The 144,179-nt window shown below is 41.0% G+C and overlaps 2 protein-coding genes across 2 annotated transcripts; both read left to right on the plus strand.

Moving 5' to 3' along the window:
• Positions 1 to 786: 786 nt before the first annotated feature.
• Positions 787 to 105,820, plus strand: HS3ST3A1 (heparan sulfate-glucosamine 3-sulfotransferase 3A1). The gene is made up of 2 exons (XM_012453042.2): positions 787 to 1,385; positions 103,635 to 105,820. The coding sequence occupies exons 1-2, from the start codon at positions 787 to 789 to the stop codon at positions 104,254 to 104,256; spliced, it is 1,221 nt and encodes a 406-aa protein (XP_012308465.2). The 3' UTR covers positions 104,257 to 105,820.
• Positions 105,821 to 112,295: 6,475 nt separating this feature from the next.
• On the plus strand, positions 112,296 to 113,527 carry LOC105717733 (immunoglobulin-binding protein 1-like). Its single transcript, XM_064378029.1, has one exon. The coding sequence runs from the start codon at positions 112,384 to 112,386 to the stop codon at positions 113,404 to 113,406; it is 1,023 nt and encodes a 340-aa protein (XP_064234099.1). The 5' UTR covers positions 112,296 to 112,383; the 3' UTR covers positions 113,407 to 113,527.
• Positions 113,528 to 144,179: the final 30,652 nt, after the last annotated feature.

Raw genomic sequence — 144,179 nt, forward strand, 5'->3', positions numbered from 1 at the left:
GTCCCGGGAGGCAGTCGGTGAGCTCCTGCGAGCACAGTGGCGGGGACCGCTGACAGGTCCCGCGCAGCCCAGCCCCGCCACGCGGCTCACAGGTGGGGTCCGAGAGCAGTTTGGAGCAGCCCGGCGCGCACGGAGAGGGGCAGACGGCTTGGTACGGGCCTCTGGCTCCGGCTCGGGCAGAGGGACTCGGGGGGAACTTCGCTCCGTGGCCGCGAGAACCGGAGCCAGGGCGGAGAGAACGCGCCCAGGCGGGCAAGGGGACCAGAGGAAGCCGGGGCTGGAGGGCACTGTCGCTCGCCGCTGTCTGGGGCGCACGGAGCACACAGGCCTCGCCGCCGCGCGTCCCCTACCCGGGACCCAGCAAGGGATGCAGCATCGCTGAGCGGAGATCCGCACCGAGAGGCCGATCGGGGCCAGAGTGAGACGCACGCCTTCGCCACCGCCGCCAAGCCCCGATTCCGGCGACTCTTGGGGGAACCCAGGCGCAGAGCGCTTCCCCAAGCTCAGGACTTGGGCGAGTCTAAGACGATGGTTTCTTAAGCACGGCACCGCGCTCCCCTTCCCATCCCCTCGGCTGGAGGCAGGGATCCTGCGCGGGGCCCCCGGGGCTCCGTTTCCCCGCGGAGCCCCGGCCGCCGCCTCCGGGGGGCAGTTCGCACGGCCGCAGGGGCGCACGGCGATGTGGTCTCCGTCCAGCGCGCGGGCCCGCCGGGGGGATGCTCTGGCACCTGGCGGGCTCCTGGCCTAGCATGGCCCGCGGGTTGCCCGACGTCGCCTCCGGCTAGGATGGCCCCTCCGGGCCCGGCCGGCGCCTTCCCCACCTCGGCAGAGCCTCTGACCCGCAGCATCTTCCGGAAGTTCTTGCTGATGCTCTGCTCCCTGCTCACGTCCCTGTACGTCTTCTACTGCCTGGCCGAGCGCTGCCAGACCCTGTCTGGCCCCGTCGTAGGGCCGTCCGGCGGCGGCGAGGAGGCGGGGGCCCCGGGTCGCGGCGTCCTGGCCGGAGGCCCGCGGGAGCTGGCGGTGTGGCCGCCGGCGGCACAGAGAAAGCGCCTCCTGCAACTGCAGCAGTGGCGGAGGCGCCGGCCGCCCGCGCCGCGCGGCGACGGCGAGGAAGCAGCCTGGGAAGAGGAGTCCCCTGGCCTGGCCGGGGGTCCCGGCGGCTCCGGGGCTGGAAGCAGCGTGGCCGAAGCCCCGCCGGGGACCCTGGCGCTGCTCCTGGACGAAGGCAGCAAGCAGCTGCCGCAGGCCATCATCATTGGCGTGAAGAAGGGCGGCACGCGGGCGCTGCTGGAGTTCCTGCGCGTGCACCCCGACGTGCGCGCCGTGGGCGCCGAGCCCCACTTCTTCGACCGCAGCTACGACAAGGGCCTCGCCTGGTACCGGTGAGCGGGGCGGGCCCAGGCGGGGGCTGAAGGATCGCGGGGGTACTGGGCTGGGAAAGTCGTGGGAGAGCCCTCGGTGACCCCCCAGTTCGCCCTCCTGCCCACTTCCTGCAGAAGGCGAAGGGTCATCAGTAGTTGTCCTTAAGTTGAGGGGTCTTTCGTCTCTCTCCGCTTTCTCCTTCCTGGGAAGTGGATGTTGAGGGAGGGAGTGGGAGGGAAATTCTGGCCTTCATGATTTTCATCCTTGGGAATCTCTTGCCAAGTCTGGTCTCTTTCTCTTGCTCTGCGAAAAGTATTCGTTTAGTTAGCTAAAGGTGAAAAAAGAAAGAAAAAAAAAAAGTCTCTCCTAAATTAGAAACCTATTCGACAGTTAATAGATTTCCTCTCTCTTTCCAAGGAAGCCCGTTTTCATTCTTTACCTTTTGGGCAGTTCTCTGTGGTTAAAGCAGCCTTTACCATCAGGTATTTATTTACCTTGACCTTTTGCCAGATAGTTGTCCTAGGTGGGAAGTAATATAGAGACTTAGTAAAAGTGTCAAGAACCAGAGAATCTGGGTAGTTTGGAAAATATATGTCTGTCTGAGCAAGGAAAAGCAACCAGGCACTGTATTTTAAAGGACACTTGGCAATAACTTTTGTTTGAGGGCAAGGAATGAGTTTTGTAAAGTGCTTTTGATATTGGTAGGGAAAAGTAACTTTTGTCTCTGGACTGACAGAAACTTTTCTAAAGATCTTCAGATGATCCTCTTTACAAGTAAGGAAGCCAATTAAAAGAAGAAGACAAAAGAGAGAAAAATACGTTGGCGCAACTTTGCCACTTTGCCAATACAGCGCAGGAAATAAGTCTTGCTTAGATCTTGATCTTAAATTCGCCAGTCTCTTCCAATTCTTACCACCTTTAATAATAAAATCGGCCAAATTCTAATAAATCTAGTGTCGCCTGGATTTTGTTTGCCATAATATATTGGCTTTTTTTTCTTTCTTCAAAGTATCAGTAAAAATTTTGTTGCTATAACTTTCCATTTTATAAAGTTTATCTTGTTCATAAAATATGTGTTTTCTTTGTTATTTTAACTGAAACAATGTTACAAAAATTACAACACAATTTAGGTAGATTTCAAAAAGCCCATTAAATTAACCATTCATCCACAACACGGAAATGGACATGATTTGACAAGTTTATTTACTTGAGGGGCCAATTGCACTTTCAGATTGATTTCAAGAGCCGAATTTACAGTAAATCCACTCATAGAGAAACGATTTGGCCCTAAAAATTGAATTTAAACATTAAACACTTTTAAAACAGTAACTTTCCATTTGTTGGAAAGAAAAAACAAACAACCTCCCCTTAATATAGATTATGTATCACTTAAAATCATCAGCCACTTAAAATATCCCCTTGTGTTTCTGTCATTTATGTCGTATCCTCTGGGAAGTTCTTATAAAAATGACCTGTTGAATCTGGAAACAACAGGTCCTTCTTTTTAGCACAAAGGCAGCTCTGTTTTTTCCATCAAGGACACAAGAAAGAAGTGATTAAAGACCCCTAAAACTCTTATCTGTAGCAGTTTGCATTCAATTCGGCCTCGTACCGTGCTATAAGCGAACACATTTCAAGCTGACTGTCTGAAACATCTAACACTACATTGGACTCTGAGGTGCCATTAAATATGGTGAAATATTTAGTACTAAAACCCTTTATTTTCCTTTTGCCATATAAACTTTATTTCCACAAAGTAGGATTGTTTCTTCTTATTCCAGAAATGAGTATTTGAGGGCCCAGTCTATCTGCAGACCTGGATCTTATTTTCTGTGGTCCTTTCTGAGCTCCTGTAAGAGGAGGAAGGTTTCAAGGTAACGAGAAACACAAGTATTTAAAAACTTTTTTTTAAAGAAAGAAAGAAAAAAGAAAAAAAGAGTCATAAACTTTTAGGCCAATCTCTCCTTTGTAAACTAGATGCATGCTGTAAAGTAAATCTCCGCTTGGATTGTTTACTCCAGCAGAAGAGTTCTATAAAGCAATTTATGGTGGTTACAGAAATAGCTGCACAGTAGACTTCATGGTTTGGTGAATTTAATTTTCTAAGTGTTGGAGCAATGTCTTTGTTTTACCATTTGCAGTGGTTTTTTATTGGATGCATAAATTTACGTTTAACTCAATTACATAGGAAACTTATTTTTTTAAAAATCCAACCTATGGAGCCTGGATTATGTGATTATTTAATGAAATTTCCCCACAGTTCTCTTTCATCTCGGCTCTGAACTTGGAGTTTGATGTTTGCGAGCAAGACTGAAGGCTCAACTATTAAAAAAAAAAATTCTCCCACCCAGAATGCCACTTAACTATTAAGTGCATTTTAGCTACTTATATTCAGCTAATAGTTTAGAACAGGGGATTCAGTTAGATCTTCATGAGTCAGCCCAAACTTTACAATACAGGATTTGTACCACACACTTGTGACCACATTAATACACAAACACACACACACACACACACACACACACAGAAATAAATTCCAGATAATTGCACCCAGAAGTGAATTATGGAAGATTAAAACCTATATAATTATTTTTAGGTGTACATTGACATGGGGGAATCCTAAAATGTCTAGCCTTTTTCTGCCCAGCGAAATCGTTAAGCTGGCCATGATAGTTTGTGGTGGCAGTGCCCCCTACTGTCCTCACAAAGGGACAAATCTGCTGCTATTAGCAGGTTCAAAGGAAAATGAGTTTGTGAGTTAGAAATGCCTGTTACTGAACTTGTTCAGTAAATTACTGTCACTGGGAAGAAAATAAAATACTTTATAAACTTTCTTCCAAGAGTGAAGTCATAAACCCTCCCTTTATTTGAACACATTTGTAGTAAAGGCAAAGAAAATTTTGAATTTATTATTCAAAATCTCTAAAAAGAAAATTATTCTTACTAATTAAAAATATCCTAATAGACCTCCTCTAAAATAAATAAAACAAAGACAAATTTTTATATGCTGAGAAACTCGACCCTGATGGAGTTTTTTAAAAAAACCATTCCTCATTACTTAATTTAGCAGACATGTTATCAGTACAACAAATGTCTGTGGCTTGCATGACACCGGAAAGCAGTCCTTTGCAATGAATGGTGTCCATTTCTCTTGTATGTATTGTGGCTTCATAAAGAAAAGGAAGAAGTTTCCTTAGCTTCAAAACACTGATCTTTACTGGAAGTCAAGACTGAATGCCTCTGCTGTAGTTCAAGAGCAGATGAGCTTAGAATTTAATAAGGCAAATCTCTTCTGCTTGTTTCTATCTGCACCAACTAAAAGATATGTCTTCTTTTTTCTTGTAAGCTAAACGATATCTATTAATAGAGTATTTAAATAATGTGTCTATATGTGTGTACACATACACATACATCTGTATGGATGTGAATGTTTCGATTCGATAACACTTCAGTCTATTATTTTGGTACAAGATAGGAAGTGTTTATTATCCAGTCTCTTACACTAGCATGTTTATTTCTTATATTTCAATTTCTTTTCTTCAGTGAGTCTGGACAATTTCAGCAGAGAAAGATATCACTAGAATCATTTTATTCTAGCGCCTACAGGAAGATCAAGTATTGTCCAGCTCGGAGTTTAGGAGTTAGCGCTCCCCTGACTTCATCAGAATTTGAAATTTTCTGGCCTCTGATGATCATGGCCCTGTTTTTCAAGTCCATTAGAGAGGCATACTGAACAGAGGCCCTTTCGGTTCCTATGAGGAGAAATTGGCATTTTGTAGCAGCTGGGAGCAGCTGCAAAGTACCTCCATGTGCAGTTTCCCACCCTCCTGTACTGTGCAAGCCCTTTCTGTGTGAAGAGTTTGAAATGAAATCTGAGCCAAGGAAGCTGCAGTCTGACCACCCATGCAAGGTCATATGGACTGAAGGCCAAGGGCCCTCTATCCGGAGGGCAGAGGAAAGAACACTGGGAAGAGATGAGGGCTAGGAGGAGAGCGAGATGTTGCTTCAGACTCTGAGTCTACAGTACATGTCTATAGAAGCTCTCAGTACCTGGGCATTCCCCACCCAGTCACAGGTTGAGGAGCCAAAATGCTGTCATCTAGTTTGCTGAATGTCTGAACTCTGGGCTCATCCCCAATAGACAGAACCAGAAATGCAAGTCAATCAGCCTAGTTCCTCTGTGTGTGTGTGTGTGTGTGTGTGTGTGTGTGTTGCCCTCACACATGAACGTCCATGCAGGAGCAGACACCCAGAAGACAGGGATGATGATAGAATTTATGAGGGGAAAGTTATTAAGTAGTTGGGAAACTTCTGAGCAATATTGGACATCCTGAGTAGGGAACAGTTTGGGGGCACTATTGACATCATAGTCCAGTCATTAAACAACAACAAAAACACTTGGTAGAGCCTAGACCAGAATGCCTTGTGTGAGTGAATATTCCTTTAGAGGGATGCGATTCATAATATGCTCCTATACTTTATGTGAAATGCACAGACTTCTATGAAAATCCACCATGACATTATGATCTCCCGCCCTCTCTTTAAAAAGAAAACACCCTGGCCAAAATACTTGTCTCTTGTAAATAAGTCTGTGGATTGGCCAGGAAAGAGTAAGTGCCAAATCTGTATTTTGGCAGGGTCATGGGAATGAAATAAACCTGTGCAACTAATGACAACAGGGGCTAACCTCACATAGACCAGGTGCTCACCTCATCAGAAGACTGTTGCAGAGCAAACAAAACTCCCCGAAACGAACAGCAACAACAAAAAGGGCCTCGTATCTCTCCGGGACACAGTTGAACAATTGCAAATTGCAATTACCATCAGTCAAATTGCTGGGCCCAGTCGGGAACTTGATATTCTTAGTTCTTTTCCTTAGGGGGAAATCTTCCTCTACCAAGCTGATAGTAACTTGGCTGAAAAAGAGCATCGTTTCTTGATATAGATTTCCTAATGATATTAAATCCCAAGCTTTTAGAAAATTTGTTTCTGCTTAAGTGACGAGTTGCAATTGTGAACATAAGGTGTCTTATTAAATACGTACCTCTAATATGTAATCAGAGGAAATTGCACTCCCTCGTCTTTGCATTTTATAAGGATGTCTTAAAAATGCTTGTCAGCACTTTAAAACCTTTGCTAATTTAATACAGTTTAAAAATCTCTGTGGGGGGTATTTATACAGTGAATAAATAAGCTGTCATGAAGCCAAAACTTAGAAATTGAATTTATGAGAAGAAAGTTATTAAGTCGTTGGGAAACTTCTGAGCAATATTGGACATCCTGAGTAGGGAACAATTTGGGGACACTGTTGAGATCATAGTCCAGGCAATGCTGAGTTCAGTGAGTGGAAGCATTTCCCCAATTTCTTGCCTTCAATGATTCAATGCTTGAATTTTGGCATGACTCTTCATGCCGCTAAAAACATAGATTTATCCTAAGATTGCCTGACTGTATTACAGAAATTCAGAACTGGCCTGTTTCAGAAGTCGCCTGATGACAATAAATGTGAAACGAGACTGGGGAAGTGTTTATTAACAATGAAGTTTAGTCTTGCCCTTAGGAATTCGAGAGACATTCTTGCAAAGGCTTCAACACAAAGTATTCACCGACTGTCAGCAGCCCTCTTTGAATGTGATGTGTAGCGCCACCTAGTGGGAGGAGGAGTCAGCAAGAAACCCCTAAAGGGAGAACTTTGAAAACCTCATCTTGATAAGAACATGTTTGCAGTCTCAATTTAAAAAAGAAACTTCAGCAACAACAAATACTTGTGTTTAGGTAGCCCTTATAGCAAGATGAGCTGCCTAGCACAGATGAGCTGCACTTAGCCTTTTTTCAGGCAAGAATAATTCACTTCTTTTAGGCAGGGAGTTTATTCTTTGGAGAGAAATAAGAGATTTGGCTTCACAATAAAACTGAAAACCAAGATATAAATGATTAGGGGATTTATATTAAAAATGCCTATGACTGAAAGGAATACCATATGTCCCAGATTACTCTTGTTAGTGTGTTTTGCCTCTGTTTCTGAAAGCCAGTTTCAAATGAAAATACTTCCAGATGATTTTATTTCAACATCAGTAATTCAGTCCTGTTCCTTCCCCTGTGTGGTACAGGCTCTGGAGGAGGGTCCTCTGATTCTAAACAGAAGCCTCTTTAACCCTTAAGGCCCCTGAGATGCCCTATTGAGAATCCGGCCCACCACACATGGGACAGCTTCACGGGAAAGCGCTTTGAGAGTATCTACAGGATAGGTGTTTCTGCGCCTGCAGTCCAGGGCCTGGAAGGTCAGGTTGGGGAGCAGGGTGGTGGACAGGTTAAAGGAAGGCAGGATAAAAGGGACGAATAGGAACATTCAAGTGGAGAAACTGACAGACACCACCTAAACCAAGTGACCAGGGTTAGCAATCCCTTGTGTTGAGATCATGTTCCCTGATATAATGCAATTAGGATGGAACTTCACCTGTGCGGTAATCTTCCCCCAAATCCATAACCCCCGTATAGCCATGATGAAAACATTAGATGAACCCCGATTGAGGAACATTTTATAAAATACTTGACCGGTACTCTTCAAAAGTGTCAGGATCATGCAAAATGACGGAAGACATCTAAGCTATCCCAGATGGCGGGAGATAAAGGTGAGTCATTACCAACCAGTAAACAGGAGGACGTCCTTGAACGGATCCTGGGTCCGAACTAAGGCATCTGTGGGAAAACTGGGGAATTGTGAGTGATACGTGCAGTTTAGTTAATAACATTATACCAATGTCAATTTCTTGGTTTTAGTCATTATACCGTACTAGGGTTATGATATACTCTAAGATGATCATCTCGGGGAGTCCGGGTGAAAGGGGTATGTGAATTATCTGTACTATTTTTCACAATTTTCGTATCTAAAATAATTCTAAAATCAGAGGTTAAGCCTCTCCTCCTCCAAAGAAGGCAGGAGAGGCTTAACAGGCATGGGAGGATGAGGGCTCAGACTGAAATAGTGTCTGTCCCGATTCCCTTTTATCCCGTATTTCTTCTTTCCTTTCTTTGGAAGGCCCCCAGGACGGGCCCGCCAGCTTCCCCTCCCTGCCCACACCTGTTACTTCCAGACATGCTGATTTTTCCCTCAGCTCATTTCATAATCATATTGGCTCACGGCTCCCCTCCTACTCTCTTGTTCCCAAACCAAGCACAGAGAGTTTCATTTTCCTTTCTTTCTGTCCTCTATGGCTGGTAAATGTAAAGTTAAGAAGAGGTGAAAGGTTCCCCAAAGCTTCTTATCATAGAGAACAAAATCTCTGCTGTAAATGACAGGTCTCTGAGGGCACAAAGAACTAAAATAAGGGTCAGAGGAAAATCAGACTTGGGCGTATGGCTTTTTTTTTTTTTTTTTTTTTTTTTTTTTTTTTTTTTTGCTACAAACATAGAAGGAACAGGTGTCAGTAGTTGAAAGCTGGTTATAGGATAAAGAGATAGGGCCAGAGCTGTGGACGCACCTAATGGCAAAGATGAAAACCCAGTCCAGAATTTCCAGGCTAGCTTAAGAATTTTATCTGCTTATTTCACTTGTTTTCACCTTTGCTATAGATACCATGGGTTATGAAAGTTTCTATAGGAGCAAAACAGACCTAGAGCAATTAATGCATTCAAGGAAGAGGCAGGAAGAGAGAAAGTCCAACCTCTGCAACTCTGGAGGACCAGTATCCTTTCACCTTCTAAATATGGGGGTTTATTCCACTGGAACTGCTCAGCCAGACTGCCAGCATTATCAGACTCAAAGCTCCTATCTAGGTGGTGCGCTGTCGTTTCTGCTTCTGTTTTTAAACACACAGTTGTTTATCTGGGCTTCTGCTTGAATAGAGTAATGAAAATCTCTCTCAAAACATTTCCTCTGATATTTTTAACAACTGTAAAAATAGTTTTATCCACTTTACATCTTTACTTAAGCAAAACAAAATAACATCCCCTCCATCTAGAGATTCCAAGAAACTAACAGTATTTTCTTTCAGTCGGTCATTCACTTATCTTTATTGGATCCGTTTTATCAACCGCTTTCGTGCAAAGGATAGACTGCAAATGCTTATGGAGTTAAAAATAATTTCTGTGATTTAATACCATTGTCTACTTGTTTGGCATTTTTCCATTTTAGTGGGTATGCACTTTTCATGCCTTTTAACCTTTTTTAAAATAGGAAAATGACTGGACCCTGCAATGTGTCTTTGATGAAATCTATCATTTGAGAGGTGAGGTGATATTAACTACATTTGTTGAGGCCACACTGTGTGCTGGATGATGCGGAATGTTCTGCCGCTCGTAATCGGATGTTATTTAAGCAGATCCTATCATTTTCTATATTTTATAGATCAGAAAACAGGCTCAGAAAGATGAAGTAACTTGTCCAAGGTCACAGGATTATGTACACCTCAGAACTGCGGCCAAACCCAGGTTCACCCACCTCCAGCATGCCAGTCCTTCACCACCGGGGTGAATGGTCTCTGTGATGTTCTCTGGCAGAATTGCCCGCAGGTAGTTCCTGCCTGCATAGCAAGCCACCAGTGTCCCAAAGATGCAGGGGATTGAAAGGCTGCCCCATGTGGTAGAGTGGCTTGGACATTCTGATCTTAGACCTTTAGTTGGAAAATTGGACAACACATTAGGGCTAGGTGTGGTGGCTCATGCCTGGAATCCCAGCACTTTGGGAGACCGAGGCAGGTAGATCACTTGAGGACAGGAGTTCGAGACCAGCCTGGCCAACATGGAGAAATCCCATCTCTACTAAAAATACAAAAATTAGCTGGATGTGGGGGTGGGCGCCCTGTAATCCAGCTACTCAGGAAGCAGAGGCACGAGAATTGCTTAAGCCCAGGAGGCAGAGGCTGCAGTAAGCCAAGATTGCTCCACTGCACTCCAGCCTGGGCAACAGAGTGAGACTCTGTCTCAAAAAAAAAAACTAAAGAAAAAAATTAGGCAACACATTAAAATGTGGTTATTAATGTGAATTTTTAAAACTATTTAAATATCTCTTGGTCAATTGGCCTATTATGGAATAACTAAAAACCACCTTGATTTTTGTCAACTTTTCTCCCTTTTTCTCTAAAGAAACCTCATCATAGAACTTACCTTGTTGAGCATATCAGAAATCTGTTATTCAATGGATTTTTTTCCCTTTTATTACAAAGTAACAATAACCACTGAAAACACTCTCAAAACTGCTATGTGAGGAAGCCAATATGTTGTCAGAAACGTAATTGGAGCTGGGTGTGGTGGCTCACACCTGTAATCCCAACACTCTCGGAGGCTGAGGTGGATATATCACTTGAGGTCAAGAGTTCGAGACCAGCCTGGGCAACATGGTGAAACCCTGTCTCTACCCAAAATACAAAAGATCAGCCGGGTGTGGTGGCCATGGCTGAAATCCCAGGTACTCAGGAGGCTGAGGTGAGAGGATGGCTGGTGCTTGGGATGTGGAGGTAGCAGTGAGCTGAGATAGCACCACTGCACTTCAGCCTGGGTGACAAAGTGAAACTCTGTCTCAAAAAAAAAAAAAAAGAAAGAAAGAAAGAAAAGAAGTGTAATCAGAAGGATGCTTGCTGCTCCTGGAGTTGGGGCAAGGAGAGCTGAGGCCTGTGTGACCTGGCTACTGTCATCCAGCTACCCTGGGGTCCCTTTTGCACTGTAGGAATCCCCCAGTCCTGTGCCCTCCTGGAAAATGGCTGAGCCACTGCCAGTCTGTCTTTTTCACTATTTCATATTTTCACCTTCGGATTGATGCTTTTTAAAAATTCTTCAGATATGTAATACTCCCAATGAGAGCACAGTCTGTTTGGTACCCCAAGTACTATTCTGTCTTCATTATTATTGCTATTAATAATGTTTGTCTAATTGATTTACTGTCAGCTGGTCATTATTAGCATCCAGCCTTTACTGGAGTGGTCAGGCCATTAGTCAGATAAGACGTGACTGTTGATTTGAACTTCCTTTAGTTCCAATAAGCTAGAATCATAAACAGATAGGATGTTGGCGGTAGAAGGTATCTGAAAGATAAAAGATTGTCTTCTGAATAGGAGGAAACAGAAGTGCCTTGCTCAAGGTTAAGCTGAAAGACAAGAGCTCAATACTTCCATTTCCAAGGGCGTAATTCCTCGATGCAATCGGGAAACAATTGCGTACCTCCAAATATATACGTTTAGTTTTGGCAGATTTGCAGCAATGATAAAAATACTTTTTGGCTGGAACCAGTTGTCACATTATTTTTTTTTTCTTCCCAGAGCGATTAAATTAAAGCATTGAATTGAATTGAATCAGTGGTTAATTCATCTTTAAATTTCTGTTTTTCATCTCAGATGTTTTCCATAATATTTTGATTCTTACAGGTATGGGAACCCAGCGAGCACGATTGGTCTTTGGATCCTTGAAAGTAATTTGTGTTTTATGGCCATTGTCTGCTTGTGAAAGATTAGCAGGAGAAATCTGAGTATGGACAGGAAAAAGTTTGCTTTTTCTCTCTTGAGTGTTCAAAGTAGGAAGTAATCAATCAAATTATGGGAATAAAATTTCTTTCCCCTTTTTCAGAGTTCTTACTTGAATTAGATCTCTCCTTTCACTAGGAAATATCAAAGTAGCCAGGCTGGTTTGAATGACAAAGTCAAAAACGATGTGTTTGTTACGGTCATAAATTTCTGCGGATTCTCATTAAGTTCAGGTATTTAACAAAAGGAAACTGTATTAAGCTGCAGCTAAAGTTACATTCTTGGAGCTGACTGCTTATCTTATCACCTTTCTAAACGGAAGTCACGTTTGCCCTAACTCCATGTTTTGCAAAAACGCTGCAGTGATGAAGTGATTTCATTTCACAAACAAAGCTTTTCACAAAGTAAACAAAAACTTGCATCTGTATATGTTGTATGTGTGTGTGTTTAATTTTCTGGTGAACGCTAATCGTTCTTGTGGCTTCTTTTGTCGAATGCTGTGTGTTTGCTTTTTTGTTTGTTTTAAGAAAGAAAGGCCACTTTTTTCTTTGTAATGAGTCCTTACTCTTACTGCTTGGGTAGGAAGCTTTTGGATTATAACATTATTTGTTCTAAAAGGCTTTTCCCAAAGCTGGAGGGTCTGCAAGAATGCCCTGCTAGGATTTAATGATGGAAAGAGAACAGATTGGATCTGTTTTATATTTATATGGGGAGAAGTCATAGGGAGCTAAAGCTTGTGATGAAAATTCTTGGGATTTTTAGGTGCATTTGCTCTATTAGAGAAGGTTGGCAAATTGGAGGGCAAGCCTTGGAGAAACTACTCAGCTCTCACTGATTGTTACGAAGTAGAAAGGAGGACTCTTAGTGCCGTGTCCTCTGACTTTTCAAAGAAAGTTGGAATATTGACTTTTTAAAAATATGTTGGAAAGGAATTTACATATTGAAAACCAAAAGCCAGGTGGGGTGTGGTGGCTGACGCCTATAATTCCAGCACTTTGGGAGGCCGAGGCAGGTGGCTCACTAGGTCAAGAGATCGAGACCATCCTGGTCAACATGGTGAAACCCCGTCTCTATGAAAAATACAAAAAAAATAGCTGGGCATGGTGGCGCATGCCTGTAGTCCCAGCTACTCGGGAGGCTGAGGCAGGAGAATTGCTTGAACCCAGGTGGTGTTGCGGTGAGCCAAGATTGCGCCATTGGACACTCCAGCCTGGGTAACAAAAGCGAAACTCCATCTCAAAACAAAAAAAAGAAAAAAGAAAAAGAAAACCAAAAGCCACACTAAAACCAAACAAACATCTGTGTGGATGAAGCAAATCAATCTCCATTGAAGTGAACGGCTACTAGTTTACAGCCTGTGACGTGTGGTGAAGGTCAGAGTTAGACAATCCACAGCTGGAGTAGACCAATGAGTTTTTCAAATTGAATCACAAGACATGAATGTCTGATAAAATCAATCATGCTTTCAAAATGGAACTACATATAAAATGGACTATACTAAGATAACATAAGAGAGTGAATCCCATGTAGTAAGAAAGACAAGTATTGTCTTGACAAACTTGGTTCTGTTTGTTGTATATACTCACATAGATACGTGAGTGCTGAAAGGGTTGAGTGTAAAATGTATTTATTGTGTTGGATCCCAATAGAAAAGAAAAGCTTGAAAACACTGACTAGCGTGCACGAAAGTCATGTTTGAAAAGACTAAAATCAATGTGCTTCAAGGCCCCTTGAGAAACCAAGTGTGAACACTCTGTGCTCATTCTAAACTTCAGTCTTTTTAACTTTTTATGCCCAAGGCTTGGAACTGTACCACAAATAGAATCACTATGAGTTTAATGAAAAAAAAAATTGATGACCCCTTAGGCCAGGTGTCAGCAATATTTATTTATTTATTTATTTATTCTGGAAAGAGCCAGATATTAAATACGGTAGGTTTGGTGGGTGGTATGGTCTTTATCACAACCACTCAACTCTGCTTTTGTGGCATGGAAGCAGCCATAGACAATATGTAAATGAATATGTGTGGCTGTGTTCCAATAAAACTTTATTGACCCAAACTATAAAACCACTGGCTATAGTTTGCAGACTTCTGGGCTAAGCTAGAGGCTTCAAATGTCTCATATGCGCTTCCTTTATTTATGTGTTACTCTCAGCTGAGCACCTACAGTTCACGTGGCAACGTTAGGAAGGCAGAATGTAGGTGATGAACTTCCAGTTCAAAATCCAATGCAGAAGTCACAGAGCTCCCTGTGGCTGTGGGGGAATGGGATTGGGTCACGCACCCTGGAACTGCATGCTAGTGACGTGTATTTTTGAAATAAGCAAAGTTGTTTGGTCGGATGACATTTTCTAGAATATGATTATATGTTCAACTATGAATATTCTATTTTGAAATAAACACCAATCAAAGTAGTGGTAGGTCTATTTTTCAAGCTTAATAATCTGTTTTGATGCTTCCTTGACTTTGTACTTGAGTGTGTTTAGTTTATAAATCATCCCCGATCTCTCTTTTCCCTTTTCCCTTTAGATGCCTGGGCACCATATGAATCACTTAAGATTAGTAGGGGTACAGTGAAGTCACTTACATTGTCACCTGACTTCCGCACTAAAACTCTGTTTCATTCACCATTCTGTCTGTGCAGGTGAGGAGTGAGACATCAAGTTGGGAACAAAGGTTGGGAAAGATTTTCAAAGATTATTATTTGTTTATTATTATTATTTTTGAGAGGTAGTCTTGCTTTGTCACCAGATCGGAGTGCAGTGGCGTGATCTTGGCTCACTGCAACCTCCGCCTCCTGGGTTCAAGCAATTCTCCTGCCTCAGCCTCCCAAGTAGCTGGGACTACAGGCTTGTGCCACTATGCCCAGATAATTTTTGTATTTTTCGTAGAGACAGGGTTCACCATATTGGCCAGGATGGTCTTGATCTTCTGACCTTGTGATCTGCCTGCCTCGGCCTCCCAAAGTGCTGGGATTACAGGCGTGAGCCACCACGCCTGGCCTCAAAGATTATTAAGTGGCATGTTTAAGGAGTTTGGACTTTATTTAAAGCCAGCACAGTTCAATGGAAATGTAATGAGAACCTTATATGTAGTTTCAACTTTCTAGTAGCCACCTTAAAAAGGTAAAAATAAAGAGGTGAAATTAATTTTAATACTGTTTTAACTTAAGCCAATATGTCTAAAGTATTATCATTTCCAACACGAAATCAAAATAAAACATTATTAATAAGAAATCTTGCAGTTTTTTATACTAAGTCTTCAAAATCCAGTATGCATTTTACACTTGCAGCACGTCTCAATTTGGGTTAACTACATTTCAAGAGCTTAGTAGCCCCATGAGGCCATTGGGTATCCTACTGGCTACTCAAAGTACTGGAGGCAGAGTCAAGGGAGTGGGCATTGAAGGCTTGCAGTTGAGGACTGATTTCACAGACCTCTGGTTCTGCTTTGGAATCTAGTTCTCCGTGGCATATGGATGTACACTAGGGTAGGGGGCTGTTGGGGAATCTAGAGGACAGACGACGGAGACTTGAACGAGAGCAGTGCATTGCACATGGGAAGTGAGGGAAAGATTTGGTAGATGTTTCAGAAGTAGGAATTGTAACACTGTGGAATACTAGCGATGGGAAAAGGAGGAGGCAAGGGAGAATATTTGAATATTTATTAGTAACTGTAACTGTGAGAAGGAACACAGAGGAAGGAAGAGCAAGCATCAACGGGAGCGAGCAACTTTGTTTTATACATATAAAGTGGAAAGTGCTCTGGGTTAAGCCGGAGTCCAGGAATAAGGTCAGATTTGGGAGCCATGATCACTAAGGTTGTATCAGTGGCCAGCACAGCTAATGTGAACGTTTATGGAGGAGGAGGACTTGGTCTTCCTAGTCCTGCTTGTATTTATTCATATTCTAGACCCAAAGAGAGAATTCCTGTAGCCTATGTCATGCATGCAGAAGTGTTTAGTGTAAACTGATGTCCACAGTTTACTTTGAAACGCATTAAAAAAAATGAATTCGGCCAGGTACAGTGGCTCATGCCTGTAATCCCAGCACTTTGGGAGGCTGAGGAGGGCATATTACCTGAGGTCAGGAGTTTGAGACCAGCCTGATCAACATGGTGAAAATCTGTCTCCACTAAAAATACAAAAATTAGCTGGGTGTGTTCGTACATGCCTGTAGTTCCACCTACTTGGTATGCTGAGGGAGGAGAATTGCTTGAACCCGGGGGCAAAGGTTGCAGTGAGCCATGATTGCGCCACTGCACTCCAGCCTGGGTGACAGAGCAAGACTCCATCTCAAAAAGAAGAAAATGCACAGAAAAAGGAATATTTAGATTGTAATTGGTGGCTAAATGGGTGTTTGTGGTATAATTCTTCCAAATTTTTGCTATATTTTTACGTTTCCACAATAAATGGTGGGAATGTGGAAGGGAGGGTGGTGTCAGGGTGAGTGGTATCAAATACTACAGAAAGGTTGAATACAGGTTTGAGTGTTTGCCTTTTGAGTTAAGAAGTCATTGGTGGACTTGAGTCACCCAGTGGGGTCCTCATACCTGCTTTGTGATAATTATGACGAGTTATCCAAGTGAATAAAACTTCTTGAGATGAAAAGAGGATTTAGAATGTGCTTACTGTATTTTCCTGGTGACTGCACTTACATATCCTGGTTTCTGTGCTTATGTGGTTACTTATGTATAGTGACTTGATTAGTAGTTTTTTTAATCAGAGAGTTTTAGCCAAATCCATCCATCCTTCCCTCCTTCCTTCTTTCCTTCCTTCCTCCCTTCTTCCCTCCTTCCTTCCTTCCTCCCTCCCTCTCTTTTCCCTCTTTTCCTTCCTCCCTCCCTCCTTCCCTCCTTCCCTCCTTCCTTCCTCCCTTCCTCCCTCCTTCCCTCCTTCCTTCCTTCCTCCCTCCCTCTCTTTTCCCTCCTTTCCTTCCTCCCTCCCTCCTTCCCTCCTTCCCTCCTTCCTTCCTTCCTTCCTTCCTTCCTTCCTTCCTTCCTTCCTTTCTCTCTTTCTTCCTTTTTTATTGTTTTTGGAAATTGCAGGTTGTACTCTTTGAATGAATGCTTATGGTTTCCAGCATTAATTATTAAGCACATGTAGCCACGTGAAATGCCTGTTTAATTTTTGTGAACTTCTTGGTAAAAGCATAGTGGTTCTTCTTCAAGGCAGCACTTGTGCCAGTCTATTCTAAACTCCATTGCAACTATGAAAACAAAGACAAACTTGTTTTAAGAATCTCCATTTTTGAATACTCACTTGAAAGTTTCATCAGAGAATGAAGAAATTTAAATACCTTATGGTTTTTCCTCACCAACATCGTGGAAGGCTTTTTAAAAAGTTTTAACCATTGGCTATTCTTTCATCAGTGACATATTTTTATGTCTTCACACTGAATACCAGATAGCAGATAAAATCCAGAAACTCTTTGCCTTGCATTCAATACTTCCCTTTTTCTCCTCTGGAAATCATGGTAATGGTGAGAACCCATCAAAGAGGAGGCAAAACAACTCCCCCACCACAGTGAGAAAAGCCAATTTATTGCTTTATTGTCTGACTCACAAATGTATTGCTCATGGCAAAACCAAAGAAACCAAACAAAACACCATTGTAGTGTTCAATTTCCCATTTAGTTGACAGTGAATATTTCTATCCAACTGATAGAGGTTCGTAGAAAAAAGAATTAGAGACATTTTCAAGCTAGATTATTTAAAATAAGGCAAGACACGGTGGCTCAAGCCTGTAATCCCAGCACTTTGGGAGGCTGAGGCGGGCAGATCACGGGGTCAAGAGATCAAGACCACACTGGCCAACATGGTGAAACCCTGTCTCTACTAAAAATACACACAAAAAATTAGCTGGGCGTGGTGGCGTGTGCCTGTGGTCCCAGCTACCCGGGAGGCTGAGGCAGGAGAATTGCGTGTACCCGGAGGCAGAGGTTGAAGTGAGCCGAGATCACGCCACTGCACTCCAGCCTGGTGCCTGGTGACAGAGCGAGACTCTGGCTCAATAAATAAATAAATAAATAAGTGGAGTTACTATATGTAAAGTTCAGCAACTATGTTCATGCCATCTCTTTAAATTTAATATTGGGATATTACAAATAATTAATGTATTTCACCATGAATTTCTTTTCCAGTTCTATCAAAATCTAAAGGTAGGCCTTTAGCAGCATGGTGACGTGTTAAGTGGGATTTTTCTGGAGGGAATGAAGGAGAAGGGAAATTGAGAGAGTATGTGGAGGCCAGAACACTGAAGAATTTAAAAGCTGGTGGCTTAAATTTAAAGAAGTAAGTGCCTGAGATCTTCACTTTTCCAATATCCTGATTAAAACAAAGCCAGACTCCTTGTGACTTTCTGCATATATGTAACAAAACTTTAGAATGTTTCATTTCATTGCATGACCAGAAACTCCACACAACTGCAGCAGAGGAGAAAGTAAAAAACCAAAAGGGGAAGAGAAAAGAGAAAGTGGCCCTGATCAAATGCTTCAGAGGCCCACCAATAAAAGGGCAAAGAGGCCAACATGAAGGAGAACGTGATTTTTCAGATTTTCTTAGTGGGCAAGCCAGATATTTTCAAGTAATAACTCTGAAGACTTGCGTGAGTCCTAAAATTCACAGATGCGGGAATGTTTGTACCTTCCCCACATGTCCCTTGTCTCATGCCTTTCTATGGCTATGGGTTTCCAGTGAATTTCCTCATACCTAAGATTTATCGCCTTTTCAGTTACCACTATAATTTTGTTCACAAAGATGCATTTTTCCCCTCCTATCTGGAGAATGAACGGCCGTAACATCTTCACAGACATTTAGACGATGTGCCTCTACAAAATTAACAAATGACTGAGTCACAGGAGCTGTGTAGGCTACTTACACGTGATCAAAGAGCAAATGTGAGTCTTTGCCTGCCAGAGGTTACTCTGTATTACAGCATTATCTAAAAATAAGGCACTCAAACAGACACGACAGTATTTCAAATATGATTTCTGATAGACTAATTGATATCTCAAGGAAAGAGAGCATGAAAATCATTAAATAATATAATGAATGAGAAAGTAGTGGTATGCAAATGAAAAGGTGATTATTTTGAAATCTTAGAAACACATTGGGCATTAAATGTTTCATTTCATATGCAACTCCTTGATTGTTTAGCAAATCACATCAGTGGACAGATTATATTTCGGCTGTATTCATGCAAGCATGTTTTTCCTTCATTTATAAAAAAGCAAATAAGTCATAGTTCATTTAAATAGCTACATAAGTATATTGATTTGGACATCTGACTCATGTATTCCTGTTATCATAGTATGCTAGCACAATTGTAAACATTTGGGCAAAATTATTGCCCTTCTAAACAGGAAGTTCTTAAAAACCAAATAATAACTGGATATTTAAGCAACTTCAGTACATTGATTTGGACCTGTGACTTTTATGTATGCCTATTATCAGGATTGTGTAGAATATGCTAGCTCAGTTTCAAATGCTCAGGCAAAATCATTTTCCTTGAAAACAGAAAGTTCTTTTTCTTCCTCCCCAAGGCCGCTAAAAATTTGAACTATTGAACTCAGATTTGAGTGATGATGTACTGAACTTTGCCAAACGAGTCATTTCCCCTTTTATAACATCCATCAGAAAAAAAAAAAAGTAAGGAGGAACACTTCCTTTCATTTGTTCATTGGTCAAACTGTTTGCCAGGAAAGCCTTTTTTTTGTGTGTATGTCTGTTTGTTTAAGTCAAGGTAATTTTAAAATAGGAAGAAAATTTTACTCTGTTCTTAGGTGGCTTTTAGGAAGTTAGAAAGTATGAGTCTCTGTGTTACGTTCTATTGGCACAGAAATTCCCAGACAGTAGTTAAAGGATGACCCTCTGGGAACTGAGCTTATTTATTCTTATCTAAATATAAAGTACCTTATTATTAAGGAAAAAATACACTATCACAAAATCTCCTTATTAGCATTGGAAATGACCTTGGGGTCATTTAGCCCAAAACTTATCTCATAGACCAAAGTTTATTAAAACAGTTCTGTAGCTATTCTAGTCATCAAATAATTTTTTAAGATAAGGTCTCAAAACATTGATATAATGTAACTTATTTGGATGGTAAAATATTTATTCAGTCCATTGCTTGCTTTGCCTGCTCGTTGACAAGCAAATTCATATCTATGTATTCTGTATTTGTGTGACTAGTTATTCTCAGACAGTGTTGGGTGTGTAGACAACTTTAGAAATATTATTTTATTAGCTCATGTTAAAGTTTATTTATTAGGAAGTCTCTACTTTCTACTTTTTTTTTTTTTTTTTTTTGAGACAAAGTTTCACTTCATCACCCAGGCTGAAGTGCAGTTGCTCCACCTCAGCTCACCGCAACCTCTGTCTCCCTGGTTCAAGTGATTCTCATGCCTCAGCCTCCTGAGTAGCTGGGACAACAGGTGCATGCCACCACGCCCAGCTAATTTTTGTTTTTTTAGTAGAGACAGGGTTTCACCATGTTGACCATGCTGGTCTTGAACTCCTGACCTCAGGTGATCTACCCACCGCAGGGAGCTTCTACTATTATGTGTATATAACACATATATAAATGTATATGATATACATAGAAGTTAAGTCAGTTTTGCTATAATGCTCGTATTGAAATGTGAATTTGTTCCAATGGAATTGATATATTAATGTTAATATCTCTGAGCATGCTGTTTGAACATAATGTGAGTTTTGCATTTGCTTATGTGCATTTTCATTCACAAGAAATGCCAGGTGAATACAGAAAAGTTAAAGCTGCACCCAGCCTCACAGGAATACATAAGCACACACACAGGTGCATGCCTCAACCATCTACCAGAGACCTCAATTCACTGTGTGTATTCTGAGTCTCATGCATCCATGTCTGGTATCTGGCTTTAGGCTAGATTTTACTTTACTATTTTAAAATTATTATTTTTATTAACTTGTTTTTAATTGACAAATATTGATTGTGTATATAAAAGTATAAACAGGGTACAGTGTTTACAGGTACAGCAAAACAGATCAGATGTTTTGCTGATCTGATTTTAGATAACCTTCCATTCACCACTTCACAATAAATTACAAGCTGCAACTCCTCCAATTGACCACTTCCGTTTCCCTCTTGTTGCCCAAGCTGGAGTGCAATGGTGCAATCTCAGCTCACTGCAACCTTCGCCTCCCGGGTTCAAGTGATTCTCCTGCCTCAGCCTCCCTAGTAGCTGGGATTACAGGCATATGCCACCACGCCCAGCTAATGTTTTTCATTTTTAGTAGACACGGGGTTTCACCATATTAGTCAGGCTGATCTCGAACTCCTGACCTCAGGTGATCTGTCTGCCTCGGCCTCCCAAAGTGCTGGGATATGAGCCGCTGTGCCTGGCCACTGTGTTTTTTTAAATCTGTGAATTTTTATCTGGCACTGTGATTTGGAGAATGCGTGTGTTGACATTATAGCACAACAGACTGTATATGCTCCCCCTTACGTAAAACATGGCAAATGTAATGGCAAATGCAAGACATGGCAAATGCACAACTGGTAGCCCTGCTAGTTGCTGTATTTCCTTCCTGTCATTTTACTGTGTATCACATATATGTTTTGTTTTTAACCTAATTAACATTGTACCATATGTATATGTATTTTTCTTTTCTTTCTTTCTTTCTTTTTTTTTTTTTTTTTGAGAGAGTCATTCTGTCGCCCAGGCTGGAGTGCAGTGGCATGATCTTGGCTCACTGCAACTTCAGCCTCCCTGGCTCCCGAATAACTGGGATTACAGGCACGTACCACCACGGCCCCATTAATTTTTGTATTTTTAGTAGAGACGGGATTTCCCCATGTTGACCTCAGGTGATCTGAGGAGTTCAATCAGCCTCCTGAAGTCTAATTTCTTGTGATTCTTTTTTTTTTTTTTTTTGAAAAACGAAACAAAAAATAGTCTGGCTCTGTTGCCCAGGCTGGAGTGCAACAGTGTGATCTTGTCTCACTGCAACCCCTGCCTCCTGAGTTCGAGCAAATTTTCCTGCCTCAGCCTCCCAGGTAGCCAGGATTACAGGTATGCACCACCATACCCAGCTGATTTTTGTATTTTTTAGTGGAGGTAGGGTTCTACCATGTTGGCCAGGCTGGTCTCCAACTCCTGAGCGCAAGTGATCTGCCCACCTCAGCCTCCCAAAGTGCTGGGATTACAGGAGTGAGCCACTAGGCCTGGCCTAAATCATCTTTTAAGATTATCTCATAGTAATATTACCTCTTTAGGTACTTTTAAATTTGAGACTATTAATAAGGGATACTTTTGATGGAAATCTTTGTTTGTAATGTTATTTCTAATATTGAATAAGAGTTGTTAGAATACATTTCCAGAAGCAGAATCATAAGGTCAAAAGCTATGAACATTTGATACATGCTGCCAAATCAATGTCCAAAATGGTTGTATGAATTTACACTCGCAGCAGTGTTATACCAATAGAACAGTGGTAGAGTTTCCATACCTTTATGATGCTGAGACAACAAGGATGAAAAATTTCATTAAAGTGAAAAAATGTGTCCAGTTATATGCATGGATTTCTTTTTTTAAAAAATACGACCGGGTGCAGTGGCTCATGCCTGTAATCCCAGCACTTGGGGAGGCCGAGGCGGGCGAATCACAAGGTCAAGAGATTGAGACCATCCTGGCCAACATGGTGGAAACCCCTCTCTATTAAAAAATACAAAAATTAGCTGGGCGTGGTGGTGCATGCCTGTAGTCCCAGCTACTTGGGAGGCTGAAGCAGGACAATTGCTTAAACCCAAGAGGCAGAGGTTGCAGTGAGCCAGGATCACGCCACTGCACTCCAGCCTGGTGCCTGGTGACAGAGCAAGACTCTGTCTCCAAAAAAAAAAAAAAAACACAGTGGGAATTTAAAAATATATAATTACGTGATATGGTCAAGAAAATGTTCAGCCTATGTAGTAATAAATGTTTTCTTAGGTAGCTACATATTGCTTGCCTATTTTGTATATTTAATAAAAATGACAAATTTAGATATCTTTAATAATGAAAAATCAACATCTATTTTGAATACATGAAGTAATTAAATATTAAATAATTGACACACTTGCAAATAATTGCTTATATTGACATGACTTCTGTAATTCCTCTTACTCAGGTAAGACTCTGTTATTAGGGTATGTCTGGTGTTATGCTAAAAATCTAATCAACATTCATTCATTTGGTTCATCCATTCAGTATTACTAAGTCTCTTTCTTGTGGCAAGCACTGTACTGAATACTGGATATGCCTAGGAGAGACTGGGCCCAGGCTTCAGATTAGATTGGATAAATTTTCAAACACCACCGTGGAAATTCTGACTTTTAAAAAGATTTAAAAAAAATTTTTTTTTTTGGCTTTTGAGACAGAGTCTTGCTCTGTAGCCCAGGCTGGAGTGCAGTGGCACGATCTCGGCTCACTGCAACCTCTGCCTCCCAGGTCCAAGTGATTCTCCTGCCTCAGCCTCCTGAGTAGCTGAGATTACAGGCACACACCACCACACCCAGCTAACTTTTGTATTTTTAGTAAAGATGGTGTTTCACCATGTTAGCCAGGATGGTCTTGAACTCCTGACCTCATGACCTGCCTGCCTCGGCCTCCCAAAGTGCTGGGATTACAGGCGTGAGCCACCACGCCTGGTTGATTTTAAAGATTTTTTAAAAGATTGCATGGATTCTGTTGTCTGGATGTGCTATAAGTTACTTAGGCAATCCTTATTGTTCAATGTTTAACTTGATTCCAATATTTCACTATGAAAAATAAAACTGCTATGGACACCTTGTAACTAAATCTTTAATGCTCACCTATGATTATTTTCTTAAGATAACTTCTCAGAAGAAAAATGGCTGAGTAAAGTGACATACATTTTTTAAATCTTTTTGCTGCTATTACAAAATCTCTCTTTGGAAAAGTTGTATCAAATACTGTCTCTGGTAGTGTGAAGAGGCCCGTTTTGATTGGGTTCTAGATTAACAGCTATTCTAAGAACTCTTCTCACACACACACACACACACACACACACACACACACACACACACCAGAAGCTGCTACCAACAGTTCTTGGCTTCCTTATCATAGTCATTAGACATAAGAGTTGGGGCCTGAACTTGATGCAAATGGTAGTCATATTGACTATGGTAATAAAGCACTTTCTAGTGGGTGTCTAGCCCTGGCTTTGCCATTAATTAGTTGGTGAACTTGAGCAAGGTACTTGCGTTTTATCAGGACTGAGTTTTTTCATCTTCTAAATAAAAATGTCAGATTTGGTGATTTCTGTTAGTTTCCTCCAAGCCTACAGTTGTATTATTCTATATGTATTCTGTCCTGGACTGTGTACATTTTGACCAAGGAAAGCTTTTGGGCATGACTGTTGTCATGAGTGTTCTCAAGCTCTCATTATTCCTCTGTCCCAGGGAAGAGCAGTTAGCTTTACTGGTTTCCTTGCCAGACCTGAAGGCTCTTCAGAGTGGAAGGCAGTGGTGAAGGAAGGTCTTCTTTAGTGAGGCAGCCAAACATCAACCCATGGATACTATAAACTAACAGCCTGGAGTACTGGAAGACTAGCAAGATTTCCTCCAGTCCTGGCCAGGCAGACTCAGCGTGGAGACACCTGAGTTCCATGACTTAATAGCATAATAGCATGCTGAGTAGGTGTTACAGTTCGGCTGTGTCCCCACCCAAATCTCATCTTGAATTATAGCTCCCATAATTTCCATGTGTCATGGGAGGGACCTGGTGGAAGGTAATTGAGTCAGGGGGGTGGGTCTTTCCTGTGCTGTTCTCACAATAAAGCCTCATGAGACCTGAAGGTTTTATAAAGGGGAGTTCCCCTGCACACACCCTCTTGCCTGCCACCATATAAGGCATGCCTTTACTCTTCCTTCGCCTTCTGCCTTCATTGCAAGGCCTCCCCAGCCATGTGTGAGTCCATTACATCTCTTTTCTTTGTAAATTACCCAGTCTCGGATATGTCTTTATTAGCAGCATGAGAATATACTAATGCAGTAGGCCATCCTACCAAGCAAATGTCTGTTCTATCATCCAGTGCTAGACATGAAAATTGTGATTAACTGCACCATCCAGTTTATTGGTTAAAAAAATCATTAGAATTATTGATTGCTCTGGGAATAGTGAACTAATTTTTAGGATGTCCCTTGATCTCTCCTGCTGGGGAGGCATTAATTAAAATGAGATGCCTCAGATGTTAGGTGTTATTAAAGGTTTTTGGACACCCTAACACTCCTGTGGTGATCTTAAAGATATATCCACAAAGTCATATACTCTTGATACTCTTTTCTTTAAGAATTGAAGCTTACTCCTCCTCTTGGACATGGGGTGGACCTAGTCATTCACTCGCAATGAAAAGAATGTGAGAGAAGGCCGAGGCGGGTGGATCACGAGGTCAAGAGATCAAGACCATCCTGGTCAACGTGGTGAAACCCCATCTCTACTAAAAATCCAAAATTTAGCTGGGCACGGTGGCATATGACTGTAATCCCAGCTACTCAGGAGGCTGAGGCAGGAGAATTGCCTGAACCCAGGAGGCCGAGGTTGCGGTGAGTCGAGATCGTGCCATTGCACTCCAGCCTGGGTAACAAGAGCAAAACTCCATCTCAAAAAAAAAAAAGAATGTGAGAGAAGTGATGAGACATATCTTCCAGGCTTGGCTTGTTAAAAGATTGTGCTTTCTGACTTGAGTGCACTCTCTGGAGTGACTTGAAATTAGCTGCCGTGTTTTGTGAGCAGCCCCCATGGAGAGGCCCCCATGGCAAGGATCTGAAGTCTTCCAACAGCCACATGAGTGAGCTTGGAATGACTCTTCCACCTTGGTCAAGCATCCATATGTCTGCAGCTCCAGCTGATGACTGTGATCCCAAGAGATACACTGAGCTGGAACCACCCATTTAAGCAGCTCCAGCATTCCTGACCCTTGGCAACTGTGTGAGATAATCAATGTTTATTATTTCAAGCTATTAAGGTCTAGAGTCCCTTGCTGTACAGCAATTGTTGATGCAACCACCACCACCATTGGCTAAGGCAGTGCTTTTTAAATCTAAGTATGTATCAGAATCACCTCAAGAGCTCATTAATACTCAAGTTCTGTCCTGGCGCGGTGGCTCAAGCCTGTAATCCCAGAACTTTGGGAGGCCGAGGCCGGCAGATCACGAGGTCAAGAGATCGAGACCATCCTGGCCAACATGGTGAAACCTCGTCTTTACTAAAAATACAAAAAAAAAATTAGCTGGGCGTGGTGGCATGCGCCTGTGGTACCAGCTACCCAGGAGGCTCAGGCAGGAGAATTGCTTGAACCCGGGAGGCAGAGGTTGCAGTGAACCGAGATCGCGCCACTGCACTCCAGCCTGGCGCCTGGTGCCTGGCGACAGAGTCAGACTCTGTCTCAAAAAAAAAAAAAAAAAAAAAAACCTCAAGTTCCTGGGCCTCAGTCCCAGAAATACCGATGCTTAACGTGAGGCCTGAGCATTTGCATTTCTAACAAGCTTCCAAGTAATGCTGATGCTACTAGGGTGGAGATCATCCTTTGAGCAACAAGGCCTTTATCTGCTTTCCAGAAAGACTTGCCGTGAATATGCTGTCCACAGCAGGGTAGAGCTTTTCCATGGCACTTTCCTGGGAAATGTTTCTAGCTTTCCCAATCTAACTAGAGCCTCTGCTTCCCAGCATTGATGGGAATGATGGTTAATACTTACAATGGTTATTTCTGAGACTTCTAAACCTGCTGGGCTTTTGGTAGACGTTCCAGCCACTAGTCCGTCATCAGCTCCCTTCTTAGCGTCTACTGGCAGACTCCTTGCTAACCTCTGGTTTGATCTTGTGCTATCTGGGAATCTCAGATAAAGGAAGGAGCTAACATCTTTGAGTTACCCTTAGAATAAGCTGTGAGTTGAAAGGAGTTTTCTATTCTTTTCCTAACGCAAGTCACCACAATTAGAAGTGAAAGCAAAAACTCCCTGATTGGAACTAGGAATCAACAAGGTATAGATTCATGCTCTGTGGTTTCTTCTTCAAAGCACGCCCTTACCTTTATCTTACCAGTGTGTTTCATTTGCAATGTCTTATGAATTTGGCAAATTATAAAATCAAAATTGAGGCTGGGAATTTCATGTCTTTCTGACCTCATTCATTATCCATTTTTTTCGAACCTAAAAGATGCTTTTTCCCCACTTAGTGCAGGAGTTTTCAGTTTGATGGAGGATTCAGAAAAGAGTCTCAGTGTGGGTAGTATGTGCAATGCCAGGCAAAGGGTATAGGTAATAATTATCACAGAATTTCACAACTGACAGAGGAAGCAAGAGTGGTCTTGGTATGCTGGAGCATTTGGGGGAAAGCCTCCTGAAGGAAATGGGATTATTAAAAAATGGATAGGAATTAGATCAACAGAGAGACACTGAGAAAAAAATTCCAGGTAGGGGCAACTGTGAAGTGGAAGAGAGAAGTGTATGTGGATGCATTACAGGATGGTGGCAAAAGGATTAATTTGACTAAAGGGGGTATTTTGTCTTCAAGTGGTATTTCAAGGTGAGATGGGAAAGAGAAAGCAGACCCTCCTTGTGAGGGACCCTGGACATCAGTTTTGGTGTTTTAGAATTACCATCTATTGATATAGGGAACGTTTTTGAGCAGGGTGATGATGAGACATGCCCTTCACTGTTTTAAGAGTGATATGCCAGTGGGTAGACACCGAATTAATTGAGCACAAAGAGAGTACTGGAGATGAGAATTGCATTCAGGGAATGGTCTTAGTTTATCTACTATAACAGAATACTACTGACTTAAACAAGGAGCACTGATTTCTCACGTCTATGGAGATTGGGAAGTCCAAGACCAAAGTACTGGAATATCCAGTGTCCAATAAGGGTTCTTTCTGGTTTGCAGACTGCTTATCTTCTTGTGTATTCTATGAATTGCAGAGAGCAGAGGGAAGGAGGCAAGCTCCCCTGTGTCCTTAACCCCACCATGGAGGCTCCATCCTCATGCCTTCATCTAAATCCAATCACCTTGCAAAGGCCCCACATCCTATTACCATCACATTGGAGATTAGAGTTTCAACATATGAATTTGGCAGGGAGGACAGACATTCAGCCCACAGCACTCGGTCACATGTTGAATGTGAAGATAGAGGGTTCTGGAGGTGGGAGCCCTCAAGAACCCAGAGGTAGGAACTCTGCCAGGAAGACAGCTGCTATTTTTGGGCTGGTGACAATGAAGACCTGGACCAGGAAAGACTGGAGAGGAAGAATCATCAGATTTTGATGTCTGCTTGGTTTGGGAGACTAAAAAGGAATCCTGAATGACTCTTCCCACCTTTGCAGCTTGGTGGTGTGGAAATGGGTAGAACTGAGGGACTATGGATAAGGGCGCATGGTTGCAGAGGGACAGAGAAGTCATGTGGGGAGCTTCAAGTTCTGGGTAGAGCCTTTCATGAGACAGAGGTAACACTAAACATGGAGGCTTGGAATGATCTGCTTAGAAGTGAGAAGACAAAACATGTATGGATTGAGAGTTTAAGAGATGGAAGGAGGGGGAGGTCTTCGAAGAATTCTTACTATAGGCATTGGGCTAATGAGGGATATTCTAAAATGCATTCAGAGAGGATGGCTGAGATCCAGGGTCACTGTAATACCCTGGAGGTCAGGAGAATGGTCATTTTAAAAGCGGACAGGAAGGAGACTAAGGCGAGCCAAGAACACTGAAAATCTAATGGATTTGTTAACTAAGAGGTCAGGGTGAGGAATCTCATGGAGTTCAATATTTTGACTGAAATCCAGACATCAGTGGAAAAACTTCAGTGGAGTTGGTTATAATCTTTCTTTCAGGACCTCCTGAACTCCAGGACTCCACATAAAAATCCTTTTATGCCCATTGGGATCAGGCTGTTAAATAATCAGGGTCATGTGGTGGAAAAAGGTCATCTGCTTTCCCTGATTTAATATATAGAATCTTAACTTATTCTTTTCATGTCTCCCATATCTCTAACAGGACAGCTAGTTCCCTGGGTCTGTGCTTTGCTCAATTTTTTATTTTCCTGTGGTTTCTGGCCCAGTGCCTTGCACACAGTAAAAACTCAGAAAATAGCTGTTGAATTCCCCATCTACTTAATCCTGTAAAAGAAAAGCATGGGTCTGAAGATCAGGCAGGTGAAATGACCTTAGCAAATTAAAACACAGCCTGGACCTCTCCTCTAGGGAGCCCAACCGCTCTGAACAGAAGCCAGAAGTTTAATTACAGCCCATTCAATTGTGAGCCCTCTATCAACCTCAGGATCAAATCCTTGTAGCAGCTTTTACATCCTCTCTGCTGGACCCCTTGATGTCCTTTTTGTCGTGGGTACTTCTTAGCACCCCAACTTTTTCTAAACCTCCATTTACAATTTCCAAATGCACTGGTTTCCTAGACCTTCCAGGTAAGGTCCTACAGGAAAGAGGTCCAAACGGTCACCCCCTAGGAAGGAAAGGATCCTGGGACACCAGGACCTGGGAGACTGGAGCCCAACCTTTGCTCCTGCACCTGCCATCTGATGACTTGATTTGGGTAAATCAGTTCCCTTCTTTAGGACTCGGTATTATCCTCTCAAAAATACATTTGATTCATTGCTTTCTGAGCATATTCATTCATCTTTAGAGAAATAGCCCTAAGTAATTCATAGAGGTAAAAAGGACATGGTAAGGAAAGAGATGAAGAGAAATGGAAAACATAAATCTATCCAGCAACACTTTGTTACTCTGAAGAGCATTTTCCTATGGAGTCTCTCTGTTTTTTAAAAACGTTATTGGCTGTGTGTGGTGGCTCACGACTGTAGTCCTAGCACTTTGAGAGGCTGAGGCGGGTGGATCACCTGAGGTCAAGAGTTGAGACCAACATGGCTAGCATGGCGAAACCCCGTCTCTAGTGAAAATACAAAAATTAGCCAGGTGCAGTGGTGCGTACCTGTAGTCCCAGCTACTCAGGAGGCTGAGGCAGGAGAATCCCTTGAACCTGGAAGGTGGAGGCTGCAGTGAGCCAAGATCACGCCACTGCCCTCCAACTTGGGAGAGGCAGCCAGAGTCCATCTCAAAACAACAACAACAACAACAATAAAACATTATTATGAAAATTTCAGTATATAGCAATATTAAACTAATTGTATAGTGAAAACCCACCTGCCCATTGTCTAGACTCTATTCTTTACATTTTACTCTATTTGTTTTTATCACATATATTTTCATCTAACTATCCTCTCTCCAGCACTAATTCCCTTTTGATTTCCTGATCCTTCTGGGCATATGACTCTCCCAAGATGTCACAGGCTAGCATGAAAGTTAGGGAAAGTTGTCAATTAGGAGAAGTCATTGAGGAGAAGTGAGGTTGGCCAATTGGCAACCTGTGCCATCTAGGTTGCCCTTGGAGAGTGATTTTCTTCCTGCAGTCTTCAAAGAGTAGACCACTTGCTAAAGTAATGCATCAACCAAGTTATATAAAATATTAAAATAGGAAGCCTGAGTTTTTTTGAAAACAGACACACATAATTTGTAGATCTAAATAAGTGATGTCCATCAAAGCAGTCTCCAGCAGAGATTATGTACTTACTCTAGTATTGCCATCACTCAGGGTATTTTGGGGGTTCTTTTATCTGGAATTCCCTCTAGAACTCCATGTGTCACAAGGAAACTGGCTTTATTGTTTCTAGACAGGTCATACACACTGATTAGATTCATAATCACAGCTTCACAAAGCCCCCTTCCTTTCTCTTTTCTCCTTTTAATTCTGGTTTGGCTCTAATTCTCACTACCTGTGAGTTTGTATGGGCTGATGGAGCAAATGTGAACTCCCCGGGTTTACAGACACCTAAGAAGAGAGCTTTGGGAACAGCAGGTTTCTCCTAGATCTGTAATGCTGAGATCTCATTGCCAAATGCCTGCGTCTCAGTTTCCTTATCTGTCAAATATGGTCAAGCACTCTTACCTCACTCTAGTGAGAGGGTTGCTGTGATTTAAAAAAAAAAACTGACATGTACAGGAATCTAAAACTCCTGTAATGTGTGAAAAATACACGGGTATTTTGATTTTAACTATGTTTAAATAAGTTGTAGGCTGCCACAGTGGCTCACCACTATAATTCCAGCACTTTGGGTAGCTGAGGCAGGCCAGTTGTCCAAGAATTGGAGACCAGCCTGGGCAACATGATGAAATCCCATCTCTACAAAAAATACAAAACTTAGCTAGGCCTGTGGCGTGTGCCTGTATCCCACCTACCCCAGAGGCTGAGGTGGGAGGATCACTTGAGCCCAGGAGGTTGAGGCTACATTGAGCTGTGATTGTGTCACTGCACTCCAGCTTAGGTGGCAGAGCAAGACTCTGTCTCATAAAACAAACAAACAAACAAAACTGAAATACCTTAGAAAGCTAGCAATGCTGGAATGATGGATGAGGGATTATCTTTCTTTTTCAAAATGATTTACAAGGTGTTATTATTACCTTTATCACGAAAAAGCATATTAAAATAACCATCCAAGATTCTTTTCATTTTTAGTACAAACATCAAGAAATGACTTTTGTAGTAGTTAGTTCAAGAAGGAAACAACAGTCATTTGAGAGAGAGATTGAAATAGCTGGAGAAAGTCCTTCTTTGTCTGCTAGTAGCACTGACTGCAATTTACGTCTTCCATATCCTGAGACCATTGGTTTACTCTGCATCCCTGAGTAACAGCTGGAATCTCTCAAATGTGGTGAGAATATTCATATGTCAATGATTCTAGATTTTTCTTCTACCAGTTTTGAGCTATAAGTGGATGTTGAGAGGTTAGAATAACTGTTTGTTAACTGGCTAACTCCCATCTTCTGCACAGTGCCACTCTCCAAGAGGGATTAATGGCGACTCCCAGAATAGAATTTCCAGCCTACACATCTAGGACACGGCTTATGTGAGCAGGAAGGTGGGAGGAGTGTGGAATGGTTAAAGAGCCATTTTAGATGAAGACGAACAGAGAATCTCAAAACCAGGAAGGTGACAGCCAGACAAGTCAGCTCCGAAGGGGAGGTAGCTCTGAGATTCTTTAGACATGCTTTTCAGTTCTATTTTACTTTTTGTTTCACTACCTTTCCCAAGGGATTGGATTTACATCTGAATTTTACTCCCAGTTGAGGTCTCTTGCACTGAAGTTTCAGAAGTCAATCACTGCAAAAAACGAATACCGTAAAAATCGCTACTGGTTGTATAGAAAGATAGAAACGGAAGGAGCTGGCAGGGCATGGCTGGGGGACACCAGCAGTGAATCATCTGATTCATTCAGGCTTTGTGTACTTGCTGGCAGTCTGTAGCAGTCTCTGGTGGACGCCTCGGACTGCTATGTGTATCTGCCATGCCTCGCAGCAATGCATGTGAAGGTTGGATGCCTTGACTCTCTGCTCACATAATACGGTGCCAATCAAGCATCATCATTAAAATCTTTAATTATCACAGAAACATTTCCAACAATGTGAGGGACTGAGCTGAGGAAAAATGTGATCTACTTCTCTCCTCTTTCCACTCCCAATAAACACAAAAGAACGCTGCATAATATGTAACAGCTACCACAACGAAAAGAAGTATATCCGGCCAAAGTGCAAAGAAAGGAAATCCTGCCAGGGCAGTAAGTGGGGGCTGAGGCTGCTGTAGCCCACAGAGGATGAACAGGAGAAAGAACCTGGGTTGAAAGCTGGAATACAGGAATTTGGCCATTGCCTGCATTTGCCCCTAGAGACAAAACCATGCCTATACATAAAGCCAAGCATCTTGACACACTCCATGCTCCTTGACCTCATAGATTAGAATATCCAGCTTCCCAGGCTCAGCTAAAGTGCCAGGAAGCTGGCCCTTTCTGTAGACTTTTGGACAAAAAAAGAAAGTCACTAGTAAGGAATTAAAACCGCAGGTCTGAGCTGTATGTTTTCATGTGGCCTGAGCTTATGCTTTCTGTGAAGTGGAGTGAGAACCACAAGCTGAGAAATCAACATAAGAAATGGTCTTAGGACCATTAAAATGCTTGGTATCTTTGGCAAAAGGAAAACTGAAGCTGTTCTGGATGATTTTTTACAACTTGGTTCCCAAGAGACTTCCCCAGAATGAATGACCACAATTGAGGAAACTGAAGACAGGAAACACAATTAGAAATTTCAATTACTCAAAGAAAGAAACCTACCTACCGTGTGGAAAAGGCAGTAGAACCAGCAAACCCCAAAACTGACCTCAAAAACATAATACTCTGAAAGATACCTACATGCTTGTTTCAAATTTATTAAATAAATAAAATATTAAAATTATAACAACAAATCTGGACAGCATGAAAATATTTGACAAAGAGCCAAATAGAATGTGAAATGAAAAATCTGAAATACTGAAGTTAAAAGCTCAATAGGAAGGATAAACTGCCCATTAAAACAGCAAAAAAAACATAGTCCAGGCATACCTCAGAGATCCTGCAGGTTCTGCTCCAGACCACTGTAATAAACCAGATATCACAACAAAGCAAATATCACAATGAAGTGAGCTGCACAAGTTATTTGATTTCCCAGTGCATATAAAAGTTACGTTTGTGCTATACTGTAGTCTAGTAAGCGTGCTATGTAATTATGTCTAAAAAAGTACCTACCTTAATTTAAAAATACTTTATTGCTAAAAAAGTGGTAATGATCACCTGAGTCTTCAATGAGTTGTAATGTTCTTGCTGAGAAAGGGTCTTGCCTCAGTGTCGATGGCTGCTGACTAATCAGAATGGTGGTTGCTGAAGATTGTGGGGGCTGTGGGAATTTCTTAAAATAAGGCAACAGTGAAGTTTGCCTTGTTGATCCACTCTTCCTTTCATGAACGCTTTCTCTGCAGCATGTGATGCTGCCGTTTGATAACATTTTACCTACAGTGGAATTTCCTTTAAAATTGGAGTCAAGCCTCTCAAATCCTGCTGCTGCTTCATCTACTAAGTTCATGTAACATTCTAAATCCTTGGTTGCCATTTTCAACAATGCTCACAGCATCTTTACCAGGAGGAGTTTCCATCTCAAGAAACCATTTTCTTCGTTCATCCATTAGAAGCAACTCCTTATCAGTACAAGGTTTTTTGTGAGATTGCAGCAATTCAGTCACATCATCAGGCCCCACTTTTAATTCTAGTTCTCAGGCTATTTCCACCACATTTGGAGTTACTTTCTTCCCTGAAGTCCAGAACGTCTCAAAGTCATCCATGAGGGTTGGAATCAACTTCTTCAAAACTTCTGTTTGTGTTGATATTTTAGCCTCCTCCCATGAATTAACAAATGTTCTTCATGGCATCTAGAATGGTGAATTCTTTCCAGAAGGTTTTCAGTTTACTTTGCCAAGGTCTATCAGAGGAATCATTATCTATGGCAGCTATAGCCTTACAAAGTATATTTCTTAAATAATGAGACTTGAAAGTCAAAATGGCTCTTTGACCTGTGGGCTACAGAATGGCTATTGTATTAGCAGTTGTAAAAAACAACATTCATCTTGTCCATCTTCATCAGAGATCTTAGGTGACCAGATGCATTGTCAATGATTAGTAATATTTAGACAGGTATCTTTTTTTCTGAGCAGTAGGTCTCAACAGGGGGCTTAAAATATTCAGTAAACAATGCTGTAAACAGATGTGCTGTCACCCAGGCTTTGTTGTTTCATTTGTACAGCACAGGCAGAGTAGATTTAGCATAAATCGTAAGGACCCTAGAACTTTTGAAATGGTAAATGAGCATTGACTTTAGCTTAAACTCACCAGCTGCATTAACCCCTAACAAAAGGATCAGCCTGTCCTTGAAACTTTGAAGCCAGGTGTTAATTTCTCTGTAGCTATGAAATTCCTAGATGGCATCTTCTTCTAGTATAGTCCAAGGCTGTGTTGTCTACATGGAACACATGTTGTTTGGTGTAGCCACCTTCATCAATAATTTTATGCAGATATTCTGGATGACTTTTTGCAACTTTTGTATCAGTTGTTGCTGGTACATCAACTTGCTGCTTCATCTTACACTTTTATGTTAGGGAGATGGCTTCTTTTTTTAAACCCCATGAATTAGTCTCTAGTAACTTCACACTTTTTCTGTAACTTCCTCACTTTCTCAGCCTTCATAAAATATAAAAGAATTAGGGCCTTGCTCTGGGTTAGGCATTGGCTTAAAGGGATGTTGTGGCTGGTTTGATCTTCTGTCCAGATCAGCAATAAGACTGTTTCACTTTCTTATCATTTGTGTGTTCACTGGAGTAGCACTTTTCATTTCCTTAAAGAACTTTTCCTCTGCATTTACAGCTTGGCTAACTGCTGCAGGAGGCCTAGCTTTCAGCCCATCTCAGCTTTCAACATGCCTTCCTCGCTAAGTTTAATCATTTCTGACTTTTGATTTAAAATGAGGGATGTGCAACTGTTCCTTTCCCTTGAACATGTAGAACATTATAGGGATATTAAATGACCTAATTTCAATATTGTTGTGTCTCAGGTAATAGGGAGGCCTGAGGAGGAGAGAGACAAGGGACAGCTGGTCTGTGGAGCAGTCGGAACACACACATTTATCGACAAAATTCCCTGTCTTGTATGGGCGTGGTTCGAGGCACCTTAAAACAATTACAATAGTAACATAAAGATCACTGATCACAGATCACCATAACAGATACAATAATCATGAAAAAGTGAAATAATGAGAAAAATACCAAAATGTGGCACAGAGATACAGCATGTGAGCATGCTCTTGGAAAAATGACACCAACAGACTTGCTTGATGTAGGGTTGCCACAAACCTTCAATTTTTAGAAAATGCAATGTCTGCAATGCACAATAAACCTGAGCTCAGTAAAGCAGGGTGTGCCTGTAATAGCTAAAAGATAAATGATAAACTTACCAAACAGCAGAGAAAAACAGCTGAAAAATGTTAATAATGAAAAGATTCGAGAAACTTCTTAAAGAGAGAAAAAGATAGGACTATCAAAGGGTGGTTTACAGACTCAGAGTATAGACTAACGGGGTCCACAATGCATTTAATAAATGCATTTAATAAATGCATTCCAGAGGACAGAACGTGGAGAACTTTCAGATAAACAAAGAGAGAAGTAACTACACAAAACCTTTACTGAAACTACTAAATGACATGCAAGAAAGACTGAATCCAGAAGGAGAGCAAGATGTGCTAAAAGCAAGGGTGAGCCGAGAAGGTGGTAAACACACTCATCCATCCAAATGAGCCATGACTATAAAATTAATAAAAGTAATATGCTGCTTAGATTAACAGCAGTTTTACCAGCGGCAAAATTAGAATGAGAGAAAGGTGAAGTGGAGGGCAGTGTTAAAGCATTTTATTTTTCATTTTATTTGACTTATTTATTTATTTTTTGAGACAGGGTCTCACTCTGTAGCCCAGGCTGGAGTGCAGTGGCACAATCACAGCTCACTGCAGCCTTGACCTCCCAGGCTCAAGTGCTCTTCCTGCCTCGGCCTCTGGAGTAGCCGGGACTACAGGTGCAAGCCACCATGCCCAGCTAATTTTTGTATTTTTGTAGCGATGGGGATTCACCATGTTGCCCAAGCTGGTCTCGAACTCCTGGGCTCAAGCAATCTGCCTGCCTCAGTCTCCCAAAGTGCTGGGATTACAGGCAGGAGCCACTGAGCATGGCCTAAAGCTTTTTAAATGCTTTCATTGATAGAGAAGGACTACAATATTAATACAAGGTTTTCTTAAATTAATTACCATGCAAAAATTGAAATGTAACCACTGAAATAATTTCTAAACTGGAACGGGATTCAATAAAATAAACTTGACTGCTCCAATAAAAGAAAAGAAAAAAACAAACAGATATAGTAAATGGAAAGCTTCAAATAAGATGATAGAAAACAAGTCCAAATTTTGACCAGGCATGATGGCTCACGTCTGTAATCCCAGTGCTTTGGGAGGGCGCATCACGTGAGGTCAGGAGTTTGAGACCAGCCTGGCCAACATGGCAGAATGCTGTCTCTACTAAAAATACAAAAATTAGTTGTACATGGTGGCGCATGTCTGTAATCCCAGCCACTTGAGAGACTGAGGCATAAGAATTGCTTAAACCCAGGATGTGGAGGTTGCAGTGAGCCGAGATTGCACCACTGCACTCCAGCCAGGGTGACAGAGTGAGACTCTGTCTCTTGAAAAAAAATTAAATAAATAGATAAAAGAAACAAGTCCAAATTTCTAAGCACAGGGGACACGCCATATCTGTGGGTTCTACATTCAAGTATTCAACCAATTTCTCCCCCCAACACACACACAGAACAATAACAAAAAATAATATAAATTCTACAAAATGCAGTCTAATAGCTATTTACATAACATTTCCATTGTGTTAGGTGTTATAAGTAATCTAGAGATGATGTAAGTGTATACAGGAGGATGTATGTAGATTATATGCAAATACTATGCCATTTTATGCAAGGAACTTGAGTATCCACAGATTTTTGGTATCCTTAGGGGGTTCTGGAACCAATCTTTTGTGGATACCAAAGGACAACCGTAATCAAAATACATTTAGATGGATTAAAACCAAATACTAAAGAAGTCTCAGATTGGATAATTTACTCAGAAAAAATAAATCTCTGCCAAAAAGCATCTGAAACTTTTGAGAAAATCCCTGCTGCCTTTAATCTTCCTCAAGACATTTCACTTCTGTTATTTTCTGCACCAAGGGGTAAAAATGCATGTTGCTGATTACTGGCAGAAGGAAGTTCAGGGTACAGAAAAAATATTATTAATACATGTCACGAGGTGCTGCTGATGCAGGCAGAATTACTTTCCTGGATTAACAGTAAAAACTTCCTAAAACCCATCTAATCTCTTTAGCTTCCTGAAGAGCAATGGTAATTCAGCTTTGTGGTCCATGAGACGAGTCCAAATGTTTTATTGTGCAACCATAGATTGGCCCATTTATTCACCAGTAATTAATAAGAAATTAATTTTTCTTAATAATTAAGAAAAAACAGTGCCTGACACTGGTTCTCATAGTTGCGATTTTGTTATCTTTAAGTTGTCCTTTCACAGTTAATTAAGAGCATTTAAAGAGTGCAGAAACGTATATTCAGGAAAGGAAGGAGCTATAGCTGCATACTCCAGGAACAAATACCCATGGCCAGAAAAAGGGAGACAGCAGCCTTCAGTTCAGTGTTGGGGACTCATGTACGTCCTTTGAAAAGGCTATTTCCTGAGGCTTCGCTCAAATACAACCCTCTGTAGTGATTCCCAGAATTAGAGAGTGTCAGAGCTGAAAGAACCTCTGGATTGTCAACCGTCAAGCTCCTCTAGAGATGAGGACAATCTGAATGCTCCCTCCCTGCCCCCCACCCTGGGGCCAACACTTTAGAGTTGCTGGAGGTCTCTGACATTTCCTTAGTTTGCTTACATTCCCACAAAATGCCTGCATACATCCTGCTCCAGTTCCCTTGGCCCCAGCTGACATAGGCCCTCTTGCATCATGACTTGAGTGAAATGTAACATTGGTACCGAACAACACACAGACCCTTCAGGTAACTGAAAGAGGCCAGAATGTGTCGTCCTCATCTGCAGCGGGAAGCTCCCTCCTAAATCCCGTCATTCCCCTTTTATCCCAACTTCAATTTCTTTCCATATCCTGACCATCCTGAAGAGATGATGTGGCTCTACCCTTCCCTGGAGTTCTCCTCTTCACTGTGATTCTGGTGAGCATATCAGAGGCTCATCACTGTCCCTTTGTTCCCAATGGGGTCTAGGTATCCCTGGAGGAGGCAGGGCTGGGGAGGTTACATAAAATGATTCCCTTCTCCGTGCTTCTTATTTGTAGCATACAAGATAACAGGTACGTACATTTCCCACTTATTGTGGACCTTCAAGAATCTATGGAATCTTGCTTAGGGTTCCTTTAGGTCTGACTCAATTTCTTTACCCCAGTGAAATGAGCAAGCAACAGCTGGCTGACTTAGCTTTTCAGGCTCTGTATCGGTTCTTGACACACAATCCCCTTGTAAAAGAAGCTAGGACCTTCCAGGCAACAAAAGCTAGGCAGAAAAATCATCTTTTTATGAACTCAAATACTGTCCTGTCATAGTAAATATCAGATGGTTTACAGTCACGGGGCATATGGAGTGGCTTCATAAACCTGGCTCCTGGAGCTCAGCTGGGTGCCTTGATATTTGACTCTGGATGGAGTTTGGCCCAGTGGAAACGTTTCCCAGTGATTTCCATCAGTGTAGAAAAACAGGACTTCTAGCTCATAAATTCTCTGCCTGGCCAGGGGTGGGAATGGGGGTTCTATTGTCGGGTCTTGGGGAAGGGCCTGAAACCAGAGGGTGGAAGATGTTAAAGGACTTCCATCAGGATAATGTTTCTCCAGTTTTTGAATCTGTCTTTCACGGTGAACATTTTTATGGGGCCATTCAATCCCAGGATGTAATGGAGATCAGAGTGGGTGTGAGGGGGTCTGCGATGTCAGGAATCAGATAGGGTTACACTCCCCCAACCCGCTGTCCCTCGTGTGTGCCGGGGCAGCCACACTGCTGACAGGACGTGAAATGTTCGCAGAATGGACGAGGCTGTCTGTCCCCGGCACACAGGTCTGTCCCCGCCTCACAGGTCTGTCCCCGCCTCTTGCAGAATGAGCTGTCCTGGACTCCTCCAGACTATGACTATGAGTCCAGACTGTCTGACTCATCTCCTGGCACGTGATGGGGGCTCAGTCAACTCTGGTAGGCTTTGGCTCTGTTTTCCTAGAGACAGAGCCAAAGTTACTACTCGCCTATTCCGAAAAGACAGGGTGGTCATGGCGATGGGGTAGAAGAGAAAGAAGAGGGAGGTATATCAATTGTCAATACCTAACAATACCTGACAACTGTACTCAAAGTCTGACACTATCTGACAGTTGTTAGGTATTGTGAGCTGTCACAAACGCTGGTCTTTGCTTGAGAATTCAACTGTTTATAAGAATGGGCGGCGTGACTTTGTCAGCTCTAGGTTTCTCTCTCAGCTAAGCTCCTGGGCCCAGTGACAGCCCATGCCACTGAGAACGTCATCTGAGGAAGCTGCCTTCAGCACCACACACACCGCCATCCTACACCCTCTTTCTGCCCTTTGTCCCTCCTCTTTGTACCCTGGGATCTGGCACAATTCACAGCTCTGTCTTTCTGCTGCTTGTGTGAGTGAAATGCCTGCTGTTGGGTGTGGCATCCATCTCCTGCTGGAATTCCCTGGTGTCTCCAGCCTGGTGTGAGGTCAGAGACAATGTGGCCAGTGCGTTTAGGAATGGTCTGGTGTCTCAGCGTGAGTGCGCACAAGAAAATCAGCGGCAGAGGGAAAGAAAAATGCTGCGCAGTATCACTTCCACAGACAAGAATACACAGCCATACTCAAAGTCTGAACTTCCTTTCCTCTAGGGCAGTGTGTCTCAATGCTGACTGCTTGTTAGAATCGCCTGGGGAGCTTGTAAATACCAGTATCCTTGTTCTGTCCCCAGCGATTTCTACTTTTATCAGTCTGAGGTGGGCTCCGAGGCATCTCTGCATCTTTTAAAAGCTCCTGAGATGATTCCAACCTCCCTCGAGGAGTGGAGACCTCCAGCTGAGATGTGTTCCAAACAGAAATGAGGGAGGCGGAAGCAATGTGTTTCTGATCTCTTCGTGCATCGCCTATGCCCACCTCTCCCATAGGCTACATGGTTTCAGGATTTGCGCTTTGCTCTACAGTATTGCTGGGACTTAAGTTCGAAATATACCAACGTTCCTTCTGTAAACTCGAGGAATGTCACTTTAACTTCCCACATGCTAGTTCCCCTATCTTTTACAAGAAGAAACATTTTAATACATTTTCCTGAAGTACTAAGTACTTCAGTTCCAAACCAGAGTCTCTACTAGATCAAAATGGAATTGTAATAATTAATTATTTAGAGATATTTGCTCATGATATTTAGTAATGGAACTATATTGTTTTTCCCTGAAAAAGGCCTGTAAGCTCACTTTGTCATAGGCATAATCAGCAGGGTATCCAGACTAAAAGAAATTCTATATTCCAAACCAAAAATCCAGACACATTCTGTAATAAAATTTGTTTGCCTCAACGTTAAATATCCCGAGTATGATGATTATATGATGATTACTTAGGAGAATGTTTTTGTTCTTAGGTAATATACGTGGAAGTATTTAGAGGTAAGAGGTCATGATGCCCAACTTTAATATGGTTCAGCAAAAAAATACATACAGTTAAACACACACAGAGGCAAAGCTGGCAGGAGAAAAGAAGTTGGTGACTCTAGTTGAAGACTATGTGAGTAATATACTCTTACTACTGTACCTTTTCTGTACCTTTGAAAATTTGCAAAATATAAATTTATAGGATTAAAGAATTGTTAAGAAAAAAAGATGGGCCTATGGCAAAAAAAAAAAAAAAAACTAAACTAAAGAAAAATAAATATTAATTGTACAACCTAAGCAAACAATAAAATAAAAATAAAAATGTGTATTTCCTCATTGCTCCTCAGTCCCCTCAGTTACCTTAGGGATAGCCTGTGCTTCCATTCTGTACCTGGAATGTGAAGATGAAAATGTTGTTCACTGAACTTGGTAGCAAGGTGTTCATTTCCATTTCTGGAGTTTTATAAGGGGAGGATACTTTAAAGATAATACATTGACTAAGACCTTAATAATAAATAAATTAGATAATAACAAATTAAACATATATGATCAAAGATCAAACTTTTTTTTTTTTGAGACAGAGTCTTGCTCTGTTGCCAGGCTGGAGTGTAGTGGCGTGATCTCAACTCACTGCAACCTCTTTCTCCTGGGTTCCATCGATTCTCCTGCCTTAGCCTCCTGAGTAGCTGAGACTACAGGCACGTGCCACCACACCCAGCTAATTTTTGTATATTTAGTAGAGATGGGGTTTCACCATATTGGCCAGGCTGGTCTTGAACTCCTGACCTCGTGATCCGCCCACCTTGGCCTCCGAAAGTGCTGGGATTACAGGCATGAGCCACGGCGCCCAGCTAAGATCAAATTTTTATAATATATAATATAAATAAAATTATATGATAAAATATAAATTTATATCTAAGAATACATGTAATTAATGTAATTATGTTGTATAATTACATTTTTCAAAATTTTTAAATATATGTATATAATTGAATATATATTCACATGTAATAATATATTTTCAAAAATGTTTTTACTTTTAGGTGTAAGAATAGTGTAGAAGCAGAGTTTGGACACATAAATGACTGAATTTCTAGATATTTGGAGAGGTGTCATCCATTAACACAAAATTACCTATTTCAGATTTGCCCTGGTGGTGGTCCCCAATGGAGGGGCCCAGAGATTGGAGCAAAAGCAAGCATCTCCACCCAGTCTGTTTTTTTTGTTGTTGTAATAATAATACTAATAGTTATTATTAATTGAATACTCCTATGTTGCCAGGCTCCAGGCTGATTTATATTCATTGTTTTACATAATTGTGTTCCAGATTAGTATTCCTTGTTTTACATCATTGCTACAATTTCCCCGTGAGGTAGGTATCTTTATGAGCCTTTGTACAAGGGCATTGCTGAGATTCAGCAAGCATTGTAACTTACTTAAGGTCATAACACTGCTAAGTGGTAGAGTCAGAATTGAGCACAGAGCAGAATTATTCCTAAGCTCAAGCACTAAACCATTGTCATCTACCACTTGACCCTTTATTATTACTTTTCAGTAGCATCGTGGTTTTTTCAAGGGCTATTTTTTACTTTGGCATTTTGTAACATTTTTGTGACAGTTTTTTAGACTTTTGTATTTAGCTTATTTGATGATGCAGCTCGTCACTCTAATATCTTCATTATTCAGTTCTTTTAGAAAGCATGTACAATATACTAAGCCTGCAAATGATACAGATAACTTCTCACGTGTCAGATTTGATATTTTGCCGTGTTTGTTTGTTTCAGACATAGCTACAGGTAGAGATCGTTTTAAAAGAAATAAACTGGTACAGTTACAGGCAGACTTGCTCATGTCAGATTCCACCTTCTTCCTTCCTTCCCTTGAGATAAGCATCTTCTTTAACTTTTTTATCATTTGCTTTCTTACTTTGAATTTTTTATTACTTACATATAGCATAAATCACTACTTTTTTTTGTTTTTAAATGGTATAATCTTTTAAATTTTTATCTATGTATTATTAAAGTACATAGTACTTTATATATGTTTTCTTTCTTTCTTTCTTTCTTTTTGAGACAGAGTCTCACTCTGTCACCAGGCTGGAGTGCAGTGGCGTGATCTCGGCTCACTGCAACTGCCACCTCCTGGGTTCAAGCGATTCTCCTGCCTCAGCCTCTCAAGTAGCTGGGATTACAGACATGTGCCATCATGCCCAGCTAATTTTTGTATTTTTAGTAGAGATGGGATTTCAACATGTTGGCCAGGATGATCTCGATCTCTTGACCTCGTGATCCACCTGCCTCGGCCTCCCAAAGTGCTGGGATTACAAGCATGAGCCACCGCGACTGTCCCAGTACTTTATATATATTATATGCAATACCATAGGTATATAGTATAAGGTAATATTTTCAACGCTTAAAATTTTTTGCACATCCAATTTTTGTTTGTTTGTTTTAGAGACAGTGTCTCACCATGTTGTCCAGTTTGGCATGCAATGGCTACTCACAGGCTCTACTGTCTCAAACTCCTGGGTTCAAGGGATTGTCCTGTCTCAGCCTCCTCAGCAGCAAGGAACTACAGGCTCGAGCCGCTATGCACGGCTTTCTACTTTTTTCTTAAATCTTCTCTTATAAATGAAATCTTGGTGGACTATGACTTTCCTGAGTCATAGATATTTTCCCTCAAACTTCAGCACAATCTGATCTCAGGTCTTACGGTATTTAATGTTGTTAAGTAAAGGCCTTAGACCACTTCTTTTATCTTGCTTTTAGGTAACTTGCAGGATTCTGTCTTTATTCTCAAAATTTAAAACGTTTATCAGGACACAGCAGTTGCTTGTCCCTTTTCAGTAATTTTGCTAATGGTGGACATTTTTTTGTCTGCAGATTCCAGGTCTTGAGATCTCTTTCCAAGACACTGAATGACCTGCATCGTGGCGCCTCATTCTCTCATCTCAGCCTGTCTGCTCCTCTTCCCGTTCCCATCTCTGAATAGCTTTTCTCTGCAGCCTAAGAGATGGCTTCGAGCTTGGCCTCCACAATGATATTTAACCTTTCTATGTTTGTACTTTTAGTTCCTTTGAATGATTTCACCTGTCCTTTTTTCATTTTTGCTCATCTCTCAAGCAGTCACTTCTTACCCTGTCTCTATGCTTACTACTTCCAATTTCACCTCTGTTTGTTAAAGTCCATATTTAGGTTTAGTGAGAGTATTGGACAGGTATCACTTATTTCTTACCTAGGGTTCTTTCTTTTGTTACAAACCTTTTTTTCTTCCCTCTGAAAGGTGTCTTTTTTGTCTCTTCCTCTTTAGAGGCTTTTTCTTTGAATTTTGTAACTTCTCTTTCCAATGTTGGTTGTTATCTGTTGACTCATGCTTAAACGTTCAAGGGTTTTACTCAGGCCTTTAATTCGCTCAAAACGTAGAGTGTGTGATTCACCTCAGATAAACAGGAGGTCTAGCTCATGCAAAATCCATTCTTATTAAGTCATTCAGCAATAGTGAAGAGGGAAAAAGAGGTGGAATCACAGGGCGCCCATGAAGGAAACATTTCTGGGCTTTCCTCCGACCCGCGCTCGTTTTTATGACTCTGCTGGGCTAGATGTTTGCTTTGTATGTGTCCTTTTGTTTGTTGGAAATTTGTTGCTCTCGTTTGTTTTAATTTGGGTGAACCAAGGCGTCTCTGTGGTTATACAGCCTGACTGTGTCAAACCTGTTGCCTATTCTGTTGCCTGCTCTTTCAGGGAACATCTTTGCTGACCTGAAGATTTTCTACTGGGTGCAAGCATGTGTAAGCATGGCTACCATTGAGTTTCTGAGTGCGTTTCCACTTATATCTATTTCACTTTGCTTTCTAATCCTCCTGAAATCTAGGGAGACTGAAGTCTTTCTGGTGTAACCCCTCATCACACCACATACTATCTTTTTTTTTGTTTTTTGTTTTTCGTTATTTTTTTGAGATGGAGTCTCACTGTATCACCCAGGCTGGAGTGCAGTGAGTGGCTTGATCTCAGCTCACTGCAACCTCCGCCTCCCAGGTTCAAGCGGCTCTCCTGCCTCAGCCTCCCGAGTAGCTGGGATTACAGACACACACCACCATGCCCGGCTCATTTTTGTATTTTTAGTAGAGACAGAGTTTCACTATGTTGGTCAGGCTGGTCTCAAACTCCCGACCTTGTGATCTGCCTGCCTCGGCCTCCCAAAGTGCTGGGATTACAGGCGGGAACCACCGGTGCTCGGCCACCACATACTGTTTTAGGGAAGGTCTTATACCTGGGCAGCGTGGCCGTAGGTATCATCCTTTAACTTGATTCCTCAAAGCTGAGTGTGGATGCCACCCTTCTCTAGGGCTTAGTACTGAAGAAGGGCTTCTCACATTTTTCTTCTTCCTTGGTCATTTTGCATAAGACAAAAGAAGGAAGGAATTTAACAAAACCAAAGATGTCTTTTATTTCATAATTTGTGCCTTTACTTTTATGCTTAGAAAACAGTTCTTCAAAAATGACTGCGTATTTGTCTGTTTTCAAGCTCTTATGTATAATATAATATATTCTCAGACATGTTTAACTCTTGACACATCTAGGGTTGACTTTTGCATGTGGTTTGAGGTGCTGCTGGAGCTTTATTTCTTTTTTTTATTATTATACTTTACGTTTTGCGGTACATGTGCAGATCATCAGGATTGTTACATAGGTATACATGTGCCATGGTGTTTTGCTGCATCCATCCCCCTGCCATCTACATTAGGTATTTCTCTTAATGTTCTCTCTTCCCAATGCCCCCACCCCCTGCTATCCCTCCTCTACCCTCCCACCCAACAACAGGCCCCAGTGTGTGATGTTCTCCTCCCTGTGTCCATGTGTTCTCATTGTGTAACACCCACTTATGAGTGAGAACATGTGGTGTTTGGTTTTCTGTTCTTGTGTCAGTTTGCTGAGAATGGTTTCCAGCTTCATCCATGTCCCTGCAAAGGACATGAACTAATCCTTTTTTATGGTTGCATAGTATTCCACGGTGTATATGTGCCATATTTTCTTTATCCAGTCTACCATTGATGGGCACTTGGGTTGATTCCAAGTCTTTGCTATTGTGAACATTGCCACAGTGAACATACTTGTGCATGTGTCTTTATAACAGAACAATTTATAATCCTTCGGGTATATACCCAATAATGGAATTGCTGGGCCAAATGGTATTTCTATTTCTAGATCCTTGAGGAATCGCCACACTGTCTTCCACAATGGTTGAACTAATTTACACTCCCACCAACAGTGTTGAATTGAGCTTTATTTCTTATCTCAAGTAGTTAAATGATTATCCCAGCACCTTCTGTTAAATATAAATATCTTTTTCATTTTTGTTATTTTATGAAAAAATGATATAATTATGTTTTGATTGAGTCTTAGGTCCTAAACTCCACATGTGAGCAAGTTCTTAAAATAGTCTCACATCCACTTGAGAAACGCCTTAATCAAGTCTAGGATGGTTTTGAGGCAAGGTGCTTCTACTCTAAGGGGCCCTAAGAGATGTGGGGACCTTGGAGGAGACAGGTGAGTCTCAGCACCATTTCCATTTTCTAGGACACAGGCTCCTAGTTGAACACCAGGCTGAATTGCCTGCACCATTTCAATTATGCTGTGTCTCTCCATTGCCAACGTGAATCTGTGTAAGTGAAATGGGTTTAATGTTGAATGTGACACCCCTTTAAACAAGAGTAGATTACACGTCTTCCTCTGCCTGTTTTCATTCCCATACTGCCTGAATCCTGGTAGGTTTATAAGAACAAGGGTTTGGGAAAGACTTCCTGGAGTGGAATGGAGGAAGGATGAACTCCAGGCAGAAAAAGCCCACCCAGCAGGAGGCCTAAGGGTTTAATCTGTGCTCAGGAAGCCATAGGTGTTTTCCATCAGCAGAAATGGGGGTCACAGCTGGGCAGTAGTGGGTGATAACACTGAAGAGGTAGGTAGCATGGGACCCCATTAATGAAAATGGTGAATTCTAGACTGAAACATCTGGGAGTTATCTGCGTGCCACTGAATGAGGTTAAGTGACATTATTCTCAGGAGGGTTGAGGAATACTTTGGCACACCAGGACACAGGGTGGAATAGAGTTTGGGGGCAGCCTGCCTTTGGGGAGATAATTTAAGGGGATATTGCCATCATTTAGTTTCAAGATAATAAGCTACTAGAGTTGTTGGGGTGGAGGGGATGGTGGAGAAAGGTGGCATCTGTTAAATCCTCAGGGATGGCATCTTATCCCAACCCTGCAGGTTTTGAAAATCTGGATGAACATTTCCTCTTCATGCTTGAAAGACAAAACCTTTGCCTTATCTCTCTTTCAAAAGAGGCTGAGCATGCTTCGAACTAGATTGCCTTGGTAGGTCTGGGGACTTGACAGTTCCGAAGTCAGCATCCCTCAACGAGAAAGGCAGTAATCAGCTGTGCGCCCTCAGGGTTTGCACTGAGCTGCCTTGAGCACACAGCCGGCAAGGCATCACAGCGATATCAGCACCACACAGGGCCTGGCGGCTGTCAGATGTCAGCTCTGGTAATGACTGTATCTTGTACAACTTCGTGAATTTCCCATTCCCCTTGTGAGCACTTTTATTTCTCATTTATATTTTTTAATAAGCTTGATACATTATACATTGCTCATTTGCTACTAAAATTGGAACCAGTAGAGCAATAACTGGCAATTACCTCCTGGGCGCTGTGAATTTTCCTGCTACTTTTCTGGAATCCGTGGAAGGCTCAGAGCTACTCAAACCACCAGGCTTCAGCCTTGGGCTTTGCAACTGGACCAGTAGGCTTGCCAAGCCTCTGTCCTGCCTAAAACACAGAATGGCCACTCAATAGAAATGCTCAGAAAAAAATGTTCGATCAAAAGTCTTGCTTATGAGGCAGGAAGTTTTCAAAAACGTTCTTTTCCTTCTGAATCTGTGATTTTTTTGAGTCTCTGGCCCTCATGCATCCCAGTGATGATATCAGTGGCATCACTCCCTAATCTTTGCGTCTAATTTTCCTTGCAGACTCCTGTCCAAAGTTTTTATAGGACAATTATTAGATCATTATTCCTTTACAGTCCCTACCTACAAGCGGTATGAGTGGAATAAAATTCCTCCTGGATGTTATTTTAAGGGAAGTTTGATTAAGATGTGGATAATTACCAGTTTCAAAGGAAGTACCTGAGGGGGAGAATGTGTGAGAGACGGGGATTAGGGATGGCGAGTTTTTTAAAAGTTATTTTGGCTGGGCGTGGTGGCTCATGCTTATAATCCTAGCACTTTGAGAGGCCAAGGCGGGCAGATCACCCGAGGTTCGGAGTTCGAGACCAGCCTGACCAACACAGAGAAACCCTGTCTCTACTAAAAATACAAAATTAGCCAGGCGTGGTGGCGCATGCCTGTAATCCCAGCTACTTGGGAGGCTGGACAGGAGAATCACTTGAACCTGGGAGGCAGAGGTTGCAGTGAGCCAAGACTGCACCATTGCACTCTAGCCTGGGTAACAAGAGTAAAATTCCATCTCAAAAAAAAAAAGTTATTTTGGTAAATTAGTATTATTTCACATGTCTAGAAAGAACTCTAGGAGTTGTCAAAAAAGACAACTGGCTAGGCGCACCTTAGAAGAAAAGACTTTACAGCAAGGGATGAGGTGGACAGGTGTTTGATTGGTAAGGAATCACATCAAAGGCATTTAGGAGATTTGAACTGCTGTTCAGAATTTGGGATATGGGTTTTTTACCCACATCTACCCCAATCTTCTCTACCCCAACAAAATCAAGGGTAGAGAAGATCTTAGTTGTCTCAACTAAGAAAGAAGGCACAGTATCTTCATCAAAGAGGTTCATAACGATACTGTCACTTGAAGCTGCCAATGCAATGATGGCCTCCGGCTTAAACCACTGGTGAGTGCAGCCACAAGGTCCACTTCTTTCTCCAAGCAGCTTCTCTCACACAAGGTATGTCATGGGGATGTTCGTGGCCAACCCCAATGCTGTACCTGCTGGGGCATCAGCGTTTCCTGTCCTGTGAACTTATACAATGCCTCTCGCGAACCCAGCACTGCCACTGCTGAAGGGAGGATGACTCCAGCTCTCTACTCAGCCATAGAGACACAGTGGAATTACTTATTACTGGGACTCTGAATTTTGTTTGCACCCTTTAGCCAAAGCAATTCTTGCTTATTGTGTAGACTCTGCCCCATGAAAAATGAAAGAAACTTTGACAAACATGGTCATACAAAGACCAGGAAGCCTTAGACCCAGGGGACTAGAATTCGAAGTGGCACTATAAGCAACTTTTCTAGGCAGCCAATTGCAATTCTCCTTCTAGCTTAAAGGGAAGGACTATACGTCTACCAGAGAGGGAAGAAGTTCTTGACTTGATTTATTCAAGGCTCAAATGATTTGCATTCAATGGAAAATTTGAAAAGTGGGAAACACTTCACGCAGTATACCACATCCATTTCCACTTCTCAAGTACAAGGGCAGCTGATCATGCTGAATTGGGAAAGGGTTTAGTTGTGCCTCTTTCTTTGTCTTAATTTACATTTGAAAAATGTTCTCCAGACCTGCCTAAAATAGTTAATCGTTTTCGGTTTAGCACTGTTCCTTGAACCGGTAGGCAGAGTTCTGGAGAAAGACACATTTCAGTATACATGGGGATTCTCTTTATAAGTAAATTGAGAAATGAGGTGACAGAGCCAAAGCCAGACACCTACAATGAGGCAGAACAGCCTCCTCTGAATCCGCCTTTGACGTTCCCCTTGAGAATGCTTCCATGGGAGAAGCTGTGTTGATCAACACTGCAATCGTATTTTGCCCTGCCATGCCTGGTACTTAGATTATCAGTGTTGTGGTCAGTCAAGGGAAAATTAAAGTATTCGAAAACCGAATACAGCGATTGCCAGTCACACAGCAATAAAATCAGGTCTAAACCCCTGGAACCAACCCAAATGCCCATCGATAATAGACTGGACAGGAAAAATGTGGCACATATACACCATGGAATATTATGCAGCCATCAAAAACGATGAGTTCGCGTCCTTTGTAGGGACATGGATGAACCTGGAAACCATCATTCTCAGCAAACTGACACAAGAACACAAAATCAAACATCGCATGTTCTAACTTAAAGACGGATATTGAACAATGGGAACACATGGACACAGGGAGGGGAGCACTATACACTGGGGTCTGTTGGCAGGGAGAGGGGGACAGTGGAGGGGAGTTGGGGAGAGATAGCATGGGGAGAAATGCCAGATATAGGTGAAGGGGAGGAAGGCAGCAAATCACACTGCCACGTATGCACCTATGCAACAATCTTGCATGTTCTTCACATGTACCCCAAAACCTAAAATGCAATAAAAAATAAATAAATAAATAAATAAATAAATAAAAAATCAAGTCTAAACCAAATCAGTAAGTGCCCATCAATGGTGTCCTCTGCAGGTGAGAATAGAAAGAGGATTAAGACAGGGTTCTTATTTTTACAAAGCATGCAGCTTAGTTAGATGGAGTAGACCCAGCTCTGAAGTGTTAGCTATAATCCTTAAGTTAAATTATAAAAGAAGAAAACATAACCGAGGAAAAGGAAATGCCACAAGGAAATACCAAATGCATGGAAAGTAAATCACTATGGTCAAGTTGCATAAAGGAGGTCATCGGACCTTAACTAACAAGGATTTGGTATGATCAGGAAGGTGATCACGAACAAAATTCTAGGAATGGGACGCTGTTTGAGCACAAGCGTGAAGAAATAAGTGAATACAGTTTATTCAAAGAACACAAAAATACCACTTTTTTATTTTCAGGGAATAAAATTTAAGCAGGGAAAATTATTTAGAACCAAAAGTGAAGAGCTCTGACTTGGCAGTTTTGAGATGTCTAGTAGCCCCTTCTGAACAGGGCAGGGATATGACCACAATGGTGGGACTGTTTATCTATCTATCAATTGCTGTGTGAGCGCTGGAAACCTCTGTCAGTTGGGTATGGCTGCTGCAGCAAGTAAATAGTGATCCTGTATTTATTTAAAAGATTGGTATTTATTCATTAGAGATTTTTTGCATTGCCTCTTTTTAATCTTTTTATATATATATATATATATATATATATATATATATATATATTTGGTGCTCTCCTTCAATTTTGCACATAAGGCAGGTAAGTACCTCATTTGTCTTATCCTAGTCTTGGTCCTGAATATATCTCCTCAAATTTGTGTGTCTACATAACATTGTTTTTCACTCAGAAAACTGACAACGCCTGTGTTCTTGGTCAGGTGACTCTGCTCCAAGTGGTGATTCAGGGACCCAGGCTCCTCACATAGCACATGCCTCTAAGATTGCTCAGGGCCTCGGCTTCATTCTGGCAGCCAGAAGCAGAAGAGAACATGGGGACATGTGTGGAGGGAAGGTTTCCAAAGACCAGATTAAGAAGCGTAATTTCCTTGGCCACAGGTCATTCACACCCTATGCCATACTGGAAGGGAGGCCGGCCAGTGAGGTGTAGCTGTGTTCTCAGGAAGAAGAGAGAATAGGCTGGGTGAACAGCCAGTGAACCTCTGTCATGAGTCCTGAAAAGAAAATTTAAACTAAAGTCATTCAAAATTCAGTCCATGTGCTCTAAAAAATTTAAACCAAACAAAATGATTACTACTAATAATAAATAGATTCAGTTATCACATAAACTTGTATATGCTGTATGGTGCTGCATACACATTAGTAGATTCACAATGAATGCTAATGTTTTAAGTCTCTGAGAATAAACGAAACAAGTTTACTTAAATGTAGCCCTATATCCCCCCAATATCTACATGACCATGGAACCTCCTTTTCATAGAATATTCATGAGCATCCTGTCGGCACTTTGGGATATAGTGCGTCTACAGTACAATGACTAACTCAGTTATGTGAGTTGGCATTTCTTTATGGTGAACTAAATCATTTTAGTTTTGTGACTTTTCCCAATAATTTTCCTAGATGCTAAAGGGAAACTAGCTCATGGCTGAAGAGGTTCATGTGTGACAGTCGGCACAGCAACAGGTAAAATGCGTATGGGGGTTTAGGGGGCTTGGCTAGGTGGTGTTGAATAGTTCAGTGCTGGAGCCCAGGAGAGTGGGGAGCAACCACCATCAGAAACAGATAAATGGACTCAGTGCTTTGGAAGTGACCAGTGCTCAGGAAATCTCCCTGAGGTCAGTGGATTGTTCAACAGTGGTGGAACAAAGGAATGTGGCAAGAGAAAATTTTTACACCAAAGGCAGGGAGAGAGCTCAGAGGCTGAGTGGTGCGTGTGGTCACAACTGTGTGCCTTTGTTGGTAGGTGACATGTGGAGTGGAGACTGCCGGTGAAATCTAGGAATATGGTAGACGGGAGGTGAAGATTAGAGGTGGTTTGTTTATCTGAACACTCTCTGGGATGTTAAGACACATGGTGGACTAAATGTCTTCCCACAAAATTCATACATTTGAAATTCTTATCTTCCATGTGATGGTATTGGTAGGTAGCCTTCAGTAGATAATTAGGCGGGATGATGAGATTAGAGGTCCTGTGATGGGATTAGTGCCCTAATAAAGAGAAGAGACCAGGGGTTTCTCTGACCCCTCCATGTGAGAATGCCACAGAATTTACAAAGCAAGGAGAAAGCCCTCACTAGATGCTGAATCTGCCTACACCTTGGTCTTGGACCTCCTAGCCTCCAGAGCTGAGAGAAATACATATTTGTTGTATAAACCGTCTTGTCTGTGGCATTTTGTTATCGTGACCGAAAGTAACTGTAGCAATTTAGAAAATACAGATACAGGCCAGGCGTGGTGGCTCACGGCTATAATCCCAGCACTTTGGGAGGCCGAGGTGGGTGAATCACGAGGTCAGGAGATGGAGATCATCCTGGCCAACATGGTGAAACCCCGTCTCTACTAAATATACAAAAATTTGCTGGGTGTGGTGGTGTGCACCTGTAATCCCATGTACTCGGGAGGCTGAGGCAGGAGAATTGATTGAAAACGGGAGGTGGAGATTGCAATGAGCCGAGATCGTGCCACTGCACTCCAGCCTGGCGACAGAGCAAGACTCCATCTCAAAAAAAAAGAAAAGAAAGAAAAGAAAAAAGAAAATACAGATACAAATCCTACAAAGTTATCAGACAATTAAAATGGCTGCTGGAAACTATGAGACTATGAAAGTGAGAATTTAGACTTGATTAGTATATGTAAATAATCGGGACTTCTGTGCTGTGTTTAATAACACCACATGAGACACCCAACGTGTGGGGTTTTTTTGCTCACGCCAACCATTTCTCTAACTCTCCAGACACCAAGTAGGTGTCCAGCCACTTAATTCAATTCTGACACTATCTACGTGGAGTTAAGGACCCAGTCCCTCCCACAAGGCTGCCCCACATCAGATGCTAATCCCAAGTCCCAGGCCTCCTATACTTCTGACTGACAGGCTATACATCGAGGGTTCTCATAACCCCTTTCTTGGATTCAATAATTTGCCGGAACAACTCACAGAACTCAAAAAAGACTGCACTTATTATAACCAGCTTATTATAAAGTATACAACTCAGGAACAACCAAATGGAAGAGATGCTTAGGACAGATGTGGAGGAAAGGCATGGATCTTCCCATCCCTCTCTGGGTGCATGGCCTCCCAGCACCTACATAAACTCCTTGAACCCTGGTTGTTTAGAGGCTTTTATGGACGTTCCATTACATAGACATGATTAACTAAATCACTGGCCATTGTTGATAAGCTTTGATTCCAGCCCCCTCTCCCCTCCATGGAGGTTGTAGGGTGAGGCTAAAAGTTCCAGCTCTGTAATGGTGCCTTGGTTTTTCTGGTGACCAGTTTCCCTAAAGCTATCTAGGGCTCCCCCCACCCCAACCATCAGTAATAGCATTTACTTGCAAAAGGCATTTATTACTCCTCAAATTCCAAGGGCTTTAGGAGCTGTGTGCCAGGAACTGGTGACAAAGACCTTTTTTTTTTTTTTCTATGATCACAGTTCTTTAAAAGTATAGACATGGTGTTAGATGCTTTGGGGAGGGATGAAGTTGAAGACTTCTTTTCTTCCTTTGAGATAAATGGGAGTGACAGGTGGGTCTCTGGGGTAAGAGGCATGGTCACAGAATTTAATAGCCAAAGGAAATTTGGTAATCATTAAGTCTAATGTGTGTTCTGTGAGAGCTTCATAGGCAACTGCAAAACATGAAATTCCATGGTTAAATACATTTGCTGAAAGTTGTGTACCATATGAAGTTTCATACTGCTTAGTAGCCCATTGGAAGGTCAGGAAAGTTTTAGAGTAAAAATTGAACACGTTTTTCTCAGCTCCCCCCTCAATTTATCTCCAGAATCCCTTTTAGCATGGCACACTTCTTTTCTTTTCTTTTTTTATGAGACGGAGTTTCGCTTTTGTTGCCCAGGCTGGAGTGTAATGGTGCAATCTTGGCTCACCGCAACCTCCGCCTCCTGGGTTCAGGCAATTCTCCTGCCTCAGCCTCCTGAGTAGCTGGGATTACAGGCACGCGCCACCATGCCCAGCTAATTTTTTGTATTTTTTAGTAGAGACGGGGTTTCACCATGTTGACCGGGATGGTCTCGATCTCTTGACCTCGTGATCCACCCGCCTCGGCCTCCCAAAGTGCTGGGATTACAGGCGTAAGCCACCGCGCCCGGCCCACGTCTTTTCATTCATTCAACAAATATCTGTTGAACATCTGCTGCCTGACATTGTCCTATAAAAAATTGGTATTCTAGAGAACACAGTTTGAGAAATGATGATCCCCCCCTCAAAAAAAGAAAAAAAAGAACAAAAAAAAAGAGAAATGATCTTGTCCAACTTCTGTATTTTTCAGGTGAGCAAATTAAGTCTATGCATAATCAGATTTTAGTCAAATGAGGTAGTTAAAAAGAGAGGCTGAAAAGGGGGGTGCCATTTCCACAGGGAAATCAGTAGGAAAAATCTCCTGTAAGATAATGGCAGTTAAGAAGCATGGTATGAGCCGGGTGTGGTGGCTTACGTCTGTAATCCCAGCACTTTGAGAGGCTGAGGCAGGAGGATCACGAGGTTAGGAGACTGAGACCATCCTGGCCAACATGGTGAAACCCCATCTGTCCTAAAAATACAAAAATGAGCTGGGCATGGTAGCAGGTATCTGTAATCCTAGCTACTGAGGAGGCCGAGGCAGGAGAATCTGTTGAACCTGGGAGGCAGAGGGGTTGCACCACTGAACTCCAGTCTGGCAACAGAGTGAAACTCTGTCTAAAAAAAAAAGGAAAGAAAAAAAAAAGACATGATATGGACTGGTAGAAATGGTTTGGGAGGCAGATTCATTTTTTTCTGGGAGTGGCATATAAAGATAAAGGACTAGTTGAGATGAAAGTGCTTGCATCTTAGTGGTGCGGAGTGGGTCCAAGGGGTAGGTAGACAGTCAATTTTATGAAGTCAGAGCGAGAGGGCAGGTGGAAACGCAGAGAAATGCACATACACACTCCCTTTCTCAAGCGACCCCCAAAGCTGGCAAGAGGCTGGAGATCAGATTCAACTGATACTTTTTTTTTTTTTTTGAGATGGAGACTCTCTTTGTCACCCAGGCTGGAGAATGCAGTGGCTCACACTCGGCTCATTGCAGCCCGTGCCTCCCGGGATCAAGCGATTCTCCTGCCTCAGTCTCTTAAGTAGCTGGGACTATAAGTGTGTACCACCACGCTGGGCTAATTTTTGTATTTTCAGTAGAGAAAGTTTCACCATGTTGGCTAGGCTGCTTTCAAACTCCTGACGTCAGGTGATCCACCCACCTTGGCCTTCCAAAATGCTGAGATTACCACCTGATACTTTTGAGTATTATGATGGATATTCTGAGTGATGCAGACATGAGCAACAGAGGTTTCTCCCGTGATTCCGTGGAAGAAATGATGTGGCGTTGGCTCCGGGATCAGCAAACATTGGTATCCCAAGCCTAGTGGGGTTATTTCAGAGGTCACAAGACCAAGATCTCTGTGGCCCAGTGGAGTATGACAAAAGATATACAAAACCTCTTCCGTGCAGAGAGATGCATAGCTCTCCGGTATAGCTAGGGAGAAAGAAGGAAACATGTCTCAGATGGTGAAGGCAGGCCAATGGAAGAGAAAAGGCCAGAAATAACTCTACCACAATGAGAAGCAACCTCTGTAAGGAGTTACTGGGGGAAGACTCCCCTGTGGAACAAGCACTGATGTCTCCATTCATTGTGCAGGCCCTTCTCACACTGCTTTCATTACTTGAACACTATCTGGTGTCATTAAGATATCAATTTTAGTTAGGTATATCTGCATTGGCAGTTTAATTATGTCTGGGTAAGGCTCGGTATTTATTCATGGGTGATCTTGGTAGTTGTCAGACATCAGCCTAAAGATAAAGGCGCCCGTGTCTGAGGAATGCTAATGCTCCCCAGCCTGCCATTTGACAAGCGCACATGCCAGTTACCACCAAACTGATTACTTCAATCATTAATAACACATGCCTCAGACTCCTTCACCCGAGATTGCCACATGCATTCATCTTTTCATAAACAATTATCTGACAGGGGTGCTGAGAATTGATGTCCTAGGGGGAATTGCCCAACTTGGTTTAGCCACGGATGCGGCAAGCTGAATGCCCCGGTTAGCATCGTCATTTCATTAATCAGATTAGCACAATGCCCGATCGAGTGAGCACCATGGTCATAAACAGCCTCCAGTCAGGGTTCCTTTCTGTTGTCCATGCTGGTGGCTGAACTTTTTCTTTTTTTCCTGGAGGATGTGGCTTTGCAGATCCCCTTGGAACACCGGGATCTTTGCTTATCCCACCACCCATCCCATTTATAATAATTAGTGTTGTTCCAAGGAGCAGGGTGTCGGGAGAGCTCTGGGTTTGTGGAGGTGCCATCTGCTCTTTATTGCTCACCTGAGTCAGAGCCTCCGGACATCACTTCGCAGTGATGAGAGCCAAACATCCTCACACAGGCGGGGGCTGTGCCAGACGGCGCAGGGCCTGAAAAGTGATGAATGAAAGAAATGTGAAACAGCAAAACTGCTCCCAGACAGCGAGCCCTTCCTTCAAAGGGTGACTCACAGAAAAGGCAGTTTTGCCTTAGTTAGAAAGGTCGTCCCAGACCCTTACAGCCAAAGGGACTAGCATTTGTTTCTCCATGTGTACAGCTTGTTCAGATCGCATCTCACCCATGGGGGAAAAGAGAACACTCTGTTCAATTTCACTCAGGCTTTTTGTTGCTCTTCTTCTAATGATGTAAGGCAAACTTCCAGGGTTTGGGTTTTTAATGGTTTTATAGAGTGGACTTTTCATGAGACACACAGTTATATTTATATATTCGAACCATCCCAAAGTAAGAAAACAATATTTATATATTTTCATTATATGAATGGAAATCATTGTACATTTTTTCTTCTTGGAATATTTTCCGTTGGTGACACAAATGGCAAGATGATGATAATGTTTTCTATTTATTTGATGCTTTACTAATATATTCTTTTCAATTTTCACAAAAACTGTACTTTCTTTTAAAAAAGATTTTGGAAACTGAGATTAAGGGACTTGCAGCAGCTTGCCGAAGATAATGAGCTGCTTAGTGGTAACCCTTGATGAGAGGGTTTGAAAATCCTACTTTTACCACTTAAAAGTCATCATAGAGTCCTGGTAGTCCAACATTTTTTGCGATGCTTCAGAATCCAGACGGTTACTTATGTGATGGGATCTTACCCATTTTTGTTATACATCTCATTCTCATTTTTCTTTTGAATAGCTTTAACAATTAAAAATTCTTTTTTTATAATTGCACCAATTTTTTTTTATTTTTTAAAACATTTCCAACCAGTTGTAAATTTCCTTCTAGATTCACAGAGAACAAATCTGATTCTCCATGTATTAGGATGGTGCAAAAGTAATCACGGTTTTTGGCATTGGAAGTAATAGCAAAAACTGCAACTACTTTTGCACCAATCTGTAAGTAGTCACTGTCTTCAGGTATTTATAAACAGCCATAATGTCTCCTGGAAATTTCTCTTCTTCAGGCTAATTCCAAATGTTGAAGTTTTGTGGCACTGTGTAAGTCTGCTTGGGCTGTGTGGGAGAAGAAAAAATATATTTTTTTCTCTACTTCCACACATTGCTCAATATAACACTTTTGACACTACATTCTCTAGCACACATCATCTGGGTGTCTTATTCAATTCAGCTCTGACACCGTCAACCTGTAGATAGCATCAGATATCAGAGCTTAAGGGCTCAGTCCCACAAGACTGCCCCCCACTTTAAATGCCAGTTGCAAAGAGTAGGTTGTTGCCTATACCTCTGATTGTCTGGCTTTAAGTTGGGGGTTTCCACGAACCCTCGTTAGACCTGTTTAATTTGCTAGAGTGGCTCACAGAACTCAGGGAAACACTTATGTTGGCCCACTTGTTATAAAGGATACAGATGAACAGCCAGATAGAAGAAATGCGTAGGGCGAGGCATGTAGGAAGAGGCTCAGAGCTCCCATGCCCTTCCCGGGTGCATCACCCTCCAGGAACGTCTGCACGGTCAACTCTCTGGAAGCTCTCAGAACCCAGTCTTGGGTTCTTGTAGAAGCCTTACTACATAGGCATGATTGATTAAACCATTGGCCATTGGTGATGAACTCAATCTTCAGCTCCTCTCCCCACCCCAGAGGGGTGTGTATGGTGGTAGCAGGGGGAGCTGAAAGTTTCAGCCCTCTAACTACAATGTTTCCCTGGCGGCCAACCCCCATCCTGAGGCTATCCAATGACCCCCAGCCACCAGTCATCTCATTACCACTCACAAAGACATTTATTGTTCTAGAGTCCAAGGGTTTTAGGAACTGTGAGCCAGGAAACAGGAAGACCAAATACATATTTCAAAATATCACAGACTACTGTAACAAAGCCACAGGCTGGAGGACCTGAACAACAGAAGCTTATTTTCTCACAATTCTGGAGGCTGGAAGTCTGAGATTGAGGATGGGGAGGGTCCTTCTCTCCTGTGACCTGTCTCCTTGGCTTGCAAATGGCCACCTTCTCTGTGTGTCTTTACACAACCTTTTCCTCTGTGCAGACATGCTCTTGGTATCGCTTCCTCTTCGTTTAAGGACACCAGTGCTGTTGGTCGGGGCTCCACCCTTACAACCTCGTTTAACTATTTTTTTTGGAGACAGAGTCTTGCTCTGTCAGGCAGGTTAGAGTGCAGAGGCACAATCTGGGCTCACTGCAACCTCTGCCCCCTGGGTTCAAGTGATTTTCATGCCTCAGCCTCCCAAGTAGCTGGGACTACAAGTGCACAGCACCACACTCAGCTCATTTTTGTAATTTTAGTAGGGATGGAGTTTTGCCATGTTGGCCAGGCTGGTCTCAAACTCCTGACTTCAAATGATCCACCTCCTTTGCCTCCCAAAGTGCTGGGATTACAGTCATGAGCCGTTGTGCCCAACCCCTCATTTAACTTTAATTACTTCCTTTAATGCCCTTTAATCTTCAAATACAGTCATATTGAGAGTGAAGGCTTCAATATACCAACTTTGAGGGGACATAATTCAGTCCATTCCAGGTACCAGTGAAGTCAAGCCATCCACTTCCTCAACATGCTTTACTACATGTACAGAAACCACGGCCTGCCAGGACCGTTCCCAGTTGAAAGAGGTTTCTGGAGGTGTGTGAGCCATCAGAACTTCACCCTCTTTCTTTAAGTAGCCTTCAGGATTTGTGTCCACTGAATGAATACTATGGAAACTGCCAACAGATGAGCATGTGGTCAAGATGTTCAAAGTCTCAACCTAAACAATATTGAAAATGATCAAACTAAGGCAAAGGATGAGATTCTACTAAAGAAAGGGAGTTCATAAGGAACAAGAGTTTCTAGGAACTGACAATTCGGCAGCACTGGATGTAAAATTGGAATAACCACCCTCTCAAATCTCAGAGAAACTGAACATAGGGCTTCTTTTCTTAGAATGTGTTTGGGAAGATGGACAGGGTGATTATATCAACTGGCCCTTCCATTCTCAATATGTGTACCAAGAGTGAGTGAGACAGTGATGAATTACCCAGGATGAGGTTAGAATAATTTAATAAAAAGACGTGGAAATGGGGTCTTTAATTTCTAACCTTTTGAGCTGTGGCTAAAATCCATTAATAGAACATGGATTAAGAGTCCAAAGTAAGATTACTCAGCATCACCCGCCAGTGAATCACTCTGGCACTTTGGGTCAGGATTAATATCTGAGAATTCTTTGAAACTTTATGGCTGGAATTTTTCTTTCCCCCTAGCTTGGCTTCTTTTGTAGTCTTAGCCTCTTTGGAAGAGGAGATAGGAAATCTCTGGCATCCATTCAAAAACTCATTCAAACCACAGGGTAGAACCTTAAAGGAGGCCTTTGGGGATATGTGGGGTCAGTAGGAATAGTTTATATCATAGCTTTTGGTTTAAAGAATTTTTTACAGCATCAGTAGGGAGAATTACATCACAATACATAAATAGATTTAGCAGGATTTACAAATCCACATGTGTTCCCTTAAGCGGTAGTTCTCAAATATTTGATGACCTTAGAACTCCTAGTTCAAATGAAATTTTACACTGGAGTGAAAATGAACAAAACTGATAAAAGGGGAGTTTCTCTGCTTAAATAAGAATGTGAAGTCCCAGAGATCCCCTTGGCCTTTCCCTTTTGCTCTTCTGGGTAGCCCTAAGGGGAACGAATGCCAAGATCTTCCAGGAAGATAGATTGAATGCTTTTTCTCTAGGAGACTCTTGTTCTTCAGTGAGGTTCTCTCAATGAACCATGGAAATGTATGAGCAAAAGCTGATCATTAAGCAGTAAGTCACACCTCTCCTTAAGTTTTGGAAAATATTTTGAAAATGATATCTGGTCTTCCAACATAAATGCAGAGATGAAAGGAAACAGACTTTTCTTTCTCCACAACAGAAGCACTCAAAGGTCTTTAACTATTTAAAGCAAACTGCTGGAAAAAAAGGTATATTTTATCAATTGAGCATGCATTTTTAGTCTATCAAATCATACAATGTTGAAGATGGAAGGAACCCTAGAAATGGAAATCGGATGAGGTAATTACACAAAACGCTTTGGAACCTGTGAAACGTTTTGCAACAGTAAATGTTGATGATGATATTTAACCCCTTCCACTAACTAGAGTTTTAATGAGCCTTTAATGTTTAACCCTGAACCCCTTGGCAAGGACTCAGAAAGGGGAAGACTACCCTGCCCGGTGTCAAGCTGATGGTCAGTGACACAGATAACACTAGAACATTATAGATTGTTGCTTGAAGACATTGTGATCAGTCATAATAAAAGCCTGGGAACCAGAGGTCAATCAGAAATTAGAAAGAAATCATTTGCTTTCTCTTGCACAAAAATATGTTTTATTTATACCTAAAGTGGATCCCAAGGGACTACTTTCTGTTAGAACATAAAAGATAAATCTGTCAGGCTTGATCTGCGAATCTAAAACATGATTTAGATAGGAGATTTAGGCTTATTTACTAACTAAGCCCAAACTGGGGTACCCTCTCTTTGTAGCTGTACAATGACACATTTGGAGCATATGGGTGGAATCCCATCTTACATGGTTGGTGGTGAGCTTCTAAAATGAGTAAAGAAGTTAAAGATCATACAAAATCAGAATTTTTTCTGAGAATCCTTCAGACTCTTAGAGCTCAATGACAAATCATATATTAATATTCTTATCTATAGAAATTTCACTGACATGTTCCTTTTCCTGTGACATTGGAAGCTAAAGTCTCTTTTGAATTGAGGAAGGCAGCATGCGTAAGGTGTGTTTTGTCTTCTTTGTGCTTGATTGGTTGAATAGGAACCACGTGCTCTGATTACTAAACAAGTTACCTGTTTTTCTTACAAACTGACTCATGATGATAGAACTGACTTGAAGCTCAAGTTAATTTAAAATGAGGATCTAATAACAAACATGCAGTGATGCTTAAGGAAAACGATGTTCTTTGCCAATGTCTCTACCTATGAAGTGAAATTATGGAGAGTGAGCAGTAACTCCCTGAGCTGACCGTTAGTACCCTCATCCATGCTAAGGTTGAGAAAAACATTGGGAGCTAGCATGGTTGACTGTCTCCATAGATATGCCAATTATTCCTCCCACCCATATTTGGGCATTCCATCTACCCCATCCAGATATGGAATCATGGAATCTAATTATGTCCACTCCCTTTGGATTGGAGCTGGCCTTGTGATTTGCGTTGGCTACTAGAATGTGGAAGCAGCAATGTTGTGCCAACTTGAGGCTTAGCCACTTAGAAGCCTGACAGCTTCTGCTGTGGCTCACTTGGAGCCCTGAGCCACCATGTAAGGAATTCAGCAACCCTGCTGGAGAGAGGCCCAGCTAGCCCCCAGCTCTTCAGCCACCACAGCTGAGGACCCAGATATGTGAGTGAATATGTTGGGATATCATTCTAGCCTCAGGTGACCTCCTGGTCAACTAAAGCTAAATGAGTGACTCTAGCTGATATCACATGGAGCAGATGAATCACTTAGCTAAGCCCTTCCTACATTTCAGAATTATGAGCAAATAAATGTTTTGTATTGTTGTAAGCATTAAGTTTAAGGATGCTTTGTTAAACAGCAATACATGACAGTTAGTTGGCCAAAAGATTTCTGATAGATTTTGTTTTGTGGACTCTTCCTTGACCCTCTTCCTTCTCCACATAGGCTCTTCTGCTTTAGTGTCCCCTAATGTTACCCTGAATCTTGATGAAAATAACCAAAATACCTGGGACTTACCCACTGGTAGACCCTGCACAGTCTTCCCTTCCTTCCAAGCAGATGATGTAGTTGGGGGATCTGGCCTGAGTCTTTTTTTTTTTTTGAGAGGAAGTCACTCTGTCACCCAGGCTGGAGTGCAATGGTGTGATCTCGGCTCACTGCAACCTCCGCCTCCCAGGTTCAAGCAATTCTCCTACCTCAGCCTCCTGAGTAGCTGGGATTACAGGCATGCACCACCATGCCCAGCTAATTTTTGTATATTTAGTAGAGATGGGGTTTCACCATGTTGGCCAGGCTGTTCTTGAACTCCTGACCTCATGATCCACCCACCTCAGCCTCCCAAAGTGCTGGGATTACAGGCGTGAGCCACCACACCCAGCCCTGCGTCTCTTAATGTTCTCACCTTGCAGGAGTGGTTAGAAATGTGTGTCATAGGATCATACATTTCAAATTCCATGTTATGCTAACATTTGACTTTCAATTCCCGTTACAGAGGAAGACATGGACAGGTGGCCCACAATTACTTTCTAAAGAATTCAATATGCCAGGGAGAAGGGGTTAGTGATAAGCATCAGAAATGAAAAATTAGACAATTGTTGGGTAACTGCGGTAAGCAGAATGAATTTCTAAGTGCTACTGTGAAAATAGCAACAGACAACCTCAATGACTTCCAAAATGGTCAGTCCACTTCTGTGGCTAATCAGGATGGCCTGGAGTCGGTCAGTAATTGAGCCATTTCAGTCAGTTCTAAAATAAATTTGCCTGCAAAAAAAAAAAGTAGCATAACCATCTATAAATACAAAGGGTTTATCCCAGTATCCAGTATCATGGTGAATTTCATTCTGTGAAATGTAGTTGTTGGATGTTTGAGCATTAAGTAGGAAGACACATTATTTCTGTTGTATTGAAACATGCTATAGAGATGACATGTCATTTAAAATACACAAATGTAGCCCTGACAGACCAAATAGATGTTTCTCAGGACAAGCACTTTTTAAAACCCTGGCACAGCAAAGCGATCGCTAAAGAATGTGAATTGTATTAGTTGAACAACTCCGTTAAATTCAATGACGTAGTCACCTAAGAAAACACCAAAGCTGAGATTTTAACCTTCCAGAAATACTGATGGCATAAAGTGGAGGCTGATGAAATAAAGATTTCTTATTACTTTTACTACCTTGGAATAACCTTCTATCTGTGAACAGTAGGAAAATGCTTTGCCAGTGCCTCTCCTGCGCTCCAGGGTAGCTCTACCCTCAGGTGACAAGTGTTTGTAGACATTTTATAGGAGTTTTCAGTGAGGCATCAGTTGTCTTTAATACTTGAAAGAAAAGTGAATGGAAGGATTCAATTACTCATGTGAAAAATGAATCTTCTACCCAAGGTTTGGCCACTGCTGGTATGCTTGTTTTAAAACTGAATTATAGGCGCAATACATTTGCCAGAGACACAGGCATTCATTTTTCTCAAGCCATTCAAGATTGGGAGGACAGAATAGGAGGGAGGAGAGAGAAAATAAGATAATAAGAGCTTCACGTTGATTTATTCACCTTTGTGCAAAGTAATGGGGACAAGAGGGAGGTGGCCCCGGGAGCCTGGAAGAGAGATGGAGGGGCTGTGGACGGAAGGATTGCAGGGCAGCCTGCCAAATAGAAAGTCAGATTGTTGTTCTTAGATGATATAAGATTGCTTTATTTCTCTAGCTGCTTTATAAAAATACATATGCATAAAATATGCCACATGATGCAGCTGGAGTGAACGAAGGCCACTCTATTTATCCAGGAAAGGATTGTATTCCTAACCTGCCTGTCTGTTAGCTCATTCTTTTAATAAAGATAAACTGAGCCTCTACCTAGCAGAGCTCAGGCTATGATTCCAATGTGTTTGATTCTCGGAGTGCATGAGAGATCTGCTCACGACCTGCCATGGGCAGATGGATGGATGGATGCTCTGAAGTTGACAACATACAGGAGTCTGTGTATGTAAACTCTCATAGTTGTGAAGGAGGTTCTGTCCTTCGCAGACCTGCGTTAGGTCACTTAGCATAGGTGGGAGAAGCACTCGACAAGGAGTCTATGCAATCCTCCCTCAGCTACTACCTCCATGCAGGACCAGACTCATAATTTTCAGGGCCCACTTCAATAAGAAAATGTAGGGTTCCTTGTTAAAAAAAAATGAGAATTTTAAGACTGCAGTGTCAGAGAATTAAATCAAAGGCAGAACCCTTCTAAGTATGGTGATCTTTTGAGTGCAGACTCTGAGGGATTACATGCCCAGAAAGCCCAACCTGGTTGCATGATTTTGTGACAAGAAGCTCCTCATTTGGGGCCAGGAGCAGTGGCTCCCAGCACTTCGGGAGGCTAAGGCAGGTAGCTCACCTGAGGTCAGGAGTTCAAGACCAGCCTGGGCAACATCATGAAACTCCATCTCTACTAAAAATACAAAAATTTGCTGGGTATGGTCGCGTGTGCCTGTAATTCCAGCTACTCAGGAGGCTGAAGCAGGAGAATCACTTGAACCTGGGAGGCGGAGGTTGCAGTAGGTCGAGATTGCATCATTGCACTCCAGCCTCAGTGACTGAGCGAGACTCCATCTCAAAAAAAAAAAAAATTCTCATTTGGGACTGTCAGTTTCCTTGTGTTAAGAGAAGTCCATTGGAAGTGATCAATATCTTTCGCCTTAGGGGTGTTAAATGTGGGCATGGTCAGTTAGCAACATTATTTGTAAAGTTGGAGCTTCTATGTATTATGGAATTTGAATCTTGATTCCAAAAAATACCTCTCCCCTTCCTGTTTTTGGAACCATGTGATAGCGCAGAGGAGAATACCCACTCTCCTGGGTGACCAGGAGATGGGGAGTAGAAAGCTTGTGTCCATTGTCTCATGAAGCAAAAGAAAACTTACATTAACAAAGAGTATATTCTTTCATGTCTATAAAAGAAAATCAAGTCCATTCAGTGTATTAAAAATTAGCTTTTGCCTTTCTTCTAAAATAATTTAAATTTTTTTTTTTTTTGGTCCCCAAACAGAAATTTTAAAAAATAGTGTAAACTCATTTATCTTGGAAGTCACTTGCAGGCAAAGTTGGCAGATTTATCTGTTTGAAAAGAGACCTTGAAGCCTAAATGCCTTCTTCAAAGTTTGGGCTCTGAAGTTGAACCTCTGGGAGCTGACAAATGAGAATGGGATGAAGTATAACTTTTCTTACTTTAACCATAAAAGTATCATAAACCCAGGCATATTACTTGACTTATAAGTTCTGAGAAACAGAACTCTGTGACCAGCAGGTGTAAAATCAGTAACTGTGGTTCTCTAGGTCATTTAGGGAAGGTTCTGGAGTCACCAGAACCTTGCTGATATTTCAGTTTCTCGTCTTAATGAAAGAATCTAGTATAATTCTGTGGATTTGCTATTTTTTCCCTATTCATGCCCCAGAGGGTAGCCAGTGGGGTCAGTAAAACCTTAGAAACCATTTATTAGCATTGGAAAAGCCATTTGATACCAACTTGTTATTTGCACTGAACAGGCATGTTTCTGACTTATAAATATTTTTACTTTTTTAAAAAGAATTTTTTTAAGAAGGAGAAAGCTGATTTGGAAGAACAGACATCCCAATACCTTTGGCCTATTTTCACAGGTTTTTAATTTCTTTTATTTTATACATCCATTTAACAAATGCTGTTGATCCTCACTATTCACAGATTTCTGTTTGCAAATTTGTCTACTTGCTAAATTTATCTGTAACTTCAGAATCAAGACTTGCAGTACTTTCACAATCATTTGTGGGCATACTCTGAGCTGCTAAAAATTCGAGCTGCTTGAGGTTTGCAGCTGAGGTTGAACGAAACAGCACTCTGCCTTCTTGTTTTAGCTCTCATGCTGTAAGCTGGCTTTTTTTTGCACGTATTTGGTGACATGCTTTTTGCACTTTCACACTTTTTGTTGATTTCACTGTTTAAAATGGGCCCCAAGTGTAGTGCCAAATTGCTGTCTAATATTCCTAAGCCCAAGAAGGGTGTGATGTGCCTTGCAGGGAAAATATGCATGTCAATAAGCTCCCTTCAGGCATCAGGTATAGCACTATTGGCCATGAGTTCAGTGTTAATGCATCAACTATATGTTAAATAATGTGTCTTTAAACAGAAACACATAAAACAAGATTATACATTGAGCAGTTGACAGAATGTGACCAGAAGCTCACAGGAACCTAGCCCTATGTTTCCCCTAGGAGCAGTGGTTCAGTATTCACTAATTAATGTTTGCAGCAATTTTATTTTTTGTTTATTTGTTTATTTTTTTTGAAACAGGGTGTTACTCTGTTGCCCAGGCTGGAATACAGTGATGCCATCACTGCTCACTGCAGCCTTGATTTCCCTGGGCCCAATCAATCCTCCCACCTCATTCTCCCAGGTTGCTGGAACTACAGGTGCATGCCACCATGCCCAGATAATTTTTTTTTTTTTGTACTTTGTAGAGATGAGGTTTTGCCATGTTACCCCAGGCTGGTCTGAAACTCCTGGGCTCAAGCAATCCACCTGCCTCCATCTCCCAAAGTGCTGGCGTTACTGGTGTAAGCCACCACACCTGGCCTGCAGCAACTTTATAGAACATTACTTAGAATAACAAGAACTGACTATGTGTGTTGAGAGTCTGCTCTGTTCAAATGCCCTGAAGGATGCAAAGTACAATAAAACATATCCTATCTTCAAGGAGTGTGTTTAATAGCAATCTTTTCCATTTTTGAGTACTTATTCCAAGCATCTTAAATATTGTATGTACTTTAATTCCCTCAGCAGCACTGTAAGACATTGACCCTATTTATAGAAACAAAGACTCAGTTATTACAGGTACTACTAAGTAGCACAAGCAGGATATGGACTCTCCATGTCATGCATTCATCCTCCCACATTCTTCTACCTATCTAGTCAAGGGGAAGAAAACTTGCAGGTTGTGGTTTCATAACAAGACTCTAATGCTTGTGCTTGCTTTAGGATCTGTGAAATTGAGACAAAAGAAAGTACCCACGGCTGGGCGCGGTGGCTCACGCCTGTAATCGTAGCACTGTGGGAGGCCAGGGCAGGTGGAACAAAAGGTCAGGAGTTTGAGACCAGCCTGGCCAACATGGTGAAACCCCATCTATACTAAAAACACAAAAATTAGCAGAGCGTGGTGGCGGGCGCCTATAATCTTAGCTACTTGGGAGGCTGAGGCACGAGAATCGCTTGAACCCAGGAGTCGAGATTGCACCACTGCACTTTAGCCTGGGCGACAGAGTGAGACTTTGTCTCAAAAAAAAAAAAAAGTAAGTACCCACATAGATATTTCTGGTTAGTTTCCCCAAAAACACTAAATTTATCCTAATTTCTTTCTCTGAGACATCTGTGAAAATGCTCTCAGAGAAGCTCTTCTGGGATTTACAGTCCTTCATATGTTAAGTCCTTTCTCTTCTGATTTGTTGCATTAAATATAAGGCAGGAATTTCAAACAAGCAAGAAAAGAACTTTATACTCTAGTCTATGATCTTCGATGACAATAAATATCATTTAACATTTTGTTTGGTTTTGTTCTTTTTGCTTTATTGCTACCCTATTTGGTCAACTTACAGACCCTATTCAAAGCTTTAGGAAGTTGTTTCCATGAAAGTAGCATCTTTCTATCTTGATGCAATCAGATCTTTTGTTGTTTTTTTTTTTTGTTATTTTGATTTAAATTCTTGCAACGAATGTAACCAATCTCAAATGACAGATACACAGTTGCCGAAAAAATTCACAACTTCAGATTATAAGAATTCTTTGTGTATATTCATTCTTATTTTTATCTCCCCTTTAAAGATCTGGGAACTCATTGAAAACAGTCTCTGTTCCAGACTTTTCTCCTTCCAAAAGGAATTAGGATGATGACACTTCCTTTTTCTGTTTCTTCAAGGTTGCTATAAGGATAAAGTGAGATCACCTACAGAAGTCACCTTAAGCAGTGTGTGGATTATAGCAGATATTTATTAAATGTCAGTTTCTTTCCTGTTTCTCTTATTAAGCAGTTTGATTTCTATTTAGCAGTTGGTGCTATTTACAAGGTTAGTATGCAAATGAGAAAGCCTGACTTGACTATATATATTAACTTACACATGTAGATACTCTACGCTTCACACATTTCCCCTCCTCCACAATCTTGACGTATTCTATTAGAGCAACACTATAAAAAGGATGGAGCAGGTGCTGTTGTCTTTTTTTGATAAGATGATGGAACTGAGGTCTAGAGTGGATGAGATTATTCAGGGTGAGATCCAGATGTCACTGAAAATAACCTATTATATTTCCTCCATTTTCATCATAAGTCAAAGCATAGTGTGTGAGTGTGTGTGTGTGTGTGTGTAACCATATTATTTACTAGTTGCAAGTATGTCTTGGAAATATTCAGCAAAGATGATAAAAACCACCAGAACCTGAATCCTGCATGCTGCTCTCCGATGCCTCCATTTCTGCTGCCTGGATGTCCTGAATTTCAGACTTTTGTCTCATGGGACTATGGAAAACGATTGTCTCCCCCTCTTCAGTATTCCATCAGCAGATACTTAAGAGCGACTCTCTGGTAAACTCCTCATGCCCAGACATCTTGCTTGTGCTGATCTCTACTTTGTTCCCCTTTCATTCTGACGCGCCTCAGGTCCTGGACTCTGTCTTGGAAAACTCATTTCCTCACGATATTGCCTCCGTCTCTCTCCTTGTTGCTAGGTGTTCAGCTAGCTCCTGAAGAGCTAGGCTTTGCTTCTTAATTTCTGAAAGTTGGGCTTCTTTGAAACTTGCTTCTGACCCCTGACAGCCTTAGGACCCTGTTTCCTAGTTTAAACTCAGCATTCTCCTGGTCAGCCCCTGGTCTTCCTGGCACCATCACTAACTAGGATTGCTCTCCCTATGCCCCCCGCCCTGTGTTACCTGATGACAATCAGATTCTTTGCAAATACAATTGTAAAAGAACACAAGAGCAGCCAGCACTGGGGAGGGCATGGGAGATCTATGTGTAGAAGATCCTGTGGTCGGCGGCCTGTCTTCTTCCAAACCAGAATTGCCAGAGAAGTCACTGGTGAGCTAAGTCCGCGGCTTCTCCCCTTAAAGTAAGCTGTTTCAACTCATCTGGCTGATTGTGCTTGCAAAGAGCCTTGATTTTGAGCTCTAATTACCAGCCACTAATTCAAGCCTGGCCTCTGATCATTCATCTTTTAAGTGTTCAGCTTCTGAATCCCATTTGGTTCCCTGTCCCTTCCACCTCCCCTTGATGTGGCCAGAATAGTTAACTCAGACAATTAGTAAATGCTGAATCATTGAGTCAGTGAATGAGGCAAGTGTCTGTGTGAGGTATACAACTTCCTGAGTGGGTTTAATGGAAGCCTAAAGAGATTTTTCACAGATTCATGGGTTTTCAAAGGAGAAATTTGCATATTAATAAGAAGCTGTTCAGACTGATTCGCTTAATGTGTTTGGAGTAAGTATAATTAAATGTCAAGGGAGATATATCATGAAGTAATGAAGCTGAAGCCAATTTATCAAAAATAAGGTCTGGAGAGAGACATTTCAAATAATAAACAGTTCTCTAACCTTCCTCTTTAAGGTGATTTGCTTAGTCTGGGCCAAGATTTACATGTTTTTTGAGACTTGGTTCAAACAAAGCTGCTGGGAACTGGGTGGGGGTGGGGAAGGAGAATGGACATTTTTTCCTATTCAAGTTTATAACATTCAAGGAGGTCTTTCCCGTCTGAAACACTTTTAAAGGGGACCAAACTTATTTAGTTTCCCTCACTAAGATATTGGGATTGGATAGGCTCAGCACCCCACCCGAACCCCACAATTACAGCTGCCATTTGAAAACTCCTGTTCCGATGAAAGGGAAGGTGATATGCAAGGGTGACTCCTTCATCAGGAATTGCAACTGTGTGAAAAGTTAATGAAAATACAGCCTGAAGTTCTTGATTTTGAAGAGTGAGCTATTTACTAATGAACATGTTTTAAGAGTTGGTCATTCTTTGAACAAACTCAATCCATGCTTTGCTTTGAATTCACTTAGGAGAAATATCATGATAAAATTGCACAGTCGGCAGGACATGGTAGCTCACGCCTGTAATCCCAGTACTTTGGGAGGCTGAGGCGGGTGGATCATGAGGTCAAGAGATCGAGACCATCCTGGCCAACATGGTGAAACCCTGTCTCTACTAAAAATACAAAAAAATTAGCTGGGCGTGGTGGTGGGTGCCTGTATTTCCAGCTGCTTGAGAGGCTGAGGCAGGAGAATCACGTGAACCCAGGAGGCAGAGGTTGCAGTGAGCCAAGAGGTGTCCAGCCTGGTGACAGAGTGAGACTCTGTCTCAAAAAAAAAAAGATAAAGAGAAAAAACATTGCACAGTCATCTTTTTATGCTTATTCCCTAAATGTTGGATTAAATTTAGAAGTTTAGGCTCATGCAATACATGGATTCTCTTGAGTTCAAATGGCACTGAAATGACCTCAGGAATAGTTGCCTGACCCAATCAAACGGAAACACTCAATAGCATCTGATTCTGTTAATCAGAATGTGAAAGGCATTGGGCTCCTTTCTAGCCAGAGTAGAGGGGTCAGGACCCTCACTGGCCCACCTCAAAGAGGTCTCAGGGGACGAGAGGAAGGACTTGAGTCAATACTGTAAAACCACCAGGTGAAAGAAAGAAAATGCCTGCCTTGTATTCATTTGTCACACTACAAAAGTGAAGAGCCACACACAGAAAACTGAGAAATGGAGCTGCTTACACCTGTATTGACTCTGAGTTGTGCTGGCTGTGGCCATGGGGAGTATAAAGCAGAGACAAGCCGTAATCCAGGACTATCAGCTTTTGAAGCACCATTTACATTTGGGGTGGTGGCAGACTCCCCCAAGTCTTACAGGGGAGCTAACTTTGAGACATATCGATAATAATCTATTTTTTTCATATCCAAACAGATTGTTAGATAGTCTGTATACAATTTTCTTTTTTGAGACGGAGTCTTGCTCTGTCACCCAAGCTAGAGTGCAGTGGCGCGATCTAGGCTCACTGCGACCTCCATCTCCTGGGTTCGCACCATTCTTCTGCCTCAGCCTCCCTGGTAACTGGGACTACAGGTGCCTACCACCACGCCCAGCTAGTTTTTTGTGTTTTAAATATATAGTAGAGATGGGGTGTCACTGTGTTAGCCAGAATGGTCTCTATCTCCTGACCTCATAATTTGCCCACCTCGGCCTCTCTAAGTGTTGGGATTACAGGTGTGAGCCACTGTACCCAGCCTATATGTGATTTTTAAAAGTTAGTGTGATTCACTGCCTTTGTGACGGGACCACCTTTGAAATCTGCCTGCCTTGGATTCAAGTCTCTCCACGCCTCCTTATCATCTGGCTGTGTACAAGTTACTGAAGCTCTCTACACTTTAGTCATTTGGAAAGTGGGAATAATGGTGTCCACCTTGCTTGACTTTGGTCGGGATTAGAGATGATGTATGTGAACTACCTTGTTGGTATTATTGTTGTGATTTTCATTTGACCCATAACTTCTTGTAACCATCTTTTCTGTATAACATTTGTAGACATTGTTGATACCTCAAATGATTAGTGATAATGAGCCTTGCAATTTCCTCTTAACTTCATTCAAAGCTAAAAATAAGAACTATGTCTTAGGTGGGATTGTATACATCTGAGCAGGAGTGTCCCTTGGAAATTTTGTGTTGCATCTATTCAAAGGGATGAAAAGGGGGGCATTTCTTCCTCTGAGATCAGGCCCCTGGTCATTCTCCTTTTCCTAATGGTCGATATATACCCACGTGTGTGTGTGTGTGTGTTTGTGTGTGTGTGTGTTTGTGTGTAGTTAGATTGATTGATTACTGTTGTGGTTTCAAATGTTTGTAGCACTAGAACTCATTCGTTTTCTTAAAAAACAATATGTTACAAATTCTTAATATATAATACAATCCATGATGATTGAATTGGTGGGAAGAGGGCTCTAGAACCCCCTTGATTAGTCACCCTCTCCTTTCATGGGGTGACCCTAAAACATTTACAAGGAAACTTTGGGGTTGTGTTCTGTGAGTTTTGATATGAAATGCTTTTGAAGTCCTCAAAATCAACCCACAGAATATTTTCCTTATAGTGTGACTTCCGTATTGTTCATGGGAGTTATGAAGGTAGGAGGATTTTGTGATCAAATATGAATGGAAAATGAATTCACCAAACCTAAATGGATTTTTTTACAGTAGACTTTTAAAGTCCGTGGACCTTCTAAGATTCACTGTGAAAAATCCAATGGGATTTGTCATATACAGTGCTTCCCATATTACGATGACAGTGGAAAGCATTTTAATAAAAAACGCATAGGACTCTGTGTTTCTTGGAATGCAGTTTGGGAAATGTTTTTTTTTTAATTATAGTAAATTATGATTTATAAAATAACTTCTTTAGGATGGATGGTCTTCCTTGTTAGAATTTGATAATGGGCTTAAGGAAGTTATTTTAGAACCACATAAGTATGTCTTTTTCTCCTCTTGCATAAGTAGTCAGAAATAGGAATATTAACTGCCATTTGCTTTCTTCAAAATGTGGGCCTAGAGAATGAATTTTACGTGATAGATTGGTGTTACGATATGATTGATTTTACTGTACCATGGGACAAGCAATTCATTCTCTCCCTAACAAATAACAGGTGCTATTTTTTCAAGGAAACCACCTACATAGAAGTAAAATATCTTTTTTAGGACTGTCAAAAATACTGTGCTATGGAACTCTCCATATTTTATTGCTGTGTGCAGCTCATTCTTTTCCCAGGGCTACCACTTCCCTTTAGCAGAGTCTACCAACCAATAGGAGCGTATACATAGGGCGTTTGTGACAGCTGTTTATCTTGGATCCCGTATTTCCCAGCTTTATCTCCCCGCGTCACTCCCTGCCCCCACCACTGCACACGTCTACATGGTTCCATGCATTACCCGTGCTCCCACATCCTGCTCTTTATATCATGCCTTTCTGCATGTGTCCAGCCCGCTGCTTGAAATGCCTTTTTCCTTTCCTACTCCTTCAACTCCTATTCATCTTCAAAGTTAACTCAAATGCCGTTTCCTTCATGACTTTGCCTTCCTCAGTTCCCCCAGTGGTTGGATCCGTCACATCCTCTTCTGTGTTGTTGCACGCTACTTTGCAGTTCCTCCTCTGTCATGATGGCGGTTCTCCAGGAAGTGGATCCTGAGATGGAGATAGAAGTACAAAAGGTGTCTTAGAGAGGGAAATCTGGAAAAGAAAAAGGAGGAAAGCTGGATTGGGCAGACCCTCAAGTAGACCTGACAGTCTCTGCCAGACCAATGGGGAGCATTGGAGCAAAGAGGACTAAGCAAAAGAGTCCCTGGGCTAAGCTTTGTGCCATCACCTTGTTCCACTATTGACCAAGCTCTGCTCTGAGCAATCATGAGCTCGCTAGTGAAATGGACCTTAAAGGCTCTAACAGATGGAACCTATCAGCTGCCCACACATCACACAGCTGGATGGCAAACAAGTCCTTTCCTGAATGGTGATCTGAGCAGCACATCTCTGTACCTGTCACATTTCCCATCCTTTTTGTTGCCTGCCAGAGTTTTTATTCCTTGATGCACGTATCCAGAATGTTAGCGGTAGATGGGACTTTGGAGTCCATGCAGTGCAGCCTTCACATTTCACACATTAGGAATGGAGATGTGTGTTACGCATACAGCATACGACTTCCCTGACTGTATGATCCATACTGAATTGGATCCCAAATCAGAATCTAGTAGATCTCCTTCTACATTCCAATAACACGGATCGGTATATATGTATCTGGCCACCCCAGGAGACACTGCTTATTCCTGGGGGCTAAGAATAATGACTATTGATAGCTGTAAAAAAAAAAAATAAGAATATTAGGCTGGGTGTGGTGCCTTACACCTGTAATCCCAGCACTTTGGGAGGCTGGGAGGGCGGATCACGAGGTCAGGAGTTCGAGACCAGCCTGGCCAACATAGTGAAACCCCATCTCTACTAAAAATACAAAAAAAATTAGCTGGCCATGGTGGCAGGTGCCTGTAATTCCAGCTACTGGGATGCTGAGGCAGGAGAATCACTTGAACCCGGGAGGTAGAGGTTGCAATGAGCCGAGATCGAATCTTTGCACTCCATCCTGGGCAACAAGAGTGAAACTTCTCAAAACACACACACATACACACACACACACACACATTATTAGTGATATTGTGCTATCTGCACTAGGTCATTGTACTTCAATTATACATTTCCCAAAAAAGCAAACAGCAACCGAGAATATTGACACTTTAAATATTAGCCTTTTGTGACTGGGGAGCAAAAATCCACAAAGCTAGATCTGCTGCAGCCATAGTTGGAAGCCTGTGAACAAATGTTTGTTTGTAAAAGGAAGAAAATCAATGAGCAGAATGGGAATACATTGCAGCAGTTTGTTTCCCTTTCTGTTGATCAGTCAGCCTTCCTAGAAGCTGCTGGGCTGTGAGGATATATTAGATGCATTTCCAAAGACCCTGGGCCCTTGGCACTTTGTGGTGTGCGATCTTTGTGCTGCGGGGAGTGGGGCGTGGTGGGGGGGGGCGCTTCACTCTCCCACCAGGGTTCACTCTGCTCCAGGGGTGATGGATAATGCCTTAATTACCAAACCCAGAGCAGGTGATGTCTGTCTTCTTGGTCCTCAGGGCTCTTGATTACTTAACTCCCTCCCTAAAAGGAAACAATTTCCACATCAATAATTAAACAGAGCAATTAGGGGAATTTAAAAAGTGTAATTAGACAGAATCAACTCTGTGTCCCTTGGGTATTCTATCTCTTTTTCATGTTCCATGCCCTCCCTCCCCTTTTACTAAAGGATCATTCTGTGGACATAGCAGAGAGGAAGGTAGTTCAGTGTCCTTAAAGCCCAGGCAGGAGAGAAAAAAGAAAATCAGTTTAAAGGAATGAATGAGAGGAATGGAAGGTAAGCACAGACGCAGACTGTGTGCGTTCAGTTCCTGGGACCTGCTGTTTCCCACTTACATCCAGCCTCAGCTCTTGTGGCTTGAGGAAGCCAAAGCAGGTAGATTGCTTGGGGCTGGCACAGGTTGTGCAGGAAGTTTCTGAAAACGGGGTTCTCAATCCCCAAAAAAGTGCCCAGCCAGCAGCAAAGTGTGTGGCGGCCCCCATAGAAAATGACCACTGTGAGTGGCTTTCATGTCACTCTAACTTGTCTATTATCCTCAGGCGAGGAGAATTTTTTTTTTCTTGAGACAGAGTCTTGCTCTGTTGCCAGGTTGGAGTGTAGCGACGCTATATCGGCTCACCACAACCTCTGCCTCCCAAGTTCCAGTGATTCTCTTGTCTCAGCCTCCCAAGTAGCTGGGACTACAGGCATGCACCACTACACTCAGCTAATTTTTGTATTTTTAGTAGAGACAGGGTTTCACCATGTTGGCCAAGATGGTCTCAAACTCCTGGCCTCATGAGGTGATAACATTGGGAGAGGCCGGGTGAAGGGTACACAGGAACTTTCTGCAAAATATATTTACATTCCTACAAATCTATAATTATTTCCAAATAAAAGTAAAAGTAAATAAATAACCTGTAATCTCAGCACCTTGGGAGGCCGAAGCGGGTAGATCACAAGGTCAGAAGTTCAAGACCAGCTTGGCCAACATGGAGAACCCTGTGCTGGTACAGAATCCCAAAGTGCTGGGATTACAGGCATGAGCCTCTGTGCCCGGCCATATATCTTTTAACCTTGAGGAAATGACACTTAATCACAGGCCAACCCAATAACATAAAAAAAAGAAAATTAAAGTTGCATCCTAGTTCAATATGGTAATATAAACTTTTGCTTGTAAGTCCTTCCTTCCCCCAAAATTCCCAGCGACATGGCCAAAGAAATAGTGGCAATAAGGAAAAAGCACTGTCGGTAATGGAAAAAGAATAATCACCGTCTACTTAGCGAAGAGTTCATACATTCGCTAAGATACGATGCAGGGAAGTTGGATTGAGGCAACAGCAACTGGGAAATTGGGACGGGAATCACTGAAGGAAAGCGTGTTCTCGGAAGGAAGCAGAAAGGACCATCAGCAAACCCCAGAGCTCAGACATCGGGCCCCAGGAAGGGCGCACTGCAATGCAGTGACAGAGGGCAGATTCTAAGATTGTCCTGGGGTGATGCCAAGGGTCAGGATTGAAGGAGCAGGATTCAGGCTTGCATATGGCCGGGTTGGGGCCTGGAGCACCGATCTCTCACTCTCCTAGGATATCATGTCAAGTACAGCTAGGGGCTAATGGAGTCAGCCTCAGGTCTCAGCCTTGGTATACTAATTCCCGTGCTCTCTCCCTGCCTCCTCCTCTTGGGATATTTATTTGACTTTTAATTTGATAAAGTAAATCACAGGAAAAAAATAAAGGTAACGTTTCTCTTCCTCCTTCCTCTGGCCCTGACGGATTTCAACAGGCACTCAGAAAAACAGAAGCCATTTCAGTCCCAAATATGGACAAATATAGATTCACCTCTGGCACCCTGTAAGGTCAGCAGGAAGGAACATGATCAAACATAAAACTCAGTCGTTTAGAAGAACAGAGTCAATTGGAGGAATCAGAATGAATGTCTTCCTTTCCTGAGCCTCTGTGATATAGAGTTTCAGTATGAAATGGGAGAAAACCTGAGAAAATCTCTAATTTGTTTTCTCCGGATTTCAGTCTGTAATTTGAAAAGGTTAACGGAGTATCATGCAAAAGTAATGAAAGTGGCCTAAATGTATCCTGATTCTAAGGAGAAATGTTTAATCAAGGGATGAAGGGAAAACAACCCTACAGTTATCTAGATGACAAAAACAGTTTGCAGAAAAAAAAAAATGCTGGCATTAGATGTCTTCCTCAGAATATTACATTTCAGGAAGCATTCGCCTAATATTATAGTTTTAAGGAAAAAAATTTATGACAATAATTTGTAACTGTCCAAATTAACTGATATGGTTAAGGTGTAAAGTTAAGGCATCACAATAAAAATGAATGAACTAAAATTATATCGTAATCGGAGGAATAAAAATCTGTGATAGTTATTTCTTATTTGTGAGAGACACACTAAAACAATGTGAAATAAGTTTAAAAAGGTAGGATGGTAAAAGCTGACTCGCCAGACTTGTGAGTATGCAGACACACCACACATACACACTCCAAGACAGAAAAGAAAGAAAGCAAAAGAAAGCAAGCTGGGGTAGCAAAATCAGCATCAGGCAAAGTAAAATTCAAGGTAAAAGACATGGACTAAAACAAAAATATCTATTTTTAATAATCAAGGGTACAATTTGCAGCTTAATATTTATGAACCTTCATGCAGTAGATGACATAACCACTAACATCAAAATATATGATGTGAAACCTGTTACAAATGCAAGCAGTGACTTTATTTATTTTATTTTATTGTTGCTGTTGCTTGAGACAGAGTTTCACTCTTATTGCCCAGGCTGGAGTGCAATGGCGCTGTCCCGGCTCACTGCAACCTTCACCTCCCAGGTTCAAGCAGTTCTCCCGTCTTAGCCTCCCAAGTAGGGATTACAGACAGCCGGCACCACACCTGGCTAATTTTTGTATTTTTAGTAGAGACAGGGTTCACCATGTTGGCCAAGCTGGTCTCGAACTCCTGACCTCGTAATCCATCCTCCTCAGCCTCCCAAGATGCTGAGATTATGGGTGATTTATTTACTTCTATTTTTATTTGGAAACAATTACAGATTTGTAGGAATGTAAATACATTTTGCAGAAAGTTCCTGTGTACCCTTCACCCAGCCTCTCCCAATGTTATCCAATGTTATCACCTTGTATAACTACAGTACCATATCAAAACCAGGAAATTGACTTTGATACAATCCATAGAACACATAGAAATTTTTTAAAAAATACCACAGCACTGATACAGAATATTCCACAGTACTGGAATATTTTAATACACTCATTTGAACTTTTGCCAGAGCAATTGGAAAAATGAGAATAAATATAGAAATATCAGAAATATGCTTAAGCTGGACTTGGTGGCACACACCTGTAATCCCAACATTTTGGGAGGCTGAGGTGGGCAGATCACCAGAGTCCCCAGCCTGGGCAACATGGTGAAACCCCATCTTTACAAAACATACAAAAATTAGCTGGGTGTCGTAGTGTGTGCCTATAGTCCCAGCTACTTAGGAGGCTGACGCAGGAGGATCCCTTGAGCCCTAGAGCTCAAGGTTGCAGTGAGCTGAGATCGTGTCACTGCACTCCAGCCTGGGTGACAGAGTAAGACCCTCTCTCAAATATGGATGCTTAATTTCAATCTGATAAATAGGTATCAGAAGGCTACTTATCACAAACAGAAAATAGTCTTTTCACAAGTCTGTGAAATATTTGTAAAATGTTTGTATTTTGGCCACAAACTCACACTCTATGAGTGAAAAGTAATAACAAAGGAAAAGTAAAATTAATAAAATCGATATAAGGTTAAAAATTATTTTTTAAACTTTAAAGAGAAAATCAAACATGCAGTTAAAGACCATTTATGTAAGATCCAAATGATAACACTATATATCCATCATATTTATACAGTCAGTTACGTAAGTAGAATGAATTCACATTTTTATATATTCTACTATTAAGATACAAAGAATGAAAATGGGTAATTAAGCATTCATTCCCAAACACTTGAAAAAGAACAAAAAATAATAAAACAATGAGACTAGATATGGCAAAAGATAACAAAGAAACTATAAAACATGCATGATATAACTCTACAATAATGAATTTTAAATATATCTGAAATAAATTCTCTACAGAAAGATACAAGCTACTAAAACTCTCTGTGGGAAACACAGGAGGTATCCGTTATTGAAAGGCAATTCAAATTAAAAACAACCAACTGAAAAAGGCAAAAATGTACTGAGAGAATAATATTGAAGATTTCTCCATGTAAAACTAACTCATCTATTTTCTGTAGAACCCAGAAAACCTTTCTTAATGTGGGGGGCACAAATTCTAGGGAAACTTCTTTCCAGGGGGCAATAGCAGTCCACCATTGCCAGATCTGCTATTTCTCAACATCTTTGCAACATTTGATATTCAACACTGTAGATCGTAGGCACATTTTAAAATGATTTCCGACATCCCTTTTGTTTCCTGTTCTATATGACACCACCCCCTGTCTTTCTAATTTTACCCCAAATGTGAGCTCTCAAATATTGTCTTACTCATTGTTACGTTATTCATTTCAGGTAACTGATCCAGTTTCCTGCTCAAGAAATTAACTAGACCGGCCATATTCTTCTTATTTTCCGTCTTATTTCACCCACTTTCCACACAACTGCATGGCCATATCTTCAAATGCAGATTGGGTTTTTGGGTTTTTTTTCTATAAAGGAAATATTTAAGAAGAAAATAGACAAAGCTTCACTTGGTCTTTGGTTTGATTCTAGAGTCTCAGATGCTGAACTCTTGAGACCTAGTTCATCTTCTCTCTTCTGTGAACCTCCTAACTTGTATAACTTCTCACTTTGTACCTCCTGTTGGTTCTTATCTTGACCCATTTCCACTTTTAAGTATTCAGCATTTCTCACTCACCCTAGCTGTCTATTTTAACTTGAATATGTGCTTTACCACTCTCGATAAAACTCCGCTTCTGTGTTCTACAGTTACCACAAACTTAAGGCCAAAACTGAAAAGGTTATCTTTCATACTCGCTTTTCTGTTTTGCTTTTTTGTCTATGAAGCTTGACTTGACTTGGAACAGCGTTGGTGTCATTAAATATTATTTTGCTGTTTTGTACTGTTTGAGTTTTTATGTGTTCATGCCTGTGTCTCCAATGACAGCAAATGCCATTTCCTTGTGTAATTTGACTTGGTATTAATCATCAAACCTGTGTCATGTGTCTATAAAGTGAGATTTAAATACACATTGCTTAATAATTGTCTCCTGAAATAGCCCAAAGATGGCAAGACTTGGCAGCTTTACACATATTTTGCTATTGCTCTCAGCATAAAGACTCCCTAATCTCCTGGATGACCTGTGATCATTTGTTTTGATAATTTTATGTTATCTAAGGTAGACAGAAATCCTACACTCGTCTTAATAAAGTAGAAAACAAAGTGCCCATTAGTTGTTGAAAGAAAATCATATTAAATTAAAAACAACCAAACAAAAACATATAATATGATATTGAAGAGAAATAGAGATTTCTAAATGGGAGACTATAACCCATCTCTTAGTAAAAGCGTAGATAAATAATAGGCTTTCTGAGGGTCAAGATACTCTCTCAGCATTGTTAACCTTTTTTTTTTTTTTACCATAATCCACATTATTTATATGCATATACACACAAACAAACAAATGAGTATGAAATACATGTTCATGAAACAATACTTTGTCTTATGCTATGTTGTCAGATATTTTTTATCCGATCCTATTTTACCATATTCCACTTTTTAAATTAAATGTTGGTGGCAATTTTCTAAAGCAGTGGTTTTCATCAGAGGACAATTTTTTCCCCCAGGAGACATTTGGCCACGTCTGGAGACACTAATAGTTGTTTTCACACCCTGGAGGAGGAGTGGAGGGAAGGGAGGTTGCTACTGGTATCTACCTATTAAGTCCAGAGATGCTGCCCAAATTCTGCAATGCATAGAACAGCCCCCAAACAAAGAATTACTCATCCTGGAATGTCAATAGTGTTGGGCTTGAGAAACCCATATCTAAAGAATTGTATCCACAGATCTAAAAACACTTCCCTCAATCCTAGGGTTACCAAGAAGAGAGGAATATTGCCTGTAACAATATGATAAAGTTCTTCTAAGAGGGATAGTTAGAGTGATTTTTGTCTATATGAGGACCCCACAATGTAGGCCCATGTTTCCTATTACAGCGCTTGGTATACTCTCTCTTCAAGTTCATATCAACTTCTAAGACCTATGTCTCGAAGGCCATGCAGGGCACTTTGAGGTTAAACGTTAACGAATGCCTCTCTACGTGTCCATGAAAGCGGATTCATCACTCGGGGTGATTAGCAATGTTGGGTTAGAACTAATGAGCTTTGAGTGCCAGTAGTTGCTATGTGAGCTTGGCGGGGCATTGAAACTCAAGAGCACTCCACTTCTTTCTGACCTGCCTGGCCCTCTATTACTTCAAAACCCAGTAGTGAGTAAATTGCTGAAACAGCAGTTTATTCCCCATCAGGCTAATTACTTCTTTTCCCAAGATCAAGACTACATTTTGGAAGGGCTGAGACATCTGAAAGCAGAGAACATCCTGCCTACTGGGGCAGGGAAGCTCAGGCAGTTTTTGTGCCCCTCAAAACAAAGAAGCAATTTGCAAAGAATCTGAAAGCAGAACACAAAGCAGAGGGACTTCTAATGGAGTCTGCAGACCAACCCGGCCAAGAGGCAAATGGTGGCTGAAACTCAGAAGACAGAGTTTGGGAGTTCTGCCACCACAGACGGCTGCTGCCATGTGGAAGAAAGGATGTCAGTGGGATTGGGGAAGCCCAACAGAATGCTTGTAAACCATAGATAATTTGGAAAGAAGCACATGAAGTTGCTTTTGGTTGGAAGGTTTGAGGTTGTCAGAACCAACTTGCACCAAACTCAACATACGGGGATATTGTTCTAGTTTTCCAACGAATAAATACTTAAAAATCTAAATGATCCCAGCACTTTGGGAGGCGGGAGGATCTCCTGAGGTCAGGTGTTAGAAAACAGCCTGGCCAACATGGGGAAACCCCATCTCTACTTAAAATACAAAAATTAGCCAGGCCTGGTGGTGCATGCCTGTAATCCCAGCTATTTGGGAGGCTGGGGCAGAAGAATCGCTTGAACCCAGGAGGTGGAGGTTGCAGTGAGCTGAGATTGTGCCACTGCATTCCAGCCTGGGTGACACAGCCAGATTCAATCTCAAAAAAAAACCTAAATGAATATATTTGCATATTCCTCAGCATTGTTAGCTCACTATGGACTGGTTCTATAGACATAGACTGTTTGGGAAATATTTCAGAGGTTGCTATGGCCTGGAGGATAGGGTCCTAGATTTTTGTTCCTATTCTCTTGCTGTAACATTGAGCAAGTGACCCTATGTCCTCTGACCAGGATCTTATAATATTCAAATGTGCAGTAGTACTGATACAATTTTCAGAGGCTTGTTTCCCCTCAAACATACTATAGATTTAAGAGGATTGGATGACAATGGAGCTGTCCTAAAGTGTATCAGATTTTGTTTCATATCACTGCTTAAGCAGACATTAGAAAATAATAGTATACAGGGGAAAGGGAAATGAATGAGTCAAAGCAATTGCATAAGAGACATGAAGAGTATCAATAGCAACAGCGTATCCGTTCTTTATTGATCCTTTACCAGCCTTTTTATTAAGTAGAGGGTAGATGTACGGAGGTGGTGGCAAGTATCTGAATTTAATTTCTATAACATGAATTTTCTATTCATTCTTTCTAGTCAATGGATGAAGAAATTAAGACACAGAAATTAAAAGAAACTTAGGGACACATCATTATTAGGAGATGGAATCAGGTACTTTTAACCCTCAACTCTGACATATTCTCATACTATTTTCCCATCCTACTACCTCTAATAAGTTCTATGTTTCACACAGAAGACCCTCTGATATTTTGGATGTCTACAGGTATTTTAAATGCCTTGCCGTTGGTTACAGCTATTGGTTGAAGCTTAATGTGGGGTGAGCAACCAAACCAAATCAATAACTTGTGATTTTTTTTTTCTAGACTTGCTAAAGATTAAAACAAGAATTAAATTTTCTCCCAGAGAGTTGGCATGAATGAATGAAATAACCACACATCAGTATCCACTTATTTATAAAATAACTCAGCTATTTTAATCCTCTGAAAGGCCAAATTAGGTCAATCTCAAGGAGACTGATAGATCATATGGCAGTTGGCTCCTAGTGTGGCTTAAAATTAACAAATTATCATCATCATCATCATCATCATCGCTATTCTAAGCACTTTCAACTTATAACACATTTATCAAGAACATTGGGTACTTTTAACAGTTTCTTACATGGCTGTTTCTGTTCATAATAAACATAATCATTATCTCAGTGATCTCACCCCCAGCTCAGCCATTTGCAGCTTTATACATAAGGAAAAATGGCTAAAATAGTGGTTAAGTGTCTCAATCACTGATGTTCAGCCTATTAACCCAGTAGATAAGAACAAAAGCCAACTATTCTTAAACTTCTGAGAATGTTAGTCCTGCAATCATTCAGGCTTAATCTTAAGGCCCTAGGCAGCCACTAGGATCAAGACCTATTTTATCTATTTTTCGTGTTTTAAGAATACATTAAGGGGAGAAAATGGATCAAAGCAGAAACAGCAATTTGGTTTCTTAGAGAGGACATAAATACTTTTCATGTGTGGAAGTACAATGTTAACCAACCATTCCGTTCCCTAGAGGTAACCACTGTTAATAATTTGTTATGTATCTGTCCAGATTTTTGGTAAGCATATATTATATACAAATATAGCCTATCAGTTATATATGGCTAAAATAATGCTTCATAACATTACCACAAAACCTCAGAGACATACAATAACAGTTATTTATTTGTAAGTCTGCAGTGTTTAGCTGATCCAGGCTAACTTGGGATCTCAGCTGGCCTTGTTTATATGTCTGTGGTCAGCTGTGGGTCGACCAGATGGCTCTGCTGATCTTGGCTGAGCCTGTGCACAAGGAATTAGCTGGCTGAAGGCTGACCTAGGGAAGGCTTTCCTGGGATAACTGAGGTGACTTGACTCTGTTCCATCTGTCTTTCATCCTTCAGAAGACTAGTCCAGACATGTCCTCACAGTGGTGATGATTTTTCAAGTCTCTTCTTATATCACAAGTGCTAATGTTCCATTGGCCAAAGCAAGTCACATGGATAAACTAAGTATCATGAAATGGGAAAACCACTCCAGATGAAAAAACCAGAAGTCCATGGCAAATGGCAGGGATAAAGAGAGGAATGAAGAATAGGAGCCGTCAACATACTCAACCTAATATTAAAACACATTCTAAGTCAAAACATTTTTTTATTGCCTGTTTTTACAAACATGAGATCGTATCTTATTGTTTTATGACTTGTTTTGTAACCTAATACTATTTTGGGGATCTTTCTAAGTCATTGGAAACAGATGTAACTCAATCTATTTAACGTTGGGAAATGATACGTTACATGAATAAATCAGAGATTTTTCAGCAGTCCCCTAATGATGGATTAAGTTAATAATGATTAAGTTATTTCCTGTTTTGAGAACTTTGTTAACAGTGCTACACTAGACACCATCTTACATAAATATTTGTGTATTATTTCCACTGTAATTTCTGTAAATTAAATATATGTAAGTCAAACTGTGGGATCCCTCTTACTTCACCCTCCAGCAAGACAGAACCACTTATAATTCTCTGAATATGCCACAATCTCTTAGGCCTCCATTTTTTTCAAGCAATTTTCTTCTAGAATTCTTCCTTTCCCAGTTGACCCTAATAAACTATAATAAAACCCTACTGGAAAATAAATTTACAGCCAGGCATGGTGGCTCACACCTGTAATCCCAGCACTTTGAAAGGCAGAGGCAGGCAGATCACCTGGGGCCAGGAGTTTGAGATCAGCCTGGCCAACATGGCGAAACCCTGTCTTTACTAAAAATACAAAAATTAGCCAGGCATGGTGGCGGGTGCTTGTAATCCCTGCTACTCAGGAGGCTGAGGCAGGAGAATCACTTGAATCTGGGAGGCAGAGGTTGCAGTGAGCTGAGATTGTGCCACTGCACTCCAGTCTGGGCAACAGAGTGACACTCATCTCAAAAAAAAATTATTGCAATTTTATATGTCTCAAATCCAATGTGAAATTTCCTATTCTACTCTTGAATATTTTTTGAATGTATTTTCTTCCAAATGCATTGAAGAATTATACAGTATTTAATTAAATCCCCTTTCCCTCCTCATTTCCATTTGAATTGGCATTTCATAAAATGTAAGGACTAGTTTAGGAAGACATGACTTTTTACTACATTTAGTTCATTAATCTAGGTAAATGATATGGCTTTTATTTGTACAAATTTTCTTTTATGTTCCTCAGTATAATTTTTGTTTTATATTTAAATTAATATTTAGTAAAATTGACATTTCTGGAGTACAACTCTGTGAAATCCAATGTGTATTGATTGGCATAACCAACATCACCATTTGAATATCAAACAGTTTCACACTTTAATCTCATGCTACACTTTGTAGTCTTACCCTTTCCTCATCTCTGGCAACGTTTCCTCAAAAGGAAACGCCATACCTATAAACGCCTGACCTCAAGTGATCCACCCTCCTCAGCCTCCCAAAGTGCTGGGATTACAGGAATGAGGCTTCAAGACCAGGCAAATTGCAGTAATTAAAAGAGAGCTCTACTAATGCCAAGATAAACATAGACCAGTATAAAAACTTTAAACACAAAATGAAGGATACATAGCAACTTAGTATATGATGTAGGTGGCAGGTCAATACTGGATAAAAGGACAGGTACTTGTTCCTAATTTTAAAATCTATGTATTTCGAATTTGACTTTAACCATAATTTAAAGTGAATTCACAAATAAATGAAATACAGATCAAAGATGGATATTTATCTATTTAATGTTAAGGTTAGAAAGAACTTTCTTAGGAAATATCATAAAGGAAAAGCAAAAGTCATAAAGAAAAACATTGGTAGATTTTAAAATATTTAAAAACTAAAAACACCATAAACAAAAAAGAAGAAAGGATAAACTGGAATGTTTGCTACATAAAAGACAAGGAATGAATATCATTAATATAAAGAAAATGTTTGAAATCTAAGAAAAAAAATCCCAAAAAAACTAAGGAAAAAAAAATAGACAAAACATACATAACCAGAAAATGTCTTTGAAAATCATATTCTTGATAAACATCTGGGAAATGCTCTAATTTAAAACATAAGTATTAAAATATTAAAAAATCATTTCCTTATGTGTACTGGATCCAATTTAAATATCATAATACAAAATGTTAATGACTGTATGAGAAAATATATACTTTAATATACTGAAATAGAACCAAAATATTTAAAATAATATATTAAGAATCAAAGACAAAATATAAAGACCTTGATAGAAGTTTTGCAGTATGGCTCAAAGCCTTTAAAATACTCATGCCTTCATTTCTACTTCAAGGAAATAATTCAACATGTGAATAAAAATGTTTAACTTTAGAAACAACCTAGGTATCCAATAATAAGGGATTCACCAAACACTTTATGGCATTTCATAAAATAGGATACCGCATGACAATTTAAAATGAAGTAGATGTGTAATTAATGACAAGAATGGTGTTCCTATTTATTCCAAAGTGCAAAAGGCAGTTTGGAGTAGTGAGTGCACAATGTAATTTAATGCTATAAATAAGTGATTAACATAAAGCTCTGCGTAGAATGAGATCTGCATGGATGTATTTTTCAATGCTATATCTGAGCGGTGGGTGAGTAATTTTACTTTCTAGAATTTTGTGCTTCTCTGGATTTTCTAAGTTTTCTATAATGAACCTTCTTTACGTGTATAATTTTTAAAATTTTTACTTAAGTTTAATTTTTTTATAAGTCCATTTGGAAAGCAGCTATTTTCTAAACAGGCTGCTCCCCTCAGAGCCTACCATGTTTTGTTTTCCTGTGCTGAAAGAAGAGAGATTTTTGTTCAGTCACACAGATGTGAGCAGTCTGCAGCATTTCTGCTGTGATGGAGCCACCTAGCCCGCATGAAGTGCCTCATGTGGAAAGTTAAGCTCCTGACAGCCCCAGGCTTTTTTGGAATGGACGGCCTGTCTGCGGACCTTGTTTTCCTTCACCATGACTTAGCTGTAAGTCCCGGTGTGTCAGGCCCACCCTTTACATTTCAGGTCCCTGGACAAAAGCACAAATGAAGGCCCACATACCATATGTCTGAACATTTAAAAAGTTATAAATCAAGCTAATAAACTGCTAAATGAAATACAGTCTATTCTCCTATTTTGACAAATATTCCTTCCTAACAACAAAACAGAAAAATAGATTTAGATCTATTATTTTTCTATGTCTGAAAGTTGGCAAGTTCCCAAAAATGACTCACTTTAATTATTATTCCTCATTTGGGCATTCTGTTGATGTGCCAGCGATGTTGGGATGAGCAATAAAACAGACATATGCAGATTATGAACCACTATGTACTTACACAGTACAACTTTTTTTATCCCTTAATTTCAGCAAAATACTAATTATGCTACAATCAAGATTTTTAATATTAATTTTATGCTACTGACAATAATGTTCTAAAGCAGAAGTTGAAAAATGTTTTATGAAAAGGTCCAGATAATGAATATTCTGTAGGCCACGTGATCTCTGTCACAAATACCCAGTCTCATGTTTGTGGTTTAAAAACATCCAGAGAGGATACATTTCATAAATATACGTGCCTATGTTTCAATAAAACGTTATCGACAAAAATAGCTGACCACCACCGCTATAAAATTCCAGAGCACTTTTATCTCCTCAAAAGGAAACACCATATCTATTAAGCAATGGCTCCCATTCCCATTCCCCACTCCCCTCAGTCCTTGGCAACAACTAATCTGCTTTCTGTCACTTTAGATTTGCTTATTCTGAATGTGTCATATAAATGGGATTATGCATTTGAAAACACTAGCTGGGGTTGACCTGTGGGCCATAGCTTGATGACCCCTGATCTAAAGGATTTTTGTGCAAGTATACAAATTTGAATATATTTTGACCAAAAATATGAATTAAAATAAACGTAAAATTTAAGAAATGAAAGTTATTTCCATGCATATTTAAAAGTTGTCTTTATTTCTAAAATATTCCAAGTTATCTATCAAAATTCAAAGACAAACTATAGATTATAATTAATAAATATAAAATTTTGAAGTAAAAGTTATTTTAAATTGACTTCTTCTTAAGTTTTAAGTTGTAATTAAATCTCAAACATATTTACAAAATTAGAAATGTTCTCCATTCTAGCTTTCAACATCCAACTAGTTGCCAGTAGAAAGAATCAGTATCAGGCTTCAGCTGTTTCATCTAGACCTACATATTTATACACATCAGAGATGGCATCATCTGCTTCATAATAAAATATGCCCCTCCACCTCCTTGTGCAAATGTTGTAAGTACCTTGATAATGTGTTAATATCTTCAGAACTGTGAACTGGATTAGGAGAAGCAGAATAATGAACACTCAGTAATATCAGGAAATGATACTTTTACTTCAAGAAGCTATTTCATTCTCTCTGATAGGCAGCACTGGGTAAGTTACTTAATTTGCATTTTTTCTCTTAGCTAACTACTTCCCTCACCCAAATCCCTCCCCAAACTGGAGCAGTGTCTATCTGCTGCAACACAACCCCTGTATGTTCTCAGCATTTGGACCTTTTGTTTTGAAGACATAAGACAAGAGGTTTGCAGAAGCATTTCCCTGGGATTGAAATATGAGAGAGGTTATTTAGGGTTTCTGGTTGCACTAGGCTGATGCCGGAGTGATGGTGTCTATAATAAATGTGTGTGTGTGTGTGTGTGATTTGTGGGAACTTCCAAACTGTGGGACTTAAAGCCAGAGCGCTTCTTGTCTGTGTCCCTACCGGGTGGATGGTTTTACTTCTTCGTAGTGGTATGTGGTACAGCTACACCGATGAGCTGCGTAAAATGCACACTCAGGGATGGTTTTCCTAGTTTGTTTTGTCTGCATGCCTCATTTCATGATGACCTCATTATTTTGGAAGTTTTACGGCATAAAAGTGATTAATAAGAGATTATTTTGGAAGTTTGTTTTGATCTGTAAGAGACACAATGTTTCTCTTTTCCTGCTGTTCAAAATCAAGGAAACTGAGATATTCAAACCGGGTGAGGATGGCAAGTTTTAGAAAGAATCCAGCAGTCCAAGACCCCAGACGCCTGCCAAAATCACAACTACAAGTCACTTTTCCTGGTTCACACTTAAAAGACATATTGATTTAGCACTGACTCTGTATCCAAAACCTAACTAGTAGAATAAAATAAACCGACAGAAAAATAGAGAATGAACAAACAAAAAAACCCACCGTTGCCAAAATGTAACAAAGAGCCTTTCTAAAATTTTAGATTTATCCTCATCATGTTCCTCTCTCAGCGTCCCCACTCTCCTTATATTGTTGATTTCCAAGCAAGGAAAGCACAAACTCCCCGCTTATCTCCAGCCGCACATATGCAAAGACCCGATAATTCCAGGCTGATGAGAGCTCTGTTCCGAAGCAGCTGCCCGCAGTTGCACAAAAGCCGATAGCACAGCTCTCAAACTAATCATTTATAAAACTCCTGTCAAGAGCCCAGATCAGCCTAGATGTGGCAGCCACCACAGAGCCAGGAGAGGGGCCTGCCCTTGGCCCAGGCTCTCCCCACTTTGAATAAGAATTCCATTCTCCTCTTCTAGATGCTGACCTTATACTGTGGTTATGAGAATCAGGTAGGCTGAAGAAAAGCCAATTCGCCCTTTAATCGGGGCTCAACATTTAATATAACTTTCACAGTTCAGAAGCACTGCAAGGGAATTCCACCCTCTCAAGATGAATTTTGTTTTTCAGGTGATCAAGCTCTGGGCACATTATATTTCCAGAATTAAGGCAGAATGATATAACATAAAAAGAACAGTGAGCCAAGCTTCAGAAGATGCAGAATCTAAGCCTGGCTTTGCGTTCTTTTGGCCGAATGACTTAGGACAAGCTCCTTCTCAAACCTTTCAACATCTGTAAAACGAAGCAGCTGGATTAGGGGATTTCTAAGGTTTTTTTTCCAGTTCTAATTTTTACTGGTGCTGCTTGAGAGAATACAATCTTTGCACTTTCTTATCTCTGACAGATTCTAGATTCTTCTCTTTTTTCTCCTATCCTCCTGGTCTTTTCCCTGTCTCCTTGTAACCAATCAATCTCTGTCTGTCTCTCTGTCTGTCTGTCTCTCTTGCACACAAATACACACACACTTCTGAGGGACTGCAAATATTGATCCGACTTTAAATCCCAACTTAATTACATTTTAGTTTTGCTATGTGTTTGTCATCATTTTTATGGATACGTTAAGAATGATTCTTTCAGACATTTCCATTCTGACTGACTTTAGATGGTCCCTCATTTTACTGAAATACACTAACTTTTTCATTCTTGTGCTTTGAATTTATCTCTATCTATTGTTCGGTTGAAACGAACCTTCAAGCTTGTTTGTTTCCCAGAGCTACATAGGTGTTAACTGTTTTGAACCATTGCATATCTGAAAATGTCATTTTGATATATCATCAAACGAAGTAAAATTTAGCTGAGCATAAAGGTCTTTTTTCCTTTAAGCACTCCTCCACTTTGGGCACTTAACGACTGCAGGCTAAGGTCAGACTCCCCATCGCCTCCTTCGTTTGTCAGTAGCCTAGATGTTGTGTTGTTTCCCTTTCTGTTTAAATGCAAGGAAGTACTTCCTTATTCTGAAACTCTAAAAGTTTGCTAGTATTTTCAAAGTGTGGATCTCTGCCAGGGCCAGGGTAAGGCAAGAGTGGTACCTAGGCTTAAAAAGAAAAGAAATTAAAGAGATGTTTATTCTCAGGGTAGGAAATGTTACTTTTGGCTTGGTGCACAAAGGATGTCAGAAGTCCAGAGACGGCCTCAGGGTGGGGAAGTAGGATATATCCCTACCTTTCCAGGTGGTTTCTTAGGTTCTGATCATCTTACAGATTCTGACATAATTAGGTTATTTGTGAACTTTAGTTTTCAATGTTGTAAGGTTATTTTTCTGGATATTATTTGATACTTTGATAGGACATTGATAGAAGCACACCGGCTCATAGGAGACAGAAACCACTTTAAAACAGATTTTGGAACAATGCATACTGGGCCAGAAATGATATCTTACATCTTATGGATACATGGGCTCCCCCGATGAAATTAACATAGAAGGGGAGATCAGAGGGTGAAGCAATGAGCCTTGTAGAATACTGGTTTATTTTTACTGTTTCTATGAGTCAATGAAAGAGAAAATGTGTGGAATTGCTTGGGAAACTCTAAGATCCGACAGACACACAAAGGATTCTTACTTGAATTTATGAGCCCAAAACACTCTTACCCCTTGTCTTCCACGAAGACTCTTTGATCTGACCTGACTATAGATGGGTTTGTTATCTTTCCATGAGGCTCCCCAAAACTAACGATCGCACTTTGGGAGGCTGAGGTGGGTGGATTGCGAGGTCAAGAGATCGAGACCATCCTGATCAACATGGTGAAACCCCGTCTCTACCAAAAATACAAAACTTAGCTGGGCATAGTGGCACTCGCCTGTAGTCCCAGCTACTCAGGAAGCTGAGGCAGGAGAATTGCTTGAACCCAGAAAGCGGAGGTTGCGGTGAGTCGAGATCATGCCATTGCACTCCAGCCTGGGTAACAAGAGTGAAACTCCGTCTCAAAAAAAAAAAAAAAAAAAAAACCTAACGATCAGGAATCCTTGACTTTTCTCTCCTCCCCTAGAGTCCAGGGAAACTTGTGCTGTTTTCTTGAAGTAAGCGTTGGTACATATTGTGTCATAAAGACTCGTGAGAATAAAAGCTTATTTTTTGTTCTTTCTTCTTTACTTGGTCATTAAAAGTTTTAGAAGGAGTCTGCCATCAGTGGCACTGGTCAGTGTCCCAGCCTCTAACCCTGAGGTTTAGCTTATCTTGATGATGGTTTGGTTCTTAGAATTGCATATCCAGATTTGGTTAGTGTGGGAGCCGGTTCAAAAACATAAGTCTTCCTCTCCCACAGAAGCCAATTCAAACAACAAGTAAAGGGAGTTTTCTTTCCAGCCTTGTAAGTCACGTTTTCAGTGGGGTTCCACATAACAACAGCAGGAAAAGAAATATGGATGTGAGTGGGGCTCGGCCCTAGGGATGGCGATCTGACAGCACAGAGAGTTTGCAGCAGTTTCCCCCGCTCCCAGACACACACCATCGAGGACCCACAGGAACTACCTTCTCTCTGTGGCCATGAAAAGAGCGTGTTTTTCTAGCATGTTAGGCTGCCTGAGGCTTCCAAAAACAGACACACAGTTCTGTTTGGTTGTATAGACTTAAAAAAAAGTACATGTACATGGGCCAGATTTATTTATTCCTCAAGGTACATTACCTTTGCATTACAACTCAGGGATTTCCCTTTGCAGGATGTTCTTCCCTTGCAGAAGATAGCCTTTGAAATACATGTGATATATATTACCTGTTCACAAGATTTCAGGGAGGGTGACTTGCATTCCGAGATGGCTAGGTAAAGAATGCGTTTAACACTCATATGTTTTGGCAGAATGTCAAAGACGGCCAGGAACATCAACCAAACGAGTCACTCTGATGTTTCCTGGCTGTTTGGGAAGGTTGAAAGAATATGCTCTTCAGAGCTGGATGGACCTGGGTTTTCATTCTAACCCTATTAGCAACTGTGTGTGTTGGTTAAGTCTCATTATCTTTCTGAGCCTGTTTCCCCATCTGTGACATTAGGTGAATAGTTTTAGCTTTTCGTTTTTGTTGTGAGACTCAAGAAATAATACATCAGACCTTGTTCTATGGTAAATGCTCAATAAGTGTTCATTTTCTTCTATCTTCATCATATTCTTCCTAAGGACCCTGAACTTGAATTTCTGGGTGCCCTGGATCTATTATTTTTAATGTAGTCCTGTCCATGAACTTCATCTTCTGACTTTGACATCTTATTTCAAGGTGTCAGGCACAGAGGAAGCATAGGATAGACATGGGTCTCCTTCATCACATGCATGCTTGCCTTGTGGAATATAGTGAGACCTCTCTGCTCATGGATTTCCTGGTCTTTCTGCTGTCCCCAAGCCTTAGGGATATGTCAAGTTAGCCTTCATTTGAACTAACCTCAGCGCTTTCTCTTGGCATCAGTTATTTGAACTGCATTCTTTCAGACCTCATTGATTTTGAAATCAATTATGTTGATGCAGAATTGCCCTGCGTAATTATTTATATGAATCTCTTGATGTGATTGGTGGAGCCATACTTCAGAACACAGCAGCATGATGCTGTGCAGAGTTTTAAATATGACAAGTGAAAAATGAATTAAAGTCCCACTTCCTACATGGAATCTTAGAGTGGAAGGTCCTACAGACATTGAGGACAATACACTTTTTTTGTTTATGAAGAAATCGAGGCCAAGAGAATGAAAGTGATTTGCCCAAGATCACACAGCTTATAAATAGCAAAATCGAGGCTGAAATCCTTATTCCTAGTCCTGATTTTGAGTTTCCTATAAAACGACGTTGTCTTCATGGAGATACATGATCCATCTGTAGGTGAGTTCAGAATAAAACTTGCTCATTTGTCTCCATGAATCCTCATGCAGAAATCCAAACTTTAAAAAAAGTAACTCCAACTCTACTGAAACGGAAATCCAAATTTCCTTTTTTAAGGGTGACAGGGGATCACATCCTTCTTCAAATAATTGTTCGCTTTAATTAAAACTTTCATTCGTTCCCACCCTATTTTTTGAAAATGTCTACATTGTTTCGGTCACAAATCAGCTATCTAACCTCATAGATTATACTCTAAATATTTCTTTTGTCCTCAGCCACCCTGTATTTCCGACTTTCACCACCCTAATCCAAGCCTTTAACTCCTCAAGCTTGGATTCTGTTGCAAGAGCCCCTGAAGTATTTAACCACCTGCAGTCTGTTCCTGCTGCAAACCTGCACACTGCTTCAGATTTAATATATCACAGACATTAATCAAATCGTCATCTTTTCGGTCTAATGTCATACAGCTCCCCAATTCAAGCAGACACGTTTCTTCATCTCATCTGTATTCAATTCAGGATTTAGTTCTTTCGGGATCTTCACAGCTACCTTCTGGATAACTCTCGCAGGGTCCCATGTTTTTCATCTGTTAAATTCGTTCCATCAGAGCCATCGTCTGTATATTATTTTTGTGATCCCCTCTGGCTGCTGACTTTCTCTTATCTGCTGCAATAGAAAGAACCTTGTACTAGGCATTTGAGGACCACCCATCGGCTTCCATACACTTATTGTGAAGATTTCAGCATACTGCTCAGTCTCTTTGAATCTCAGCTTTGTTCTTAGAAAAATTAGGGAACGTAATTACCTACCGTATCTCTTTTTTGGCTGTGTAAGGGTTAGCTGAAAAAGTCGTTGCCAAAATGTTTTGCGAACATAACTTATTCTTCAATTCTCTCTTTTCTGAGTTCACACTTCGCAACACATTCTCCAGGATGTACTGCACACCACTGTGCTCACAGTAGCCCAGGTGAGGGGCAGCTGCTGTCTTGTCATTTACATGGGGTGAGGGAGAAGTGGTCTTGGAGAGGATGCCTGACTCCTGGGTATGTGAGCGTCACTCCTATTCCTTTGTGATCTGAATTTACACAAATTGGAGATATAGTGGGCTTCGCAAATACCCTTTTTTTAAAAAAAAAAATCATGCGTTTCTTAAAGCATTATGGGATATTGGTCCATTTATTTTTTATAAGCATAGTAAAACTTCATTCAAGTACAACATAAATATAAAAAAGGACACAAATCATGAGATACAGCTCAGTAAATTTTCACAAAGTGGATACGATTGTGTGACCAGCACCCAGGTCGTGAACTGGGACTTTTCCTTCAGCCTGGAAGTCCTGCTCATGCCCTCTTCTAGACACCGATTCCCCTAAGGGTAACCATTGTTTTGACATTGAATGGGATAGATGAATTCGGCCTGTTTAAGAACATTTTTAATAAAGGAAATCATACAGTGTTTACATTTTTGTGACTGACTCTGTTTGTTGACATTGTGATGTTCACCCGCAGGTTTTTGTTATTGTTGTTTGTTTTTGGAGATAGAGTCTCACGCTGTCGCCCAGGCTGGAGTGCAATGGCGTGATCCTGGCTTACTGCAATCTCTGCCCCCCAGGTTCAAGCGATTCTCCTGCCTCAGCCTCCTGAGTAGCTGTGATTACAGGCGCACCCACCACACCCTGCTAATTTGTGTAGTTTTAGTAGAGACGGGGTTTCACCATATTGGTTAGGCTGGTCTCGAACTCCTGATGTTATGAGCCGCCAGCCTCGGACTCCCTGGGATTACAGGCATGAGCCACAGTAGCCAGCCTACTCCCAGGTTTTATGTCATTCTTGCTGTGTGCTGTTTAGGATTTCACTGTGCATCTATGTGCATCTATTTTGGGTGGACATTTGGAGAGCTTGAATTGGGGACTGTTAGGATTGTCTGTGAATATTTGTGAACATGTCTTTTGGTGAACCTATGTATGATTTCCACTGAGTATAGCCCTGGCCGTGAAATGGCTGGGTCACAGTGAATGCACTTGTTTGGTAGATAGTACCAAACAGTTTTCTAAAGTTACTGTGCCGGTTTACTCTTTAACCACCAAGGTGCCGGTTCCACATTCTCACCCAAACTCAGAATTCTCTGTCATTTTTATTCTAGATGACCAGTAGGTGTGTTATAGTATAGTACTGTGTTTTAATTTACATTTTCCTGATGACCGATGAAGTTCAGTGCCTTTTTGTGTGTCTATTGATTATTTAGATACTTTTTATTTATTTATTTTCCATTTTATTTTTAGTTGGCATTAATAGTTGTATATATTTATGGGACCCAGAGTGATATTTCAATACTTAGATGCAATGTAATAACCAAATCAGGGTAGTTAGCATATCCCTCACCTCAAACATTGATTACTTGGTAGTGTTGTGAGCATTCAAAAATCTTCTCTTCCAGCTTGTTGAAAACATATATGAAATTGTTGTTAACCATATTCACCCTACAGTGCTACAGAACACTAAAACTTATTCTTCATATCTAGCTGTAATTTTGTGGATACTGTCTTTTGTTTAAAGTGCTTATTCTAGTTTTTTGCCCATTTTTCTTCTATGCTGTCAAGTTACTTTTACTTATTGATTTATAGGAGCTCTTTATATGTTATGGATATGACTCTTTTGTTGATATACATGTATTTTAAGTGTTTTTTTAATATAATTCTGAGGCTTGCCTTTTTGCTAACTTAATGGTATCATTTGATGAGCAGAAGTCCCTATTTTAATATAGCACAAGTCTTTTTTTTCTTTTTAAAATTTACTTCCCACACTACACTGCTGTAGGTCATTTATTTTTTCATTATAGTTATTCCTTTAAGAAATTAACAAAACTTTACCTCCTTCAAAATCATCAAGATATTCTAGGTTTCCTTCCAAAAGTTTACTGTTTCACTACTTATATTTATATATTCAGACAATCTGGAATTAATTTTTCCTAAATAGTTAGCAGCAAATGCCAAGATTTGTTTTTCCATATAAATAGAAAGCTGACCAAACAATATTGATTAAAAATAAAATGGGGAAGGGTACCAGGGTAACTGTTTTTTTGGAAGAAGTACTTCCAGACAAGGCCGGTAGCGGTTCCAGAGGGAGGATGAAGAAGCCAAAAGACAACATGAGGGCTGTGGGAATTCTGGGCAAATGGCCCAAATTGATAAGAAGAGTGAGGCACACAAGGGAAGTCCTTTTTATTCTGTCTTGCACATATTTGGATGCACCGTGCATCTGCATTGTGGAATGTCATGGAGGGCTGTTTGTTCCCTGATCATAGAGGTGGCAGTGGTGCAGCCCGTGCTAGAGTGCTAGCCTTGCCTCCTGGACCATCACTGAGGCATAGCCGTGGAGGCGGGTCTGTCCCCTCACTGTCCCCACTGTGGCAGTGGGAAAGTCCTCTGGGTCATTTCAGTATTCCCTCTATTAACTACTGACTTGGTTGAGAACTTGGGTAGAAAACAAAAGACAACTTAGCATGTCTGTCGTGGTTCCTGCTTGGCCATAACATTTCTGTCACCACAGACAGACAGCAGCTCTAACAACCCTAGACTCCGAGAGCCTTACTCAGTGTGACAGATCAGATCCAGAATGGAATTCCCAGCACAGTGGAGGAGGGCATGATGCTTGGGCCAGATAGAAGTATTGCCAAGCAGTTTCCTTCCTGGCACAACTGCACCCATGTCATGGAAGGAAATGAAATCCCCTTAAAAACTGAGCCCATCTCTCTCACACCATATAGGATAATAAACCAGGCTGTGTCCTTCCAAATAATGTAGCCAGCTCATGGTCTTCAAACCAGGCATCTTCACTGTCTGAATGAAAAATGGGCAGGCGTGTCAGGAACATAGCAAAGAGCTGTAACTCTCTGGACCCTTTATTAGCTGGACGAAGTGGGGCTCTCCTTCTAGTTGGGAGTTCAGAACACTAGGTGTCACATTCTTAAAAAGAGTGCTTCCATGTATTCTCTGCAGTAATAATGGCCGTGTTGGCACTTCATGAGGTTTGCCTGAAGACAGAACAGGTGAGAAGGGATATGAGAAATTCAACTTCATGATGGGAGGCGTAGGTCCTAGGAGAGCTTACTTTCCAAGCTAAGTCTTGTAGACCATTCCAACCTCCTCTTTAAACAGTGAACAAGATTTGGACCACCTTTGAACCTTGGCTTGATTTTTCTGGTAAGGCGAATAAACTGAGCATAGAGATGTTAAATTACTAGCTAGTGATCATGCAGCAGGCAGTAGGCATGGACCACAAACCTCATTTTTTGATTTGAGATCAGCTGCACAAAAATCTCATAAATTCTTGTATTTCGCTTTTAGCAAAATCACAGTCTCCTTCAGCAGTACCTTGTTCTAATGTTTAATTAGCCACAAAGCAAAAATACTCTTTTGTCTAATTTCTATCAATGCCACTAAAATGTTTGTCCTCTCTTAAGTTCTTTTTTAAAAAATTGTAGTAAAATACACATAACATAAAATTTACCATTTTAACCATTGTTAGGTCCAGTAGTGTTAAGTACATACACGTTGTTATGCAATCAATCTCCAGAACTCTCACAACACTAAAACTTCATACCTACTGAACAATAACTCTCTGTTCCTCTTGCCCACAACCCCTGGAAACCACCATTCTACTTTCGGTCTCAATGAATTTGAGTACCCTAGATATATAAGTGGACTCACAGAGTATTTGTCTTTTTGTGACTGGATTATTTCACTTGGCATAATGTCCTCAAGGTTCACCCATGTTGCAGTGTGTGTCAGAATTTCTGAATAGTATTCCATTGTATGCATAAACCACATTTTGTTTATCCATTCATCTGTCAATAGACCCTTGGATTGCTTCCACCTTTTGGTTCTTGTGAATTCTCTTTGAGTTCTATGGAGAGAAGAGCAACTGTGTATAATCTACCTTATAATATAATTCTTAATTTGCTTATGAAATTTCTTCTTATCTTCACCTCCCTCAGGACTAAACAAATACACTTCTCCAATTTTTCCTTGTAGTGTTGGTTTCTACCCATTTCCTCATCCTCATACCTACTCTGCATGTCTCCAAATTTTGTTCACTATTTAAAGAGGAGGTTGGAATGGTCTACACGACTTAGCTTGGAAAGTAAGTTCTCGTAGGACCTACGCCTCCCATCGTGCAGTTGAATTTCTCATATCCCTTCTCACCGGTTCTGTCTTCAGGCAAACCTCATGGAATTACTCACTGCACACACCTTTGTGCTCCCGTAGCCTGCCCTGTATTTCTACAGACCTGTAATACTGGTATAGAGCTTTCACTACCCATCCCAGGCCCCATCTTTTACACAAAGCACAGTCATAGTATTAGGTTCGTGCAAAAGTAATTGCACTTTTGTCAATAATTGCAGAAGCCACAATTACCTTTACACCAACATAATATGTACCTTACTCAGGTAAAGAAGAATGATTCTCAAGTTCTAGACACTTTGAAATGCAGTATTCCAACATACACATGGCTTTTGTTTTATGTGATAATGTGGTGCTTTGTTGAACATTAAAATCCAGTAAGATTTGCAGTAAGAAAATGTCTGAAAAATGTTTTATCCCCTTCATTGACTTTTTTGAAAAACAAAAATTTAAAGATTGCAATTTAAAGAACTCTGTTGTGAGTCCTGTTACAAAGCAACCATTTTCTACAAGGTGTGGATTTATTTAGACTCTCGTTTCTTTCTTTTTGCAGAAAGAAGCTTGCAGGTAGCTTTTAGTTAAGCCCAACTCACGACTCCCACCCCATACTAAATCAGTCAGTTTTCCTCATCCTGCAGATGACAGTAATGAATGTGTTTTTCTTTTGCAATTCTATTTTAACTGTTTCCTCTTCAAACTCCTTTTATGTTGGATAGCTGTTTTCCCCAATCTATTGAGATTATTTAAAATATGTTTTCTTTTTTTACTGGTTTTAACACTGTTTCCTCTGGTCCAGCACAATGTATCGTCTCAATATCTGTGAAAGTCTCCTGCAACAATTCCCCGCCCCAGCCCCACCCACAACGCTCCTTTTCCCACAGGCCAATCGGAAGCTCCTGAGTGAAGTATTTATTATGCTATCTCTATTTGATTGGTCAAAATTGAGTGAAGTATTATACTATCTCTATTTTACTGGTCAAAATTGGAAATAAAGTAGTTGAAAGTGAAAGATATATAGAAACAAAGAGACAGTAATGCTGGGTTTTTCAAAAAAATAAATAAAATCAGTAGATACTCTTTGTTATCACTTCAGTGTGGTTGATGATTGCTTTTCAAGCCCAAAACTTTTCCACACATTTGATTAAATTCCCCTTACTGAGAAATTTCAACAACCTGTGGGTAGATCTCCTGGCTCATCTTAGACAAGCATAATGTAAGCTTTTATATTAGGCTGGTCTAGACAACTTTTCTGTTCCGTAGAAGGAGTCACAAAGGAATGAGTTCTGTGCAGTCATATCACACAGTGGAATCTGCGTCACATAGGTGGTTATAGTAATGTGTATGTCTCCTTTGTGTCAACAACAAACTCTCTAGTCTTCGCTTACTCTTCCCCAGAACTTAAGGTCTATCTAAGAGGTGGGAAATTAGGTACATTAAAAGTTATTTTGAAAAAGGAAGTTCACATTTATTTTAACAATTAGAAAAAACTCAGAGGCTGGGCGTGGTGGCTCGAGCCTGTAATCCCAGCAATTTGAGAGGCCGAGGTGGGTGGATCACGAAGTCAAGAGATCGAGACCATCTGGCCAACATAGTGAAACCCCGTCTCTACTAAAATTTAAAAATTAGCTGAGCATGATGGCACACATCTGTACTCCCAGCTACTCAGGAGGCTGAGGCAGGAGAATTGCTTGAACCTGGGAGGCGGAGGTTCCAGTGACCCAAGATCGCACCGCTGCACTCCAGCCTGGTGCCTGGTGATGGAGCGAGACTCTGCCTCAAAAAAAAAAAAAAAAAAAAAAAAAAAGCTCAGAAACAGAAAGCAAATGTCTAATGATAACCTGACTGAAATGACCAAAAAAAAAAAAAAACCTACCAAAAAAAAAAAAAAAAAAAGAACAAAAATGGGAGGAAACCTGTGTGTAGGCTAAGGGAGAACTTCCCCTTCAACTCTTGAAGGCTTGCTGAAAATCACTGATGAGAGGCAGATTCATAGGAGAAAAGGCATCCACATTTATTACTCTGTATGCAGGATCCTTCAGAGTGAAGATGCAGAGATACAGGAGAAATTGTCCATTTTTATGCTTAGGCTTAACTAAATAAGGACAGTTATATAGAAATAGGATTGGATAGAAAGGGTATGACCTAATGATAATAGGCTCGGTGGGGGAACCCTGCAAGGCCTGTCTGTCTAGACTCTTCTTGGCCTCTCTGAGCAAGCCTTCCTTCCTTCTGGGTGTGGGACAGGACTGTCTCAGGAATGAAGGTCTTATAACCTACAGTCAAACAGAGTAAGTCAGATAATTTCTTTTTTCTTTTCTTTTCTTTCTTTTTTTTAAAGATGAAGTTTTGCTCTTGTTGCCCAGGCTGGAGTGCAGTGGCTCAATCTTGGCTCACCGCAACCTCTACCTCCTGGGTTAAAGCAATTCTCCTGCCTCAGCCTCCCAAGTAGCTGGGATTACAGGCATGCGCCACCATGCCTGGCTAATTTTGTATTTATTTAATTTTTTTAGTAGAGATGGGGTTTCTCCATATTGGTCAGGCTGGTCTTAAACTCAGGTGATCTGCCCACTTCAACCCAGATAATATCTTTATGGCCAGTGTTTGTACAGAGACGTGGAAGGAAAGTTAGAGTAATGTTTTTAGGTTTTATGGCAGGCTTTGGGGAAAAGGAGTTGTGGTTTCTATGACCCACCTTGGGGGAGAGGGATTTTAGTTTCTATGGCTAGTCTGGGGTAAGAGTGAGTCTGAAAGACAGAAGGGCAGAAGTTCAGAGAAGAACGTCTGCTTCTGAGGCTGCTTTTGGGGACTTCATTTTGGGGTATCGTTTTCTGAGTCCCAGAACCTGCATCATTAAAACTAAGGGAGTATCAGGGCTATCAGATTGCCCCAGAGATTGAGGAATTGTGCCAGAAATAATGCAAGCAGGGGCAGGAATACTTACTAATCCACTGATACGATGTTTGTGAATGACTTTAAAATAATCCAAATGGCATGAGGTGGTAGGAATAAGGGGATTTATAAATAAAATTGGCTGTTATGAATTTTTGAAGCTGGATTTAAGGTACATGAGATTGATTTGACAATTTTCTCTGCTTTTGTGTATGTTTGACATGTTTCACAAAATATAGTTAGCAGATAGTGTTGGTGGGACAAAATCATAGGCAATTAATAACTGCAAGCTCCCATAATACAAAGTGTATCCTTTCCTTGCAGATGCAAAGTATAAACTAATCATAAATTCCATGAACAAAAGTGGCAAATCTATCATCAGAATTAAAGATTTAATACAATCCTAGATAATGCCTACATTAAGAGAGAAATCAAGACTACAAAATGAAATAACTAAAAATCTGTATCTATGTGTCTGTCCATCTGTGTATATCTGTCTCAACAAATAGTGCATTTAATTGCAGTATACTTAAGTTGGAAGAACAAATAGATTTTATCTCTCTTGTTCATACGTTTTGACTGGCCCTGAGGCCCATCCTTCTCAGTAGAACGCTTGTTTGAGCAGAGAAGCAATATCCGCTCTATCAAGACTCCAGTGGCATTTTTGTTTTTAATGTGACAAAGTGATTTCTCATTTGTCAGGAGGAAAAACAGACAAGAATCATCAAGGACATCTTGAACAACAGAGAGTCAGAATTTACTTTGGTGTACATGAAAATATACTATCGCATGATAATAACATAAGTGGGCCAAGGTGGAAAGGAATCACCATATTTAGAATATGATAATGATGGCATTTCAAATCGTTAGGCAAAAGATAGATTCTTTAATAAGTCTTGTTTGTTGCAGGAAACCTCAGGAATTACAAACCTAAGTATTTTGTGTAATATGCTATGTTATGTTGAATATAATTGCTTTGTTTGTAAGAAAACCACAGGAAGGGCTCAAGGTATTTTAATACTATCTCATAGCCCTATAATCGTGTTTACGACAACATTCTAATTCAACTGAAGATTTTGACCAAGGTTATTTTCTTACAGCATTGCAGATAAACAGTAATAAAACACAGAAACTTAACATGGCATTTATTAGGAACCAGGCACTTTTCTAAGCTGTTGAGGTATATTAACTCATTTAATCATCACGAAATTGCGAAGGGTAATATTCTCTGTTCAATACACGAGGAATCTGCGGTGCAGGGCTGCTAGTGAGACTTCACCATCAGAAACCCAGCAAGTAGGGGAGCGGGAACGGCAGTCTGGCTCCAGAGTGTACATCACAGTCTCTCCTGGGACTGAGCTCTCTGTGCACACCTCTGACTTGCCCTTTTGCTTTTCTCAGGGACCTGATGCCCAGAAGCCTGGACGGGCAGATCACCATGGAGAAGACGCCCAGCTACTTCGTCACGCGGGAGGCGCCCGCGCGCATCTCGGCCATGTCCAAGGACACCAAGCTCATCGTGGTGGTGCGGGACCCGGTGACCAGGGCCATCTCGGACTACACGCAGACGCTGTCCAAGCGGCCCGACATCCCCACCTTCGAGAGCTTGACGTTCAAAAACAGGACGATGGGCCTCATCGACACGTCGTGGAGCGCCATCCAGATCGGCATCTACGCCAAGCACCTGGAGCACTGGCTGCGCCACTTCCCCATCCGCCAGATGCTCTTCGTGAGCGGCGAGCGGCTCATCAGCGACCCGGCCGGCGAGCTGGGCCGCGTGCAGGACTTCCTGGGCCTCAAGAGGATCATCACGGACAAGCACTTCTACTTCAACAAGACCAAGGGCTTCCCCTGCCTGAAGAAGGCGGAGGGCAGCAGCCGGCCCCACTGCCTGGGCAAGACCAAGGGCAGGACCCACCCCGAGATCGACCGCGAGGTGGTGCGCAGGCTGCGTGAGTTCTACCGGCCTTTCAACCTCAAGTTCTACCAGATGACCGGGCACGACTTCGGCTGGGATGGATAACCATATAATTTAAAAAGAAAAAAAAATCAAAATATAATATATTTTTTTACCAATCGGTAGAGAAGAGGCAGTTTAATATTTGTGCTGAAAATATGTTTCAGTATTTTTTTTCAATGAATGTTAAGAGCTTGTTCTCACCCCCACCCCATCTTAATGTATAACCAACACCAAACATTTGGATCAACAAAAGGAAAATTTCACTGTCTAAAGGCTTTCAATTTCCAGTTTTTATTTTATGTCCTATATACCCATAAACTATAAGCATCAGTTGTCATTAAAAGTTTTCAGAAAATCCTGAGGGTAAACATCTCTCTCTCTCTTCTTTTAATACAAGGCCCTGATGAAACTGATATCTAACCTTATATTTTTCTCCCCGTTTTCCTGTGCCACTTTTTCTTAAATTATTTCCCAGTTAGTATTATATGTTTGTACCCACTTCACAGTTTTCATAGTACTTTCCAATACACCTTTTTGATCACTTAAAAAAAATATTGCTCTGTTATATAAGAGCACAGTAAGTAGAGATTATTATCCCCTTTTTACAGAAAGGAAACCTGAGTCTCTGGGAGGTGGAATGATGTATCTGAAGGCTAAATGGTGGGCCCTGGACAAAATTTCATCTTCCACTTGTTCCCTATTTCAGGCCACTTTTTCCAGGGAGAATGGGAAAGAAGACATCTGCACCTTTAGAAATGGTTAGCTAGTTTTCAGATGATGTGAAAATGGACAGAGAGGGTGTTCCCTTGTTTTCTAAGTCCCAGGCTACCCCCAAGTCTCATTACAAAGCTGTGTTCAAGAAAACCACTCAGACCTGGACACAGCCTCTCTTAAGAGCCAATCTTGCTTCTTGGCTTCTTAAAATACCCTGAGATATGGAAATCTTGACTGATGGGTGCTTGACGAAATTGGAGAGGAATTGTTGGATTCTTGCATGGAGGACAAGGTGGCCAGCCACACTAGGGGTAGCGCAAGATGTGCCAGGAACATAACTTACCCATTTGTTGACTTAACCGACTTTTTTAAGAAAGAAAAACAGACTTCAATTAGCACTTGCAAGTATAAGTCTCATTCATTTTTTAATTTACCTCTTTCTAAAGAAAGAAAACCTACCTTTTGCAATATCTCACTTGTAATTGCTAGTACTCTAAAAAAATAGCCATTCGTTTACAATGTTTTTATTTTTCATGGATGGCGGACTATCACTTTGTCACTTTATTCTCCCCCCACGTCCTATTTATACCATTTATTAACCTAATGTTCATTAATATTTGGAAAAATATTCTAGGAAATGCGTTTGTGGGCAAAATGGTGGCTTTTCCTCTTCTCTCATCGGTTTCTGCCCATCCCCCACTTAAATCACTCAAATAAATCAATAGTTTATTAAGAGTATTCCTTTCCTCTCTGAGTGGGCATTAACAAGATTAGCATTAATGGGAAATAAATTGGTTTAGAGAGGAACACATATGCATGAAATATATAAAACATTTATAATTAGTCTGTCAGCAACATTTTATTAGAAGTTTAAAACCAAGAGGAAAAATGTCTTCTATTTCATGGAAGTTTTCTTTATCTGCCAAAATTTAAAGGACCAGACACTCTAAAATTATATTATTTTTCTTCTCTAATGTTGTCAATCAAAAGAAACTAAAATTGTTTTCAAATATGCAGTACAATCATGCATTTACCATAGATGCTGCATCAGGTGATGTAAATATTTCTTGAGAAGCTTAACATAGGATTAAAATGAAGGAAAACATCTTTTAAGTGTTAGATATTTTGTCATTGCTCCAAATCTTTTGATTTATCTGTTAATATCCCATTTACAGGAGTTAAGTAAACCCAAAATCCGGGTCACCTTTTTTCAGTCGATTTCCTTCATGTCTATGCCCTCAATTTCTCAATGCCACAGACTGTTTTTATTCTACTTGAATCACTAGCTGCAACAAGATACTCATTTTAAACGCTTATCATCATTTCTCTTAGCTCATGTTGTTTGTACAACTGATTATTTTGTAAGTGTTTGCTTGGCATTATGCAAAAGTGGCTTGCACAAAGAAACAATTGCATTCTGCAACCTTCACTTTTTTTAATGTGAAAGAAATAATAAAAGAACAGAATTGAATGCAAAGGATCTCTTTTTGAACACAGATATTTTTGTTCATATTATTTTAAAAATTAATGGCTACAGAAGACTCCAGGAAAACCTTCAAAATTCTAGGACTTCCTAAGAGTGTTAGAAATAATAAGTCCTAGCAAAATGTATAAAGATTAAGAGTCAGTGTTCTCTAGCAGGAATATCCATTCATTTCTGCCTCTATAAGGTACTCATCCCTGCTGTGCATAAATTTGGCTTCACATTTATTCTGTCTGTTTAGCTACACCAAATAATAGGCTTTGATCTTGATTGGAACATCTGAGCGTCCATTCTCTGAGCTGTCTGCTCCAAAGCCATGCCTCCCAATCCCCTTCCCTTTTCTTAGAGGTAATGTGTTGTCTTTCAAGAAGAATATATAGAAAATATCTACAGCTTCATTTTGAGCAGTTTGCTTTCAAGATCACATCTACAGTGTATCCATTCTCCAGAGAACTTACTCACTTCTAGGGCAATTAATTTTATTTCAATAAATGGAGATTAATATGCTTATAGAGAATGGATATCGATTATTCTAGAAGTATTAATCCCATTCTAATTTTCTTATTTTCGAAGGATCTTCAAAGCTGAAATCAACCTCAGTGGTCATTTGGATCAAATCCCTGTTCAGCACCTGAATCCTTTTGTTAACTTGTTATACAGGAGTTTAAAACATTGATGTGTCTGTAAATTCTTAACTCTTGATATTACAGTTGAAAAGGGGATACATTTCTCCTAAACAGTCTCATCGTATTCTGCCAGCTGAGACGTGCTGAGTCCCCTGCTCCCCATGAAGATACCTTAAATTCAATATGTGAATAAATAAATCTGTCTATAAAATAATAACGCCTTATATTTATATTGCAGACTGCCCTTTCGAATGCATTATTTTACCTTATACCAACAAGAGCAGCTCTCTGCACTCATTAGTTTCATTTTATAGATGTTTCACTCAGTTTCACTAGGGCTTAAGACAATACTTCTCAACAAAAGGTGATTTTGCATCCCAGGGCAACGTCTGGAGATATTTTTGGTTGTCTCAAGGGTAGAGGAGTGCTACTAGCATCCCGGGTAGAGGTGCCACTAGCCTCCTGGGTAGAGGCCAGGGGTGCTGCTAAACATTCTGTAATGCACAGGAAAGTCTCTATAACCAAAAATGATCTCAACAAAAATGTCAGTCATGCTGCAGTTCCTGGGTTAAGAAGTGTATCAGTCACAACCAGTGTGTGCCTCAGGTCTAAAAGCCAGATTCTAATTAATGCTGGACTGGTAATTCTTTCAGTCACCATTCCAGTTTTTCTCTTGAAAACGTTTCTTTTTTCGTCTATTCTTTTCTACTCTCTTCTTTTCTTTCTCCCTTCCTTCCTTCCCTCCCTCCTTCCTTCTCTTTCTTTCCCTCCTTCCTTCCTTCCCTTCTTTCTCTTTCTTTCTTTTCTTTCTTTCTTTTCTTCCAATAAGCAGATTAATGTTTACTGTTGTGCTTTGCTGGAAAAACTGCTAAAGGGAACCAAACTGGGTTTTTATAGTGAAGATACAGGAGCAGCTTGTAACAAATGGATAATTGCAATTGTGAGAAATGGAATCAGTCAGCTTCAGGTGGAAAATAACATTCCAATAAAACATTTCTAAAGGCTCTTTCAAGTTCAAGTCTTGCAGTTTCTAGTCGCTTCCACCACAGGGCCGCGACTGTATTTCTTGTCACCTGACAAAACCAAAGTGCCTAGAGAGAGAAGTAAATGTCTCCATTTCTGTTAAACAGCTAAATTCAGATGGATGTGCTATGATTACAAATAGCCTCGAGTTGCTGAATAATAGCAAAGGAAAGCAAATTCCTATTGCCTCATATCCTAGAAACCCCAGAACTTTGTGCATAATTTCGATAGAATCAGAGAACAGAAGAACGTAGGCTTCTCAAACACAGGAATAGTGTTGCTGGGATTCATTCCAATATAAACCTTCATATAGGAAAAAAAAGGCTCTACTTATGCTCTTACTGTATCCTGTAATCATTGAAGAAGAGGGGAATTTAAAAAACCCAAACCTCAAGCCCTGCTGGTGAAACATTGATGTTCTTGCAGAATTTGTGGTCCTTGAAATATCTTCATCAACATACAAACAGATTTGCACTGAGTCTCAATTTTACAGAAGAAGAAGATAGACAGGAAATTTATAAATCTGTTTATTACATAATGGAATGTTGAAATGGCAGGCCTTCCTTTAAAAGCTTGAAAAAGGATGAATTTGGGGAAATTACGAGGTAGTGCAATATCACACATGAAGTCATAAAATAATAAATTTTAGTTATGCCAGGAGGAAATAAAACTGAAAATAGAAATTGCTGCTAATATATGGTTCCATTGTGGGATATTAGAAAATGGTAGTATGTTTCAGGCGATAGCCCAAATTTTTCAGTTTAATTTCCAACTGTTGGTTGTATTCTTTTAATAGCAATATGCGCAACAACTTACTCTCTTCTAGTTTTACTGTGAAAATAAAAGGCAACACTGAACGGGGAACACACATTCCGTTATGAGTCCTTTTCACTCTAAAGTATCTGAGTGTGAGCCAGGAAGGGTGGCTCACACCTGTAATCCCGGCACTTTGGGAGGCTGAGACTGGTAGATCATGAGGTCAAGAGATCGAGACCATCCTGGCCAACATGGTGAAACCCCACCTCTACTAAAAACACAAAAATTAGCCAGGCGTGGTGGCGCACACCTGTAGTCCCAGCTACTCAGGAGGCTGAAGCAGGAGAATCAGTTGAACCCGGGAGGCACAGGTTGCAGTGAGCCGAGATCACGCCACTGTACTCCAGCCTGGGCAACAGAGTGAGACTCCGACTTAAAAAAAAAAAAAAAGTTTGAGTATGATATTTTAATTACCTTTGAAGGATCAGATAGGATGAGATCTGGTGTCCTTCATTAGCTCTTCCTGGATGATACATGACTAGACTAGATTTTGAACTTGGTGCTAATTTTGGTTACTCCTAAGAGGGCTTCTGTAAAATTAATTGTCTGGTCTGTATGTTGACCATTAGGTCTCTCCCAAAGTAATTTTATAGTAAACCTAGAGCGTTTCTGCCCCACTAGGGGAGCTGCTTTCATTGCAAATAGGAGTAATGAGTCTTTCCCCCTCCCATCTTCCATCCCCATGCTTCCCTCAGTTGTCACAGGCACGCGACTTCTGCCACATCCTGCCTGTTACAACTGATCTTCGACATCTGATTCTTCCCTTTCTTCAGATGTGGCATACCTGAGAATGTCCATTTCCTACCCCAGATTCTTGGGGGAAAACCCTGCAGTCCACCTAGGGCAATCGCTCTCAGCTTCAGCTCTAGGAAAAACAGTCTGAATGTTTGATGTAGACACCTAGAGAGATGAAAGTCACACAGGCTTAACTTTCCCCAAGAGAATTTGCATTAGGAAAAAAGTGGGGGCAGGGTGCGAAGGAGGATGGATGGGACGAAATATGAAAGGCTGGAGGTGTGTTTGACATAATGAGATGGGGGTGTTGTTGAAAGGATGGGTACCTGGCTTCCAGTACCCCAACCCTCACCGCAGACCTGAAGAATCAGGAGCAGCAGTGTGTGGCCTTCCACTCCTGAAAGGTTATCTGCCTCTCTCTGGGCAGTGTCATTCTTCTCCCACCTGTTTTCCCAGAGAAAGCCTTATCTAAGCTCAGATTTCTTTATTTCAGTCCTGCAACAGCTGGTCAACCAGGGAACTGCAGGAAGCAAGGAAACTTTATAGTCATTTCACTGCAATTTTTCAGAGGCAACAAGAGTTTTTGATTAAGTGCTATCAACTGATACCTTTATAGTCAAACCTAATTTTTATTTCAGACTACTTGATCTTACTCCTAAATCCCAGATCAGTTGTTCTTCATTATAAAAAGTCCAACTAAATATCCTATAACAGTAATACCTTACCTTTATATAGAATGATTCAAAGCATGTTTATATCAAAGAGGGTATAGACTTCAGACTTGAATCATTTTTTTCTTTTCTTTTTCCTTTCTTTCTAGATTAAAAAAAAAAAAGTTTATATGGTCTATTGGAGTTCATTCCCGCCTTGGACAAACCCCACATTTCTCCTTAGCTGAATTTGTTACAAGAGTCTTTTCAGCATCTTTCTTTCTACCCTTCTTGATTTTATTTTGTTCCTCATCTGAGTAAACTTTTACTCTTCAATATTTTCCTGTGTCAAAATCTTTATGTCAAAAATTATTTTACATATTTTTTTATTCTTCCTTTCTTTTCCTCAAGACTCCTAATTGTGTTTTTTATTTCTCCCTTTTGTAACTATCTGGCCTCAAAATTATAAATTACTTGTCTTTCTTTCTTTTTCTTTTTTTTTTTTTGAGACAGAGTCTTGCACTGTTGCCAGGGCTGGAATACAATGGCACAATCTTGGCTCACTGCAACCTCTGCCTTCCGGGTTCAAGCCAGTCTCCTGCCTCTGTCTCCCGAGTAGCTGGGATTACAAGCACCCGCCACAGTGCCCAGCTGATTTTTTTTTTTTTTTTTTTTTTGAGACGGAGTTTCACTCTTGTTACCCAGGCTGGAGTGCAATGGCCCGATCTCGGCTCACCGCAACCTCCGCCTCCTGGGTTCAGGCAATTCTCCTGCCTCAGCCTCCTGAGTAGCTGGGATTACAGGCATGTGCCACAATACCCAGCTAATTTTTTTTTTGTATTTTTAGTAGAGACGGGATTTCACCATGTTGGCCAGGCTTGTCTTGAACTCCTGACCTCGTAATCCACCTGCCTCAGCCTCCCAAAGTGCTGGGATTACAGGCGTGAGCCACCACGCCCGGCCTTATACCTTACTTTTCATTTCAAAGTGCTTGGCCTTCATCCTACCCTCTTTGATGTTCTTTGCCCTTTCTCATATTGTTTCTTTCCATGTTAGAGAAAGTTCTCTTTAGAGAAAAATCCCTTCCCTACTATTATTCAATCATACGGCATTTGAAATTTTCTTGTGGATGTAGCTTTCTTCTTCCTTCTGACCCACTAAAATGCAAAATATAGCAACTGGTATTGACTTCCTACCGTAAAGTGATTCCGTATTGAACACACCTAGCTCTTCTTCTATCTAGCCATAAATAATGAGCTCTTTTTCAGACTCTTTGGCCCCTGCTATTTGATGAGGCCAGTAATCAAAAGCTCTTTAACAACGAGATGATACATTCTGCTAGACCAAGCTGTATATAACATACACACAGAAAAAATTGGAAGCAGATCTGTTTTTACCAGCCTCATCTTGTCTTCTAACTGAGGTTGCAAATCTCCCACAAGTAACAATGCCCATCGTCTGTTTCACTCATCATTCCTGCATGTCTGCTCCTAGGTCTCTCACCGGTCTGGTCTCTGCTTGCTCACTGCCATTTATTCCTGTGATGCTTTCATTATTTAATGGGACTCTTGTTCCAGTTTCTGCAGCCTGATCTTTATCATATATTGTGTCCCTTATTTATGTGGTGGCTGCTTTGATGTTTTCCAGGTCTCTAAACCTGTGTTGAGTCGGCTGTTCCCTGACAGTCTGTCATCTGCATAAACAACCTTCCTTCATTTCATTCCAATTACTGTTTGAGCGCAGGGATACAGCTATACAGGCAACTAATATATATATATAACATATATATGTATTTATATTATATATGTAACATATATGTGTAATATATGTTATATATATGTAACATATATGTGTAATATATGTTATATATTATGTTATATATAATATATATAACCTATATATGTTATAAATATTGTATATAATGTATATATATTACATACATATAACGTATATATATTACATACATATAACGTATATATATTACATATAACATATATGTTACATGTAACATATATTACATATATATGTAACATATATTACATATAACATATTATATATAACATATGTGTGTTATATATATTATATATTATATATAATATAGTTGCCTAGGAATTAAGATCTTCCGGGTTTCTCCCTCTTCAAGATGGCCGCTGAAGACGAGTTACTGCTGCCGCGGCTCCCAGAACTATTCGAAACCAGTAAACAGCTGCTAGATGAAGTAGAAGGAGCGACTGAACCCGCCGGTTCCCGGATAGTCCAGGAGAAGGTGTTCCAGGGCCTGGACCTCCTTGAGAAGGCTGCCGAAATGTTAAAGCAGCTCGACTTGTTCAGCCGAAATGAAGATTTGGAAGAGATTGCTTCCACCGCCCTGAAGTATCTGTTGGTGCCAGCGTTTCAAGGAGCCCTCACCATGAAACAAATCAACCCCAGCAAGCGTCTAGATCATTTGCAGCGGGCTCGAGAACACTTTATAAATTACTTAACTGAGTGCCGTTGCCATCATGTGGCAGAGTTTGAGCTGCCCAAAACCAAGGACAACTCAGCTGAAAATCACACTGCTAATTCCTCCATGGCTTATCCTAGCCTCGTTGCTATGGCGTCTCAAAGACAGGCTAAAATAGAGAGATATAAGCAGAAGAAGGAGTTGGAGCATAGGTTGTCAACGATGAAATCTGCTATGGAAAGTGGTCAAGCAGATGATGAGTGTGTTCGTGAATATTATCTAATTCACCTTCAGAGGTGGATTGATATCAGCTTAGAAGAGATTGAGAGCATTGACCAGGAAATAAAGATCCTGAGAGAAAGAGACTCTTCAAGAGAGGCATCAACTTCTAACGCATCTCGCCTGGAGAGGCCTCCAATGAAACCCTTCATTCTCACTCGGAACACAGCCCAAGCCAAAGTATTTGGAGCTGGTTATCCAAGTCCGGCAACTATGACGGTGAGTGACTGGTATGAGCAACATCGGAAATGTGGAGCATTACCAGATCAGGGAATAGTCAAGGAAACACCGGAAGAAGAATTCAGAAAAGCAGCTCAGCAACAGGAAAATCAAGAAAAAAAGCAGGAAGACGATGATGAACAAACACTGTACAGAGCTCGGGAGTGGGATGACTGGAAGGACACCCGTCCTAGGGGCTATGGCAACCGGCAGAACATGGGCTGATCTTCCCACAATACCACAGGACTGCAGGTGCACACCTCCCCCGCCAAGAAAAATCATGCAGTCCTCCCCTCCCTGGGCTCCCGCTTCAGCTATGTACAACAAAGGCAAAGATGCTAAATCTTGCTTTGCATTCAATAAAGTGTCAAGTGATTAAGTGTGTATTTGTATCCTAGGTGATGTGAACCAGCGGTCTTGTTTTGGCATCACCATCCTCATCATGTTGTATCCTAACTTCTTAAGTAGAAAGAAAAGAGTGCTGAGAAATGGCTCTGTATAATCAATGGCTGTATGAATTCTCTGAAAAAACAAAAGTCCCCTCTATTACATGAGCCTGTGCAGAAATAATAACAATAATAATAATAATATAGTTGCCTGTAATATAATATAATACAGTTGCCTGTATAACTGTATGTATGTGTATATATATATATATACACACACACACACACACAGCTATACAGGCAACTAATATATGTATTATATATATATATTAGTTGCATATTAGTTGCTTATATATATATTTGCCTATATGTGAAATATATACTATGTATATATTATACACACACACACACACACACATATGTATATATATATAGAAATGGAGTCTTGCTTTGTCACCCAGTCTGGAGTGCAGTGGCACAATCTCAGCTCACTGCAACCTCCACCTCCCGTGTTCAAGCAATTCTCCCTGCTGCAGCCTCCTGAGTAGCTGGAATTGAAGGCACTCACCACCACACCTAGCTAATTTTTGTATTTTTTTTAGCAGAGATGGTGTTTCACCTTGTTGACCAGGCTGGTCTTGAACTCCTGACGTCAGGTGATCCATCCGCCTTGGCCTCCAAAAGTGCTGGGATTACAGGTGTGAGCCACTGCAATTGGCCAATTATATACTTTTTTTTACCTTTACATGGCACTTCATACCATGAAAGAGAAAACAATGGCTTATCTAATCCATCATTTTCTTGATCTTGTCTTTTTTATGATGTTCTTTAGACTCACCAGCTCTTTTCGTACTCCAATGATGAAACCGCGTGGCTTATATATAATCTTGTGAGTAATTTTTTATTTGGCCACAAATCATGAAAATTTGTATGAATCATTCACTCCCACTGAGCCATAGTTTTTTCATTTATTAAAAAAGTGAAGAGGATTAACAGTTCTGGCAGTCTCATTCCAACTGTGACATGTCTGGAAGCATTTTGTGGTTGAAGCTGTTGCTGATAATTATTTTTCTTCTACCTCTTAAAATGATAATGTTTAAGTCAATCACCTTACTTACTTCCCATAGGCTGCTGAATCTGCGACCGAAGTTTGTTTTTAGGAATAACAACCAGTGCTGGCTGACCACTAACCCTTTCCTTTCAATAGAACTTGATCACATTTGTCAATGTTGGAGGCATGATCACTGTCCTTGAATTGTATGTTTCTTTCTACCTTCCCTGAAGTCCTAACATCAGCACCCTTCCTGAGCTCTAAGGCTTCTGAAACTGTTCAGTTAAAAAAAATAATAATAATGACAGTTTCTCAATTGAGGACATCTTAATCCATTCATTTTTGTCTTTTTAATTTATGGACAATCCCCTACCTTAAACAGTAAAATATAGCTGTAAAGAAACTCAATCATTACTTCTGTCATAGCTTTAATCTGGTCCAGACTGGTTTTCCTTTGACATATGCTATTTTCTGTGAATTTTTATGGCCTGGTTTTTCCTGCCTCCTGCACCATTCCCTGCTTTTGCAAAAGGAGGTAGGCATCTTACCTTTTGAATTCCTTCACCAAGAGTGCACCATTTATAACTATTTGGAAGTGGGGACCGGGCTTCTCACCTCTTGATAGGTCATACAAATGCCTTCTGAGTCTACAGTTCACACAAAGATTATTAAATGACAAGAAAAGTCAGTATCAGGTGCTTCATTTCCCAGCCTCTGTGGTCCTTAAAACTAAACCTGTGGCTTTGATTTGCGGAATTTTCCTTAGGTTCTGGGATGTCTTTTAAATTCACTTTTATGAAAGGATATTTTTGTATTTTGTGAAAATATAGGTAACAAACTTTATCATCTTGACTGTTAAGTATGTTAATTCAGTGCATGAAGTACATTCTCAATGTTGTTGTAGAACCATCGCTAATACTCATTTCCAGAATATTCTATCATCCTAAACTGAAACTCTGCACCCACTAAACAGTAACTCTTCATCCTCTGCTCCCTCAGTCCCTGGCAACCATCATCCCACTTTCTGTGTCTATTCTGGATACCCGAGGTCCCACCTACCTTGAAGGCATACTCAAATGTTGATAATTCAGCTCATTTTGTTTTTCTATAAGCAAGCTCCCAGTCGTGAAGTCCTGCCCAGTAGCTGAGTGATGTCTGCCACCTTTGTAGCTGGGCTTTAGACTTTGCAGCCCTTCCCCCAGTTACTCCAGACCAGGAGGTCTGTCCAAACCCATCTGTTTGACTACACCCCTGATCCCTCCTGCTAGACCTCCCTTGCTTTAAAAATCTACCAAAGCAGATTAGGAGATTAGACATTAGCCTTCTATATCAATCCACTCAAGCACTGGAAAAAGTCTCCATAGCCCTCTTTCTTGATTTTACTGCCATAGCCATCACCTCCCTGGTATATTCTAAAGCCAAGGGAAGCCCAATCATGAGGAAATTGTTCCAATGGTTGTGGCCCAATTTTTTCCTTACACATTTTAAAATACATTTTCTGCATGTTATCTTTTAACTTGAACGTATTTCTCGTACGAATTTGAAAGATAACTTATGCATCTCTGGTTCCTCTTGATTTAATTCATAGTCCCCGGGTAGCTGTTTCTCCTGAAGTGTTCTCGTGAAAAAATCTCCAGTCTGCATGGGGCATAGAGACAGCAAAAGTTCCTTCCGCCTTCTCTTGCCTCTGCCATATGCAGGTGAACTCACAACAACTGACATAAAATAAGTAAAGCTCAATCTTCACACTCTTCACTGGCACCAAGTACCTTCCAGGGTCTTTTGCCCCTACATTTATACCTTTGTATTTTTTTCTTAAAGGGACTCCTAAAATTATCTGAGTGTCAGGGTGTCAAGTGCCATTAAACCTATATCCACTTCTGCTTGCTTGAATTTTTTTTTTTTTTTTTGGAGATGAAGTTTCTCTCTTGTTGCCCAGGCTGGAGTGCAATGGCGTTACCTCGGCTCACTGCAACCTCCACCTCCTGGGTTAAAGCGATTCTCCTGCCTCCACCTCTGGAATAGTTGGGATTATAGGAGCCTGCCACCATGCCTGGCTAATTTTTGTATTTTTAGTAGAGATGGGGTTTCACCATGTTGGCCAGGTTGGTCTCAAACTCTTGACCTCAGGTGATCCACCCTCCTTGGCCTCCCAAAGTGCTGGGATTATAGTCGTGAGCCACCATGCCTGGGCTGTTTGCTTCACTCTTGAAGACAAATTTGCATACCAGCAGAATGAAACTTCTTCCCTTTTTATCACTTTGTTTTTTGGATACAGGGTCTTACTCCAATGTCCAGGTGGAAGTGCAGTGGCGCAATCACAGCTCACTGTAGCCTTGAATTCCCAGGCTCAGTCTATTCTTCCACCTCAGCCTCCCAAGTAGCTGGGACTACAGGCATGTACCACCATGCCGGGCTAATTTTTTGTACTTTTTGTAGAGATGAGTTTTACCGTGTTACTCAGGCTGGTCTTGAACCTGGCCTCAAGCAATCTGCTCACCTGGGCCTCCCAAAGTGCTGGAATTATAGAATGAGCCACCACATCTGGCCTCACCTCCTTCTTAATTAGTACATCTCAAATCCCACACTCCCCTAACGCCTCAGTTATATTCTCCAGATCCTCTTCCTCGTTCTTATCATTCGCATCTGGCTGATGGCGTTCACTTGACAAAGGGTGGCTCACGGGTCTGTGTAAGAAATGAATGACAAACCACTGCAATGGGAGATCATGCCATCTGCTCCATTTGAAATAACTGGTGATGATGTGGTTTAATTGTAGCTGGTAGTACCGGGTGAAACTGATCAACATAGGCCAAAACCCATGATGACTAGGTAATCATAACTTACAAATCAAACCTGGCACCCTTTTTAAGCCTTTTAGCCTATATTCTAACATAAACATTTATTATGAAGACTCAATGTAATGTAAATTATTAGTTAAGAGTGTGGGTTTTCAATCTGAATTCTAGAATTGCCTATTTCTAGATTTGCCACTTTGGCAATAGGACTTAATCTCTCTGTGCCTCAGTTTTCTCTCCTTTAAAGAGGGGATGTTAATAATAGCATTCACAACAAAGGATTGGTATGAGCATTTAATTATTATGTAAAACGCTTCTGTCATTAACTGGCCCATGGTAAATAGGTTTCAGTTTTTATATTAGCTGTTGTTAGGGAGCTTTAGCTTAACTCACTTTCTTGGTTCTCCAATGACTGGAGCATGCATGAATATGTTTGTGTACTTAGACATTCTTATATCCCAGGCCTCTTTGCACAGAGATTATATAATTTGATATAATTGCATTACATTGTGTGATTATTTTACCTTAAAATTAGAAAACTGCTAAAATATGCACTGGATGTTTCCAAATCCTAAAGCTCTCTAACAGCTAAGTAGAATTTAGAAGTAGAAAGGAATAATGTAAAGCCATTGTCTTAGACAATTTGGGCTTCCATAACAGGATGCGGTAAACTGGTTGGTTTACAAGTATTAGAAATTTATTTTTTCACAGTTCTGGAGGCTGCGAAGTCCAATGTCAAAATGCCAGTAGGTTCTGTGTTTGATGAGGGGCTGCTTCCCATTTCATAGACACCCGTCTTCTCACTGTATCTTCACATGATGGAATGAGCCAGGGCACTCTCTGGGCTCTCTTTTATGAGGGCACTAATCCTATTCAAAAGATCCCCATCCTTATGACCTAATCACCTGACAAAGGCCTCAGCTCCAAATCCAATCACATTGAGGATTAGGTTTCAACATATGAACCTTTGGGGAGACATAAGCATTCAGTCTATAGCACTGATTGATGGAGCCTGGTTTCATCATTTCATAGTTATGTCTCTCTATTTTGCATACATAAGTCATGGGCAGGAGGGAGACCACAGAGGTGTCCCCATCATAAGTCATCTACCAGAAAGCAAAACTTAGGGTTACTTGGTAGAGTGACTTATAGGTCTCTTCATTGCAGGGCTGTGGAACTCTCTAAGGAGCAGCACCTAACAGCCTCAAGATCTGGGGTTTTGCTCATGAATGACACTATCTTATGACTTTATATAAACCCTTGAGAGTTCTTATAGTCTCAGTTTGCTCATTAGGTGTAGATTAAATGATTTCAGAGGTTCCTACTAGCTCTAAACAAGTATAAATGTCTAAACAAGTAAAAACATTTCATTAAACTGACTGCTTGGTGAATCCTAGTGGTGACACATTTCAATTGCAGAACACTTTAGGGTTTGCACAGGTCTTTTGTAAGCACAGACTAGTTTTTTTTTCTTTAGCACTCAGTGTTCCTAAAGGCAGTTATTTCCATTTTGACCACTGACCACTACAAATTTCACCTAAGTTCAATGCTATTTTCTCAGTAATATCTTTGTAAGAACATGGCAGAGTATTTTCTTTACTTAAAAAATTACTACCATGAGCACAGTTGACCTGATAAATTTAGAATTTATGTCACATCCCACTTCTGCAAAATTCTAGTGCAGAAACCTTTTTATAATTTCATTAGAAGAGGAAAAACGGTGGTAATATGGAAGCTGAAAATATATTGATTTTTCAATTGATAGGCTTTAGAGAAAAAAGCCTAATGCAAGATAATCTATATACTAGCAAGGATGTTTGTTCACCTTAATAGCTATAAAAACTAGGTTAGTCAAACTGGGATGTTCTGATTATCAGAATGTTTTGAAGTCATGGAGTTAATTCATGCTCACAGTTGCAAAATCTCAACATAATGAAAACAATCTTTAGCAGCAGTGCCACCAGATAAAGATATTTACTAAGAAATAAACTCACATGTTATGAAGTAAAATTTTTCAGGGCTCCCAGCTCGATAGACTCGGACTATTTGTGTTTTATGTATCAATCAAATTGGTTAACCAGTTTTAGCTTCCCTGTTTTTTCTTAAATTAAAAGTTATAATTTTCAGAGGTAAATTGGGCTTCTTAGGGCTTTTTGCAAATATGTTAAGATTCTTCATAAACAAGAAAATTAATAGTTTCCCTTGATGGTTTGGTTCAATTAATCCGGTTGTACATTTTTGTTTATTTTCTTCCCACTGTAGTGGACAAGGAACTCAAAGAAGACCATGTGGTGGTGGTGGCTGATTTGAAGCAATTTGTTTTCTCATATTTACTAAAGTAGCAATAATATGCACGCTATATTAAGGAGGTACTCTATTTGAAGTTCCAAGGTTTTTGGCCCAATATGATGATCATTAATATTTTTAAAAGCCTTTCAAATCTCATCTAATTTCCTAAGCCTCAGTCATCAAAAAGGTTAGTTTTATGTGCTTTCACTCTGAAATATTTTTAGCATCTTAAATTGTTCCCGCTTAATATAATTTATCAGTCTTTTTTCTGATAGAAAATATCATTTATTTTTCTGTTTTATGTCCATGGTTCTTAATTATTTCTTACAAAAACCATTAAGTGGCCTTTCATTCAAAATATTTCTTTAAGCAGTTTCTCAATTCTGTAGCTTTTTCACTTTAATAATTTAAGTGGGGAACTGTTTAATGTATTAAATGTACATTTACTGTAATAAAACTATCAGAAAAATTATAAGCAATAACAATAAATTAAAAGTTTAAGTTTAAAATGAGAAAATCTCATTTAAAATGTGTCTCTTAAATTGCATCACTACACCAGGTTTTCAGTCTCCTTTTATGTAACAAAACATATATGTATGGTGAAGATTTAAAGAGCTTATGACATCTTTTTCACATCATATTTTACATTGAACGTTTTCCCTTCAGTGTTATTTCTGTTTCAAAAATAATTTTGCTTATGTTTCATATTTTATTTAATAAAAGACATCCATTTCTTACAATATAGGAACAGTTGCTGTCATTCATTTATGTCTATTTACAGAACACCATACTTGAAGATGTGAATATTACTGATGGGGTGAACATTGATTTTAATATTAGTCTTACGTTATATAAAATGAAAATTATTAAAATTTTAGACTTGTATGTATTTCTTTATTTCCTGAAAACTGTATTAGTTTGTTCTTGCACTGCTATAAAGAAATACCCGAGACTGGGCAATTCGTAAAGAGAAGAGGTTTAACTGTCTCACAGTTCTTCAGACTGCACAGAAGTCATGAGCAGGGAGGCCTCAGGAAACTTACAATCGTGGTGAAAGGCGAACGGGAAGCCAGCACTTCACATGGCCAGGGTAGGAGAAAGAGAGAGATGGGGGATGTGTTACACATTTTTAGACAAGATCTCACAATAACTTACTCACAATTATGAAAGCAGCACCAAGGGGGAAATCTGCCCCCATGATCCAATCATTTTCCCCAGGCCCCACCTCCAACCTTGAGGATTCCAATTTGACATGAGATTTGGGTGAGACATAGATCCAAACCATATTATTCTGCCCCTGGCCCCTCCCAAATCTCATGTTGTTCTCAAATTGCAAAATACAATCATGTCTTCCCAACAGTGCCCCAAAATCTTAACTTATTCTGCATTAACTTAAAAGTACAAAGTCCAAAGTCTCATCAGAGACAAAGCTAGTCCTTTCTGCCTGTGAGCCTGTAAAATAAAAAACAAGTTAATTACTTCCAAGACACAATAAGGGTATAGGCACTGGGTAAATACTCTCTTTCCAAAGGGGGAGATTGGCCAGAAAAGGGGCCTACAGGCCCAGTCCATTCCAAAACCCAGTAAGACAGTCACTAAATCTTAAAGCTTCAAAATAATCTTCTTTGACTCAATGTCTTTACATCTAGGGCACACTGATGCAAGGGGTGGGCTCCCAAGGCCTTGGGCAGCTCTCCACTTGTGGCTATGCAGAGTTCAGTCCCCAAGGCTGTGCTCATGGGCTGATGTTGAGTGCCTGTAGCTTCTCCAGGCACATGGTGTAAGCTGTCAGTGTATCTACCATTTTTAGATCTGGAGGATGGTAGCCCTCTTCTCACATCTCCACTAGTCAGTTCCCTAGTGGGGTCTCTGTGTGGGGGATCCAACCTCACATTTCCCCCACATACCACCCTAGTAGAGGTTTTACATGAAGGCTCCACCTTTTTAGTAGACTTTTGCCTGGATATCCAGGCTTTTCCATATATCTTCTGATATCTAGGTGGAGGCCCTCAAGCCTCAATTCTTACACTCTGAACACTCACAGGCTTAACACCTAGTGGAAATCACCAAGGCTTGTGGCTTGCACCCTCTGAAGAAGCAGGCCAAGTACCTGGACTGCTTTGAGCTGTGGATAGAGTTGCAGTGGGGCCCTGTGACTGGGCCACAAACCCATTCTTCCCTCTCAGCCCTCTCGGTCTGTAATGGAAAGGGCTGCTGCAAAGATCTCTGTCATTCATTTATGTCTATTTACAGAACATCATACTTGAAGATGCTAATATTATTGATGGGGTGAACATTGATTTTAATATTAAAGTCAATATTATGGCTTGCACCATCCATCTACAGCTCAAAGCACCCAAGTGCCTGGGCTGCTTTGAGCTGTAGATGGGACTAGAGTGGGGCCATGCCTTTGGAGCTTTTTTTCCTTGGCTTTTAGTACTTGCCTTCCTTTTAGTTATGCAAATTGCTGCAGCACGCTTTAATTCCTTCCTCAAAAATGGATTTTTCTTTTCTACCACATGACCAGGCAGCAAATTTTCCAAACTTTTATGCTTTGCTTTCCTTTTAGATATAGGTTCTAGCTTCAGGTTATTTCTTTGTTTATGCATGTGAAGATAGGTTTTTAAGAGCAGCCAGGCCACCTCTTGACTGCTTTGCTACTTAGAAATTTCATCTACCAAATATCCTAAATCATCACTCTCAAGTTCAAAGTTCTGCAGATCCTTAGGGCAGGGGCTCAATGCCAATAGATCCTTTGTTAACACAAAACAAAAGTGACTTATGCTCTAGTTCTCAATAAGTTCCTCATCTTCATCTGAGACTTTCTTAGCCTGGACTTCACTGTTTGTATCACTACCAACATTTTGGTTGCAACCATTCAACAAGTCTCTAGGAAGTTCCTAAGTTTCCCTCATCATCCTTTCTTCTTCTGAGTCCTCCACACTCTTTCAACCTCTACCCATTACCAAGTTCCAAAGCCACTTCCATATTTTCAGGTATCTTTAGAGCAGTGCCCCACTCCTAGGTACCAATTTTCTGCGTTAGTCCATTCTTGCACTGCTATAAAGACACACCTGAGACTGGGTAATTTACAAAGAGAAGAGGTTTAATTGGCTCACAGTTCTGCAGGCTATACAAGAAGCAAAGCAGCATCTGCTCAGCTTCAATCATGGTGGAAGGCAAAGGGGAAGCCAGCACTTTACATGGCCAGGGCAGGAGAAAGAGAGAGGCAGGGGAGGTGCTAAACCCTTTTAAACAACCAGATCTCACAATAACTCACTCACTGTCATGAGAACAGCTCCAGATGGGAAATCCACCCCCATAATCCAATCACTTGCAACAAGGCCCCATCTCCAACACTGGGGATTACAGCTTGATGTGAGATTTGGGTGAGGACACAGAGCCAAACCATACTATCAATCACAACTAATTTTCCTTCGGTCCAAAGGCAAAGAAAGTGAAGTATTTCTGTTTTCTGATAAAGCAAAAAGTTATATCAGTTTATTTATTTTTTGTCCATTTTGTTTTTCCAGATTCATAGTACACTTTATTAACAGCTCTATTGATATACAATCAATGTAATTAAACAGTACATATTCAAGAATATAATTTGATAAGTTTTTAGATATTTAAATATTCATAAAACCATTGCCATAATCAAGATAATGAACATATCCAACACTTCAAAAAGTTTCCTATTTCTTCTTACAATTCTATCACATTTTGTTTCACACATATTAAAGTTCTATTATTAAGTACATACTCACGTTTAAAATTGCTATGTTCCCTTGACATACTAATCTCTTTATCATTATAAAGAATTCTTTATCCTTTGTAATATTTGCTCAGAAATATACTTTGGTATTATATTACTATAGGTATTCAAGTTTTCTTTTGATTAATGTTAGCATAATGACTCCTTTATATTGTCCTTTTGCTTTTAACCTATCTGTGTCTTTATATTTGAAGTCTTTTTCTTATAGGCATTATAAAGCTGGGTCTTGTTTTTTTATCCAGTTATGGCAAACTCTGCATTTTAATGGAAATATTTAGAGCATTTACATTGATATAGTTAGTTCTAAATATTTTATCTTGATCTTTCTTTTCTATTTAGCCCATATGTGTTTCCATGTCAATTTTTCTCTTCCTTTGGATTGATTTTTTTTTTTTTTGAGATGGAGTTTCACTCTTGTTGCCCAGGCTGGAGTACAATGGCATGATCTCAGCTCACTGCAACCTCCACCTCCCAGGTTCAAGTGATTCTCCTGCCTCAGCCTCCCTAGTAGCTGGGATTATTTGTGCCCACCACAGGCCTAGCTAATTTTTTTTGTATTTTTAGTAGAAACAGGATTTCACTATGTTGGCCAGGCTGGTCTTGAACTCCTGACCTCAGGCAATCCACCAGCCTCAGCCTCCCAAAGTGTTGGGGTTATAGGTATGAGCCACTATACCCAGCTTAATTGACTTTTTTTAAAATTCAATTTTATCTCCTTTGTGGATTTATGAATGTGAGTTTTTAACGAATGAATTTTGTTACTGTGAAGTACCAGGGGAAGTTCCCAGAAAAGTGGGAATGTCATAATGCCTATCCCTAGTTCCATTACAGAAACGGAACTGTTGCTTCCATTTAATTTCTAGTAGCAAACCCTACCTCCCACCTGCTCATTTTTATGACTGATCTTATGTTGTGGTTTGAACGAGCCTCTCTCTCTCTCTCTTTCTCCATCTCTCTCTCCTTCTCCCTGCACTGCTCTCATTTGGCCCTGCACATCCCTAACTCTTTCCTGGTATCTCATCATCTTAATGAACTCAGATTTAAGAGCTTTGGGAACTAGGGACAGTAAGCTTGCTTTTCAGAGTATTTACATTAGTTTCTTACGGCTGTCCAAACAAATTGCTGTAGACTAGGTGACTTAAAAACAACAGAGTTTTATTCTCTCACAGTTCAGGAGGCCAGAAGTCTGAAACCAAAGTGTTGGCAAGACTGGTAACTTCTGGAAGCTCTGAGGGAGAATCTGTTTCATGCTTCTGGCAGTTACCACAATCCTTGGTATTCCCTGGCTTGCAGATGCATTGCTACAATTACTGCCTCTGTAATTCACATGGCTGTCTTCTCTGTGTGTGTCTATGTCCTCTCTAAGTCTCCCTCTCCTTATAGAAACACCAGGCATTAGATTTAGGACGCATCCCAGTCCAGTATGACTTCATCTTAACTTGATTACATCTTCAAAGATCCTATATCCATATAAATTCACATTCACACTTAACTGGGGTTAGGATTTTAACATATCTTTTTAGGAGACACAGTTGAATCCACAGCAGTACCATAAATCCAGAGGGCACGAAATAAATATTCACTGAGTTATACTGAATAGACCATAGAAAAACTATTGCTCCTACCTGGGTTTCATGTTTATGTTATCTATTACTGCAGAATAAATAATTACATATTTATTATCTCCCAGTTTCCATGGATCAGGAGTTCAGATACATTATTCTGATAAGAGTTTCACAAAGTTGCAGTTATTCAGGATGTATTCTCATCTGAAGGCTTGTCTGGGGAAGAATCTGCTTCCAAACTCATTCAAGGTATTGGCAGGATTCATTTTTTTTGAGGTTTTAGAACTGAAGACGTAGTTCTTACTAACTGTCAACTGAAATCTGCTTTAACTTTTCAGCAACTAGGGCTATGTGCAGTCCTAGAGATCACCTATTCTGTCTTACCATGTGGGTTTCTTCAACACACCTGCTTGTTTCAAGTCAGCAAGGAGAGCCTCCAGAGTGTGTCACCTAGCAAGATAGAGTCTGATGTCATGCAACATAATTATGAGAATGTCATCCCATGACTTTAGACATATTCTATTGGTTAGAAGTAAGTCTTTCCCACACTCCATGGGTGGAAGGTGGGAGGCAGGGGATTACACAAAGGCATGTACATCCATAGGTCGGGATCACTAGGGGCCATCTTAGAGTCTGTCTGCCATGTTTCCTCACTTGGAGAATGCAGAGACAGTAGGAACTCACTAAGGTTCTCTTTGGCTCTATAATCTATGCATTGAAGAAATCTTTCATCCTCAAGTTTACATCTGCTTGTGACTCCCTTTCATCATGCCGCACTTCTGACATGTAAACACTGAGTCATCCAGTAACTTTATGTTTTGACAATAAAAAGCCCAGACTAATCTGCTGCCTTTGCTAAGATTAGTAATCATTCACAGAAAGGTGTCTTTAACCAATCCAAGGTGGCTTTTAATTCTTGCATAAAGCAAGGCCTTTACTTTTATCCTACTAAGTGGGATAACTTGAATTTCTAACGCTCTTAACCTGCTTTCTCTTGATATGTTCTTTTGTGTGTTCTCTTGAGGAATAAGAACAATTTCTTTGCTGATCTGAAGTTATCATCAGATTCCTTGCTTCTGAATAGGCAAACTATAGGACTATGACTTTTTGTTTTGACTTACAAATTCCTAAGGAAGACTGCCATCAGAATGTTTTTTCCCTGGGCTGCTTTTATCAGATCCAATCTCCATGTTACTCTTGCCTGGAAGACCTTGTTGTGTAAGATTTCTTCTTTCTTCTCACACATACCACACTTCTCCCCAGCTTACCCAACTCCATTTTCTTTTCTTACCTCCTTTCTTCTCTCTTCTGCAGCCTGCTAAGGCTACAAACGCTCCTCACTCTGCCACAACTAGAATTGTTCACATGAAAACAGCAAACAAACACATGTGTGCATGCACACACACACAACCCCTGAAGTGTTTGTTGCCATTCTTTGCTTTTTTTCATATCCCTGTTGGTGCACTCCTTTCTCATCCTTTCTCATCCTATTCCAACACTGATGCTTCCTGCCATAGGCCCAGCCTTGCTTTCACTATCCTATTTGTGGTTAAAACCTGATGCACCTTGGGAGAGAAGAGCTCAGGACTTAGATGTCCCCACCCCAAGTCTCTTGCTGTGCTGTTACTCTTGTCAATGTCCATATGTAATTGCCCATAGGTTCTTCCTGCCTGCTGCACAGACAAAACCAATTCATTGAGACCACAATACTGCTGTAGAGAAAGAGTTTAATTAACACAGAGCTAGCCAAGTGGAAGGACGGGAGTTGGTATTCAAATTAGTCTCCCTGAGAACTCAAAGGTTAGAGTTTTCATGGATGATTTGGTGGACAGGGGGCTGGGAATGAGTGCAGCTGATTTGAAGGGAATGAAATCATAGGGGTATGGAAAACGGTCCTCATGCACTGAGTCCACCTCTGGGTGGGAGCCACAGAATGGGTTGAGGTGGGAGTCCTGGGTCCAGGTGGAGTCAATCAGTTGCCAGAAAGCAAAAGTCTGAAAAACATCTCAAAAAACAATCTTAGGTTTTACAGTAGCAACAGTAGTGATGTTACCTACAGGGGCTAATTAGGAAAGTCACAAATCTTGAGACCTCCGGCCACACGACTCCTGAGCAGCAAGGGATTATAGAGAGGCAAGTTAGGGGACAATAGCTGGCTATTATTTAGCTACATGTCCATTTTAGCAGAATTCAGGACCCTCTCATAATCCTTATCTTGTGGCCCTTCACTAGTCTTACAAAAACAGTTTCTGTCCCCAAACAAGGAGGAGATCAGTTTTAGGGAGGTATTATTATTATCCTTGTTTTAAAGTTAAATGATAAAATAAATTCCTTCTATAGTTAGCCTAATCCTATGCACAGGAATTAGTGAGAACAGCCAGCCTGTGAGGCTAGAAGCAAGATGGAGTCACCCATGCCAGACTTCTCTCAGTGTCATAATTTTGTGAAGACAGTTTCACATACAGATGTGTGGCCTCCCCTGCTCCCCACCGCTCACTTCCACCCTCCCCTTGACACTAGTTTCTCTAAGTCTTGGGCTAAGGAGCCAGAGCAGTTCCTAACGCCCTCCCAATTAGTGTCTTCCTGTCCTTAGCCTGCTCTACACCTCATTCCTCCCTCCCACCCCAACATCTTGGCTCATTTGTGAGAGAAAGACATTCTCAAGCCTGGTATATAACAATACAGAGGCAGGTCAGTGTTACAGTGACATTCACAGACAGTAATTCTGACAGGGACCCATGCCTGCTGAAACTCTTCTTGAATCTCCAGCCTTACAGCAATGACTCCACTCCCCAGTGCAGTCATATTCACCCATAGTTTCATAGGAAAAATGAACAGGATTATTGTTGGTGGTGTAAGAGCAGGAGCTGGCACAGTGCTACCACAGAGAAACATCTCACAACTGTAAGTTAAATTAATTTCTTGTTTTAGATCACTATCAAAGACCAACAGAAGTATGAAGGCCCCACTGCGGCAATGTATATTACCTGGTTTACCTTCCCTTTATGCTCCCTCCCATTCCCACAGAAGACATCATAAATCAATTACAGAAGCCATCATTAATTGATCATCGAAGACATCAAAAGTTGATCATAGAAGACATTATTAATCAATCATAGTACTCTGACATATTGAGCTCCAATTTCTCCACAGACTTCTCCCCAACCTCATGCTTAGGGAAAACACTGCCAATTGATGGAAGCTGGTTCATGCCATAAAGCCAATCTGCCATCCCCTCACTAGAGCTTAGGGAATATAAAGGGATAAAATGGCGGGGGGGAAGCTGGAAAGGAAAATGGACAAGATTGTTGGAATCTCAAATGACAGCTTACTCTTTTTACAGCACTTTTAACTTGATCACGTTTCAGGGGCCCAGTCGTGGAACTGACATAGAGATAGATACCCCTAAGTAACCTGGGTTCCCTAAATATTAAGTAGCCAACTTATAGTGTTTTTAATTTGCTTCATTTTTATTTGTAAAATGGGGGCACTAAAGGCATTAATTTATAGAACTATAAAGATTCAATAAAGTTAGGTGTGTCCGAGTAGTTCTTAGTATATTGTAGATACTTGGCAAATATTAGCTATCATTGATAATTAATATCAGTTAGGACTCCCAAGCAGCTGCCCTCTTGGTGAGGTTTGGGAGGCATCTTTGCCACCAACACAGCCTTTCTTGGGTGGGCAGGACCGCATTCTGCCTCTGCTCCAGAGAGATGCCACATGAAATAATTGGCATTCCCCCTTCCCTCCGTATTTATTGTGCCATGGCACAGCGGATGTGTCTGCAGCATCTGAAACATAGTGTGAATCATAACAAACTTCCCAAACGCAACCTGACCCCGGGCCCCTCACTGTGCTTCCCGTTAACTTTTACTTCACCTCAGAAAGACTTTCATGGGAAATGCGGTTATAAAAGTGTTGGAAGAATTTGTCATCGGGGACCTCTTTAGTTACAGAACCCAAGTGAAGTAACCAGGGCAGGAAATACATCTGTTCCACAGCACTGGGTTGCCCCACTGGGTACACAGACCTCCAACTCCAGGGGAACTTTCACACACCAGCATCCTATATCACAGCCATCTGCCCCAATAAATCCAACACCTATCACTAGTTAAAACCCATGGTATCCAGGAATGTAATGCTTGATTCATTTGCTACTGATGAGGCTAGGAATCAGAAGACCTGCCTTCTGTTTTTCTGCTTCATTATATTCAAGAGCAATTAAGAAAAGTGATTTTGTCATCAGGCTCTTGGCAATAAATGCAGTTTCTGTAGCCTGAGCTGTAGCTTTGAAGCAAAGAAGGATCACAGGTCCCAACACATTTTCAGGTGGAAGTTATTGACTGTCATTGTCAAAAGCTTTTTGTGATTCTTCGTCTCTGTTTTACAATCTAAAAATAAAAAGAACGGATGAACACATTGGCCTCCTTTCAGTAGAGTAGTGAAAGTTGGAGCCAGCTGGCCTTCAGGGACCTTCTGCTTGCACAATGGGTTATGTTTTATGTCTGAGATCCTTGGAGGAAAGGTGCAATTCTTCCTGACCCACAGATCAGAGGCCAGGGGTTTGCCAAAAGGCATAAGGGAGCCCTCCCAGATTTATGAAGTGTTCTGAGATTTCTACTTCCATTTCAGACCTGGCCGGCAAATCATTTCCTTCTCCTTGTGCCTTCGGGCCATGCGTTGTAGCACTCCAAAGGACTGTAAAAGAGAAAGTAGAGTGACATTAAAGAATTTGGCAAATCATTGTTTTTTTTTTTTTTTTTTTGGTTTTGTTGTTATTTTTGCCTGTGCCTCAAGCAAATCATATTTGAAAGGAATGAAAAAAAATACATAGACGAAATCAGTGATGCTAATTATTTCCCCCCAAAAATGTGTTGTTCCAATCTTGATTATACCCACAACCCACACTATCCTTTTCATGAAAAACAGGAGATGCATTAACTTTTAAAGTTTTTTTTAGCAACGTGGGATTTGAAAGACAGCTGAGCAATTCGATCCTTTCCCACCCTCTAAGCCCAAATCCAAGAATTCAATATGAGTGGCCAGGGGCCTAAACAAATGCTCGGGACTGTTAATGAAATGTCAAATGCAATGCAGAAAATCGGGTTAATTTTTCTACATTTTAATTTAATTTCATCTTGGAATTCAAAGATTGCTTTGGACGTAACTATTCAAGTTTCCTTAAGACCTAGACAGAGTCCCAATCAGTCACCTTAGTCTTGTATTCCAACAGTCATGACCTGATTTTCTTGACTTTTAAGGTACTGGAGAAGTGACTCCTTGGGCCTTTCTTATTCTATCAACTGTTTTTAAATAAAGAGATCCTAGAGAGTGCTCCCCTACAAGAAACCATTGGCTTTCACTTTATTCCTATGCATGCTAACTCCATCTGGTCAGTAACATATGGATAACATTTTCTTGATATTAGAAAAGAAATAAAGAAAGGAAAACCCAGTACTTCAGTAGAAGTTGTTGGATGTCAGGAACGATTCCATATATCAGTCACCCCTGCCTTTTGACTTCTGAATGCCAATCCAGACCTACCTTTGCGGACTCTATAATTTGCCCAAGTAATGTCATTTGGTCTGACTTTCTGACTAATCACACCTTTATCTACATGCCTTATATTTCCTGGCACACTGTGTTCCCAGCCAAAACCTCCATGGCCCACAGGTTGTTTAAGCTTCTGCTCAGCTCTACGTTTGGTTCTTTCTCACTTATTTGGAAACCTAGTACAGAGGGCACTGGGCACTCACATGAAATCACTGGGACTTCAGAGTTGGGAAAAAGAAATAAAGCTTGTTGTATTGTGTAACATATTGGTCTCAACTCAAGGGTTGGCATAAGATGTGCTTCCTGATATTATTTCAAACCACAAGTGGTATGAGGACAGTTGATCCAATTCAAAGAGCCAGAGTCTAGTACAAATAAAGCTGTAGTTATAGCTGTTAGATGGGTCAAAAATCAAAGGAATTCACTACATTCCAAAGTCATTCTGACAGGGGGATGGCATGGGTCAGATCAGAGAAGGCAAAGAACCAATGGAGATAACACAGTTTGAAAAGAGTGTTTTACAAAGGGGCTTGGGAAAGACCAGAGTCTAGATTGTGGGATGGGAGCCGATTTGATCAGCAAGCCTGGCTCTTTGGCTCCTGGTTTATTCCTGAAGGATAGCCCCACCCACCAAAGCATAGCACTCAAACTATCCAGGAAGTTCCTGATGGATGGAATGACCAAGGTCTCTCTACAAAGATTTATGTATGGGCAGGATTGAGCACGTCCTGTTTAACTGAGTAAATCATAGAAATGCATTTCTTCCTGTACGACTAGTATGGAAAATAGGAATATTCTAGATTCTGACCCTGATGTGTGATTTCTTCTGTGAGTCTCTGGTGCTCTCTTTTTGGCTCTAGCTTACCCTTTGTGCTCATGCCACCTTAAAAGATGCCTACTCTAAAGGATATTGCTCTTTTCTGGTGGCAGCTGTAGCGTTAGGGACAGTCTCAGGAGGCTCGACTGCAATTCTAGAAAACACGCCTTGCATAGCTCACTTGTATTGCCTTCTATAAACTTTTAATACTAAGCTATCACACAGGAGAAGGCTGAATGTTAATCAACAGCCAGCCTGTTATCAGCCAGCCTATTATCACATTATGTGATTGGGAAATCACATAATGTTCAACTTTCTACATTTGCTTTCCTACATATCAAACTTACGTTTCTTGCTCCAGGGTAGTTACTTGATCTACATTCTGATTTTTCCTTTGCTTAAAGTTTTATTCCTGGTCTTGATTTTCAACTGTAAACTCTTACTTCAGTTAACCCAATCATAGTGACGCTGAAGAAAGGAACTGAGCCCATTTCTTCATATTGTTAGTGAAATGAAGGGTGTTATTAACCAGAGTCCTGGCTTGGGGGAAATAGTTCTCTTCAATGTCCTTTCCCACCAAAGTACACATGTGAGAGACTTCCCTAACACTAGTACCCCTTCCTTACCCCAGGGTCCTGAGCTTATCCTCCAATCTGGGGTGCTGGTTATTCTAGGATGTTGCAGCAGCACACAGGTGAGAGGAGTGAAGCAATAATCTTGGAAGCTAGATAAATATCCTTTTTGTTGAGCAGTCACAAGATGAGAAAATAGAAGTCTCATCAGGGGCCAAGGGAAGTCATATTTGATGCAAAGGATGCATTTTTGGAGGACTCTCACAACTCAGAACTTTTTGAAAGCACATTTTTAAACTATATATAAGGAAGGGAGGCCAGGTGTGGTGGCTCACGCCTGTAATCCCAGCACTTTGGGAGGTCGAGGAGGGCAGATCACGTCAGGTCAGGAGTTCAAGACCAGTCTGGCCAACGTGGCAAAACCCCATCTCTACTAAAAATATAAAAATTAGCTGGGTGTGTTGGTACACCCCTGTGATCCTAGCTATTTGGGAGGCTGAGGCAGGAAGATCACCTGAACTTGGGATGTAGAGGTCGCAGTGAGCCGAGATCATGCCACTGCACTCCAGCCTGGGTGACAGAGTTAAACTCTGTCTCAAAAAAATTTTTTTTAAATAAAACCACATATAAGGTGGGGGAATTATACTCTTGAACGCCACAATCTAGGATCACTAAGCACAGTTTTGATTTAAAGATTTTTTTTACTACTATCTCTAATAGTTTGCAGAGTTATTTTTTTAAATACCAGCCTAATGTTGATAAGAGCTACTTGGCCTTCATCATAGCAATTTATGCCCTTTTAATTCCACACCAAGCTTGCTGATTCTCAAGCACAATTTTTGTTATAGGATGAATGCCCTCTTAATGAATATGCAGATGACATTGTTATGTGATTAAAAGATTTTTAAATCATATTACATTACATTTACAATGAATGCTAAAATATCAGTCTGGTAGTCACCACTATTATGTCTGAAGCTCCCCCATACTATGCACAGCATTGTATGAGTTTGCACAGACAGAAGGTGCAATGGATAGAGGAGGGTTACAGATGGGGTAGACCTGTTATTTGGCAAAGATGATAATGTACGTTATCATTTGAAATAATGAGGTTCTTAATTTCATCTGCAATTTTTGGAAATTTGACCTTTTAAATTATGTTTGCACATAACATGGGAGTATATTAATAACGTCTTTATAGTGCTATTTCAATTTCAATAAAATGCAGCTGCTCTGTAGTTAGTGTCCAAGGAATAATTGTTAACAATGAAATGCGAGGACCCGGCTGGGCACGGTGGGCACGGTGGCTCAAGCCTGTAATCCCAGCACTTTGGGAGGCCGAGGTGGGCGGATCACGAGGTCTGGAGTACAGGACCAGGCTGGCCAACATAGTGAAACTCCGTCTCTACAAAAAAATACAAAAATTATCTGGGCATGGTGGCTCGTGCCTGTAATCTCAGCTACTTGGGAGACTGAGGTAGGAGAATTGCTTGAACCGGGACCAGGAGGGGGAGGTTGCAGTGAGCGGAGATGGCGCCACTGCACTTCAACCTGGGCTACAGAGCAAGACGCCATCTCGAAAAAAAAAGAAAAAGAAAAAGAATTGTGGGGACCCAAGGGCAAAGGCTCAGCTCCCAACACCCAATACCTAAGTCCCTTGGCTGCTGTATAGGAGCCCCTGGGGTGGTTCTTGGTGCAGTCTACCTCTTGGAACTTTTCAGGCTGAGGGGACCTCTCCCTTTTTGGGCAATTCTTGTTGGATATGCTCCTGGGTCCTGAGGTCCTTAGACCTTTGTCTAGTAACTTCTTCTTTTTTTGGTCCTATCTCTGCCAGTTTGGGAAAACCCTCCATCTAATTTGGTGAAAATTCCTCCTCCCAGATATTTTGCTATACCTATGAATCCTAGTCTTGGCATTTTTCCCAGAGGCACCTAGAGATGAGCTCAGGTTTGTAAGCACACACTGGGGCAAAGAAAGCATTGAATGTCCTCATTCGTCTGAATGGGCAAATAAGAGGTCAACAGAAACATGCTCCAGACCAGAATACCATCCAGTTTCCGTTTGCATTTCAAAGGGCAGTGGAAATCGGAAGCGTTCGAACCTCCATAGCAGGGCAATTGCTGTAAGTTTTCCAGCGGCTGCCCTGCAGTCCTGCTGAGACCCTGTCATACAGAATAGTCCACACCACTGTGAATTGCTGGGAGGCACTGCCAAATGGTCAGAGACGGGATGAGAGGGAACGTACAAACAATGTCAGTTCTTCAGAAACTCTGTCTCTGGGGAAACAAGGAGAACCTCAAAGCTCTCATTTTACTCTCTCCCCATCTGGGGTTCTGTATACACAAGCCTGCCTTCCACTTTCTTGTGAATTAACCATGGTACATTTTCTGATTGAATCTTAAAAAATATGTATTTAGGAGACTGAACAAGATGAAGAATTAGCTATTGTTTTCTTCAAAATAATAAATTCAACCGATAGACATTTCAGAAAGAAAATACTACCATGCCCAAGCTCCCTATAACTGGAGAATGGCATTTCTGAAGCTGGACTGAGATGATTGGTTCACAAAATAAACAAGAGATGGCAAGCTTTGAGTGAGAAAGAAGAGAATAAAATAAAGTCCTCTCATGAGTTGCATATACATATTTTGTTTGTTTGTTTTTACAAAAAGCAGAGGAAGGCAAATATAGTATCTCAGAATACAGTCAGCTCCCAAATAGGAAATGGCATGAACTGAGAGTGGGAAAAGAGGTCCAAATATCCAAATCCGTGTTGTTGGGCCACTAAGCAGCAATGGAGTGTGTGGCACAGGCCTGAGAAGTTCCTGTCACGTTTCTTACCAGCACATACCAGCACAAAATGAAGCATTCTTTACAGTTATGTTTTAAAAAACAGTGAAGGAAGTTGGTGGTGATCTAAGAACGTTGAAATTTTTTAAAAGACCTGACCACTTTAAAGGGCCTAGTTAGACAATGAGGGAAACAGGTCCCAGGAGGAAAGAAGGCATTACGCTGCTGCTAAACAACGCATTGCCCAGTGCATGCCCGCTCCATCTTCATATCCTTCCAGAGACAGCGTTCAGCCTGGCACGAGATGGAGAGAAAAGGGCGGGCTAGGGAGGTTCCAGAGCCATTCAGGAGAAATTAAGGGCTCCAAAAAGCCACCTAAGAATGACTTTGACAGGGAATTCACAGACTGAAATGGGCTTAATTAAGACCACATCTCTGACAAGCAGAAGGGAACACACTGCTGGAGGTATATTCCAGAAGCATGGACGTGTGTTGGTTTGGTCTGGATGCCAGAGGATGCTATCTGATAAAGACCAAGGTAAGAGTTCAGCAAAGAGAAGTTGATAGGTAGTCCTGTCTAATATTTCCTGAGTTTTTATGATGGCTTAAGCACGGTTCTAAGTTAATGTGTTTATTTCCTTAGTTTTCCCAAAAGCCTTTTGTGGTCAGTCCCTTGTAAACACCACTTATGGAAAAGGCAGTTAGCCAAGTGCTTATTATTATCATTATAAAATAATAATTATTATAAAATTACAAAGGAGGAAGTGATGGAGCCTAATTGCAAACTAGACAGTATGGTTTCAGAACCTTCACTCTTAACCAAGGCTCCACCACCTCTTGTCTATGAAGGAACATAACCAATGTGGACTCTGTACTTGAGAGTTTCAAAGACAAGTCATATCAGTAAAGCATTTCTGAGCAGTTACTACATGCTAAGCATGGTGCTAAGATGATTTTATACTTATTTTGTCCAATAACCCCGACTAATCTATTCCATTTCCTTCTAACTTCATTCTTGTTGAGAGTAGCTTTATAATGGAATGGATACCATTTTCCACAGAGACTGAACATTTATAGAGAAACCCAAAAGAAAAATGTAATGAGTGAATCCTATGATCTCCCCTTTCTTTAGCTATTCATACCTTGTTCATGCACACACCTGTTGCGTGCAGTTAGCCTATGTAGGGATCACCTTTTGCCCATGGCAGTGACCCAAGCCTTGGCAGAATATCCTGGCAGAAGTGAGTTACCTTCAGAGCTGGCTCTGCTCATCTCTCATACCCTTTTCATCGATACCGGGTATCATATCAGCTGTCATCTTTTAACACAAATGGAATCCTGATCAGAAAACAAGTTTCAACGTTGGGTTATTTATCTGGAGGTACCAGCAAGGTAGGATCTTGTTTCCTTTGTGTTCCTGACTTCACAACCATCACCACAATGACCTTCAAGAGATTTTTGGAATCTCCTGCCTGGTCAAACATTTTCTTTAACTCATTATTTATATTGTGAAGTCCAGCCTCTCAGTCTACCATTCGAATTTTTCCCATGACCCAGTCTGAATTATTATTATCTTAAGATGTTATTTTCTGTGACTCTTTTCTTTCTCTCCTACTCTCCACCAGAGGGTCATGCCTCGCCAACTCACTATTAGCTATTCATACCTTGTTCATGCACACACCTGTTGCGTGCCTGTGTTCTGGGACGGTTTTCCGTTCTCCCACCTCCTAACATCTCCACCACTCTCCATACTGTGACTCTTTCAGGTCCCAGTTCCAACGCTGTGTCTATCATAACCTTTTCCATCTCTCCAGAACTTCAGGTGATCTCTTCTTCTTCCCATAGCTCTTTATCTGTGCCCTTTCATGACATTTCAAATTCTCTGCTGTTATTCATAGACAAGTTTTTATTCCTAGATTGTGGCTTATTTTTTTTTTCAGGGCTGGACTGGTTTCTCTATGGGATAGAGACAGAGACAGACGTGAGTACCGTGAGGAAGGACATAGAGGAAGGAGAGTGGGGCCCAGATGTGATAGCACTGGATAGCCTCACATTTCACAAAGAAGCAGCAAAGCAGTTTGTCATACCTCACAGAGAATCGACTGAAGGCAAATGACTAAACCCTACTGTGTTTACCTTGCATCTGTGTTTTTCCACAAAGGGCCCCGTTGGGTCATTTTGCCATCATACAGTAGAGTGACCGTATTGGAAACTGTCCACCTCAGATCACCTCAAAGTCCATTGACTTCCATTGTCCCAGCCCCTAAGCAGTTGCTTTTTGAATCAAGCAGCAATTCTTAAACAAACCTTTAAACAGTCCTTAAACAAACTCTGGTCAGTGATCTGAGAGTAGAGTTGGCTTCATGCAAGTTTATATTAGCCAAAGCAACTTACATAGAAAATAGCTGGGGACCATCTTTTTTGTTTTCCCCCTAAGGTAGTTAGATTCTGTATTAGTTCACTTTCCTGCTGCTGATAAAGACATACTCGAGACTGGAACGTTTACAAAAGAAAGAGGTTTAATGGACTTACAGCTCCACGTGACTGGGGAAGACTCACAATCATAATGGAAGGCAAGGAGGAGCAAGTCACATCTTACTTGGTTGGCAGCAGGCAAGGAGAATTTGTGCAGGGAAACTTCCATTTTTAAAACCATCAGATCTTGTGAGACTGATTCACTATCATGAGAACAGCACAGGAAAGACCCACCCCCATAATTCAATCACTTCCCACCAGATCCCTCCCACAACACATGGGAATTCAAGATGAGATTTGGGTGGTGACACAGTCAAACCGTATCAGATTCCTTCTCTTGCCTGCGCAGTATAATAGAATCTGATAATTTCTAACATGGCTGGATGAATAAGACTTGGTTCCCAATTCTGCTTTCCTCTACATTTTGGACTGACCTAAGAAGGATTTCAAGGATCATGACAGGAGGCCTGTTCCCACTGCCTGCTCCAACATCTTGAGTGGTCAATGAATGGTTTGTCTTACCTATTTGGTCTTAAGCTGGAGCTCAAAGCACATTACACCATCTAGGTCAGGCTACAACCCACCACCATACCCCTCCCCCATGCCTCCCTCCATCACTTAGATCAGAACCCCTTTTACTATCTGTGTTGGCCTCAGGAATACAGGTCAATAAGAAGTTTTGTAACCACATCCATCATAGCTTTGTAAAATCAACCAACAAGCCTGTGAGCCAATGGTGTGACACAGCTGATTCCCACTGGTCTCAGTAGACAGTTGTTTGCATCTCTTCCCAACTTCATGGATTCCACATTTAGTGATGCTATGCTGGAGTCCTGAGATCTCCCATGGTGGGAGTATTTACACCATGGGAATTGGCAAACACTATGAATATGACCTGGTTCCTTGGGGTTTTGGGTTTTTGTTTTGTTTTGTTTTTTGGGAGCCGGCTAACCAAATGCCACTGAAGTCAGTCCACCACAACTCCTAACAACAAATAGCAAACAGAACACCTGCCCAGAGGGCCATGGTCCAGTTTCTTCCAATACAGAACATGTATCCTGTTTCTTTGAGGCCAAGTTCACATGAGGAAGCTGAGGTACACAGCAGATTGTTCCAAGGGAAAGACCACTGAGGTGAAGCTCGGGTAATAACATAGACAGGCACCTTATTCCCACCCTAGTCTGGCTCATGGCAGCACTCCAATTTTCTGATCCAAAGAGGCAGATACATTTAGGCAAGAGGAGGAAAAAAGCCAGTGGCCTGATTAACTTTTTTACAAGGACAAAAGAAGTCAATAAATGTTCAGAATAGAAAGGACTGCTCCCATTCTAGGGCTCTAGCAGCCTCTAGTACATTTCCATGTCATGCCGGTTGTAATGGGAAGTGACAGCTGATGAAAGCTGCTATTCATGGTCATCTGAAACAGCTTTTCCTCCCAGATGAAATTTGGTGTGGCATGAGTCTAAACACACAGACCAAAGGCCAGGCGAATGTATTCCCCAGGTCCCCAAGGGCTGACAGAGGCGACTATTTTGGAAGGGGGCTTCCTGAGTAAGCATCAAAGAGGCTCCATGCAAACAATAGGAGTCTTTATGCCCCTCCCGTGCTCAGGCCTGAGATGGTGGTCCTGGCCCTCAGCTCTGGCCATCTCAGGCCCTCCTCTTTGTTTATAATCAGCCACTTGAAGTGACTTTGGGGTTTCACAACTAATATTTTCCACAACTAGAATGAACAAAGCCCAGATTTATCCTCAATGCCTTCTAGGTGAACCATTCCCGGTAGGGTAAAACGTTGGGGTGGGTGACATGATGCATGAACTACTCTGAGATGACTACCCTGACACTTTGTCTGAAAGTACCAAGAGCAATTGCAAGTCTTAGCCAAAAGTCTATGTATATAGAGTTCAGGAGTGAGTAATCCTGGCAGCCTGTAGGACTGATCGTTGTAAGCCTAAGGCAAGCAAACACTCTTTGGAACAAGGAGCCATAGCTCCTACTCCATTCCTTGCTGTCTAACGCTGACATGAAGTTACAAACATATGGTTTCCATCAAAACAGAGTTGTTAGTACTCCACCCACCTTAGGGATGTAGTAACTAGGGCAGCTAGTTAGTAGCTTAGGAGCTGGAGGCTGGTCACTTAGAACAACAGCATCAGGGTCAGGAGACAGGTCCTTCTGGAAAGGCCAACACAAACTACACTGAAACAAGCATTGACCAAAGTGGCAAGACCGAGAGTCTCGGATTGAGAAAAATCTAACTTCATCCCCCGACTTTATTCCAAGTCACCTATCAAGCTCTCCACAATTTTCCTTCTTTCTTGCTGTAAGGTTGAACTACTAGCAGGTTGGCTATGGATGCCCAACTAAGAGAGAGCAAACATATTGTACACCAGGTAGGCAAACTTAAGGCCACAAACCAGGGAAAATAGAGTAAAATGTGAATGTCCATCTCGTTGCTTCTCTTGGCTCCTGTCACACCTCTAGATCCCCAGTTAATGAATTCTAACCCCAGGCCACAAACTCACCTTAGCAAGAAACATGACTTTATGTTCTATGGCTAATCTTATTTTCTCTGTGAAAATTCTATGCCCTGAGTGTTAGAAACTAAACTTCTGATACACTGCAGTGTCCCACAGAAGCCAGAAACAATGATGAATAGAACCTAATAAGCAAATTGTTGAATGTGTGGATCTTAGGCTTCTCCTAATTCCTATAGCATTGTGCCTAAGTTCTTTGCCAGGTGCCTGAGAAGGTGTGTGTGCACACTTGTGAGTGTGTGTGTGTGTGTGTATTGGGGGTAAGATGTCTGTTCCTAGGTTGTGTCAGTCAGTGCTGATTGAATCTTATTCCCATGAGCTGTTATTCTTATTCCCATGAGAATTATTCCCATGATTTCTTCAGTTATTTGACCATTTGCCTTGTTGGTTCATCCTCATCCCAGCCAAAAGCCTCTCTAAATCTGGCTCTCATTCAGCATTTTTTTGTATTTGTCAGTATGGAAGTGTGCAGAGTACATAGCCAATCTCCTGTGCCATTCCTAAGTTGCAGGACTCTGAGTGCTGAAGACATGCATCACAGTCATTTCTACCATAGCTCCCTTGCTGTGCTGGGCACTAGGAAGCAAGCTTTTTACCTCTCCAAGATCCATAGGGAAGAAATACCCAGTTGGCACTGCCTTACTTCTCTTAACCACCCTGGAGCTGTTATGCTGTCGCCATCTCGGGACCAGGCAGGTAGGGAGTACGCAGCACCAATTTCTGCCCTCTCCTTTATTCTCTGCTCTCCTCCCAGCCTGCAAAATCTAGTTCATGAGCAGGATGACTCAACTCTTCATCTCCTGTCTCATTTCAGTGTTCATGAAAACATTTCCTGAGCCATGGATGCCCTTGAAACTATAACATTCAGTCCATGTGACTTAAAAGTCTTTTCCTACAAACCTTTGTTCCTGCCAGGAGTTTCAAAAACAAATTTGGATCCAAAGTTGACTCAATGCTTCTTGCTTTTGGCATAGCTGCTGAAATATATTCCTGCTCTAAGATGTGAGAGTGAAATTTTCTAGCTGCTTGGGTCAGGAGAACTGGCACAGGGTGAAGAAAAGTGAGGGGAGATTTTTGGCTAATACTTCAGGATATTATCTTGCCTTACCTACTGTTTTGATGAGATGGATATGACAAGCTTCCCACAATCTGTCGTCTGTTATGAGGCTGCTGGGCCTGTGACTCCAAGGGTCCCATGGGGATATTTGGGGGAAGGATTCTGACATGTAACTGCTATATGCTGAAACTAAAGAAGACCTGGAAACTTAGGATCCTGCCAAAAACTTTGGACAGGAAAGAAATCAACTCTTTATTTCTCCTCCAGTCTCTCAGATGGGAGAAACATCCCATCACAGTATTAGCGTGTTTACTGTTTACTGGGGAACATTTGCAAAGTGTTTCCAGGTTGTCTCTAGTCTTATTATATCACAATTCTTAAAGCACATGGGGAGGGAGCTTAGATCCAAGAGATGTCTTGCATTTTTCCACGTTGTGTGTATTGTAGGGTCTTGTCCCAGTGGTGGAAAAAGAAAATGTGAAGGCTTATGCCAGATATCCTTTTTCTCAGAACTTTGAGTGGTTAAGCATAAATAACCCAAGTTTTGCCATCTATTTTAAATCCTTTACATATTATTTCTTAGTTTCGCTGTCTTTCTTCACATTCATTATATGTCTTAATGAACAACTAAAAGAGTTACAGTCTAACCCTGGGTGAAGCAAACTTGTCCAGTGCATCAGCAAGACTCTTGCCCTGTTATTCCAGAACAGGTGAAGACAGCAACTCTGGAGAGATGTGTGTGAGTCAGCATGGTAGGACAGGGGTGAATATACTTTGATGTCAGAAAAATCACCCTTTCTAATCCTCCCAGAATATCTTTAATGCTATGATATTCTTTATTTCCATCTGAATATAAATGATTTATTTGATTTAGTAAATATCTTTTAAAAAACCATATAGCCCAGAAAATGTAGAGAATTTCCAACCCTTGATATTGTTAATACAAATTCATTTCTCAGAAAAATACTTTTAGAACTATAAAATAGTTAACAGGAATGAGAAGACTGAAGCCAAGAAAAATGTAATGACTTATCCAAAATCTACAGCTAGTTAAAGGCAGCATCCTGACTTCCATGGAAATTCCTTTCCCTCTTTATGAGTTTAATTAGATTCCTGAAAGCAGGCATAATGGGTACTAAGGAAATAAGGATTTTAACATAGATTTTAGATGAGAACCATGAATAAGTTTTGGTAGTGAGGGCTCTGATTTGGGCATAATAGTTAAGGTTATCCTGAAGCCACTGCATATCAGGAGGTGGTAGTGGGGAGGTGGAAAGAGGTATACAGGTGGAAAAACAGCAGGGAGACATTTCGCAGGGTCTTCATTCAATAGTGATGACAGCTGTGTTAGTACCATGGTAGGCACTGGTGATGGTAATATGATGAAGAAAACATGGTTAAGTAAAACTCAAATAAAGGGGCACAGAAATGCTTCTCCTATTTTTTGTAAAGTTCAACTTGATTTTTACTATTCTAATTAGAAGGATCCCTCTGTCCTATCAGGGGTTCAGGAAAGAGTAGGTCACCTTGATGGTGAAATACCAACCCCTATCTTACAGATAGTGAAAACTGGGCTACCAACTAGTTTGGGGATTGTTAATGATTTAGGCTCAGATTGAAAGGGATCTTGATCTCTTTCTGATCTGCCACCAGAAACAAAAGGAGAAAGAAAATAAAGCTACTATGTGGGCAAACCTAGTGTGTGGGTAGGAACCCAAAGGAGAATAAGAAGAATGGAGAAAGAAGAAAGAAGGAACCTAGGAACCAAGTATGTCAGCTCAGTTTCTCCAAAAATCAGACACTCAGGTGGAATCAGAAGTGGTAGAGATCCATCAGGGAACACAACTGTTTATCTTTTAATAAAAAGGGAGAGGGAGCAAAAGAAGGTGAGGAGAGCCTTCAAATGATGATGCGGATCTGATATCTGCAAAAGGAAATGGTGAAGGAAGGAAGATTGGATAGAAAGAGTTCTGAACTACAGGGCAAGCCGGCGGGGAGCCCCAGAGCAGAGACTTACTATCAGAGGAGCAGAGACTTGCTATCAGTGAGTTCCTTTCACTGCTCAGCCATCATGGTCAGGGAGCAGACTGGGAAGAGCATGGCCTCAGCGGGAACGCCCCAGTGCATCCAAAGGAGAGGCAGCTAGAGGACATCCGTCAGCCGCTGTCCCAACAGTGGCTCATTCCAAGGGAAATCTGAGCCTTGCACCTGTACGGATACCATACCTGGAGTCCCTCCAACCAGGAGAGACGCCCAGGGGTGGGTTGTCACCTGGAGGTGCTGAATAAGAAATCCAAGAGCTTGTCCTTTGTGAGTGGCCCTCAAAGCTGTGTTGGATTCCAGTCTTGGCCAGCCAACCTCTCAAACCTTAAATGAGGGAGAGCTGTACATTCTCTGTATCAAGAAAGCCCACAGCGCCTGCCAGAAAAGGAGTAATACCAGCCTCACACCAAGTACCCTCCCTCAGTAACAATCTGAGTGCTGTAGAAGAGTGGCAGCTGTATCTGTTTTGGGGGATGAATGGGTCCCCTGGAGAACCTACACAGTGGATATCTCTATTTCAACTATTTTCATTTTCCACACAGGCCATAGAAACCAGATGTCTGAGCTGGCAGTGTGATGTGATGGATCTAGAATTAATGTCAGGGAAAGTCAGAGTTTAAGGGCTATAAAATACATTTGAGGGATGCTATTGCTCTCACTATGCCCTTGCTGGGTTTAGAAGAAGTCAGTGATGCCTGAGGAGATGTTTGCTTCCAGAATCTAATTAGTGGTTTAGTGATGTAGTAATTTTGTTTGTGGGGAGAGAAAAGGAGTGACCATCCTAATGAAGGAATGAACTCCTCATATTCATCTGTCATGATTCCTGGGTGTTTAACCGTGGGGTGACAGAGGGTTCAGATGAAAATGGTATAATAAACTAGAAATCCTTTATCAAATGTACAGGTTACCACAATGCCACGTGCTTTGAGACAAGCACCTACTACAATCAAAAAGAAAATTACAGGTTTTGAAGTAATAAAAACAGACATGCCCTCATGCACACAAAAAGCTGTACTTGGAGACGGGGAGTTCTGAATAAATAATTGATGATTCTTTCAGCCAAATAATGCACGATGGATTTTTTGCATCATAAATAAATGAGCAACCTTTTATTTATCCGGCGAGACATCCTTTAGCACACACGTAGAACATCATTCTTGTACCATCATGTTCATTTCAGGGCTAACCAGCTGTTTTCTTTGTGCTCTGTGGAACAGGAGAAATGGTTCATGCAAATGATAATAGCAAATAAGTGTCAGCCACAGGTACTGTAAGGGTCTTGATTTTA

The sequence above is a fragment of the Aotus nancymaae genome, unplaced genomic scaffold, assembly GCF_030222135.1.
Source record: "Aotus nancymaae isolate 86718 unplaced genomic scaffold, 86718_ANA_hifiasm-v0.15.2.pri h1tg000018l, whole genome shotgun sequence".
Taxonomy (NCBI): domain Eukaryota; kingdom Metazoa; phylum Chordata; class Mammalia; order Primates; family Aotidae; genus Aotus; species Aotus nancymaae.

Coding starts and splice junctions, on each gene's coding strand:
- HS3ST3A1 (XM_012453042.2), top strand. CDS start 787: ATGGCCCCTCCGGGCCCGGCCGGCGCCTTCCCCACCTCGGCAGAGCCT. Junction 1,386..103,634: donor AAGGGCCTCGCCTGGTACCG/GTGAGCGGGGCG, acceptor TGCTTTTCTCAG/GGACCTGATGCCCAGAAGCC.
- LOC105717733 (XM_064378029.1), top strand. CDS start 112,384: ATGGCCGCTGAAGACGAGTTACTGCTGCCGCGGCTCCCAGAACTATTC.